At 39.1% G+C, this 144179-nt stretch overlaps 1 protein-coding gene and 3 long non-coding RNA genes across 28 annotated transcripts; 1 reads left to right on the top strand and 3 right to left on the bottom strand.

Moving 5' to 3' along the window:
- Positions 1 to 36746: 36746 nt before the first annotated feature.
- Positions 36747 to 42789, bottom strand: LOC127562623 (uncharacterized). Its single transcript, XR_007953736.1, has 2 exons — positions 42145 to 42789; positions 36747 to 39972 (listed from the first exon to the last, which is right to left on the bottom strand). It is a non-coding gene; the product is annotated as an uncharacterized LOC127562623 (long non-coding RNA).
- Positions 42790 to 42888: 99 nt separating this feature from the next.
- LOC127562617 (membrane cofactor protein-like) lies at positions 42889 to 99793 on the top strand. Of its 13 annotated transcripts, none has more exons than XR_007953733.1 (14): positions 42977 to 43273; positions 44811 to 44999; positions 52105 to 52296; positions 55998 to 56097; positions 58628 to 58713; positions 61358 to 61552; positions 67091 to 67273; positions 75485 to 75679; positions 81132 to 81314; positions 84905 to 84943; positions 86387 to 86422; positions 90870 to 90927; positions 94516 to 94623; positions 96209 to 99793. XR_007953733.1 is itself a non-coding variant. In XM_051998481.1 (13 exons), the coding sequence occupies exons 1-12, from the start codon at positions 43186 to 43188 to the stop codon at positions 90911 to 90913; spliced, it is 1530 nt and encodes a 509-aa protein (XP_051854441.1). In that variant the 5' UTR covers positions 42976 to 43185; the 3' UTR covers positions 90914 to 90927; positions 96209 to 99793. The 13 variants fall into 13 exon arrangements, 8 of the variants coding, with proteins under 8 accessions (XP_051854447.1, XP_051854443.1, XP_051854444.1 ...); XR_007953731.1 differs by having other exon boundaries at positions 86387 to 88448; positions 88501 to 90927; XM_051998481.1 differs by lacking the exon at positions 94516 to 94623 and having other exon boundaries at positions 42976 to 43273.
- On the bottom strand, positions 67533 to 84519 carry LOC127562622 (uncharacterized). Its single transcript, XR_007953735.1, has 2 exons — positions 82668 to 84519; positions 67533 to 68130 (listed from the first exon to the last, which is right to left on the bottom strand). It is a non-coding gene; the product is annotated as an uncharacterized LOC127562622 (long non-coding RNA).
- Positions 99794 to 101667: 1874 nt separating the features above from the next.
- LOC127562607 (uncharacterized) lies at positions 101668 to 134872 on the bottom strand. Of its 13 annotated transcripts, none has more exons than XR_007953719.1 (9): positions 131133 to 134872; positions 130033 to 130121; positions 120710 to 120803; positions 114419 to 114472; positions 113076 to 113219; positions 111264 to 111489; positions 105582 to 105714; positions 104076 to 104189; positions 101668 to 103681 (listed from the first exon to the last, which is right to left on the bottom strand). It is a non-coding gene; the product is annotated as an uncharacterized LOC127562607 (long non-coding RNA). The 13 variants fall into 13 exon arrangements; XR_007953721.1 differs by lacking the exon at positions 131133 to 134872 and adding an exon at positions 117516 to 117661 and having other exon boundaries at positions 130033 to 130381; XR_007953715.1 differs by lacking the exon at positions 131133 to 134872 and having other exon boundaries at positions 101668 to 102284; positions 102544 to 103681; positions 130033 to 130381.
- Between the last annotated feature and the right edge of the window lie 9307 nt (positions 134873 to 144179).

Here is a 144179-nt window from a genome sequence, read left to right as displayed (position 1 = left end):
ATATATTGTATCTAGGATATACTGCAACATATCCAACATATAAAGGACTGCTTGCCATCTAGGGGAGGGGGTGGAGGGAGGGAGGGAAAAAAAAATTGGAACAGAAACGAGTGTCAATATAAAGTAATTATTAAATAAAAATTTAAAAAAAAATTTTTAAAAAATAGAATTCTTTACATAAAGTCAAATTAGTTAACATGAGTTTAGATAAAGTGGGAACCTACCTGTATTGTAGAGAGCCTCTCAGGAGAGTCATTTTGAAAAAGAAAAATTTTAATTGACCTTTTTTTTTAAAGATCAGAACAAGAGAATAATAAAATAAACTTTCTTCCTCATGACAAAGAGATAGCCATGTTGAGGTGTGAGAAATGAGAGTGAGAGATCTTGTAACAGTAATGGGATCCCTGGCTGGTGGCAGGCTTTGTGAAAGAATTCACAAACCCGAATGAATGAAGCGAGGTTCATGGCAAAAAATGGGTTTATTACACTAAGAAAACAACTTTCTGATGAGGCAAAATCCTGTTAGGATTTTTGCAAAGGCTTGGGCACAGAGCCTTTGATTATATTTGATTTTTGTTGCCCCGAGCCAGGGAGCAATTTGAGGGACTAATTTTCAATCCAGTAGAGGGTAGTGATTATGTCCCAGGTCAAGATCTCCAATTGAATTGAATGAGATTACTATCTAGGAGTTTCCCCTATGAACAGGAGGATGGGGCCCTTCCCAGAGGCTGGGAGGGTTTGAGACCCAGGACTACCCTTCTCTCAAAGATCAAAGGGGACACAGTTTATATCAGCCACAAAACAGAATGTTGTATGTCCTGTCAATTTTGTTGCTTAATTGTTAATATAAAAGTGGCTCAGTCTATTCCATTAATAAGAGGGATGTAAAAATAAAAAGTATAAGGAAATGCATTTTTATAAAAAAAAACTGAATGGTAGGCTATTTATTAAACTTAATTTCTTGCCTGTTGCAATACTTGGGAATCTCCTTCCTGAGAGGGTAAAAGACCTAAGATTGTTGACAGCCTGTAATCTTGTCAAACTATATAAAAACTTGTGAATCTAGAAGAGTTAGTAAGCTGCAGTGTTTCCTAAATCCTTATTCCTTGAGCAATTTATACCAGAGCCAAATGACAGAAGAGTTGAGAAATTTTAAAAAAATATTTAAAGATTGCTCTCATTCTACCCTATCCTCTTTTTCCCCTTCCACCAGTTGAAATCTGTCTATTTCTTATTCCATCTAAGCCCAACTCATGTTAGTTTTTTTCATGAAGCCTTCCAAGATCCCCTAACACTGTTAAATTATTCAAAGGTTAAAGAAGGAAGACCAAAGGGGAAACGATTATTGAATTTCAAACTAAAGATATTTATTGGTGACCTTTGAAAATATAATTTTAATAGAATAATAGGTGTGAAAGCCAGATCACAGGGATGGAGAGTGAGGAAGTATCAAGTAGAGGAATCTTTTTTTTTTTTTATTAAAGCTTTTTATTTACAAAATTTATGCATGCATAATTTTTTCAACATTGACCCTTGAAAAACCTTTTCGTCCAAATTTTCCCCTCCTTCCCCTCACCCCTTCCCCTAATTGGCAGGTAGTCCAATACGTGTTAAATATGTTAAAATACATGTTAAATCCAACATATGTATACATATTTATACAGTTATGTTAGGATTCTTACAAGGTGCTAAGTAAGTGGAATTGAGGAAACAGTGGTTAAATCTACTTTAGCATTGATTTAATCCTACAACAAATAATGGTTTCCTAGTGATATAATGATTGATATATACTCTGTGTACAGCATATAAGCAAGAAGCTCTCAGGGCCAGATATATAAGCCTCTCAGAGGAGGAGACAGATTCATTCCATCTTCCAACTTTGTGCTGGCTGGAGGCTGCTTGCTGGCAGAGGCAAAGGACTAGCAGCAGGAGCTCTCAGAACTAAGAAGAGAGATAGGCCTCTAAGAAAGCTAACCAGGCCCAAGGAAGGAGACAAGACTTGGAAAGAGACAATAAAAGATTTGAACTTTAATATCTGGCTGCATTTGGGGTGGTTACACTGAACTGAAACTGCCTCCAGAAGCCCCCCAAGAAACCTGCTCCCAGAGAACATTACACTTTAGAGGAGAATATTACACAATTATCTTGTTGCACAAGGAAAATCAGATCAAGAAGGAAGAAAAAAAAAACTGAAAAAGAAAACAAAATGCAAGCAAATACCATAAGAGAGAATGAAAATGCTATATTGTGATCCACACTCTGTTCCCATAGTTTTCTCTCTGGATGTGAATGGATCTTTTCATCACTGTACAAGTGGAACTGGTTTGAATCATCTCATTGTTGAAAAGAGCCATGTATACCAGAATTGATCATTGTATAGTCTTGTTGCCTTGTATAATGATCTCGTGGTTCTGCTCATTTCACTCAGCATCAGTTCATGTAAGTCTCTCCAGGCCATTCTGAAATCATCCTGTTAGTCATTTCTTACAGAACAATAGTATTCCATTACATTCATATATCATAATTTGTTCAGCCATTCTCCAATTGATGGGCATCCACTCAGTTTCCAGTTTCTAGCCACTACAAAGAGGGCTGCCACAAACATTTTTGCACATGTGGGTCCCTTTTCCACCTTTAGGATCTCTTTGAGATAAAGGCCCAACAGAAACACTGCTGGATCAAAGGGATGCACAGTTTGATATCCCTTTGAGCATACTTCTAAAGTGCTCTCCAGAATGGTTGGATCAGTTCACAATTCCACCAACAATGTATCAGTTTTCCCACATCTCCTTCAACATTCATCATTATCTATTCCTGTCATCTTAGCCAATCTGAGAGGTGTGTAGTGATGTCTCAGAGTTGTCTTAATTTGCATTTCTCTGTTCAATAGTAATTTGGAGCATCTTTTCATGTGAGTATAAATAGTTTCAATTTCTTCATCTGAAAATTGTCTGTTCATATCCTTTGACCATTTATCAATTGGAGAATGGCTTGAATTATTATAAAATTGAGTCAATTCTCTATATATTTTGGAAATAAGGCCTTTATCAGAAACCTTGGATGTAAAATGTTTTACCCAGTTTATTGCTTTAGAGGAATCTTTTGAAAATATTTTGATCATGAAGGGGAGGAAAGAAATGGGGCATAACTGCATGCTGTAGAACAGAGCATGGAAAATTTCTCTTTTTAAAAGTTGAGGAGATCTGAGAATATTTTTTAGTCAGATGGGAAAGAGTTGAGGAATGGGAGAGATTTAAAAGACATGGGAAAAAACATATGTTAATTGGAGTTTTGGCAGAGGCAGGAGGAAATAGGCCTGAGGACACAGATAAATAAGCATTAGTAAAGAGTTGGCAGAGGAAAGAATGTGATGATTCTGAAAAGGTTTAATGACTAGCCAAGGGGAGGTAAGGAAATTTATAAAGGATAGGCTCAATAATTTAAATGATGTAAAAGCCTAACCTCATGTGGGTGTGTGTACATAGGTATACGTGTACGTGTTGGGAGGGTGTTGTCTGAGGTTTGAGGAGAAAGGAATAGAGTTATAACTCTTTCAGAAGATCAAAGTAAATTAGTAGGTAAAACTTTCCTTTTTTTTTAATCACAGGTAGTGATCTGACTTTCCTTTTTTTTCAAACTTTAATTTTTATCTTATTTCCTTAGTAAAATTCATTTTTAAGTTTTCAAAATTGTTGTGGGTTGGAAAAGGGAGAAGATTCTCCTTCACTGTGGTTAAAGAGAAATTGTTAGTATATCTGTGAATAGAATGTGGCTTAATAGAAAAAAAAAAAAAAAGGGGAAGCTATCAAAACTAGAGAGTAGATGTTAGAGAGGAGAAAAGTACAAGTAACCTGAGAGAATGGAGTACAGAAGCAATTAAGGGCATACAGAAAATTGTCATATGACCTCTCTTTCCCCTTCTATGATTACAATTACTCATTAGGTGAAATACTTCCTTGTACTTCTAAAGTAGTTTATGTAGAGCACAGAATGCTGGTTTTGAAGTCAGAATACTAGCATTGGTATTTCCTCTATTTAAGATCTTGGAAAAACACTTCTTTTCTGACTCAGTTTTCCCCAGGCTTGCTTACTTGCTTTAGCGTACCAAGATTTGATGAATGAATTTTTATCTCCATTATGCTCAGCCCTTATCTTTTTCAGAATGAAACCATGAATCATTTTAATCTCTTTTAATGGTATTTTAATTTTATTTATCTCTAGATTTTATATACTATTCCCTAGTTTTGTTAGTGTGTAGGAACCAAATAGCACATAGTATATTCCAGGTGCTAATATGTCACAATAGTACTTTAAGAAGCAGCTCTTTCTGTGGTGTCTATGAATTGAAAACTGAAAAGATATCTATCAAATAGGAAATAGATAAACAAGTTGTAGTGAATGGTTGTGATGGAATACTATTGTGCTACAAGAAATCATAAAGGGGATGGTTTCAGAAAAACCTGGGAAGACTCATATGAGCTGATGCAAGGGGAAGTGAGAAGAACAGGGCAACAATCAATTGTAAGAGCAATATTGTGAAAATAATAAATTTTGAAAGACTTACCAAGTCTGATCAATAACACAATCCCAAACACCTCCAAAGAACTTATGATGTGAAATGATACCTACCTCCAGACAAAGAACTGATGGACTCAAAGTGCTATGACACATAGTTTTCTTTTTTTCCTTTTTCCCTGCTTGCTCCACCTCCTCCCTTCTCCTTCTCCTCTTCCCCTCCCCTTTCCCCTCACCCCCCCCCCCCAGGACATAACTAATATAGAAATGTTTTTTGACAAATGTTGGGACACTGATACATTGTTGGTGGACCTATGAAAGGATCTAGCCATTTTGGAGAGCAATTTGGAACTATGCTCAAAAATTTATAAAACTATGCATACCCTTTACCCAGCAGTGTTACTACTGGGCTTATATCCCAAAAGGAGCTTAAACGAGGGAAAGGGACCCACATGTGCAAAAATGTTTGTGGCAGCTCTTTTTGTAGTGGCAAGAAACTGGAAAATGAATGGATGCCTATCAATTGGAGAATGGCTGAATAAATTGTGGTATATGAATATTATGAAATATTATTGTTCTGTAAGAAACGACAGCAGGAAGATTTCAGAGGGGCCTAGAGAGATTTACAGAAACTGATGCTGAGTGAAATGAGCAAGAGGGGCGGGGGGGAGGGGGGGAATGAAAAAGAAGGGGGAAGCCATGATGGCAGAGAGGACACACGTTTCTTTCTGAACTTCTCCCTGGACCCTTAACTAATTATCAAAATCAGCCTCTGAATTAGTTGTGGACAGGTAGAATTCACGAATATTGGGAGTACAGCAAATTACCAGCAGAAGATAATTTCAAAGATCACCAGAAAAGGTCTGTTTTGGTCTGGCACAGAGGGAGGTTGGGTGCAGGGCACCAGCCCATGCTGTGCAGACCTGGGGCAGGGTGTGGTCTCTATGGGGTGGTGCAGATTCTGTGTGATGGAAAACCTACAGGGAGAATTCTATCACAGTTTTGGCTACTCTGCCCTGGTTGCAGAGAAATTATAAAACATCCAACACAAACACCAAAGGTAACGAGAGAGGCCCAAAGTACCGGAGTCCCACAAGATCTGACCACACTCACCCAGCACCGGGAGTGACTCGGCACAATCCCAGGAGCTGCTGCCACTCTCCTGCCACTTCACTGGTGCCTGTAGAGGAAGCTTGGAAAACCTTCCTAGCCCTAATAGCAGATCTCAACTATTTTTTAAAAAATGAGTAAAAAGGGCAAAGTGAACTCTAATTATAGATAGCTTCTATGGTGAAAGAGAAGAATAGATTTCAGATCCTGAGGAGACTACAAGCAGATTAACTCCAAATGAAGCCCCAACTGGTCCCTACCACAACAGGCTCTCCTAGAAGAAATTAAAAAGGATCTCAAAAGAGAGCTAGAAGAAAAATGGAGAAAAAAAAAGGAAAACTCTGCAAGAGGGTTTGGAAAAGACATATAACTCATTGAAAGAAAGATTTGATAAAGTGGAAAAAGAAAACAACTCCCTGAAAAACAGAATTTATTCAATGGAAAAGGTAAAAAACTTCCAGGAAAATAGAATTTGTGAAATGGAAAAAAAATTCCATAGAACAAAACAACTAATTTAAAAACTCAAATGGACAAATACAAAAAGAAGTTAAAAAAAAAATGAAGAAAATAATTCACCAAAAATCAGAATTAAACAAATGGAAATGAATGACTCAAAACATCAAGAATCAGTTAAGCAAAACCGAAAAAAATAGAAAAAAAGTAAAATGCCTACTTAGGAAAACAACTGACCTGGAAAATGGATCTAGGAGAGACAATCTAAGGATTATTGGACCCCCTGAAAAACCTGATGGAAACAAAGAGTCTAGACACTCTTTTTCAGGAAATCATCAAGGAGAATTTCACTGTCATAGAATCAGAAGGTAAAATAGCCATTGAAAGAATTCATCAAACACCTCAAAAAGATCCCCAAAATTAAAACTCCAAGGAATATTGTGGCTAAATTTCAGAAATATTACACCAAGGAAAAAATGTTACAAGCATCCAGAGTAAAATAATTCAAATATCGACTAGCCACAATAAGGATTACTAGGGATCTAGTAGCTTCCACGTTAAATGACTGAAGGACCTGGAATCTGATATTCAAAAAGGCTAAGGAACTTGGAATGCCACCAAAAATAAATTACCCTGCTAAATTGAGCATTTTCTTCCAGGAAAGAAGATGGACATTCAATGAAACAGGTGAATTCCATTTATTTCTGATGAAAAAACCAGAGCTAAACAAAAAATTTGACCTCCAAATATAGAGAGCCTCGAAAATATAAGACTTGAGAGAAGCATAAAAGGTAAAAAGAACTCTTGAGAACTGTATTTCTGTTATGGGCGTACAAAGAAAGTGTATATAATTTGATTTTACTGTTATATAAAAAAGGGACTAGAGGTGGAAAGGGAATAGTACCAGAAAAAGAATAAAGAGATAAGGAAGTAAACTATATCTTACTAAAGGGTAGCATAGATAATGAACCAATATTAATACTAAACATATATGCACCAAATGGTGTAGCATCTAAATTCCTAAAGGAGAAGTTAAGAGAGCTGCAAGAAGAAATAGACAACAAAACTATAATAGTGGGAGATATCTCAACCTTGCTCTGTCAGAACTAGATAAATCAAAGCACAAAATAAATAAGAAAAAAGTTAAAGAGGTAAATAGAACACTAGGAAAGTTAGATATGATAGGTCTTTGGAGAAAACTGAATGGAGACAGAAGGGAATATACTTTCTTCTTGGCATTTCATGGAACCTATGCAAAAAAAGACCATATATTAGGACATAAAGACCTCAAAATCAAATGCAGAAAGACAGAAATAGTAAATGCATTTTTAAAGATCACAATACAATAAAAATTATATTTAATAAAAAGCCAGGAGAAAATAGACCAGAAAGTAATTGGAAACTAAACAATCTCATCCTAAAGCATGAATGGGTGAAACAGCATAGACACAATTAATAATTTCATTCAAAAGAATGTCAATAATGCAACAACATACCAAAATTTATGGAATGCAGCCAAAGTGATAAGGAGAAATTTTATATCTCTGAATGCTTACTTGCATAAAATAGAAAAAGAGAAGATCAATGAATTGAGCTTGCAACTAAAAAAGTTAGAAAAAGAGCAAATTAAAACCCCCCAATCAAATACCAAACTTGAAATTCTAAGAAATGAACAGAACCAGGAGATTATTATACACAGCAACAACAAAATTATACAATGATCGATTCCGATGGCTCTCTTCAACAATGAGAGGATTCAAACCATTTCCACTTGTTCAGTGATGAAGAGAGCCATCTACACCCAGAGAGAGAACTGTGGGAGCAGAGTGTGGACCACCACATAGCATTCTCACTCTCTGTTGTTTGCTTGCATTTTGTTTTCATTTGCAATTTGTTTCTTCTTCCTTCTTGATCTGATTTTTCTTGTGCAAGATAACTGTATAAATATATATGCATATTTAACATGTATTGGACTACCTGCTAGCTAGGGGAAGGAGGGTGAGAGGAAGGAGGGGAAAATTTGGAACAAAAGGTTTTGCAAGGTCAATGTTGGAAAAATTACTCATGCATATGCTTTACAAATAAATTAATTAAAAAGAAAAATGTGTTTTGAATGACTTCATTTGCATAATGGGCATCATATTTCTTACCTTCTCAATGAATGGAGGAAGTATGCAAAAGAGGGAGATTATGGAGCTGAAAACAAAAATTAAACTTAAAAAGTTCAATTATACTTTGTTTTCTTTCTTGATTGGTCCAACATTTTATTGAACTAACTTGTTATGATGACAGCTTGAGCTGTTGTCCTTAGAAAGAATTCACAATAAAGCTTTCTATCTTTTTCTGTGCTATAATTGATAATTTAATGCCCCTCATCCTATCATTTTACTTTAATTATTTAGTGATTTATTTTTCCATAAATATTCATGCTTCCAAGGAAAAATATCAACTTTACCTGAAACCAGGTCCAAATTCTATTTGGAGACAGGCACCTGATTGAAAGACTTGAAGATAGGACTCTTGACTCTCTTATGATAGGACTGTAACACTTTGCAAGTTTGTGTTTTTACTTTCACTTAATTGCCAATAAAAATTTTTGGAAGCTAAGAGAAAGTTAGAAAGAAATACATAGACAAAGTATACTCTGGTATACTATGAAAAGAAAAAGAAGGAAGGCCACACACCAGCAGCAAGGCACCATGTTATGGGAGAAATACAAATGGATGTAATTAGATAAAGGTTAGAAATTTATTTGTGTAATTGACTGTGTGATATTCTGAGACTCAGTTTTCTGACCTGTAAGATGGCGGTGGTGATAGTAGTATAGAGCAAACTGGATAGTTTCTAAGATCCTTTCCAAGTAGTATGGTACCTTATACATAGTAAGCTTGATTAACTGATTAAGGGATGCTACTAATAAATACTGGATTTACAAATTAAAGGATACTTAGGAGCTTATGTTAGCTCCTATCTTCCTGCATGAGGCAGACAGTTCCTCTGCTCATACTCTTTCCTGAACTGCAAGAAATTTCTATTCTTGCCCTGAAATTCCACTGTATTTTTCTTTCATTAATGGCACTTAACAAAGTCTTAGATTACTGTTATTTCCTGTACTTGTTCTCTCCCTTCTACTAGACTATAAAAACCTATAATAGTTGTCTTTCTATCCCCCATAATAATTAGCACAATGATTTGAACCCAATGGGCACCCAATAAATATCTGTTAAAAGTAACAATTGCTTTCAATTCAAACTCATTTTCAAGTTAATATTCTTCCCAGATAGTGATGTCAAATTTGGGTCTCTAATTTCTGACATTTTCTTGTCCTCAATCATTAAAAACAATGTCCTTTTCCAATTTTTAGTAAATAATCATTTGTTTATGAAGCACATACTATTTTGGCCTAAACATAGGTCATACTATCCCCCATATCCAGTGAATTAAAATTTGTAGGTTGCTTATTTTCAGAATTTTTCAGTGGTTATCTGTTTTATTTCCTTTTTCAACAGGATTTCATTTAGGACTTTGGCTAATAAAGCTTCCCAAAAATCTTAGTGTGGCTTTAAGACCTTAAGATTGTGCAAAGGCTGTATTCTGAGGTAGACTAGGTTTAGACTCTGTGGTTCTGAGTACATTTCTGTCCAGCCCCCACAGCCATCACTGGGAGGAGAAATCATTGTGAAGAAGGGCCCCACTTTCCTTATCAGTGGCAATAACAACTACTGATCAACCACCAGCAACAGACAGATAAGCACAGGAGTCCTCACTCTTCTGCTTCCAACAGGCCTTCCGGTCATCATCAGAGGAAGATTCCTGTGAAGAAGGGACCACGGAACCCACCAACCAGAATCCCCAGGGCAAAAAGACAGCCTTGGGGGAGACAGGCCCTAAGTTTGAAGCAGGCCAGACCACCTGTCTTAACCACCATTTCCTCTAGGAAATAACCCCTACTCTGAACCCAAGAGCATTGGGAACAGCTATTTTCCAGTCCAGTGCTCTCAGCCATCATTCTGGGAAGCAACTTCTGATGAGATACAGCCCAATAACTGCTCCTACAGATTCTACAGCCATCGCAGCTAAAGACCCAGACAATGGATCAAAGTCCTTGGCATTGTCAAGTGGTTCGCCTTCAGAAATTTATAAGGATTTTATCAGTGGTGATCACGTTCGAGGACAGATGTTGCCATCTGTTTTGCCACAGTTCTAGGATGATAAGACTTTCCCCCTGACTCATAGCGCTATCAGGCCCCTTGAGAACAGAAGTTGTCTGACTTCTCCATTTGAATCTCTAGTATTTAGCCCAGTACTTTGCATACTGGCAGGTACTTAAAAAATACTTTACTCATTTGTTCACTGTGCTAGGTGCTGTGAGGAATTCAAAGTAGATATTGCTCCTGCCTTTAATGAAGTCTGCTCACTCAAAAATAATGGATCAAGGCTTTAAGCAGCACCACCTTTCAATTAAATAACCTGGATGAATGTCATTAGTCCCTATTGACTTGTATTTCCTTTATTTCTTTTTGTATTTTAATTTGGGTTTTTATTCTTTCATTGCAATTACAACTTGCTTCAGTCAAAGATCCTAGTACAGCATTTGGATGGCTTTATTAATCACAACTGCTTCTACTAGGCCAAACTACTTAATTTCTACTCTCCCCCCCTCTATTTTGCTTCTAGCTGTTAACATCTGCTCCAAGTTATATGACTGAAGAAAAGAACCTAAAAAAAGTAGTGTTGCAGAAAAGAGAAGGTGAATATACTTATCCAATGCCCTGTTTAGATGGAGCAAAAGGAGATTCTTCCAGAATGTTGGCCTGGACTTTTCTGGGCAGTAAATCCAGGCAAGCAAAGGTGGAATGCATACTCCCTGTAAAGGCAAAGATGTATTTTCTAAGCCATTTCACCCACAATCATCAGGCTCAAAAAAGCTGTTTAGACCAAGAACCAGAAAAGGCAGTTCCAAGAAGTATTTCCACAGACCCCAGAGGTTCAATTAATTGATAATTCTAAAAAAGTGGCAATTTCTACTTTGTTATTCACAAATCCCCAACAGATATACTTTCCAATATCAATTAAGCAGGAGCTTATACAAAAAAAAAAAATTTTTTTTCTGAGAAAGTGTAAGAATAGAAATTACTAAATGGCACCTATACTTGTTAGAATTCTTACAAGGTGTGAAAAATAAATAAATAATACAATTAATTAATTAAAAATAAAATAAATAAAAATAATTTTAAAATAGGCATACCCTGGAGAGAGACAGAAAAGGAGAAAAACCCTCAAAACCAAGGAGAAGACTTAAGAAACATCTGACACTGAAAGAGCATGGCTGATAATGAGACTGTTGCAGGACTTGAAAACCAGCAGGAATCATTGGATTCCCTAACACAAGATAAGACTATTGCAGGACTTGAAAATCAGCAGGAATCACTGGATTCCTTGAGATGAAAAATTGTTGATAAAAACTGTTGCAGGACTTGAAAACCATCAGGAATCATTGGATTCCCTAACATAAGATGAGACTATTGCAGGACTTCAAAACTTGCAGGAATTATTGGATTCCTGGCACATGAACTAATGCATCATAGCTTCCTTTTGGACCATTTCTAGGACTTATGGACATATATAATTCCTCATGTTGAATCATGTTATTTGTTACATCACTACTAGCTTGTTTTATGTTACTATGTGCTTATGTAATTTATGTAATTATATGTAATATCTCCCATATTGATTGATTTATGTATAACTGTTTTAAGAGTGAGTCCCTTCAGGAATCCACTAATCTGATTTGATTTCCCATTTCCTCTAGTGTTTTCATTTCCCTTCCTGAGACATCAGGGAGGGCTTGATCACCTCTTTTTATGGTGTTTTCACTCCTTTTTTGAGCAGTCAGGGAAGGTGTGATCACCTTCTTTTTGGGATTTCTCACCTCCTTGAGAAGTCAGGGAGGTCATGACCACCTATGTTCCAAATCAAAAGAAAGTAGGAGATATTAGAATTCTTACAAGGTGCTAAGTCAGTGGAATTGAAAGAGACAATGGTTGTTTAGCAGGGTGCTTAACCGTTCTCTAGATATACATAGTACTTACTACAGTTCTGCAAGATTCACACCTTTAAGAGAGCATATATAAGGAGGAGCCCACTAAAGGACAAGCCTACTAACACACAAGCCCATTCTCGGATGCGGAGTCAGATTTCCATTTTCTATCTTTGTGTTGGCTGGAGGCTGAAGCTGGAGAGGCAAAGGACTAGCAGCAAGTGCTCTGGGAACCAAGGAGAAAGATAGGCCTCCAAGAAAGCTAACCAGGCCCAAGGAAGGAGACAAGACTTAAAAGGAAACAATAAAGGATTTGGACTTTAACCCCTGGCTGCATTTGAGGTGATTATTACTTTGAACTGAAACTAAGGCTGCTTCCAGAAGCCCCCCAAGAAATCTGCTCCCAGAGAAGATTACATTTTAGAGGAGAATATTACATACACTGAGTATACAGAAGGTTCTTTGAGAGAGTGGTCTCAAACTTGAAGGACAAAGAAAATGAAGCCCACTTGTAAATAATCAATCATTAAGGGCATCCTGTGACTCTGGATCCTGAGCATCCTTTTCTTAGTTTTTGGAGCTCTACAACAAGTTTATTTCTCCATATGAAGTTGCTCTCTTGCTCAATTGATGTTGCTCTTGGAAAGCAATACATAGGAAGTTTGAATCAACTATATTGCTTAGATAGTTCCCTGGTTTCTCATTAAAGTCAACTCCCACCAATCTCCCTAATGAATATTGATGCAAAAATCTTAAATAAGATATTAGCAAAAAGACTACCGAAAATCATCCCCAGAATAATACACCACAATCAAGTAGGATTTATACAAGGAATGCAGGGCTGGTTCAATATTAGGAAAACTATCAGTATAATTGGCCATATTAATAATCAAATTAACTAAAACCATATGGTCATCTCAATAGATGCAGAAAAAGCATTTGATAAAATCCAACATCCATTCCTATTAAATTAAAAACTCTTGAGAGTATAGGAATAAATGGGCTTTTCCTTAAAATAATCAGTAGCATCTATTTAAAACCAGCAGTAAGCATCATATATAATGGGGACAAGCTGCAACCATTCCCAATAATATCAGGAGTGAAACAAGGTTGTCCACTATCACCATTACTATTTAATATTGTATTAGAAATGCTAGCTTTGACAATAAGAGTTGAGAAAAAGATTAAAGGAATAAGAATAGGCAATGAGGAAACCAAATTATCACTCTTTGCTGATGATATGATGGTATACTTAGAGAACCCCAGAGACTCTACTAAAAAGTCATTAGAAACAATCCACCCTTTAGCAAAGTTGCAGGATACAAAATAAACCCACATAAGTCATCAGCATTCTTATATATCATTAACAAAACCCAACAGTTAGAGTTACAAAGAGAAATTCCATTTAAAGTAACTACTGATTGTATAAAATATTTAGGAATCTATCTGCCAAGGGAAAATCAGAAACTTTATGAGCAAAACTACAAAACACCTTCCACACAAATTAAGTCTGATCTAACCAACTGGAAAAATATTAAATGCTCTTGGATTGGGTGAGCAAATATAATAAAAATGACAATACTACCTAAATTAATCTATTTATTTAGTGCTATACCAATCAGACTCCCAAAAAACTACTTTGATGAATTAGAAAAAATAACAACAAAGTTCATATGGAAAAACAAAAGGTCAAGAATTTCAAGGGAATTAATGAAAAAAAAAATCAAATGAAGGTAGCCTAGCTGTACCAGATCTAAAATTATATTCTAAAGCAGCAGTTACTAAAACCATCTGGTATTGGCTAAGAAATAGACTAATTGATCAATGGAATAGGTTAGGTTCAAAGGACAAAACAGCCAATAACTTTAAAAAGCTAGTGTTTGACAAACTCAAAGACCCCAGTTTTTCGGATAAGTGCATTATTTGATAAAAATTGCTGGGAAAATTGGAAATTAGTATGGCAGAAACTAGGCATTGACCCACACTTAAGACCATACAACAAGATAAGGTCAAAATGGGTTCATGACCTACACATAAAGAATGAGATTATAAATAAATTGGAAGAGCATAGGATAGTTTACCTCACAGACCTGTGGAAGAGGGAGGAATTTATGACCAAAGAAGAACTAGAGATCACTATTGACCACAAAATAGAAAATTTTGATTATATCAAATTGAAAAGTTTTTGTACAAATAAAACAAATGCAGACGAGATTAGAAGGGAAACAATAAACTGGGAAAACATTTTTACTGTCAAAGATTCTGATAAAGGCCTCATTTCCAAAATATATAGAGAATTGACTCTAATTTATAAGAAATCAAGACATTCTCCAATTGATAAATGGTCAAAGGATATGAACAGACAATTTTCAGATGAAGAAATTAAAACTATTTATAGACATATGAAAATATGCTCCAAATCATTATTAATCAAAGAAATGCAAATTAAGACAACTCTGAGATACCACTACACACCTGTCAGATTGGCAAGAATGACAGGGAAAGATAATGGGGAATGTTGGAGGGGATGTGGGAAAACAGGGACACTGATACATTGTTGGTGGAATTGTGAACACATCCAGCCATTTTGGAGAGCAATTTGGAACCATGCTCAAAAAGTTATCCAACTGTGCATACCCTTTGATCCAGCAGTGTTTCTACTGGGCTTACACCCCAAAGAGATACTAAAGAAGGGAAAGGGACCTGTATGTGCCAAAATGTTTGTGGCAGCCCTGTTTGTAGTGCCTAGAAGCTGGAAAATGAATGGATGCCCATCAACTGGAGAATGGTTGAGTAAATTGTGGTATATGAACGTTATGGAATATTATTGTTCTGTAAGAAATGACCAGCAGGATGAATACAGAGAGGACTGGTGAGACTTACATGAACTGATGCTAAGTGAAATGAGGAGAACCAGGAGATCATTATATATCTCAACAACGATACTGTTTGAGAATGTATTCGGATGGAAGTGGATCTCTTCAATAAAGAGATCTAATTCAGTTTCAATTGATCGAGGATGGACAGAAGAAGCTACACCCAAAGAAAGAACACTGGGAAATGAATATAAATGGCTTGCATTTTTGTTTTTCTTCCCGAGTTATTTATACCTTCTGAATCCAATTCTCCCTGTGCAACAAGAGAACTGTTCGGTTCTGCACACATATATTGTATCTAGGATATACTGTAACCTATTTAACATGTAAATGACTGCTTGCCATCTGGGGGAGGGGGTGGAGGGAGAGAAGGGAAAAATCGGAACAGAAGTAAGTGCAAAAGATAATGCTGTAAAAAATTACCCTGGTATGGATTCTGTCAATAAAAAGTTATTAAAAAAAAAAAAAAAAAAAAAAAAGTCAGGTTCCAAGGCTACCATCTCCAATTATGAGTGGTATCCCTTTGAGACCTATAATTCTCCTGAAAATGAGTCATCTGGGCACTTCCCTCTCAGAATACCCATTCCCCTAAGATTGAGAAAGAAAGAACACCAAAGAGAAGTGGGCATGTGTTCTCTGCTACATGGTGAGCTGCTGGGAGAAGTGGAACACTTAGTGCTGACCTTCTCTTAGTGCTCAGCGAAGTTCCTAATTCACTCTATGCCAGGGAGAAAAAGCCAACAAGACATTTTATATATGAAACTAGTTCCAGCTCAGTACCTCCTGAATCATCAATCCTTTGAGCTCCTTGGCCAATAAGAACACCCTCTTAATAACCCATGTGTTAACTTCTCAGTCACTCTTGGAAAGAAGTAGGCTCACCCAGCCCCTACATGCTGGATTACAACCTGCTCTGTATAATCCATGAGAAAGGGCAAATCAGTGCCTTCTTCAATAACTGGTCCCTTATTGGCCAATCCTTCCATTACACTACTTTAATCAAGCCTCAAGATGAGCAGTTATACAAACTGTGTAGTAAAGTTACTGTCTGTGTCACTGCTTTAATTAAAATATTTTATTATTTCAGTGTCCTTGTTAGGCAGCTAGGTGGTATGGTGAATAAAGTAATGAACCTGGAGTCAGAAAGAGCTGAGTTCAAATCCAGTCTTTAACATTTACTAGCTCTGTGACCCTGAGTAAATCACAACCTTTATCTAGCTCAGTTTTCTCATCTGTAAAATAGGAAAGATAACACTTATCTAGCAAAGCCTGTTGTGAGAATAAAATGAGACATTTTTGAAGCATCTTACAAACTGTAAAGTGTTGTGTGAATGTTAGCTATTATTGTTGTTTTCGTTGAAGTACTTTGAAACTGGAACATACTCTTGGGATCAAACTCAGAAATATTTGCTGGAAAGGAACCAATCCAATTCCTGTGGTTATCTGTACACTACCTTAGGATCTACCTTCCTTCCCAACCCCCCCCCAAAAAAAACCCCAAAACCTCACAATTTAATAGGGGAAAAGCAAATAAATATATATAAACAATTTATATACAGGATAAATAGGAAATATATAAAAGAGAGAAGGCACTAGGATTAAAAGGGATTGGGAAGGCTTCTTGTAGAAGATGGAATTTTGACTGTTATTTGCAAGAATCAAGGGAAGCCAAGAGGCAGAGATGAGGAGAATTCTAGGAATGGGAAGACAACCAGAAAAAATATCTGGAGTAGAGAAATGGGATTCATGGAGTAGAGAATGGGTTCATGGAAAAGTAAAGAGGCTAGTGTCTTTGGATCAAAGAGTTAGGGTTTAAAAAACCCTAAATATATCATTGTTACTTTGATCATTTATTGTTAATTTTTATCAATTTTTTATGTATTGATTAGTTGACAAAGTCCATACCTTGAGTTGCCTCTAAGGTCTTCTCTACACACTCTATATACTAACAAGCAAAATTTTAAATTAGTTATCTTAAAAAAGGTAACTGGTCAACTTTTATTAATTTTTCCCCTACAATCAAAATTCCCAGGAATCAGACACAATTCTTTTTTTTTTTAATTTTATTTAATAATTACTTTATATTGACAGAATCTATGCCAGGGTAATTTTTTTACAACATTATCCCTTGCACTCGTTTCTGTTCCGATTTTTCCCCTCCCTCCCTCCACCCCTTCCCCTAGATGGCAAGCAGTTTTATATCCTAGATATATCCTAGATACGATATATGTTTGCAGAACTGAACAGTTCTCTTGTTGCACAGGGAGAATTGGATTCAGAAGGTAAAAATAACCCGGGAAGAAAAACAAAAATGCAGATAGTTCACATTCGTTTCCCAGTGTTCTTTCTTTGGGTGTAGCTGCTTCTGTCCGTCATTTATCAATTGAAACTGAGTTAGGTCTCTTTCAGACACAATTCTTAAGACTATTTTATATACTAATAGGTCAAGGTTCTTTAAAGCTTGAAGCACTGCTTTGGTATGAGGTTTTCCTGGAATAAAGGTCTAGACTAACATTTCCTTGTTTATTTAAAGATAACTATGTATGTGTTGCTATGATGCTGGTTACTAGATATTATCATCCTACCAGATATACAGTTCAATAAACACTATTTTGAAAGGGCCCTTTTGTCTTTGATTTCTAGTGAAGAGAGAAATAATTCCAACAAGTCAGGTAAAGAAGCAAAGCCTCATGGGGCTATGCTAACATGACATTAAATGTTTTAAGTGAGTTTCATGTTCAATTGCAGAGCCTGTACCTAAGATGAGATAAGATGACCCTAAGAATTCAAGCTAGAAAGACCCCTAGAGATCTCATGGAATCCTACCCCCTTATTTATAGATGAAGAAAGTTAGGCACAGAGAGAAGAAACCTGTCCAAAGGTCACATAGCTAATATCACCAGGATTTGAATGGAAGTTTTTTTTTTGTTTCCTGTTATCATTATCTACTCTGCCAGCTATTTTCAAAGTATAAACTAAGGGCTTCTGGGAGTCCCTGAAGCCCTCTAGGAAGATCCGTGAGTCAAAACTCTTTTCATAAGAATAAAACATTTTAATTTCTGATATGATAAATATCAAACTATCACCCATACAAACAAAAATTTTTTGGGGAGAGGTGCAATGCTCAATAATTTAAGAATGTAAAGTCCTATGACTAAAATGTTTGAAAACTGCTTTTCTACCTATATCATGCTGCTGCCAAATAATGGACAAAGATTGGTATGGGAATTATTTTGACACTTTAATCAATATCTGAATTTCTGATATTACTACATATCCCATCAAGCTGACAAGGTTTGCTGAAACTGTATAATAGCTCTCATATTATTCCCTTGCTCTCAACTCACATGACTACTATGTCATGGCTCTAATCACTTCTCGACAGGATTACTGTAATATTATTCTAATTTTGTAATAATGTTCTAATATCTCCCTATCTCAAGTGTTTCCTTTCTTTGATTCATCATTCTTTTTGGACCCATTGGCTTCCTATTTCCTTTAAGATTAAAATACAAAGGATATTTATCACCTTTCCGGCTTAATTACAGATTATTTCACATACTCCACAATCCAATCAAATTGGGTCTTCTTACTGTTCTTCTCACAAAACTCTTTATCCCATCATCCTGTCTTTCTTTGTCTCAAATCTGGACTGATCCCTTTTAACGACTCTGCATCTTTAGTTTCTATCAAAGCTCAACTCAGATAAGCCCTTTTATATGAGGCCTTTCCAGTTGTTAGTGTCTCTCCCACCTAATTACTTGTATTTGTTTTGCATATGCTCACATATATATGTACATGTATGTGCATGTGTGTAATTTTAGTAAAATGCATTATGGTACTTACTTATGGTAAGAAAGCATTTTATTTTTATTTCTGTATTCCCAGGGTCTAGATCTGTGCTTATATTGTACCAGACAAGTATCTGTGAAATCATTTTTTAATTCATGGCGTTTATAATTATCTGGATTTTCTTTTTTCTCTGTATTCCTCATTCAATCGAAGTTTCCAAAGAGGGAGAGAATTTGAAATTCAAACAAAAAAATGAATATTAAAAATATTTTTTAAGTGACAGTCAAAAAGCAAGACAAAAACAAAATGTCCATTTTAGGCTCCCCCTTCTTTCTAGTCACTTCATGCCATTGTCATGTAAGATTTGTCCCATGGATTCTTCTTTTTTTTTTTTCCCTTATGCCTCACTCCCAGAAAGATGACAATTATTATAGGTATCAGAGAGGACATAATCTCCTTGTATGGTCCCTTCCCTACTAAATATTTGATTAAATAGTCAATTGCTTATCTATATCTTCCCCTGATTATCTTTTCCCCAAGTTTGGCTCAAAATTTCTCCCTTGTATTCATGGTCTCCTGCTCCCTAAGAGGTCACTTTCCTCTCATTGTTACCCCTTGGGTTGATCCTGATACACCATATATTCCTCTATGTTCCACTATTTCTCTCCCCTCCACATTTTATAAACCCTCCCATGTATAAGCCCACAAAAAAATAAAACAAAAATAATTATTGATTTACCTATAGCACAATATTGCCAGGTTCTGTCCATTTCTTTACTTTTATCTCTATCAGATATCCACCTTCATCCCTGTCTTCTTGTGTATATTGAGAGTCTTTCATTGGTCTCTCTGTTGCTGTAGATATCCTTGCCTGCTGCATTTATTCACTCCACTTGTATTTTTATCATTTGGGGTATTCAAAAAGCAAATAATCTTCAGTTCTGTTTCCTTTTGAAAAAATGTTTTAAACTCTTCTTTATTATTATCAATATAATATTATTATTGAAATCTTTTCTTCATGTATGGTGAAGAGATGTGCAGAGTATGTCACCCTAGACTGTATTCCTGAGCACTGTTGCTTTTCTGAACACATTATTCCACTCTTTCCTATATTTCCTAATGGGTACAGAATAGTCTTGTATTATCAAATAGCCTATCCTTTGTAAATGTATCAGTTTTGGTTTGTTTTCTTTCCAGTGTGATCTTGGTACTTGGGAATGTGGTAAAATTTTGTGGTAGGAAGCCCTCCCCCTCTCAGCTATTATCAGATGGTAATTGGAATTGAACTTCTCATGACTTTCCTGAGTACTATAGGATGTTGCCTGTTAGCTTATGCTATTCTATATGCAGCTGAACTAATCATATGATTACTATTTGGATATCATACTTCTACAATAATGACTAAGATTACTGTGGGAAACTAGACATTAGTCATTTCAATATGTAGCCAAGCCCACTGCTGCAGGAGCAAGATTATTCAGGAACTTGTCAGAAAGGGGCTCATGATTATGACATAATAGAAGTTTTCATAATAATCTGGTCCAGGAAATCCACAAGGTCTTAAGAATACAAACATTTTCTGTAGCTTAGACAGAGGTTGTAGAGAGAATGTCCTGATACATTTCATTAATTAGCAATGATTACTATGGTAATAGACCTTGCAAAGGATATTAAAATCATGTGGAACAGGATGGGGTATATGTCCTCCTTTTTATTTTCTGTTGGAAATACTTGAATTATTCCAAGGATGCTTTCAGTGACCCTACAGACAATGAGTTTGAAATATTTTTATTCTACAAAAGCAGTTATTTTATCCATTTTTGCTGCTTCCACAGAAAATTAAAAATAAAACAAAAAAGAACAGCAATATCCCTGAATTATTTCTATATGAACTCCATCTTTAAAGTAAAAAGAACTTTCCAAGAATGATCACGATAATGATGAATACCTATGTAGTGTTTTAAAATGTACAAAGGAATTCTGTTACAACAACCCAATTGGATTATGTTATATATTTTATTTCAGTTGGAACAATGATAGTTAATATTTAAGTAGAGTGAGCAGGTACTGTGCAAAGCACTTAATGACTGTTATCTCATTTTATCCTCACAACAACCCTGTGCTGGAGGTTGGATGGCTTACCCAAGGTCACACAAAGAGTAAGCATCTGAGGTCACATTGGAACTCAGATCTTCCTGATTCTAGGCCTTGTAATCTATCCCCTGGTCCAGCCAAGGGATGCAACGATGGAATAATGAAAACTTAAGGGACTAGAGAGTGGGCACTGATGAACAAAAAAATCACAGGCTCACAGAGAACAGAATACAAAGTTCATGTAGCCCCAAACATAGTTAAACAGAAACCTTGCCTACAATGTCTTATGACAAGCTCTTATCTAGCTTCTGCTTAACGCTTTCCTGTGAGAGGGAATTCATTGAGGGAAGCCATTCCATTTTTGAACATATGTTAGAATGTTTTCCTTCTACTGAAAGAATCTCTTTCTGCAACTTTCTATTATTCCAAGTTTTGTCCTTTAACCTCTTCCCCCCAAAAAAGGGTTAATCCCTATTTCATAGACTTGTCCTTCAGATTTGAAGACAGCTGGGATGTCTCTCTAGATATTATTGTAAATACTGTCATGTCATGGTTTCACAAATGACATTTTCTGGATATACTTCAGCTTTTTAATGTCCTTCATTTTAATTCCAAATGCCATGAAAGATAGGTACTAGACAAGATACATGATAGGAACAGCAACATTTCCCCAGGCTACTCATTAACTATTTCTAGCCTTCCCTGCACCCATCATCCAGGACTACCATCCACACCTCTATTAATAACAACTGTCAACCAGCTACCCCCCACTAGGTAAAGCGAGCTAATCTAGCTAAAGCACTAAGTTTCCCTGAGAGGGAGACAAAAAAAAATCAAGTCAGGACCCTACTACCACCCTGACCTTTATCTCTATGCCCACTTTGGTGGAGCAGCTCAGGATTCTTCCTCCGTGCTCCCAGCAATAGCAGCACCCTCCAGACCAGAGCTTCTTAAACTTTTTCCACTGGCAACCCTTTTTGCCTGAGAAATTTTTCTATGATCCCTAGTATATATGATAGGCATACAAATCGAACATTTACTGATAATCATCATTTTACACCACCCACAATTTAGTTATGTGATCCTATATAGGATTTTGACCCACAGTTTAAGAAACTTTGTTCTAGATAACCAGTCTTGATTTCAAAAGACTCAGAAAAGAAAGTTATCAAAGTCTTTGCCTCTGCCAAATAGTTCTAAATCAGAAACCAGTGTGATTTCCTGAACACTTGGGGCATTAAAAAAAAAATAACTCCAATCCACAAAAACTCAATGTTCCTCAGACTTGAAGGACATCCCATTCTAGTAACAAATCATCTGATCCCAGTTGACCAGATACATTGATGGACGTGAGAGAGTCTGTGTATCCCCCAGGAGTCAGTACAGTGACTAGCACATAATAAATTTAATAAATGTTTGGTCACTGACCACTTTTTATCTGATTCATCCTGCCTCCAGCACTATGACTATGACATCCCCCAGATCTACTAGAAAAGTTAAGAGAGGTAACTACAGTATGAAATGTTCTTAAAGCCATGCTAACTATAATGTTTACTGCTTCCTTTTCCTAAGAAAGAAAATAGACATAAAATAAAGGTAATCCTTCCTTGTGGTGCCTTTCCCTTTCAACTGAAGGCTCATGGAAGCCCCATCCATAGATTGCCTGTCAGAATAGACTAGAGGTCCAACCACTGCCTAAGTTACAGATTTAGAGGTTCACAAAAGCGCTTCAGAACAGCCACCCTTCTGTCCAGTTTTGATGACCCTTGGAATTCAGTAAGGGGGTCTTCAGGAAGGTCCAGAGCCTCTGGTGTGAGGATATGCTGACCCCTTTTCAGGGCTGCTCATCCCTGTAGAGATGCTCCAAAAAGCTGTAGCTTGTGCAGCAGCCCCAGCCTAGTGAAACCACTTGGCAGACAGCTTAAACCAAGATGAGGGTGGTTGGTGGGCCTCAGGCTTGCATGTCTGCCCAGCAGAATGGAGGAGAACCACGTGCTCTGGTGGCCACAAAGGCCCTGAAAGGATCTGTGGGGCTGAAAGCCTGGCTGGTTATCAGAGATGTCAAGGCCTCCCAGGCTGCTGCCTCCCAGGCCATGGGTCATCTGGACTTTGGTTGTGCTTGATGACCAGAAGAGGGAGGCTGAGGACTCTGTGCAATGCTGCCTCACCAAGATCCTACCACAGGAAGGACACTGGTCTTCAACCATGAAGGACCAGCAGTACCCAGTAAAGGGGCTTCCTGTTAGGTACAGGTTGGACTCCCTATGGAGGGACACCTAAATGAGGACATTTACTACTTTATCCCTGTATCACCCTACCCTACCTCATTTATTTTTCTGTGGCCAGACCCCCACTTACCTTGTATGTTATTTGCTTCCTGTCAGATGAACTTCCTAAAGTACCGCTTTGTGTTTTGTGTCATTCCAGAAGCTACAAGAGTACTCTCTCTGGAATTTAAATACCATTGTCTGGAACACATAGCTCTTAATAATCTGGTTCCGATCTTATTTTTTGCTTCAAAGCTTCTGTTCAAGTCAGGTTCTTTCTCATACTCTTATTTATTGATTTCCAATCTATATTCCTTCTTTCAAGCTCCCTTTCAATCAGATTACTGCTGTTCACTGGTCTTACAGCTAGCATACAGGCCAGTGCCTTGAACATAATTTCTGGTCTATATGGGAGGGATTCCAAGGAGAGATGAGTAATACTTAGCCTCAGTAGCTGACCAACTTTTTTTTAAGTGAGATATATGTGAAGATTTTAAATAATAGAAATGAAAGGCAGTTTAGTGGCCTGAGGGCAACCAAAAAAATAAAAGAAAGATCCATGTTTTGTTTCAATTTTAAGCTTGGGAATGTAAGTAATAGAAATAATAGAATAAATAACTCATTAAAAAAAGGGCCTCGGGTTACCGTCTTCTTGCTCACCAAGACAGGAATGTGACCACAGCTTATATATTCCATGATAAAAAAAAAGCCTCTTGAAAACTGATTTTCCCTGGCATGCTTCTCTGGCATTTATTGTTATACTCAGCAAAACAATGGAGACCTAATACTTCATCTAAATAAATCAAGTGTAACAGAAGAAGATGCCTTTGTCCAGTGAAAGGTACTCATAAAGATGGCTAGGTGACATTGTAGAGCACAGAGCACTGAGCCTACTTGTAATGGGCTTGAAACTCTTGAGTCATTGCACTGAGGTCAGGACAGCAGAGCATTTAAGGCTAACTATTGATTGGACAATACTCTATGGGCATATGCTTGGAAAATGGTCCTTCCAACTATCCTGTGCTGGCTCAGTGATTGGTGTATACAGAGAATTGTAGCAGGGACTAGGACATGGATTAAGACTAGCCAAGTCACTCTGGCAGTAGATGAGGGAGAAGGCGGCCGCAGAGATTCTGCTTCCATCCAATTCAATCCTATCTCTAAAGATCAAGAATAAAGGTAAGGACTTTTGCTTATCCTGACTCGGGCTGATTCTAAGGTATTCAAGGTGCTAACGCGGTCATCACATTTGGTGCCCAACATTGTGGACTAAAGACCCTAATTTCACTGAAGAAATCTCCGGTGACCAGCAAATAGGATGAGTATTTTAATAGACAAATAGGAAACTTACTTTGTTAAGGACTAAACTAATAACCTTTTCTAGCTAAAATGGGGCAGATATTAGGAAAAGATTCTCCCCCAGCCCCAGATTGGTTGCAGATCGCTAGACTCTTGAGTACATTAGAACTCACATCCCCTTGGTTCTTAAAAGGAAGAAGAGATAAGGCTAGATCATTGGAAGCTTGTAGGAGAACAACTAAAAAAATACTACAATGATAAAGGTCCTCCTTCAATTTCCAAGGAAACATTCTATACATACAACATAATACAATTGGCATTAAAGAATCCTGCAAGTTATAGAAAAAAGGAAAATTCTAAGAACAGCCAAATGAGGAAGTGTGAGGAAAAAGAGGAGAACAAAGAACGAATTGAAAGCAGTATAACTGGAGGGTATGGGGAGTTAAGTGAGGATGAAAGGCGTGGTGAAGGACATGGTGAAGGACATGGTGAAGGATGTGGTGATTCAACCCCACCTAAACCGGAACTGGTTCTTGACATGCCCCCATCAACTTCACCTTCTGGGATGGAGGGAGGAAGAGGAGTAGTGGGAGGGGCAGTGATACCACCAGCACCTCCCCGCAGCAATCACCCCCTCCTATGATTAGATTGCAAAAGGTAGTACTTAAAGCCACAGAAGAAGGGCAGAATTTAGGTGATCTGAAAATAGGTATGTATCCTGTGATTCAAAGGTTTAACTCTTCAGGTCAAGAAAGTAGAAGATACGCTCCTTTTGATATAGAAATCCTCAAAGTCCTGAAAAAGGCTTGCACTCTTTATGGGGCTACACCAGCTTATGTTAAGATGTTATTACAGAATTTGGCTTATGAAGTCTTAACCCCTAGGAACTGGAAATCTAAAGCAAGGACATGCTTAGAAACCTGGACAAATCTCTTTGTGGCTTTCTGAATATAGTGAGCTCTGTAGGATTCAAGCCCAACAAAATAGTCATAGTGGAGTTAATCCTCCAATCACCTATGACCAACTAATAGGTGTAGGTTTTTATGCAGAAATGTCAGTACAGATTAATTACCCCTTAGCAATTGCTGCTGCTGCTATCAAAGCATGGGCTTCTCTCCCCACTGAAAACGACAAGGGTGATGCCTTTGCAAAAATAGCACAAGGGCCAAATGAACCCTTTGCTGATTCTGTGGGACATTTGCAGACAGCTATCACAAGAACAAATGGAGAAAATCCAATAACAGACATTTTGCTAAGGCAACTTGCTAAGGAAAATACTAATGAGGTTTGCAGAAGAATTATACTAGGACTGCACAAGGATGCTCCTTTAGAGGAGCTCATAAGACGCTGTGCCACAGCAGGCACAAATGCCTTTTATAGTCAGGCTATGATGCAGACTTCCCAAGATCTCAACAAGGGAAGACAGGGTCCCTTTTGGCAAGGGACTTCCAGAGAGACTTGTCAATGCTTTCAATGTAGTAAAGTAGGGCATCTGAAAACTCAATGTTGGCATAGAGACAGAGTGAGAAAATAGTGGGGGAGAACAAGACCCACTAACACATGTCCAAAAATGCAACAGAGGCTTCCATTGGGCTTCAGAATGTAGACTGATTCAGGAAACAGGATGAGGGGCCCAGCCCCAGGGCCCAAGGCAAAAAACACTTGGGGCACGATGGCAGCCAATGGTGCACCCAGAGAGTGCCTACAAGTTCAGTACCCAGATGTGACCAATCAGCCAGAAAGCCATATGATGGGAGAAGGGGATTACACAGTCAACCAGCCAGGAAGCAACCTGATGGGAAAAAAGGGATTACAGTTGGGGAGAATATAGCTGTATGCAGCTGGGACAACTGAGATACCCCCTGGACAGGTGAAATCTGTTCCTCTCTAGCCTATGGATCCCTTGCCTCCAGGCATAGTAGACTTGACCATTTCACCTCCTGAGTGTACTTACAAAACAGTGTCCATGCACACACTGATGTGGGAAACTGGGGAATGGATAGATAATATCCCAGTCACCAATACAGGTAGACAATGTGTGACTTATCAACCAGGAGAAGTTGTAGCATCAGATTTACTGACACAGACTCCTAATAGGCAATCTAGTGATAGTTGCTCAGATTCTGACTCCAAGCAACAAAATCCAGGAATATACTGGACAGCAGCTGTGACAGCTGACCGACCTATGCTCACTATTTATATAAATGGCATACCATTAGTAGGATTGGTAGACAATGGTACAGATCATACAGTCATTGGAGATGCCAACTGGCCCAGTCAGTGGCCGAAGATTAAAGCAGACACCTACATGTCTGGCATAGGAGGATCAATAGCAGCTGAAGTTAGTGCTACTCCCTTTGAGATGGATATTTGAAGGTGAAATAGGAGTTTTTACTTTTTTTATAGTTGAAAAAATCCCCATCAATGTGTGAAGAAGAGACATTTTACAACAATTAGGGTTAAAAATGAGTACTTCGTTTTTTTTAAGCAGGGCTGCTGTTGAAGGCCTGCCAACACTTTCACCTGTTCCTATCCAATGGAAAACTGATACACCAGTGTGGATAGAACAGGGGCCCTTAGGTAGTGATAAAATTCAGGCCATATTAGATATATTACAGGAGCAACTTGACCAAGGACACTTACAACCTTCTCTAAGTCCTTGGAATTCCCCAGTATTTGTTGTAAGAAAGACACCTGGAAAATGGAGGATGCTCACTGATTAAGAAAGGCAAATGAACAGATGGAAACTATGGGAATTCTTCAGCCTGGGCTTCCACCTCCTACTCAGTTGCTTAGAGAATGGCCTTTTTGGGTTATAGACATTAAAGATTGTTTCTATTTTATCCCTCTAGATAAGGAGGATATGAAAAGATTTGCCTTTTCAGTGCCCAGTGTTAATTTAGCTGAGCCTTATAAAAGATATGAATGCACAGTTTTGCCACAGGGAATTAAAAAACCAGCCCTACTATGTGTCAAATGTATGTTGCTGCTGCTCTTACTCCATTAAGAAAAGCATTTCCAAAAGTTATGTTATTACATTACATGGATGATATAGTTGGATGTGCACCTGAGGAACAAATGTTAGAAGTATGTCTACAAAAGACCATAGAAAGACTAAGGAATTACAAATTGCACATAGCTCCAGAAAAATTCAAAGACATGCTCCTTTTCAATATTTAGGATATGAAGTATATCTGTAAGTAAACTGTCCTTAAGAACAGAGAAGCTAAACACCTCAAATGACTTTCAGAAATTGATAGGAGATATCCAATGGATGCGTCCAGTGTTAGGCTTGACTACCTATCAGTTACAACCATTATATGACATTTTAAAGGGAGACAGTGCTTTAAACTCACCATGCCAGCTTACAAAAAAAGCTCAAAAGACTTTGAGAGAAGTTGTACTGGATTTATCCAATGTGGTTGAAAAAGTCACTCAAAAACCCTTGGAAATATCAGTTTTTGCTACACAAGAGGCACCCACAGCAGTCCTTCATCAAGGAGACAGTGTGATAGAGTAGGTGAACCTCCCAGCACAACCAGAACAAAACCTTACTCCTTACCCAGTACTTGTGGCTAGAATTTTATTAAAGACCATTAAGCGAGCAGTACAATTATCTGGGACAAGACCTGACAAGACCTTTTATATTAATGCGCAAATTAATGTATGCTGTGAAACCATCCCAGCGTGGCAAATTTTATTAGCCACGGCTCCAAATTTTACACATGGGTCTTCATTAAAGATAACCAGACTATTATATAATTGGCAATGGATTCTTGGAAAAAAAGGTTTCTAAAGTTCCTCTTAAAGCACCATCTATCTTTACAGATGCATCCAAACATAATATGTGCGCTGTATACTCTCATGACTTAATTATAAAGAGAGTAGTCAGAACTCCTTTTCAGTCCACTCAGCAGAATTAATTGTATGCAATCATTTTAGCTCTTACTTATTATCCAGGAGATATAAATATAAAATCTGATTCAGCCTATTCAGTAGGTGTGGTACAAAGAAATGCCACAGCCCAAATAAAATTTGTAGCCTCTAATATATATCAACTCTTTAAGGAACTTCAAAATTTATATTTTGCATGTCCACTCTCATAGTGGACTTCCAGGTCCTATTTTTGATGGTAATTCAAAGGCAGATAGCCTTCTAACTATGCTAGCCAATGCTCCTTTATTTCAAGAAGCTCAAGAATCTCATTTTAAATATCATTAGGCTGCTCGAGCTTTTTGTTTGCAATTTGGAATAACAAGAGAGGAAGCAAGGAGCATAGTAAAAGTCTGTACAGCTTGCCTTCTTTTCTATGCTCCTACACTGCCTCCAGGGAAAAACCCTCATGATTTGAGACCCAATGAAATTTGGCAAATGGATGTGACTCATTATAAATCTTTGGTCATCTGTCTTTTATCCATGTTGTGTTAGACACTTTTTCAGGATTCACTTTTGCAATACCAGCAGCAAAAGAGACAGCCCGAGTGGTCACCGAATTCCTTATCCAAGCATTTGCATTTATGGATGTGCCACAAGCAATAAAAACAGACAATGCATATACTTCTTTTTTTCCTTTTTTTCCCCTTCTTTTTCTTTTTCTTTCTTTCTTTCTTTCTTTTCTTTTTTTCTTTTTTTTTTTTTGGTATGGGTAACTTTTTAAAAAAATAATTATAACTTTTTATTGACAGAACCCACACATGGATAATTTTTACACCATTATCCCTTGCACTCACTTCTGTTCCAACTTTTCCCCTCCCTCCCTTCACCCTCTCCCCCAGATGGCAAGCAGTCTTATACATGTTAAATATGTCACAGTACATCCTAGATACAATATATGCGTGCAGAACCAAACAGTTCTTTTGTAATCCTGCATATACTTCTAAACATTTTGCACACTTTTGTGCCTAGTATAAGATTTTACACACCACTGAAATACCTTTTAATCCTCAAAGACAGGCAATAGTAGAGAGGGGAAACAGAGACATTAAGACATTCCTCCAAAAACAAAAGAAAGGGGGAGCCACAGATAACCCTAGAGAACTTCTAAATCTAGCTCTTTATACTATTAGCTTCTTGATTTTTGACAAAGATGGACTGGCTCCCGCAGACAGGTTTTATAACCCACCGGAAGGGCAGTGTCCAGTGCGAGCAGCTCCACTGTCTTTAGATAATCGTCAGGTGATGTGGAGAGACCCAGAAAGTGGTGAATGGAAGGGACCAGATAGGTTAATTGCTTGGGGAAGAGGGTTTGCTTGTATCTCCACAGATGAAGAAGGAATCAGATGGGTGCCAATGAGCCGTATCCACCTTGTCCATTGGAAAGGGAAGGAGCAGACCCTTGAAATGAAGGAGAAAACCCAAGAAATATCGGGTGGTTCTGTTGCTGACTGTGCCCACCACTAAAAGAGCCTAACAGTTATGGCGTTTGACTCATGGACATCAAAAATTATTGGACTTCAAAACCCTCAGGAATCATTGGATCCTCTGAGACATGATAAGATTGTTATAGGACTTGAAAACCCTCAGGAATCATTGGATTCTCTGAGACATGATAAGATTGTTATAGGACTTGAAAACCCTCAGGAATCATTGGATTCTCTGAGACATGATAAGATTGTTTTAGGACTTGAAAATCCTCAGCAATCATTGGATTCCCTGAGACACGATAAGACTGTTGCAAGACTTCGAAATCTGCTGGAATCTTTGGATTTCCTAACACATAAAAAGACTTTTGCAGGACTTCAAAAACTTGGGGGAATCATTGGATTCCCCGACATGTGAAGCAATGGACAATAGATTGGTTTTGGACTATTTCTCGGCTGCTGAAGAAGGTATATGTGTGACTGTTGTTTACATACCCTCCTTCTAGGACTTCTGGAAATCTTTTACAATACCATGTTGATTCATATTATTTGTTATATCACTACTTGCGTGTACAATTCATGTTTGTTGCACCACATTGAGCCTGCACTGACTGTGGGGAGAGCCATCACTAATAGCCTCTGTGATATTGCTATGTGCTTGTGTAATACCTTGCATGCTGATGGGTTTGTTTCTAATAAGACCCTTCAACCCAGAAACCCGCTAGCAACCCCCACTTCCCTTTGGTGCTTTTCATCTCCCTTCCTGAATTGTCAGAGAGGGCATGATCATCTCCTTTTTAGTGCTTTCACCTCCCTTCCTGAGAAGTCAGAGAGGGCATATTCATGTCCTTTTTGGGATTCTCACCTCCCTGGAAGTCAGGGATGACATGACCACCTGTGTTCTAAAACAAAAGAAAGTGGGAGATGTAATGGGCTTGAAACTCTTGAGTCGATGCATTGAGGTCAGGACAATGCACTTAAGGCTAATTACTGATTGGACAATGCTCTATGGGTATATGCTTGGAAAATGGTCCTTTCCACTACCCAGTGCTGGCTCAATGATTGGTGTATACAGAGGATTGTAGGAGGGACGAGGGGGTGGAGTAAGACGAGCCAGAGTCACTTTGGTGGTAGACGAGAGAGAAGGAAGGTCACAGAGATTCTGCTTCCATCCAATTCAATCCTACCTCCAAAGATCAAGAATAAAGACTAAAGACTTTTGCTTATCCTGGCTCCGGCTGATTCTAAGGTATCCAGGGTGCTAATGCTGTCATCACACCTACTCAGGAAGACGTGAGTACAAATATAGTCTCATTTACAAGTTGTTTGAGCTTGAGCAAGTCACTTAATTTCTGTTTGCCTCAGTTTCTCCAACTGCAAAACTGGGATAATCAGTTCCTACCTTCCAAAATTGTTGTTTGAGATAATAAATGTAAAGCATTAAACACAGTGCTTGGCACATACCAAGTATTATATACAAATGTTAAGTTATTATTCTTGTAAAGGAGGGAAACAGACCCTGGAGCTGAGAAATCCTGAAAGACAGGCATATATGCATTGGCACCAGGCCTTTTTTGTGAGCACACAATACCAACATGGGGGATAAGTAAGGGTGCCTGACTTGGATTGTGAAGGAAACTAGAGAATACAGGGACAGAGGAAGGGAAGGAGCACATATCAGGTAGGGATACCATATCCTTATCATTAACACTTCTTTTTGCATAGCCTTTAGAGCCATATTTTCAATCTTTCAGTTTTCCAAATGTTTTCATTTATCTGGGGTTAGTCTTGTTATATGTTACTGGAATGCAATCTTCCATGGGAGTGTACTTCTCATTTATTAAAGCTGTTTTCATTCCTATTCATGTTAAGCTTCAAAGCAAATACCATATATTCATATCCACACCCACAACTACAATTACCTGGTCCTATTTTATAAGTTTCAGTGCCAGATTTACCCACCAGCTAAAGAAAACATTACAAAGAGCTTTAAAAGTTCAAAAAATTTGCAAATTTTGTATTTTATACAATTAATTAAAATACTTAATCACATATCTTATGATAATGTAGTTAACATAGCAAGAAGATTTAATGATATGCATTAAAAATTTTCAAAGAAAACTAAATTTGCTAAATATATTTCAGTTACTGAATTGTGCTGGCCAAGCTATAACTGATTGCTGTCTATATGCAATATTATACACATATGTATTTGCTGTTTTACAACAAATATTTGCACTTTTTTCTGAATTTACAAATTAATGGGGCAGAAGTCAGATCATTCTTGAGTCTTAAGTGCCAAAAGAACTATAATTTGTCTCTGATTTTCTACAGCCTAATCACCTACCTGCATAAAGCACCATGCTAAGTCATGGAGGATTTATTTTTCTTTTTAATTGAACTTTTGAATTTCTACAGTGTAAGGCACTCCCTTTACCAATGAGAATAAGCATCTACTATGTATCACACAATCTAAGAGTTGCCTGAGGCACTGAGTTGTGGCTAGCTCTGATTCAGAGTTATACAGTCTGTATGTGTATATGTCAGAAATGGGACCAGAACCTAGATTTTCCCGACTTTGGAGCCTAGTTCTCTATCTACCAAGCTCTTATTCCAGGTATTATCCTTGATCCTACACGCACGCCAACATGGTCTTCCTAAAATAGAAGTATGACACACATACCCTTCTCTTCATTAAACTACAGTAGCTCCCTGCTTTCTTAAGACCAAATATACAATTCTTGTTTGGCCTTTAAAGCTCTTCACAACATGGCCCCTTCCTACCTATCTAGTCTTCTGCTTTGACTCCCTTTCCTGCACTCTACAACCCTGTGACACTGGTCTACTCACTGATCCTCCTTTCCTGCAAGTGTCCATTTCCAATGACTAATTTTCAACTATACTATAGAGAGGATTCCTGTTCAAATACCAGTTGGGCTATATTTCCTTAAAGTCCTTTCCAAAAATTACCTTTTTTCAATCTATCCCCCTCCCAATGTTGGTTCACTCATCACTGTCATAGTTTCCCTATAAATTTTTCCGTGTCCAGAGTTCCTTCAACCCCCAATATACTCTGTACATTATCTGCTGTTGTTCAGTCATTTGCAAATCTTCATGATCTCACAGACCATATCACGCCCACAGGGTTTTCTTGGCAAAGACGCTGGAGCAGTTTGTCATTTTCTTCTCCAATGGACTAATCAGATTTTAAGTGACTTTCCCAGGGTTACTAAGTTCATAAGTATGTGAAGTCATAGTTGACCTCAGCTATTCTTGACTTCAGACTCGGTGCTCTATCCACTGAATGATCTCGTAGCTTCTGACTGTTACTCAAATCTTTCAAATGAATTTTTCAAAAGTCCTGTTTTCCTCAACCATCTTCTATTTCTGTCATTCCTCTACTTAAACAAGTCCCTTGTCTAATTCTGAACACCTGAGTCAGGCACAGAAAGCCCTCAATTATCTTATTTCAAACCATTTTTGCACACCTCCAAACTTCCGTTCAAGCCAGGCTGCTTTTCTGATTACCTCAAGAACACCCTATTCTTTTCCATTCTACACCTCTTTACTCCCTCTCCTATGACCCTGCCTCCGGTTTCCCGATACTACTCTGCAAAGGCCTCCTGGTACTCCCTGCGACTCTCTGTGCCTGGAAAACACTCCCTTCCCTATCTCTCCTCCTTTAAGGCCCAGCACAGGTTTGACCCCATCCAGGCAACCATCTCTGATTTTCCCCCACATGAACAGAAACTGAGTTAAACATTCTTACAAGAGCTGTAGATTCTTAGCAATCATCACAGTCTGCCTTAGATAATTACCTCTCTAACTAATGGTTAATATGCAGTTTCTCCATTCGAATCCCTGTGCAAATAAGTTGTATTCCTTCCCAGTTCTTACCTTTCTCTAACCTCTCCTTCAACTATGCCCTACCGTCTCTTAATTCTAGATCTCATCTTTTTTTAGCCTAACCAGACTGTTTAAAATTAAGTTTTATTTTATTTCAACTCAAGTACTTATTTACTCTCACCTCCTCTTGTGTTCTCTCACTTTCTCTCTCCTAACTTCTACCTCCTCCAATCCCCTCCAGGAAGGAAGAAGGGGGGACATGAGAAAGCCCTTTTTAATATGTAGAGTCAAGCACAACAAATTCCCATAGTGGCCATTGTCTAAAAATGCTTCTCTTCTTGCAAATTGAGTCTGTCACCTCTCTATCAGAAGGTAAATGGCATTTTTCCTCATTTGTTCCCTGGAATTATGGCTGGTCACTGCCTTGATCAGAGCTCTTAAGTGTTTCAAAATCATTTGCCATGGCAGTCATAGATATCTCTTTCCAGTGTGGCCTGTTCCTTCTCTCAGACTTCTCCTACCTCTCCAACACACTTGGCCAGGAAAACTGGCATTCTTCTTGTTCTCCATGCCAATTCCAGACCCTCCCTCCGAAGGGAACCTTCTCTCCTTTGAGGTGTATTAGTCTACAACATCCAGTCCAAATTTTGTTGCTGCCATCTACCTGGCCCTAGCTTACTTTGATTTTTCCTCAACAACTTCATTACTAGGCTTATAATCTTTCTCTCTCCGCTCCAACCTCTGTCTTCAAATTTGGAAACTTCGAAAGTCATGTTGATATCCTTTAAAATCCTCTGCTATCTTAGTTCCCATGAACTCTATCCCTTCCTGTCCATGGAAGTAGCAGTACCTTAGGCCTCATAATCACAGAATATTAGACAACCCTGATGATGTCAACTATGAAATTCCTGTCTGTAATCAAAATCTCTTGTCCTATTTCCTGCTGTGCTTTATTCCTTCTAAACCTTTTCCTGACTGTTACTGTAATATCCAGACCTTCTATTCCTCCCTCTTGACTGAGTCTATCAACTTTGCTCTGGCCTCCCCCTCCTTTTTTCATATTCTTAGCCCCGTGATCAAGTTTAAACATGTACTGACTTCTACTCTTAAATCCCATAAGCTGTTCAAAACTAGTCAATGGTTTGGGTCAACACTGATAGTCCTTCTTGTCAAGGTTAATCTCTTCAAAGGCCCTTGATCACATTCTTTCATACAATATGTTCATGAATTCTATATCTTTAAAAAACCATTTAAACATGCTACCCCATGAAGTCATCATCCTTCACCTCCATCTCACTGCTAAATTACTTCAAATAACTGTCTACACTTTGACTTTACTCTTTTCCCTCACACTTTCCTCAATTTCTTGAAATTAAGCTTCTAATTCTGTCACTCTAATGAACTGTTTGTTCCAAAATTCTAATGATTAAATTCAAAAATCTTTTCTCATTTCTTTACAGATAACATAATATGACATGATAGTGACAAGAGGTCACAGAAGTAAATGCTAGAGGCAGGATTTGAATTTAGGTCTTCTGACTCCAAAGGTACCATCTACTTTCAAATACTCTGGAGGCTGGGGGCTTGTCAAAGCCTGGCCTTCAGTTCTACTTTTGTCACTTATCAGTAGTTAAATATAAATAAAACACTTCAACCAATTACTAATTTTGCTGAATCTATTTTTTTAATTTAAAAAAATTTTTTTTAGTTATTGGTGAAAATGTATGATTTTAACTTTGCAAGGAATTCCTAACATGGAAATTCCTGCTGATGGAAAGTAATTCAATAATCATTTATTAAGGACCTACTATATGCTACATCCTAGAGATACTCAAATGTATCTGTGATCTCAATTATTTTGTGAGTTCACTCCAATAATGCAACTCATCAATGCCTTCCCATCCTATGAGATTCTGGTCCAAAACATGGAGTCTACCCAGTGTGCCTGAGGCCCTCCTCTTTGATATTTGTGATATCCCGAATTTATTAATGGAGTTAACCGAATATACACCTGCATTCCTTGCTCTCCCCATATAACCAGTCCACCTTCTCTTTCTCTCATACATTTCTTTGAGGATATCCTTTGTTCCTGTTCTTCTCTGAAATTCCTTGGGAGTTCTACATTATAGTCTGCTTATATCTATCATGTACCATTCCGTAACCCTCTGTGTGATTCTCATCTTTGAATCTTTGGAGGAAGAGGCATTCTAGATTCAAAGCCAAAAATGAAGCAGTCCCTGATCACAAGAAGTTTACTTAGGTTTGAATGGGCATCTCTGCCTTAAATCTCTCCATTAAGTCTGACCATATTACATCCCTGCTCAATAAGATCTTGTAGACCTTATTACTACCAGGATCAAAAATATAGTTTTTGGGGGGCAGCCAGATAGCACAGTGGTAAAGACCAGCCCTGAAGTCAAGAGGACCTGAATTCAAATCTGATCTCAGACACTTAACACTTCCTAGCTGTGTGACCCTGGTCAAATCACTTAACCCCAACTGCCTCAGAGGGAAAAAAGATAGCTAGATAGATAGTCAATCTTTTGGTATTCAAAGTTCTTCAAATTTTACCTTTTCAGTCTTTTTGTACCTTACTCTCTTCCATGTATTGTTTGATTTTGTTACACTGGCCTATCAGTTCCCTGAATATAATACTCATCTTCCAACTTGATGTCTTTGCAATGTTTGGCCCTACATCAAATGATCTGTGCCCTCACCTCAGCTTCTTAGCTCTACTAGCTTTCTTCAAGACAGCCCAAAGCCTACATTCTATAGGAAGCTATTTTTAATAGTTTTCCTTCCTCCAAATCTATCTTCCCCTCTCAGATGATTCTAAATGCATCTTGTATGAACCTAATTGTTCATATGTTGTCTCCCTTTTTAGAATGCATGTTCCATAGGGATAGGGATTGGTTTAATTTTTATTTTTTTATTTCTAGTAAGGTGCCTGTGGAACACAGTATGAACTTAACAGATGCTTGCTGACTGAGAAATAATCCCCTCTTTGTGATCCTAACTCCTTGCTTTGTGAGCCTACTCAACAAACCAGACAAGCAAATACAAAATACGTACAAAATAAAATCAGTTACTCACCTGCAAATGTCACAAAAATCAGCCAACACAGGCTGAGTGACTTGCCCATGATCACACTTCTAATATAAATCAGATCTCTTTCCAATATGTCGCACTGTCTCTCTTCCTCATCTGTAAAACAGGAGGTAGAGTGTCTGCCATACTTGTCCAGCAGGAACAAATGAGATAAGATGCATAGGCCAAAGCCACATCACTGTAAAACTATTAAGCAGAAGCACTGTTACACCATTAGAATGTTACCCTGAGGATAAATGAGGATAAAAAAACCAGTAATACCTCACAGGGTAGATATGAGAATCAAGGGAGACAATTAGGCTGGATCTACCTAATCATTTGACCTCCAAATCCTCAACCACTTTGTTTTCTTCCAGGTTCTCACCCCTACACTAGTCACTCTCTCCTTTTCCCTACCTTTACTGGTTGGTGAACCAGATCAACTCTACAGCATCTAAGTGAAATGAGCAGAACCAGGAGATCATTATACACTTTGACAACGATATTGTATGAGGATGTATTCTGATGGAAGTGGATTTCTTTGACAAAGAGACCTAACTGAGTTTCAAAGGATAAATGATGGACAGAAGCAGCTACACCCAAAGAAAGAACACTGGGAAACGAATATGAACTATTTGCATTTTTGATTTTCTTCCCGAGTTATTTTTACCTTCTGAATCCAATTTTCCCTGTGCAACAAGAGAACTGCTCGGTTCTGCAAACATATATTGTATCTAGGATATACTGCAACATATCTAACATATATAGGACTGCTTGCCATCTAGGGGAGGGGGTGGAGGGAGGGAGGGGAAAAATCGGAACAGAAGCGAGTGCAAGGGATAATGTAAAAAAATTACCCTGCCATGGATTCTGTCAATATAAAGTTATTATTAAATTAAAAAAAAAACAAAACTCTACAGCATCCACTTTCTTGAGTCCCTGGCACCTTTCTATCACTAAATTATCTAGCTAAATTTCAGCCTTGGATTACTTCCTTCATTCCTACATACCAGCTGCTGAATGAAAGTGAAGAAAATTACACAACCATTCTGACTGGGTTCATTACAAGTTTATGTTACACAACCTCATAGGGCCTTCATTTTTGCTAAGCAATTTCACTATATCTTCTTTATTGATTAACTCTCCACGTTGGCTCTTCCCAGACTTTTCATTCCTTCTCAAACTTTCCATGGTTCTCCCTCTCCCCACCTTCTCAGCTAAGAACTTTGCCTCATATTAAAAAAAAAAGAAAAAGTCAAATCACTATGACATCTTTCTTCCTCATTACTCAAATGCTTACTGCAACTATTTCCTCCACCCATTTCACATATAGAAGTGACTCATTCTTCTACTTGCACAAAGGATCCTATTCTATCTTGCTGCCTCTGTCATTCCTCTACATTACTTATCTTCAAACTCTTCCTGTCTACTGGCTCCTTCCTTACTGCTTACAAATGTGTCCATGTCTTCCCCATTCTAAAAAAAAAAAAAAAAAATCCTTACTTGATTCCTCCATTTTTACAATCGTCCTATATTTGTTCTGCCCTTTGTGGCTAAACTCCTTGAGAAGGCTTGCTACAATAGGTGCCTTATTTTCCACTCCTCTCACTGTCTTGTTGACCCCTTACAGTCTGGTTTCTTACCTCATCACTCCACTAATTACTAATGATTTCTTAATTGCCAAATCCAATGATCTTTCTCAATCCTCATTCTTCTAGATCTCTCTGCATTCTTTGACACTATGGAACATATCTTCTTTCCCTTCTTTAGCTTCTGGAGACATCACTCCTGGTTCTACTATTTCTTAGAGTGATCCTTCTTAATCTCCTTTGCTGGATCCTCATCTAGAGAATAACTTCTAACCATAAGTGTCCCACAGCTCCCTAAATTAGGTCTTCACCCTCTATACTACCTCACTTAGTAATCTCACCAGTTCCCATGGATTAAGTTATCATTTCTGAGCAGATGTCTTTCAAATCTACTTATCTAGCCCTAATCTCTCTGTTGCCCTCCAATCTTGCATCTCCACCTGCCAATTGGCCATCTCAAACAAGATATCTCAAAGACATCTTAAACTCAACATGCTCAGAACTAAACTCACTTATCTTCCCCTCAAACCCTTTCTCTCCTTGTCCAAATACTTATTACTGGCAAGGGCAGCATTACCCTCCGGGCCCCCCACATTAGCAACTTACAGATCATTCTCAACTCTTCTCCAGCTTCACTCTCCATATCTAATCTGTTGCCTATGCATTTGATCTTTGCAATATCTCTCAAACATGTGCCCTTCTCTGACATCACCACTCTGATGCATCTGCTCATGCTTACTGGTGGGTCTACTTGTCTCAGACCTTCTCCACTCCAATCAGCTGCCAAAGTGATTTTTCTAAAACAGAATTACCTACAAGATTCCTACAGGCTACCATATTGCCTCCTACTCACTAAACTCCAGAGGCAATAACTTCCACAATCAGGTACAGAATGTTCTGATCAAGTCCTTTATATCATAATTCTTCCTTCCCTTTCCAATCTTCCAACACCTTACACCTGGCCACCCTTCCCTTAAGTGATCCTTGTTGCTGGTTCCCATCTTCCAGGCCCCAGGTACTGTTTTGCCTCTTGGTGTTAGACCCTGGATAGTCCGCAATATCCCCCTTCCTATGGCCTGTTAACCCCGACTCCCCTCATTTGTGCAATTAAACTTGGAAAATTGAGTTTAAAAAGAAAACTATAAACCTTGAAGCTCCAACTCCCTATCACACACCATTGCGACACAATGAAGGATAAAAAAGAAAAAGTCTCCCTATGCTTGCCTTTCTGACTTCATCCCTGTCCAAAAATTACCCTGGGAATAGTATTATTGTCAAGGACAGTCTCGAATCCTGCATTCGTTATAGCCCCTATCAATCCAAGAATGGTCCTACTCCCCTGTCTGGCAGGGTCTGAGCCACAATCTCCAAGCTGTAAATACCAAGTTAACTCCTCCTCTTAAGTAAAGATAACAATTGCAAAGACTAATTGCATTCTCACTTCTGTATTTTGCTGGCTAAAAAACCTTATATAAATGGTGTGCCTCAGCTGCCCTGGACCGAATGTTCTAGAAGTATATTCCCATTTCAGTCTCTTAAACTCTCCACATTAAAGATTTAAAAAATCTCTTCTCACCTCAGTTTCTCTGGTATTACATCAGTTTCCTTCAAATCCTAAATAAAACCCCATTTCCTATAGGAAACCTTTCCCAGAAATTAAAGGAATAAGAATAGGCAATGAGGAAACCAAATTATCACTCTTTGCTGATGATATGATGATATACTTAGAGAACCCCAGAGATTCTACCAACAAGTTATTAGAAACAATCTACACCTTCAGCAAAGTCGCAGGATATAAAATAAACCCACATAAGTCATCAGCATTCTTATATATCACTAACAAAACCCAACAGTTAGAGTTACAAAAAGAAATTCCATTTAAAGTAACTACTGATTGTATAAAATATTTAGGAATCTATCTGCCAAGGGAAAATCAGAAACTTTATGAGCAAAACTACAAAACACTTTACACACAAATTAAGTCTGATCTAACCAACTGGAAAAATATTAAATGCTCTTGGATTGGGCAACCAAATATAATAAAGATGACAATACTACCTAAATTAATCTACTTATTTAGCGCTATACCAATCAGACTCCCAAAAAACTACTTTGATGAATTAGAAAAAATAACAACAAAGTTCATATGGAAAAACAAAAGGTCAAGAATTTCAAGGGAATTAATGAAAAAAAAAATCAAATGAAGGTGGCCTAGCTGTACCAGATCTAAAATTATATTATAAAGCAGCAGTTACTAAAACCATCTGGTATTGGCTAAGAAATAGACTAGTTGATCAATGGAATAGGTTAGGTTCAAAGGACAAAACAGCCAATAACTTTAATAATATAGTGTTTGACAAACCCAAAGACACCAGTTTCTGGGATAAGAATGCATTATTTGACAAAAATTGCTGGGAAAATTGGAAATCAGTATGGCAGAAACTAGGCATTGACCCACACTTAACACCGTACACCAAGATAAGGTCAAAATGGGTTCATGACCTAGGCATAAAGAATGAGATTATAAATAAATTGGAAGAGCATAGGATAGTTTACCTGTCAGACCTGTGGAAGAGGGAGGAATTTATGACCAAAGAAGAACTAGAAATCACTATTGCCCACAACATAGAAAATTTTGGTTATATCAAATTGAAAAGTTTTTGTACAAACAAAACAAATGCAAACAAGATTAGAAGGGAAATAATAAACTGGGAAAACATTTTTACAATCAAAGGTTCTGATAAAGGCCTCATTTCCAAAATATATAGAGAATTGACTCTAATCTATAAGAAATCAAACCATTCTCCAATTGATAAATGGTCAAAGGATATGAACAGACAATTCTCAGACGAAGAAATGGAAACTATTTATAGACATATGAAAATATGCTCCAAATCATTATTAATCAGAGAAATGCAAATTAAGACAACTCTGAGATACCACTACACACCTGTCAGATTGGCTAGAATGACAGGGAAAGATAATGCGGAATGTTGGAGGGGATGTGGGAAAACAGGGACACTGATACATTGTTGGTGGAATTGTGAACACATCCAGCCATTCTGGAGAGCAATCTGGAACTATGCTCAAAAAATTATCAAACTGTGCATACCCTTTGATCCAGCAGTGTTTCTACTGGGCTTATACCCCAAAGAGATACTAAAGAAGGGAAAGGGACCTGTATGTGCCAAAATGTTTGTGGCAGCCCTGTTTGTAGTGGCTAGAAGCTGGAAAATGAAAGGATGTCCATCAATTGGAGAATGGTTGAGTAAATTGTGGTATATGAACGTTATGGAATATTATTGTTCTGTAAGGAATGACCAGCAGGATGAATACAGAGAGGACTGGTGAGACTTACATGAACTGATGCTGGGTGAAATGAGCAGAACCAGGAGATCATTATATACCTCAACAACAATACTGTTTGAGGATGTATTCTGATGGAAGTGGATCTCTTCAATAAAGAGAGCCTTAATTGATCAAAGATGGACAGAAGCAGCTACACCCAGAGAAAGAACACTGGGAGATGAATATAAACTGCTTGCATTTTTGTTTTTCTTCCCGGGTTATTTATACCTCCTGAATCCAATTCTCCCTGTGCAACAAGAAAACTGTTTGGTTCTGCACACATATATTGTATCTAGGATATACTGTAACCTATTTAACATGTAAAGGACTGCTTGCCATCTGGGGGAGGGGGTGGAGGGAGGGAGGGGAAAAATTGGAACAGAAGTGAATGCAAGGGATAATGCTGTAAAAATTACCCTGGCATGGGTTCTGTCAATAAAAAGTTATTAAAAAAAAAAAAAAGGAAACCTTTCCCAAGCCCCAGCCTTCCCTCTGTTATCTTCTACATAAATTGTTTGTACAAATTTGTTTTCTCCGTTTAATTCTGAGCTCCTTGAGACTTTTTTCCCCTACGTGCTCATCCCTGAGCAGGGCTTGCCACCTAGTAGGCACTTAATATAAATGCTTCCGGGCTAAATGACTACAATCAAATGTCGGGTATAATTATCTTTAAATCCACCCAAAGGATACAGATCACAGCTCCACAGTTTCCCAGAGAGACACACACACCTCTGCTGTTAGTCGGAGCCCTGGAAATTCTAACTAATTTTCCTAGTGCTGTTTTCTCCTTTGGCTCTTGGGACATGGGCACCAGTGGATAAGGGAGGACCATTCCCAGCGGATCGCTCTCCCCAGCCTAGGGGGTGGAAAGGAAGGGAGGAGGGCATGAGGCAGGAAAGTGAAAATAGGCGAAGAAAAACTACTTTAGAGGATTCCAGAAACAAAAAGAACAAAGCTCGAGGTCCTCCCGCATCTTGCACATGGGCGGGTTTCCACCGGGAACGCCGGGAGAAGGGGGGAGGGAAAGTTCCACGCGCACTAACAATAACGCAGGATTCCGCTCTATTTCAGGCCTGGAGCCCGGGGTTGGGGGCTGGTGGAGGGGCGTAGAGGTGGTTTTTTTTTTAAAACTCATTGCAGCGATTTCGGGGCACCACAGGAAGCGCGCCTTCCCCGTGTTCCCCAGCTTCCGGCTACCTTTCCCTCTTCTCCCCTCCCCCCACCACTCCCTCCAGACACTTCCTCAAGGGCGGGGCCGCGTTTATGGTCAAAGATAAGGTGGGGCGGCATTCTGCTGGAAGATTCCTTTCCCTCCCCCCTCAAGTTCCTCGCGGACTTCCCCGGAGCGCGTCCCCACCCCGAGCCTGCCCCGGGTTCGCTGGGAGGAGAGGTGTTAGGGAGCGAAGCGCCTGGGCGGCCGCTTCGCTTCCTGTGCGCCTTCCAGTAGTGCCGGTCTGAGTGACCATCGCGGGGCGTTCGGCGTCCTCCCGAGAGAAACGCGCCGCAGCCATGGGGGCTTATGCTCGCCGCGGGACCGGCCTCCCTTCCGTGGCGCTGCTCTGGGCGCTAACGCTGCTCGCAGTGCCGCGGGTCCGCGGTGAGGAGGGGGCGCCGGGGGACTGCGGGAGGGGTGCGGGGTAACGCGGGGTCGCGACCGCGCTCGCAGCCTCGGCCCTACCCGCTGCCAATCCCCGGAGACCGACGAATCCGTCTGGCGCTCCGTGCTCGGGAAGGGAGGGTGAGGGGACCGGAGCGGGGGGTGGGGTGGGGAGAAAGGGAACGACGCTCTTCCTCTTACTGCTTTCCATAATGTCCACAATTATGGAAAGAGAATCCGAGTGGTTACATTTAATCTAGTCTTTATTGAGCACCTACTGTGTGCCTCTGGCTGCAAAGAGAAAAACGAAACAGTCCTTGCAAACTTCTGGCTCGTAAATGCGGGGCATGGTCCAGCCGGGTAAACTTTGCAAAATAGGGAGACGGTGCTCCGGATGGCTTGGACATTGGCTACATGGGAAGTCGATTTCCCAACCCTCCCCCCACCCCGATTTCTACCTTCTTATGTTGGCCAGTGAATGAATTCTTAGAATAACCCAAATAATTTCACTTCATGACTACTTTCACAGAAAGGAGGGCGTTAATGCATCCAAATGCATGCCAAGGAGGAATTGCCGTCACCCTCCTGACGGTGGGGCCTAGGTACCTGTGACCTGAGAATTTATGTCCAGGTGACCTGCATCAGGGGTACAGTTTAGCACCAATCCTCATTTTTCCTGAAGGATTATTGAGCAAACAATATTATTGAGAGAGTATGGAACATCCCATTTAACCCTATATTGTCTCCTAAATTGGGGGGGAGAAGGGAGGAATTACTACTCAAGCCCTATTATTAATGTAGATTTGGGAGGTTGTTAATTTAATTTTTTAATTAACTTAATCTGTGAAGTTAACTGAATCAAAAAGAAGGGGTCAAAAATGTTTTCACAGTTGGCAGCCATTCCCACATTAGTCTTTCCTTTTTAAAAAAAAATTTAATTCCTAAAATTATTTGCAAATCATCATTTCAGGAATGAGTCAGGACTTTGCTCAGAACTCTAATTGGTTTTACTGTTTTAAATTCATACTTCGTCAAAACAGCTGAAAACCCAAATCTTGCACCTGTCTCAATTGAAGGACCATTAGAAAAGTAAGGTTTGTGAATGAGATTTTGAAGTCATATCTTTAACATTTTGCCACGGCAGTGCTTTGACTGTGATGATCCCAAATCATAGCATACCTTGTTTCTTGAAAATATATGCTATGGGCCAGAGAAAAAAAAACAAAAAACTTGGTGTCATGGCTGAAAAAGAGAGGAAGGAAATCAACATATATAGTGCCTACTATGTGTTAGGCACTGTGCTAAGCTGTTTTACTAATATCTCATTTCATGCTTTGCAATAATCCTCACAATAACCCTGCTGTCAAAATATCATTTTCCAGTTGAGGAAACTGAGACAAATGGGTGTCATATAGTTAGTAAGTGTCTAAGGCTGGATATGGAAATAATATTCTTAGAAAGGTAAGATTCTTTTAATAACCATCTCCCCTGTTGCTGGAATTGTGTATAGTTTGTAATATTTAATCACTTTTTTTAGGTGATTGTAGTACTCTGCCAACATTTCAGAATGCTCATCCAGCAGAAAACTATGATGCTAATAAAGCCTTTGTTGATGGAACCACCATAACTTACAGATGTGATACTGGTTATGTTAAAATACCTGGGAAGTCAGACTCAGTTACTTGCAAGGGTGTGGAATGGTCAGAAATCCCACAGTTCTGTGATCGTAAGTTATTAATTTATATTTGTTTTTAAGGAAAATAATTTACTTGTTAAAAACTTAGTACATAACAAACTGGATAGAGACAGCATGATCTGGTAGATGAAATTGGACTTGAAATCTGATCCAGTTTTTTCCTTAGACTGGGTGAGTTAGGTAAACTTTCTGTGCCACATTTTCCTCATCTGTAAAATGAAGAGGTTAGACTCAATGTCAGGTCCTTCTAGCTCTAAATCTACAATCCTGTAAATTGTAACACTTTAAATATCCCTAACATCTTATTCCTTTTCTATCTGTTCTTTGACACTTTTCAGTATTTGTCATATTTTTTTTCCTTTTCTAGGATCAATTTGACTGCACAAAATGAACCAAGTGTTATTGCCATGTACTATTTGTACTGGTTCCTTATTTTAGATATTAGATTGACATATAATTTTTGATATATTCCTAATTTATTGTTTTTCTTTTTGTGCCTTGCACGTAGTAGCCACTGAATATTTGTTCCATCGAATTATTGGATATTTTTTGTTAATAATTTTTCCATGCAGTTGAATCAATTAGTCTTGTTTCTGATAATTCATTATTTAATAATTTTTATATGTCCTTTGTAACAGAGAGAAAAAAATTCTCCTTTTATTTATTTATTTATTTTTTTGGTGAGGCGATTAATTTTTAATGATTATTTTCTCATGTTTTTGTCTGTGAATACAGATGCAATTTTTTATGATATGACTTGAGACTTAAGTTTTGCTTTTGTCATGTTGCTGTCTGGTTTTCAAAAAAGATTGTTAAATAATCCTTGACCTAGTTTTTATTTTCTACAAATTCCATCAAACATATATCCATTTGAGTATGTGTGCTTCTGTTTCTGTGATCATTATCCCTTCCACTTGTTTTCCCCGCTCTCCCCTCCCCCAAGAATGAAGTAATTTTATGGGAAGATATAGACAAGAGTTGAGCAGGTCTGAGGATTTATAGATATGTTGCAGTCTCCAGTGTTGGAGGAAATACTCACATTCAGTAATGTTTTCTGACATACCTCACTTATTTAAGGCTACTTAGTAAGCAGCCTCCATGAGCTGGAATATAGCAAAGAATCCAAAAGTAAACAAACATAGGCATTTTAAGAGACAAAAATAGATGTCATGAAACCTCTATAGCAGTCATTTTTAGGGTTAACTCTTTCCTTACCAGCTATTGTTTTTTACACAATTCTAAATTTATTTGATTTCAAAAGCCATGCTAGATTAAAAGCATCAAATTACAAAATCTGAATTGGAAGAGAACTTAAAAGCCATATAACTTAAAAGAATAAAAATGTCTTCTACAATGTAGTCGGTAAATAATAATCCATGTTTAAAGAACTACACTGGGTTGGAGTATATCCTGAGATACCCCATTTCACTTTTGATAGTTCTGATTATTAGGAAGTTTTTCCATATAGCAAAACCAAATCTGATTTTCTGTAACTTCTGTCCAATGTCCCTAGTTTTATCTTCTGAGACCAAGAACAGGTCTAAGCTCTTTAAAAACTTGAAGACTTGTCATATTTCTTCTAAATTTTTATCAGATTTATCAAATTAAAAATTCTTGGTTCATTCCACGTGTTCTGATATGACATAATTTTAATACCCTTCACAGTCCTGGCCATCCTTCCTGAGTGTCCTCTGTGGTTCTTTACATCTTTGTCTACATTCCAGTGATGCTTCCTAAAAAGTGGTACTCTGAACTATACATATGGATTCAGGTATGGCCTGACAATGACTTTCATGGAGTTTGGACAATATCACACATTCTGTACTACTGATTCATTGAACTGTCAGTCTGTTAAAACTTCAGACAAAATCATGTACTTTAGAAGTGTAATTTTTGAAACCACATGTGAGGTTTGAAATTTAACAGGGATAACAGTTTAGGCATTTGAGCTTTTTTGGGATCCTGATTTTGTTCACTATCCCTCTCCTTAAATTTGATAGCATCTGCACTTTTGATAAGTATTTTATTAATTAAAACATTAAGCTAAAATGAAGAACAAATCCCTAGGGTGTTTTATTGGAAACTTGCTTTTAAATTGACATCAAGCTATTAATGACTACTCTTTGGGAATGGCAGTAAGACAGTTCAGAATCCACAAAATCTGTTCACTATGTCTTGTTCTTATCCACAAGAAAACCATGAGAGATTTTTCAAGTGCTTTTTAAAATCTATGTAAATTTATATGTGCAATATTTTCTTGATCTGTAAGGATATTGGGTTCCTTTGACCTGCTCTTCTACTTAGTGCCTGAGCCAAGTCCTTCTTGAATCCACAGTTGGCTCTTTTCTTTGCTGCAAGGGAACCATTTCCATATAATCTGTGCTGAATTCAGTATCTCCCACTGAATAGATACTTATCTATTGGATAAGATGCTATGAACAGTGGGGCTAAGAAATAATAACCGACCTCAATCCCTTTCTATGTGCTCTGGGATCTTACTTCACCAGTCTGTTTTCTGAGTTGGCTTACTTATCTCTCTCCTTGCACAAAATGGATTAATCTTTTGTTTTTTTGTTGTTGTTATTTTTAAGTTTTTTATTGAGATTTTTTATTTTCAAAACATATGCAAGTATAATTTTTTCAACATTGACACTTGAATAACCTTGTGTTCCAATTTTTCCCTCTCCTCCCTCATCCTCTCCCCTAGATGGCATGTACTCCAATATAAGTTAAACATGGTAAAAAAATATATGAGAATTAACCCTGTTTTAAAAAATATATGGTTAGTGTAGCACGACTTATTTTTGATGAAGCCAAGTAGACTCTTCATGATGACCAGATGCTTGTCTGCATATTGGCTAACCATTCCAAATTTTTTAAAGTCAAGCTTGCTGATATTTTTAAGTTAACAGATCATTCTTTCCATTAAAAAAAAAAAAAAACTTAGACATTTTCTCTTTTCTAATACTTTGATAGCATTTCATTGATCAGAGTTGAACCATATCTAACAGTACTTTAAGTACCTTTTTGTTTTGCATGTCTACAGAAAAGTGACTTCAACTTACTACCACTACTAAAACTCTTCCTTATAACAAAGAAAAATGTTTGAGCAAGCCAGCTTGATAAAACTGCATCTGATAGTATGTAATTATATTCTATTTATATTGTACTCTATTTCTCTAGGTGTTTCAATATGAGATTTCCAGAATTTATATTATTCATGACAATGCATCAGTTTCACTGCCTTTAGTGTAGTTGTTATAGTGTTCGTTTTTATAGTCATTATTAAACATGCAATTAAAAAAAAAATTAGTGAATTGTCAGGCTCCCCATGTAGTTACATAGTTCTTGAAGCAATTCCCTCTTTTTTTTTTTTTTAAACAACTAAATGATTTCTCTGTGTTTAGACTTCCCTTTTGATCTTCTCATTCTTTCTGGGACAATGGTAGAATTTTTAGCCCATGTAATGCTATGTTTTCTTTCTCTGAAGAAGAAATATGTCTTTCTAAAATCTAGGGGGTATGTCAGACTTAGGGGGTTTCTTGTTTCTCAATCATGAATTTTAAAGATGAATGGTTACTCTCATGATCCTTGCGTTTTTACTTCTCCAATTCTTTCTTGTTATTGGAATCAGGACTAAAATAGCTTATCTGTTTAACGGTTTCTTTGTTACTTCTAAAGAATGAAATTGTCATTACAGCAATTTTGATAAAGGAAAATGGCTTTTAGAGGCAGTTGTAGTAGTTAATACCCTGTAAATAAGGTAGTATACAGATTAAAAAGCTGATACGGTAATTTAAATACAACTTTAGTTAGGACAACAAGTCTGGTACACATTTCACTTGCCTTGAGAATGTGGGAGTGTGAATGTATATAGAGTTAGTCCTTAACCAATTGATATCCCCCTCAAGCTGGTTAATAACAGAAAGGGCTCATGATATGTTTTAAATGAAACACAAAACTTTATATCTTATAACATCTTTACAAAATCTGCAATTTCACTGAAGGAATTGGAAGGGCAACTTGCAATTGGCTGGCAAAAAGTTAGCCCTACTCCTGGAGACCTTTGCTAGTGCTAGAATCTGCCACACTTAACTTCCTTATGGGATAATCTGTTTCATACTGGGAACAGAGAGAAGGGGAGAAAGCCAACTAAGAAAGCAGATTGGTAAAGTATGACCAGAGCACACAGAAGTTGAGGTAAGTAATATTTCTCATCCCACTATTGGTAGCTTCTTGTCCCGAGTAGCAGAGACTGAATCCAGCACAGAACAGAATCAGAATTAAAAGTAGGCTATCCATGGCAGCAGAGAAGAGAGCCAACTGTTGATTCAAGAAGAACTTGGGCCAGGCACTGAGGAGATAATAAGACTGAGGAAATGTATCTGAGCAACCTATCTCAACAGAGGTGCTGCTCTCAAAAGTTGCAGCCTGAGAATGTTAAGAGAAAGGACATGGAGGTCCCACAGTACTAGAGGCAATTTACTTAGACCACATATCTTTCCTTCAAGTATATCTCACTACCAATATCTTAATTTGTGTATGGAAAGAATGAACCCCAAGTTTATGGAGTGTGGGGAGGTCGAACTGTGTGGCTACTTTCTTACTATCTTAGTGTCTTTCCCTTGGATCACTGTACCTAGGGGCTAACTTTTTTTTTTTTTTTTTAATTATAGCTTTTTATTGACAGAACATATGCATGGGTAATTTTTACGACGTACCTTGCACTCCTGTTCCAACTTTTCCCTTCTCTCCCTTCATCCCCTCTCCTAGATGGCAGGCAGTCTTCACATGTTAAACATGTTAAAGTATATCTTAGATACAACATATGTGTGCAGATCTGTACAGTTCTCTTGTTGCCCAAGAAAAATTGGATTTAGAAGGCAAAAATAACCTGGGAAGAAAAACAAAAATACAAGTAGTCCACATTCATTTGCCAGTGTTCCTTCTTTGGGTGTAGCAGAGTCTGTCCATCATTGATCATTTGGAACTGAATTGGATCTTCTCCTTGTCAAAGATATCCACTTCCATCAGAAGACATCCTCCTATAGTATTGTTGTTGAAGTGTATAATGATCTCCTGGTTCTGCTCATTTCACTTAGCATCAGTTCATGTAAATCTCTCCAAGCCTCTCTGTATTCATCCTGCTGGTCATTTCTTACAGAATAATAATATTCATATACCACAACTTTACCCAACCATTCTCCAATTGATGGGCGTCCATTCATTTTCCAATTTCTAGCCATTACAACAAGGGCTGCCACAAACATTTTGGCACATACACAACCCTTTCCCTTCTTCAAGATCTCTTTGGGATATAAGCCCAGTAGTAACACTGCTAGATCAAAGGGTATGCACAGTTTGATAACTTTTTGAATGGTTGGATCTATTCACAACTCTATCAACAGTGCATCAGTATCCCAGTTTTCCCACATCCCCTCCAGCATTTGTCACTATCTTTTCCTGTCATCTTAGCCAATCTGACAGGTGTGTTGTGGTATCTCAGAGTTATCTTATTTTGCATTTCTCTGATCAACAGTGATTTGGATCACCCTTTCATATGAGTAGAAATAGTTTCAATTTCTTCATCTGAAAATTCTGTTCATATCCTTTGACCACTTATCAATTGGAGAATGGCTTGATTTCTTTATAAATTAGAGTCAGTTCTCTGTATATTTTGAAAATGAGGTCTTTATCAGAACCTTTATCTGTAAAAATGTTTTCCCAGTTTATTGCTTCCCTTCTGATCTTGTTTGCATTACTTTTGTTTGTACAAAAGCTTTTTAATTTGATATAATAAAAATTTTCTATTTTGTGATCAATAATGATCTTCAATTCTTTGGTCACAAATTCCTTCCTCCTCGACAAGTCTGAGAGGTAAACTATCTTACGTTCCTCTAATTTATTTATAATCTCGTTCTTTATGCCTACACCATGAACCCATTTTGATCTTATCTTGGTGTATGGTGTTAAGTGTGGGTCCATGCCTAGTTTCTGTATGGGCTAACTTTTTAAAGATAAGTGTACTTGTTGGAGCTCATGAGCTATAATTTTAGGAGTATGAAGTCACCAAGTTCTTTGAAAGTTCCTTTGAACTCTAGGGGTAAGAATTTTTCCCTTTGGGGACCCTACCTACAACCTTTAAATGTGCTGCCAGAGAGCATACCTTGTGATACAACACTTAACAATAGTTGTTAGTACTGTTAATGATAACACCAAGTTAACCCCTTCAAAAGATTGAATTTTATTCAGCATATTCTTTTAAGAAAGCAAAGAAATTTGCAATACAATTTATATTTGTCCCCAAAATACTTTTAAAAAATTTAAACAACTTTGCTGTTTTAGAAAGTGAACTTCAATTACCCAGGAGGCTTATTCACATGGAATAGAAGTGCCAAATAAATGGAAATAATGCTGTATTTTAAATGTGGTTTAATACATTAGTCAATTTAAGGTGTGAATTCTTTTCAATTCAGTAAGTATTTCTTGAGCAACTACTAGTTTACTTCATGTTCATGTTTTTCTTGAGTAACCCAAGGTAGGTTAAGCATAAGAGTCATAAGAGAATGTAGAAGACAAGGTCTCTGTTTTTCAGTACATTAGTTTTTAAAAGAGTACCTAAAAGATGTTTCAAATGATTACTAAAGAATGTTTACAATGTCATTTGTCAACTGCATTGAAATTAGTATAAGCTGTGTAATTTATAGAGACCTAGAACTCCAAAAGAACTCTTATCTTCTTCCCCTAGTTAAAAGACTCAGTTCTGACATCAATCTGAGCTATCCTGATTACCTGATGAATAACTAAAAACTCACTTAATTCCCCTTTATCTACCTGGCTCCAGACCACTGTTTTACCTCCCATCTAGCCATCCACAAGGAAACCAGGGCCTATTCAGCTCAAGTATCTTTTCATATGATGCAAAGTTTGTAGAGAATCTTTTGGCATATGGTGTACTGAGACATTGTGAAGGGTTTTTTGCTTTGTAAGCTTTTTGAAGAAAATATTTGCATCAGTTATTCAAAATATGTTTTCATTTGCTAGTCCTTTTAACATTTTCTTCAGTTTATTTTATATCTACATTTTTTGGATAACTGTATTCCTTTTTTAATGTGCTTTTCCCTTTTGTTTCCAGGGAGCTGTGATGCCCCAAAGTTGTTCCTTACTATGCAGCTGGATGCCACATTCATAAATAAAAATAATTTTCCTATTAACAGCTCTGTGACTTTTGTATGTCGGCCAGGATATACACTCAGTAAATTTGGAAAACTCATCAGTACCTGTCAGCAAAATGGAAGTTGGTCACCTGTCTCAGGGTCTTGTAAAAGTGAGTAATTCTGCCAGTATAATGTATCTTAATTTGTTGTTATTGGAATTTTCCATTTATTTATGTTGAACTATTAAACTGTTTTATTTCTAATTTTTTTTTCTATCACAAATTTGCTTCTATGAATATTTTGGAATTGGAACAAAATGAGCTACCTGATCATTCCAATATTTAGCTCTAGCAGAAGGCTATTCAATAAGCCTAGGCATTGAGGTACCATACGAAAGTTTATTCAGTTCAGTAAAGCTCCCTCCTCTGAGATGCCCAGGATGTCCCATCCGCCTAGCATCAAGGCTCCCTAAAGAAATGTCATTACCAACCTAAGCCTTTACTTCCCTGAGTTCTTTAACTCTTGCAAAAGCCATCAGCATTTTGTAAGGTGGAAAATTTGGCTACCTGAGTGTGAGATGGGGTTAAGAAATTGCCCTTCCACGCACTATATACCACAATGATCACAAAATGGTTGTACAACCTAGATAGTCTGAAAGATCAGATTATAAAAAAATTAGAAAGAAACTAGAATAAATACTTTTTGCAGCTATGGCTAGAGGGAGAATTTTTTAATCAAACAAGGCAAAAGAAATGATCACAAAAGACAAAATGAGTAATTTTAGTTTACATGATATCAAAAAGATTTTGCATAATCAAGGGAAGCTTTTGATTAAGGAAAAAATCTGTAATATCTGTGATAATATCTGATATCCAAATAAGGAATTCACACAGATGTTAAGATCATTTTCTAGTAAATCAGTTGTTAAAGAATATTAATATAGGGGACAGCTAGGTGGGGCAGTGGATAGAGCCCCAGCCCTGAAGTCAGGAAGACCTGAGTTCAAATGCGACCTCAGACCCTTAACTCTTCCTAGTTGTGTGACCCTGAGCAAGTCACTTAACCCCCAGTTGCCTCAGTCAAAAAAATTGCAAATTTTTAGTGATTTGAAAGATTGCTCAAAATCACTTAATAAGAGAAATGCAAATCAAAAGAAGTCTTGAAATTTCACCTCATGCTCAGAAGATCGCCAAAGATAGGCATAGACATTATTGGAGGAGCTATAGCCAGATATTATGCTATAGCAGATTATGCATCTACTCTGAAGCAGCTAGGTGACTAAGCAGATAGAGCACTGGAGCTAGAGTCAGTGAGACCTGAGTTTACATCCAGCAACAGCCATTTCCTAGCAATGTGACTCTGGCTGCAGAAGGAAATGGCAAACCACTCCAGTATCTTTGTGAAGAAAACCTCAAATAGGGTCATGAAGGGTTCAGATATAGCTGAAACGACTGAACAGCAACAAAGGCATCATCTCAAAAGTAGTCAAAGAAAAACAGGTTTTACTCATCAATGTAAAATTCTTCTCTAAAATATAATATTCTCTGGGAGCAGGTTTCTTAGGGGGCTTTTTTCTGGAGGCCTATCTCTCTCCTTGGTTCTGAGAGGCCTGCCTTCTCTGGCTTCTGAATCTCCCAGACTTCCAAGGGTTTGTGCTTCAGCCTCCAGCCACAATAAAGATGGAAGATGTTATGAATCTGTCTCAGCCCCCGAGAGCTTCTAATATACCTGTCTTTCTGGCCCTGAGAGCTTCTTGCTTATATACCTTGCACTGAGTATACACCGTCACTAGGAAACCATTATTTGTTGTAGGATTAAATCAATACTAAACTAGATTTAACCATTGTCTCCTCAATTCCCCTTAGTACCTTGTTTCAAGTTCTGGCCCATAAACACATCAAAATATTCATAAAACGCTCTTGCGCTGGCAAAGATCTATTGTTAGGATCAATCAAAATGTGACGGATGTATGCACTGGGATATTATTGTATCATGAAGAACCAATATGAAGAATTCAGTGAAGTATGGGAAGATTTATATGAATCTAGGCATAGTCTGAAAAACAATGTCTAGTACAGTATATTGTAAGGGGAAAAATTAAAAAATGAAATGGAATGCTGTGTAATTATAATGAGCAAGATTAGTTCCAAATAACATGAGAAAATGTACACACTTTCTTTTCTTATAGAGATAGGAAACTGGAAGTATGGAACATGATTGTATCCTTAATGTGTTGGTTAGTTTAGTTAAATTTTTTTTCCTCTCTTAAAATTTGCTACAAAGGTTGGCTCCGTGATTAGAGACAAGGTGAAGGAACTATTTGAAGTTAAATAGTGTATAAGAATCAATCAATTAAATTGAAAATTTTAATAATAAATTTATATTCCATTAAAAAAGAATACTTAATATCTTTTGACTTTATTTGGGAGGAGAGGAATAGCTCTTCATCTTACATGTTTATATTAATTACCTATATATCTTGACTGTAAGATTTTTATCAGAAATATTAAATGCGAGCTTTGTATAGTTGAGAGTTTTCATTTCTGGCCTATTGATTTTGTTTATGTAAAATCTTTTTAATTTTATGTAGGCAATATTGTCTGTGTTCTCTGTATTGACCACTCTATTCTTTAGGAATTTTGCCTCTAGCTAGGTGGCGCAGTAGATAGAGTATCAGCCCTGAAGTCATGAGGTCCTGAGTTCAAATGTGGCCTCAGACACTCAACACATCCTAGCTGTGTGACCCTAGGCAAGTCACTTATTCCCAATTGCCTTAGCAAAAAAAAAAAAAAAAAAAAAAAAAATTCTGCCTCAGCCATAGTCTTCTATTATCCTCCATTTTTTATGGCATGGTCTTTCATATTTAGTTTGCACATCCATTGGAAGCTCACCTTTGTATATGGTATAGGACACTATTGTAAATAATCTGTTTTCTTCCATACTATTTTTCAGTTTTCCTTGCATTTCTTTATAAATTTTTATTCTTCATATTTATAAATCTTATCTAAGACTTGTAATGAGGTCTATAACAAATGAATCAAGAAAATATTCTGGTGAATTGAGGACACAAAAAACCTTTCAGTCTTTAATTCATGCCAGAAAACATCAAGGAACATGTAAACTTCACAAGAGCAGGGGCTGAGTTTTTGTCTCTATATTTTCCATCCCTAGCACATAATAGGCATTTAACAAATGCCTAAAGGTTGGTTGGTTAATTTGTGCTATATTCGGTATTCTTGACAAGTGGTATCATTAATATTCTTATGTTATTTGAAGTGCTGATTTTGGAGCCCCAAATCCTGAAATTGAATCATATATCTGACACTTAGTATGGGTGTTACCTAGCCTTTTTGAATCAAGTTTCCTAACCTTTTGTTTTATGGGGGAGTTGGGTTTTTTTTTTTTTTTTTTTGAGTCAAAAAAGCTTTTGATTAAGGAAAAAATCTGTGTAATATCTATGATAATGTCTGATATCCAAATAAGGAACTCACACAGATGTTAAGATCATTTTCTAGTAAATCAGTTGTAGATCAGGCTCACACAGCTGGGAAGTGTTGAGTGTCTGAGCTCAGATTTTAATTTGGGTCCTCCTGTCTTCAGAGCTGGTGCTCTATCCACTGCGCCCCCTAGGTGAACCACAGTTTCCTAATCTTTAAAATGGAGATAACACCTGTTGAACGTTCCTCATTGGCTTTCTCTGAGGCTCAGATTAGATGTTTTACAGATAGGTTTTTACAGATTTTTTACCTAACTTAAAGTATATCAATATCTATATTGCTATGTAGGTATTGATATCTATCTATATTTAGTGTACCACTTTTGAAAATTTTACTTTTTTTTTAAGTGTTGACTTTTTTTTTTTTTTAACCAGAAAAATCATGCCCAAATCCAGAATCATTAGATAATGGTCGAGTTGAAATACTAACTGATATCCTGTTTGGTTCTGAAATTGAATATTCTTGTGAAGAAGGGTAAGTTGTTTCTTAAGAAGTGTAGTGTTGATTTAACCATTTAGTTTTGTGATTTTGTTTCTCTATTTCTAGAGCTTGTAAAATAGCCCACTGTGATTGTCATTCATATCTTGTTGATTGTAATTCAATGATGATTTTACAATACTTAACTATCATGGTGTAAATTCTTGAAGGCCAGGCCTTTGTTTGTACAGTTCTGCAGATCCCATTAACCTAGAAAGTCATTGTGGTATGCCCCAGTGATGGCCTACATATTGAGTGCTCAAAGGCAAGCCTTCCAAACAAAGTTTGGAAATGGCGTTACTTCACTGACCAAGGTAATGAACTTTTTTTTTTTGGCCGTGATGACTCTCAAAGGTTCTTTACTAATATGCAGAAGGATTGGTTTTTGTTTTGTGGAGGGCTCACCCACACTAATGAAATCATAAATCACCAAGGCATTTTAGTATTTATTTGTACCCTCATTGTATTATTTTGATAACATGAATGTCATTATAATAGAACTACTCTTAATATTTTCTGCTACCTGCAGTACTTTTTTTTCTGTCTCAAGAAAAATGAGAGAGTATAGGTTGAAATACTAGATAGGGGAGTTACTTCATCTAAAGTTCAGTCTATGCTTTTATCTTATTGGCTGTCATAACTAATTATGATTCTAAATATATTGCAAATATCTAATTTAATAGTGGTCATTAAAGGTTTTGTTAGAGACAACCAACTGAGCTTGTTTAAGGGTGTAGTTATTAGTATTGTTTAACTTAAGCTTCTCCCCAGTAGGCATTCCAAAAGGTTTTTACAAAGGAGTTTGCTACTTTCTTTTAGAAGATACACTCTTCACATTTCAGAAGGAGGCTGATAGATCTTGATGGTGCTCACATGCCTCTTCTCTCTCCTGGAAATGCTCATAATGAGCTATGGACAGGGAGTTCTGTCAGTGATCTACCAGAATATTGGACTGCTGTGAGGTAGTGGTGCTATAGTCAGTCGTATGAATGCTAAATATTCAAGAACTGCTTGTTTTCTCTTCAAGATAATTTCTAAGCAAATGTTGGAGAGAATTAAGTACTTAATACAAGAAATTATAGTGCAGGTAGTTGTAACTCAATATGTTTTATTCAACAAATATTTATTAAATGCTACTATGCACTTGAGAAGACATTATAGATAAAAAGATAAATTTGGAGTCCTCATAGAATTTAAATTTTTCTCTACATTTGTAATATGGAGAAATTAATGAGAGTACGGAAAGAGATAACTATAAACGACAGATATAAAAAAGTTAATTATCTGAATAATATTATATGACGGTAATACATAAAATAAATATATATGTAATAGGTACTACAATTTCTAGAGATTTTTGGTTGAGATGGCAAAGCAAGATTACCTAAATAATATCACTATCCCTGGAACTTTAAAATTAGGTAGGCATATAGGATGAGGAATTTAAGTTGGGGTAAATGATATAAGCTAAACACAGACATTTTAAAAATAAGATCAGGATCCAAGTCAATCCCAATAAACTTTGAATAGAAAATGCATCTGCAGCTAGAATAAGAACTATGGGTATTGAATATCAATCAACACATCTATGTTCACTTCTTTTTTCTGGTTTTTCTTTCTTTTCCGTGGTTTTTCCCTTTTGCTCTGATTTTTCTCTCCCATCATGTTTCATAAAGAAATGTGTATTTAAAAAGTTAATGTACATGTATAACCAAGAAATAATTTTTTTAAAATTAATAAACAAAAGGTAAAAGAATGGGCTACTAGGATTTAAAAAAAATAAGATTAAGGAACATTGAGAAAACTATTTAGTAATTTCAGATTCATGTCAAGCATATTAACTTTTTGCTTATTTATAAGAGTTTGGTATGGGGGTACTTTAAGTATCTCTGATATGGTATAGTTTCTAGGGAAATATAGCAGTGGATTTGGGGTCCCCTGACCTTGGGGAGGGCTTCTGTTCTGGTTTATATTTGATTCCCAAAGTCCTCTAGTTTTGCCCTCCCTCCCCCACCCAACATAGGAATGCAATTGTTCTGACAGTGCCTAATTCTGGAGAACTCTCCTCAATTCATTGCTGACTGATATCTTGTCAGTGAGAACCAAATTGCAGAGACAACTCTTCCTTTCCTACCTATAAGCCATAGAATTAATGTGTCTGTGATAGAAAGCTGAATAAATGTGTCTCCTTGCTTGTTTCACTGCTAATTTCTTTTGTAAATTTAGCCTGCTCTTTAATGGAGATACAGTTACAACAAATTTTGCCCTTTGGCTAAGGAGATGGGTTTAAACCTGCAAATGAGACACCTGGGGACACCTGTCTATGAACCCAAACCTTTGGGGTCCCCTTCCCAACCTCAAGATCCTTATTTGACTAAATTGTAACAGTTTTATTCGTTACCTTTATAATATTTTTCATGAGCTTTTATTGAAACTTTGGTGTAACTATAGTTTTAAAAAGATTGAGGTATCAGTCTATTAGCTTATTCGAGTTGTATTGTCCTATAACATGTTGTCTTATTTTCAGTTACACTTTAATAGGTGATAATATAAGATTGTGTGAGATTGCTGGAAACAAAGTTGTATGGAGTGGTGACGTTCCATTTTGCAAAGGTAATTAATGGATTTATACATTTAAAGAGTTTTTTTGCATGTATATTTGGGAATTATGTAGTGTCTGTCTTTTTGCTATTCAAAATGCAAATCAAAATTCATGTTAAAATATATTCATTTTCAAATGGTCTCGCCCTAGCATGGTAATGCAATAATCCCCAACTTATAAATTGGTACATTCATTTGTGAACTATAACATTATTCTAGTTTAGCTCACCAAAGCACACTCAATCACCTATATCTTTAAAAGTTTAAAGGAAAGAGAATATCTTTTCTTGGGGAAAAGACAAATCCAAAGCAAAAGTTAGAAATAGGACACTTTTCGTTTTTATGTCCTCCTATCTCCTGGTGTCCTTTAAGGACACCTTTAAAACCCAAAAACTCTGACACCCTGTGTCCAAGCCTACCTTCTAAAAATCCTTACCCTTGAATTATATACATATTCTTGCCTTTTCTGCAATCAGGCTTCCTGTTCCTTTTATCTTGTTATCTCAAATATGATCAAAACAGTTGGAATTAATTCACACCGAATGTTCCAGTTCAGTAATGTAAATATTTATTAAGTGCCTGCAGTATAGAACACACTGTGCTAAACACCAGAGATATAAAAAGGAAAAAACAATTTTGTCCTGAGAGGCCTTTGAAAAGGACCAGCACTTAAGAGGTATATGGGATATAACATTGTATAACCTATATGATAAATTGAAGAGTGAGAGGCCACTAACAATTAGCAGAATCAGGAAAAGCTCTCTGTTGTGAGAGTGGGAGGATAGCACTTGAGTTTGATCCAGAGGAAGCCTGAAGATTTTTGGAAGTGAAGGTGTGTGTTCCAGGTATACACAAAGGTATGAAGATAAATGGAATTCTGAGGTTAGCTGAAATCTAGAATTATGAAGGGAATAATTTGAAATAAATCTGAAAATTTAGGCTAGAACTGGACTGTGATAGGCTTTAAGTGTAAAGCTTAAGAGTTGGTATTATCTTGATCCTTCTAAATAATAAGGGGCAGTTGAAGCTTCTTTAACAAGGTAGGTACATGACCATTGACACTGTCATTTAGGAAGCTTATTTTGGCAGGGTAGATTATAGAAAAACTGGATGCAAGGTGATCAGTTAGTAGTATGATGTATAAAAAGTTGGAGAGACATAATTTCTGGGTAATCAATCATTTATTATTAATGTTAGCATATTATTAATAAAAGAATGGGGCCATCTCTCTCAGATTTAAAGCCAAATCATGGAGCCCACTCAATACTTAGATGCCTTTGAAAGTGGATGTTCCTGATTGTGCAAATCAACTCTGTTTAACAATTAATGAAGAAGAATTAACCTATTGGAGGGTGGACCTGTTTTACTGAAGGACTTGGGGAGATGACTTTGATCATGTCATTTACTTCTTAATCACCCCCATCCTTGGACAATTTAATCAAAGAATTTATCCCCAGTCAAATCTGATTAGAACACAGTGGACAGGAATTCATCTAGATAAGATGGTCTGGACCTCAAACAAGGAAATAGGACAAGAAAAAAGTCTGGATCTTGCCCATAATTGGCTATTAATAATCATTTCTCTCAGAAGATTATAATAATAATCCAGGTAAGGTCATAAGCATTTGAATTATGGGGGTTCTCATGTGAATGGAGAAAAAAGGATGGAAGTAGGGTTAGCGAAATGGATGTAAGGGATGAGCGAGAATAGAGAGTTCAGGATGAAAAGCTGCAAGCTTGAATGATTGAAAAATAGTGATGTCTTTAGTAGAAATAGTTAAGTTTAACAGAGAAGAGAAGTGGGATTACAGGCAAGATATGCTGATTGTCTATTAAGCCCTCTGAAGAGATTTGTATTCAGAAAAGAAGTAGTGTCCTAACTACATTAAATTTCTCAATTGGTGAAATTTCAGATCTTTTTTGCCATAGTGAAATGAAAAAAAGTTTTAGAAGATTAAGGAAGGAATTTCACTCACAGGGAGTAGACTGTACAAAAGAACACCAAGATTGGACAGCTAGTAAATGTTGATGAATGTCTGACCTAAATGATGGCCACAAGTGGGAGATGGTGGTCCCCATAATAAGAATAGGGAAGCTTCATAGCTCCTTCTCTTTCTCTGCTTCTAGAGTTACAAAGACTTTCCTCCTCTTTGTCCTTTGGCAAGGATATTCCCTATACGTAATATAGGTAAATGTGTCCTAATGTTCAACATGCAAGGACTCCAGGCTTTCTCTCCCACATGATTTTTCCAAAGTAAAATACATCTTTAATTTATCCAGCAAAAAAGCTTCCTTAAGATAATAATGCTCCCAGAGTAGGAACTAATAAGTATATGGTTTCTAGGGGCATGTAGAATTAGTGCCATCTCTCTCTCTCTCTCTCTCTCTCTCTGCTTTTGCTGTGCAGATATCAGTAATGATGATAAAACCAGCTTGATGCCCTGGGGAAACTATTGGCAGGGGGTGTTCTTGTCCTTCTCTTCCTCTCAATCTATTCCTTCACATAAGGACTAAAAGCCTCATCCTAATTGGATCAGAACAACCTTAAGTTGAGTTTGTTAAATGGTTAAGGTTTTTGTCACCTTGAATGGAATATTTTTGGTTCAGCACGTGAATAAAAGAAATACTTACATTTAATTTTTTTCTTTCCCATAAGTTAATACTTGCGTACCACCTCCAGATATCCAAAATGGGGAACACAGTGGTGCTGGCAAGGATTTGTTCAGCTATGGTGAGACAGTGACTTATCGTTGTGACTCAAGTGTTCGAGATCGATTTTCACTTATTGGAAATAACACCATTTTTTGTGATAAAGATGGACAATGGAATACGGTGCCCCCTCAGTGTAAAGGTGATGGATTTCTTGAGGTGGAGGTTTCCTTCTTGACTTATAATAGTAAAAGACTACTTTGAAAATAATCCTATTGAGTTTATCAGTCTTTGATTATAAACAAAGCCCACGTCCCATGTTTGTTTTAAAATGTGCCTTGAACCTAATTCAGTATGACAGGTGTTTTAGAGTAAAAGTTGATTCTACATCTGGAAATGTTATATAATCCTAGGGTTGGAGATGATTTGTATAGTGGGTGCTTTTTGAGTTTGTAACAAGATCACGTAATTTGTAGATATATCATGTAGGTATTTGACTTAGAACTTAATTTGAAAAAAAAATCTGTACTAATATTTTCACATAAAGATTCACTGTTAATGTAAGAATATCATCTTTACAAATGAAATGAAAATTGTCACTCACAATCCTTACAGGGTAGGTTTACATTTGTAATACTTGTCATCATTTGAGTTGTTTGCTGAATCAACTTTATTTATTTTTTAAATAGCTTTTTATTTTTCCAAATACATGCAAAGATAGTTTTCAACATTCACCTTTGCAAAACTTTGTGTTCTAAACTTTTCTCCCTCCCTCCACTTACAAAAATATTTATAGCACTTCTTTTTGTGGCGATAAAGAATCGGAAATTGAACAGGTGCCTGTCAATTGGGGAATAGCTGAACAAGTTGTTATATACGATTATGATGGATTCCCTATTCAGCAAGCAATCCAATATAGGCTAAGCATGTGCAATTCTTCTAAGCATATTTCCACATTATGCTGTGCAAGAAAAATCAGATCAAAAGGGGAAAAAAACAAGTAAACAAACAATGTTAACAAAAACTGTGAAAATACTATGTTTTGATCCAGATTCAGTCTCCTTAGTTTCCCATCCAATTGCAGATGGCTCTCTCCATCACAAGTCTATTGGAATTGCCTCATGATTGAAAAGTTCCAAGTCCATAACAGTTGATCATCACATAATCTTGTTGCTGTGTACAATGATCTCCTAGTTTTATTCACTTCACTTAGCATCAGTTCATTTGGGTCTCTTCAGGCTCCTCCAAAATCATCCTGCTGATTGTTTCTTATAGAACACATGAGTCCTTTTCCTCTTTTGTGTTCTTTTTGGGAATACAGACCTAGTAGAGACACTACTGGGTCAAAGGGTATGCACAGTTTGATAGCCCTTTGGGCATAGAAGAACATCCTTTTCTACAAATACTTTTAAACTACTTTAAATATAACTAAAAGACAAAATTAAATAATAGTATTAACAAGTTCCAAGTTAATGATGTTACATATAAAGAAAGCTTTTAATCAATAATATTATGAAATGTCTAAGGAAAACAAAATCCAATATATCTTTGACTATCCCTCCCCTTTTTTTAAAGTTGTTATAAGGTATAGTTTTGATCTGATTTTGGCTTTTTTCCAGACAGCTTAAATAGATAGCTCTTTGGTAATCTTCCCTGAATCCTTACATTAAAGTCATGTCGCATCTAGGACTTATCCATAACTCTTAATCTTCAGGAAGACATAACATCAAAAACTCTGGTAGGTTTTACAAGTGTAAACTTATTGATATTTTAGTTTCAGCAGAAACTTGACAAAATTATTTTGTGTTTAGGAGTTAGTACACCTTTCCCTAGACAGATGCTTTTTTAGAGAACATAGTTACGTTTATATGTGTTTTCAAAGTTTTTTAAAAAGACACATCATATCATTTTTCTGTCATGAAGTTGTGAATTGAATTGTTCTAATTCTGAAGAGCAGTTTGGAAGTATGACCACAGGACTCTAAAATGGCATAACTCTGACCCTGCAATACCACTATTAAGCTCATATGCCAGGGAGTTCAAATTAAAAGGACACATGTGTACAAAGGTATTTATAGCAGCTTTTTCTGTGATGACAAAGAATTGGAAATTGAACAATGCCTGTCAATTAGGGAATAGCTGAACAAGTTGTGATGTATGATTATGATGGTATTTTGCTATAAGGAGTGAAGAGCAGGATCGTTTCAGAAAAACCTGGGAACATATACGTGAACTGATAAAAAGTGAAGTGAGCAGAACTAAGAAATCATTGTACATAGTAATAGCAATATTGTACAGTAATTATCTGTGAATGATTTACTATTCTGATCAAAATATTACTCTAATATAATAAATGAAGGAAAATGCTGTTCCCTCCAGAGAGAGAACTCATGAAGTCTGAATGCAGATTGAAGCTTAATTTTTTTACTTAATTTTTTTTTTCTTTTCTCTTTATTTTTCTTTCTGTCATCATCTTTACAACATGGCTGACATGAAATCATGTTTTGCATAATTTCACATGTATAATTGATACTACATTTCTTGCTTTACCAACAAGTGGGGAACAGGTGGGGAGAGAAAATTTGGACCTCAAAATAAAAAAAAAAAATCAATGCTAAAAATAATAAATTTACCTTCAAAACAAACAAAAAAAGCAACCACCCTATTTCCCTCACCAGAAATAAAAGCAGAAAATTAGCAAGCTTGAGTCAGTGTAGGTTGATCTACAGTTTTATTCCTTCTCTTCCCAAACTTGCATAAGATTTATCGTGAGAATTTAGGGGTACGATGGGATAGACCCTTGAATGAACAGACTAGGTTAGAGGATTGGCTAATGTCTCCTCTGATATGATATATCAAAATCAACATTGTTATATCAGGGTAAGTGAGGAATTTTTGAAAGATGAGTACAGTCAGCCCAGGTTTGGTTTTTTTTTGTTGTTTGTTTTTATGATAGCAACAGCAGCAAGATGCAAAGTATCATTTGTGCTAGGGTAGAGACCTTGTTCCATCTTAGACTGGTAGCTTCTTGCCCAGTCTTTCCAGTCCCTTTAGTCCTCATATCAGCCCTATTGACTAAGAATTACTTCCTCTTTTCCCAATAAGTCAAGACTTAGGAACAGTCTTATATTAGCTTCTGGGACTAGCCCTATTTAATTAAATGTTAAATAAATATCTAGAATTGAGATTTTTATTGCAATTACATGTGACTTAATATTTAAGTCTTTACCTTTCCATTTGCTATCAGATAATTATTTTGGAAACTACATAGCACGATACAAAATTGAATCTATTTTACAGGATTGCTCCATACACCTAATAAAAAAATCACACTTCTTCCAAAACTCCTGTGCTTTGTAGTTGAGAAGATAATATACATCCTCCTCCTCATATGTATGGAACTAAATTAATTTGGTTCACTTTGCTTCTAAGAAGCAGTAAAATATAGTATAGAGGTAATTAGTTATCTAACCTTTAGAAAACTTTTCAAAAATTAGTTTTCCAATGCATCTTCATTCTTGGGTTCTAAAATTTAGAGCTAGTAAAAACATTATTATGTGGTTTCGCTCTTAGTTTTGGGGGGAAGGAGGTTTAAGGTTAAATGTGAAATTTTTCTAAACCTATTTCCTTATTTGTCATGTTGAAAAGCAACAAGCAAATAACAAAAAATAGCCCTTAATTTTTATAAATAAGAAAACAGAGTAAGAATTAAAATGCTACTCAAATTCTTAATTCATTGCTCCTTTTTACTATATATTCTTAGCAGTGAAGGGATACATAGGAGATTACTTGTGCCACCTCACAAGTGAGTTACATGTTTTCTATCCCCAACCAGCCTGATATAGAAGGAAAAAAACACTTGATTTAGACCTTGAAAACCTGAATCTGAATCCTGGGTGATCCTGAGCAAGGTTCCCATGTTCTGTAGAAAGTTCTTCTCTGGTTCCTCATCTGTAAAGGCTTTAGTTGCTCTTCAAGGTGATTTCTAGCTGGAAATCTTCTGATTCTGATATTTCCTTAGAATTTAGGCTATTCCTATATGACCCATGTGCTTCCATCTCAGAAAATTTATTTTCATTTGACTTTTGTTATTGTTATTTTCTATTTGAAGAGGAAACTATTAAATTTTTCCTTTTCTTTTTGGTAAGTTCCTTTTGCGGATGACCTTTCTCGGTCTCCTGGAGAAGGCTTTACCTTTTACAAACTGCCTTTGATTCAAGATCTTTCAAAAGTCATTTTATATTTCCTTTCACAGGCCACTTCTGCTTAACACTTAATATATAAAGAACTTAAAGTTTTGAAACATTCAATGATTTCATTCCAAAATTTTATTCTTTTAATTAGTAGTAGGGATAAGTCCTATAAATGCTTTCATTGATTCATCAATTCACCATGAAAAAATACATTTTGTGAGCCAAATTCAACCTGGTAGATATTTATTTAACACTTAATTCAATAGGGCTATTCCCGAAGGTAAGCAGCAGAGGAAATAAAAAGATAAATTATAGGAAAAGTTAGCTATATGATGATTTTTGCCCATACTAATCAATCTACCAAAGAATTATTTAATAGAGCTAGAAAAAAGAACAGCATTCATCTGAAGAACAAAAGGTCAGGAATATCAAAGGAATCCTTTTGAAAAAAAGGAAGGCCTCAGGATTGCCCCAGATTCCAAATTATAATGCAAAGCAGTAATTACCAAAAGAATCTGATACTGGATAAAAAATCGAGATACAATATACATTAGTAACTCTGAGGTACTATGCAGCCATCAGATTGGCTAACATGACAGAAAAGAAATGACATACTGGAGTGGATGTGGAAAACTAGAGACGCTAATGACACCAGTTAAGAACTGGTCCGGCCATTTTGGAGAACAATTTGGAACTCGAGCAATAAAGCTGCACTTAAGTTTTGACCCAATAATACTGTTACTGGTCTGTACCCCAAAGAGAAAAGGAAAAGTACATGAATGTACAAAAATTGTAGCAACTATTTTTGTGTTGGCAAAGAATCAGAAATTGAAAGGATGCCCATCAGTTAAGGGAATGGCTGAAGTTTTGGTATATGATTGTGGTGATATACTTGTTTTGTAAGAAATGATAAGTAGGATGGTTTTAGAAAACATGGGAAATTTTATATGAGCCCTTCCAAAAAGAAATGAGTAGAACATCTACACAGAAACAGTATTGTAACAGTGATGAACTGTGAATGACTTTAGTGCTCTGATCAATACGATATTCCATGACACTTCCAAAGAATTTGTGATGTAAAATGCTGTCCACCTCCAGAAAGAGACCTCATGAACTCTGAGTGCAGATTGAAGCATATATTCTTTCACTTAATTTTTCTTGCCTTTTTTTTCCTCTTACAACATAATTAATGTGGAAATATGTTTTATATCACTTCACCTATGTAACTGAATTTGTATATCTTACCTTCTCAATGGTTGAAGAACAGGCTGGGAGGGAGGGAGAGATTTCAGAACTGAAAATTTCTTTGAAAGACTTTTTTAAAGATGTCATTTGCCCCTGCATGTGATATATTTGAAATCAAATTTTGCTTTATATTTAATCATGTTTATCATTTACTTTAAGGATTTTTTTTTTTTTTAAATTGTTGGGAATAGTTTATTTCCCACTTTTTCTGGCCATGAGATATCATTATATACATTAACTACTGATCAACTCCTACTTCTAAAATGCAGTCTTTTCAAAAACTTCCTAAATTTTCTTTTGCAGAAGTCAGATGTGAAACTCCACAAGTTGACAATGCAGTCCCAATATCCGGATTTGGGCGCTTTTATACTTATAAGGACACAATTATTTTTGAATGTGAAAAAGGTTATATCTTACAGAGTAACAACAAAATTACCTGTGAAGCTGATAATAATTGGAGCCCTGCACTTCCAGTTTGTTATAAAGGTATAAAAATTAGTCTTTTACTTCTTTCACTTTGCTAATTCTAATATGAGTAACAATACTAGAGTGACTTTAAAGAAATCATTGCTTGTCACATTTGCAGCTTGTACTTATTTACTGTGACATAATGTTTGCCAATATATCCTCCTTTAATTGTTAATATTTTCAAGGCTCATCTCAATTGTTGCTTATTATTTGAGGACCCGTGATCATTTTCCTAGTTTTAATGTTCATCTTTTCACCTCTTTCCCCAGAATAAGTTAGTTTGTATTTATATTTTTTATATTGGTCTATGGAAACAGATGTTTCATATACAATTCATACTTGGACCTATACTTTTCTGGATTTGGGGCCAGATATCTGTCTGTGATTTCTTTTTCCCTGAAACCCTATTTTTGGTATTTTAGGACCCACTCACCTTATTCCTATCCACCTCCCTTACTCTGTCTATTACTCCAATGTTCCACTGAAGATCTGACCACTTCTTCCACTCTACTTTTGGAACGCTGGCAGCTCTTTAGGGATAAAATTTGCTTTCATCTTAAACCTTTTCCTTTCCCAATCCTTCCATTTTACTGAGAACCAGTGACCCAGCTAATCAATCCGCCCTTTCCAGCGCTGGTTGTACTTTCTCGCCCTGCTTCTCATTTGGTGTGTGGTTGGGGGATTTGAGATTCCCCTCGCTTCCTGTGGCCTCTTATATTCCATCCTTTATTTACCACCATCATTCAGGAGCCTTGCCACTCCACACCTCCTCCCTAATTAAGATTCTAATTGCTGCTTTATACCAGCTTCTCAAACATTCTTCCTCTATGCTCACTGAGTGAAGAGCCTGGCTTTTTTGTCTTTCTGCTCCTCAGCTTCTGCCCGCATAACCAGGGACTTGCGCTTACATTGATTCTCTCTCCAGCACCCTCCCCTCTGAGGGACCCTTTCTTTGGGTTTTTCCCATCACCTGATTCTCTGTCCCCACCTCAGCTACTCTTAGAAACGACCATAACCTTGATCTCGTCTTCTCTTGTAAGCGTTTCCATTTGTGTTCAGAAATTCCTTCTCTGAATCCAGTCAACTGCCATCTGGAATTTCTGTCTTCTCTCAGCTACAGACTTTTTTCTTGGTGCATATCATGGCCTCCAGTCCCTCTGCCAGGACGTCACCCAGACATTTTCTTCATTGGCTCCTGTGTCACCTTGGCCTGTTGATGAACTGCTGTGATGCTATCCTAAGGCCCTTGCCTTCTACTACTTCATTGTCCCATTTCTCTCTTTCTAGTCTTTCTTTGTCAAACTTCAGTCTTGGATTAGTCCTACTGTCCATTGTTTTTCGCTGTTATTCATGTTCCTCGATGAAGCTGCAAAAAATCACAAAACCATGTTAACTGGGTCTACTACAAATTTATATTACATTATCTCAAGTGAGCCTCATTCCTATAAGGGATTCTTTTTATATCTTCCTAATCAATTCATCATCCCACTCCCCGCTGCAGCTTTTTCCATCTCTCTTCAAACACCAATTACTTTATTTTGCCTCACTCTTTAAGCTGAGAACTTTGCCTCTTTTGTCACTGATAAAAACATTGGCAGTGCTTCCCGAGAGCTCCCTCTTGTCCCTTCTTCATCTTGTATCACTCAAATGTCCAACTGTTGCTGTCTCCTTCCCTCCCATCTTCTTGCCAAGACTAACCCCTCTGCCTGCGGAATAATCCCATTTCATTCCTTCTTGGGCATTGATCTCTGTCATCCTAGCTCATGCAGTCATTTCTAACCTTGCCTCTCTAGTAGTCACTTCCTGTGCTTTGAAATGTTTTTATGTCTCCTCCCTCCATAGTTCCTTATTTGATTTGGTTGTCCCTGCCGGTGGTCCAGGACTTCTCTTCCCCTTTGGGCTTAGTCTGCCTGAGAAGGCTGGAGCAGCTTTGGTGCTTCCACTGTCTTCACTCTCCCTCTCTCCTCTTTGTAGCTTCACTAATGGCCTCACCATTCAGCCAAAACCGCTTTCTCCAAAGTCTCCAGGGACTTCTTCACTGCTAAATCTCAGTCCTCGTCCTCAATGTCTCTTTGAGGTTCTTTACTCTATGGCTTATCCTCTTTTTCTTGATCATTTCTTATCTCTTGGTTTTCACAACATCAGTCTCTCCTGGCTTTCTTTCTGTTGTCTAACAAGTCCTCCTTCTCCTTTGAAGTGTCTTCACTCAGGTCGTGCCCACTACCGGGAGGTTTCTCAAGTGGGTCCTCTTCTTCTTTGGGTTCTCTATCTCATCAGTTCCCATGTATTCATTTATACCTTTTCTGATGGTTTCCCCCAGCTGCCTGATGGACATTTTGAAATGGATATGTCCCATAGATATGGGATATATCTTAAACACTGTGTCTAAAACTGCACTCGCCTTTCTTCCCAAATGTCCCTTCTTTCTGACTTTCCCAACATTGTCAAAGACACTCTCCCCCCAGTTCACCAGGCTTACAATTGAGATTACCACCCTTGACTCCTCACTTCTGTCTTATTCCTTCATTTCTAATGTTAGGAAGTTCTGTTTGTTATATCTTCAGAATCCTGTGTTTCCTCTGACACTGCCACTACCCATGCCACTTTGAGTAGCTTGCCTTATCTCTGCGCTCTAGTGAATCCCCTAATCGATTGTCAAATTAGTCTTCCTAAAGTATAGATGTAACGTGGCTCTCCCCCTCCTCCATTCATGTAACTCTGGTGGCTCTCTGTTGCCTGCAAGGTCTGATATTAAGTCCTCTGTTGTTCAAAACCTTTAATAACCAGAACCTCTTATATTTTTCCAGTTTTCTTAAATGCACTCCCCTTTTCCCCTGTATTTTCTGTAATCCAGTGACACTGAACTCCTTGCTGTTCTTTGCACAGATACTAGATATTCCCATCTCCCAGCTATAGGCATTTTTTACTGAATGTCTCCCATTCTTAGCTGTCTTTATCTCCTGGCCTCCCTGGCTTCTGTTAGGTCTGAGTCAAAATTCTTTTTACAAGAAGACTTTCTAAGGGGCAGCTGGATGACAGTGGATGGAATACCGCTTCTAAAGTCAGGAGGATCTGAATTCAAATCTACCCTCAGACAGTTAGTACTTCCTATCTTTGTGGCCCTGGGCAAGTTCACTTAACCCCAATTGCTTCACCATCATCCCCTCTGAAAAGAAGACTTTCTTTATTCCCCCAAATGCTAGATTCTTCCCTCTCTTGTATATGTATGAGAGAAGAGAATGAGTGTGTGTGTGTGTGTGTGTGTGTGTGTATTTGTATGTATCTTTTGTACATAGTGTTGCATATTGTCTCCCCCATTTGACTGTGAATTAAGGTCTTTTTTTTTTTGTCTATATTCCTATCTCTTAACAGTTCCTGTCTTGTAGCACACTCGTACTATATAGTTGTTGACTGACAATAAAGAAAAATTATAGGAATTTTTATTTTAGGAAATGAAAAGACAAGGCCATAACTTTATATTAATAAGAACAGTGGTTCTTAAACTTTTTGACATAATCTATTTTTCTTTATTGAATTTCTAGGAACCGTTATTCCTCCCTCTAAAGAACACCTGTCTGAAGTCGTCCAGATTTAATATTTCCTTATTTAATGTATATTATTAACAATCTTACAGTACTTTGGGTCATCATTCATTGATCATCTTCACCAAACCCCAAAATTAGGTGATGATGCAAATGATTAAGAAGTGCAGTGAAAAGGGAAGGGAAAAAGACTATAGGTCAATACTTCTCCCATGTCTATTTCTAGTGATATTTAACGATTCTCGCTGACTTATCTTCAGTAAGGTAACATGGCAATGTCTTTTATAGAATTCATTATAAGTTTTTCATTTTTTAGAATTCAGTCCATTTATTGTGTTCTGAACTGCTGAAGGTTCTTTGAGCTTGGGAACTGTTCTCATTTGACCAGTGTGATATTCCTAGCACTTATCTGATACTTTCCTGATACTGCTCAGAACCTCACCGTATCCTGCTGTTGCTAAGAGAATGAATGGAGATAGCAGTTCACCTCTCCAAATGGCATCTAAAATTTCATTAGTCATAAAATCATAGTTGGAAGGAGCCTTGGAGGCCATTTATTTCAATCCCCTCATTCTATAGATGAGGAAAATGAGGTCCAAGAAAGGTAAAATCACACAAGTACAAAGGTTTTACAAAATCTTAACGAATATAGAAGTTTTTCAAATTCTTTTTTCCTTTTTTTTGGGGGGTGGGGGGGGACTAGATATTACTCAATAAAATGCACTGTTCCATTTCTTACATTCATTTATCCTCTGCCTCAAGTTTTCAAGAAGAAATATCCATTGTTTTTCACCTCTTTCAGATTTTTTATTTTATTTTGCTGAGGTAATTGGGGTTAAGTGACTCGTCCAGGGTTACACAGCCAGGAAGTGTTAAATGTCTGAGAGCAGATTTGTTTTTTTTTTTTTTTAATTTTATTATTATTATTTTTTACAATTTTTAAAATTTTATGTAATAATAACTTTATATTGACAAGAATCCATGCCAGGGTAATTTTTTTACAACATTATCCCTTGCACTTGTTTCTGTTCCGATTTTTCCCCTCTCTCCCTCCACCCCCTCTCCTAGATGGCAAACAGTCCTATATATGTTAGATATGTTGCAGTATATCCTAGATATATAATATATGTTTGCAGAACCGAACAGTTGAGAGCAGATTTGAACTCAGGTTTTTCTGACTTCAAGGTTGGTTCTCTGTCCATTCCGCCACCTAGCTGACCCAAGATGTATTTCTTATGAGGGCCTTTGATTTGCATGGTAATTGACAAAGTGGGGAAAATAATGTTTTCTAGAAGCAAATACAGAAGGACTGCAGTTCTAATTAAGCCTTCTAGTCTCTGGCCAAGGGTAAATGTTCTTCTGACTATGGTACTTGGAGTGTTGTTTTGAGAATCAAATGTGATAACATATCAGTATTTTGAAAACCTTAAAATGTTTACGTAAATGTTAGTTTCTATCAACAGTGATAAAAATATGACTGGAATTGTTTTTCTCTGGAAGAAAGACATATAAAATATTTAGGCTAGGAATTATTTTATGTACTGTTAAATATTGTCATTGAAAGAATCTTTGGTCTAGTATTCCCATTTAGGATATGGCGATAGGTTCTGGGAATTTCTGGGGGATATAATATAAAAGGCTAGCCTGCATTTTATAAAAATTAAATTTATTTGTTGACTATCAATTTTACTCACTGGCAAAACATACTCTCATGTTCATTGTAAATAAATGTTTATTAATATATTTCACTCTATGATATAATCAAATGTATATTTAGTTTTATTTTTGCAGTTTTTCCAATATCTTTTTTAATTGCTGAAGCACTTGGGATTAACTTGTCCAGGGTCACACAGCTAGGAAGTGTTAAGTGTCTGAGATCAAATTTGAACTCGGGTCCTTCTGATTTCAGGGCTGGTGCTCTATCGACTGTGCCACTTATCTGCCCCCGCTTTTGCAGTTTTTCATAGGAGTTAAAGCAAAAATACTTATATGGGTTTGTAAAGTTTTCATGGTAATGAGTAGAGTTTAAAAATTATTAAATAGAAAAGAATAGCAATTGGTTAATAATAATCGAAGTTCATTAGACAGTTTCTAGAGATTAAAAGTACAGAACTTTAATATTATCCAGATAAAGCTAAAGCAACAGTTTTTAAATGTTTTTTTTTTTTTTTTTAATTAAATCTGCCTTGGGGGTGTGTGTGTCTTTTTTAGGAACTGCTATTACTTCCAAAACAGAACTGTCTTTCTCCAGTCAGCCAGGTTAATTCAGCATTTAGCATTTTTATGCAAATTTTAATTATGATATTCATCCCCTTTCTTTTATATATGCATTCTGATACTTTACTATCAGTAAGGAGGGAAGTAAAAAAGGATATATACTCCTTCCATATCTTTCCTCAGTGGTTCAGTGGCTCTTTCTGACTGTTCTTGTGACTGTTTCTTGGTAAAATCTTGTTCCAAGGCTTTCCATTTTTCAGAATACATGTAGTTTGATTTAATAAAAATATATATTATGAGCAAAGTTCTATATTAGATTAGAACAGTTCTGAAGTGAACAGGGAAGTTCCCCATCCCATGTTTAAAGTGAACTTCAGGATAGACGACTGTCTATTTTTAAATAAATTTCCTAAAAAAATAAATCCTGATATCTGTTGACTTTACATTACTCATCTACATTTCCCAGTGTGTCCCTTCCAGAGAGAAGTCTTCTATAACAATAAATTTAAAAGGGAGAGGGGAAACAATTAAGCAAAACTAATACCTGCTGCTCAAAATGTTCTGTCTTTGATCCTATTTTGTTTCTTTAATTACCAAAACAAAACAAAAAACCTATAAGAAAGTGGAAACAAAGATGTTCAATTGAGGAATGGCTAGACTTTGAATGGAATAAATGATTATTGATTATTGATCAGTAATAAATGATAAAAGGGACATTTGCAGAGAAAACTGAGACTAGTATGAACTGATACAGAGCCAATAGAATCAGTATATTTTATACAATAACCACAACATTGTAAAGAAAAATAATCTAAAATTCTGTTTACTATAACAAATGGCTGTGACTTCAGAATAATTCTTCTAGCCATTTCTTATCAAGAGAGGTGATAGATTCAAGTTATAGATAAAAAAATACATTTTAAAAAATGTTCAATGAGTGGATCACTTTTTATTTTACTATGATTGTTACAAGTTGGGTTTTCCCCCTGACCTTGGCGGGGATATATTTTTAAAAAACATTTCCTTTAAATTAAAGTTTTTGTTTTCAAAACATATGCATGGATAATTTTTCACCACTGACCCTTGCAAAACCTTGTGTTCCAAATCGCCCCTCCTCCCCATTCCTCAACCCCCTCCCTTAGATGGCAAGCAATCCAGTATATGTTAAACATGTTAAAAATATATTAAATCCAATATGTATATACATATCTATATAATTATCTTGCTACACAAGAAAAATCAGATCACAAAGGGAATAAAGGAGAAAAAAGCAAAATGCAAACCAAAAAAAAGTGAGAATATTATGTTGTGATCCACACTCAGTTCCCACAGTTCTCTCTGGTGCAGATGGCTCTCTTCATCACAAGACTATTGGAACTAACCTCAATCACCTCACTGTTGAAAAGAGCCACATCCTTCAGAATTGATCATTGTATAATATTATTGTTGCTGTGTACAATGTTCTCTTGGTTCTGCTCAATTCACTTAGCATCAGTTCATACAAGTCTCTCCAGGCCTCTCTAAAATCATCCTGCTCATCATTTCTTATAGGATAATAATATTCTATAACATTCATATACCATAACTTATTCATCTATTCCCTAATTGACGGGCATCCATTCATTTTCCAGTTTCTGGCCACTACAAAGAGGGCTGCCACAAACATTTTTGCACATGTGGGATCCTTTGCCTCCTATAAAATATGTTTGGGATATAAGCCCAGTAGAAACATTTCTGGATCAAAGGGTATGCCCAGTTTGATAACTTTTTGAATGGTTGGATCTATTCACAACTCTATCAACAGTGCATCAGTGTCCCAGTTTTCCCGCATCCCCTCTAGCATTCGTCTTTGCCTGTCATCTTAGCCAATCTGACAAGAATAGGGAAGCTCCTTCTCTTTTTCTGCTTCTAGCGCTACAAAGACTCACCTCCTCTTTGCCCTCCTAAAACTGTATAGTTCTGTGTTTCTTGGCAAGGATATTCCCTATGCATAGATATAGGTAAATGTGTCCTAATGTCCAACATGCAAGGACTCCAGGCTTTCTCTCCCACATGATTTTTCCAAAGTAAAATACATCTTTAATTTATCCAGCAAAAAAGCTTCCTTAAGATAATAATGCTCCCAGATTAGGAACTAAGTCTATGGTTTCCAGGGGCATATAGAATTAGTGCCATCTCTCTCTCTCTCTCTCTCTCTCTCTCTCTCTGCTTTTGCTGTGCAGATATCAGTAATGATGATAAAACCAGCTTGATGCCCTGGGGAAACTGGGCAGGGGGCTGTTCTTGTCCTTCTCTTCCTCTCAATCTATTCCTTCACATAAGGACAAAAAGCCTCATCCTAATTGGATCAGAACAACCTTAAGTTGAGTTTGTTAAGTGGTTAAGGTTTTTGTCACCTTGAATGGAATATTTTTGGTTCAGCAAGTGAATAAAAGAAATACTTACATTTAATTTTTTTCTTTCCCATAAGTTAATACTTGCGTACCACCTCCAGATATCCAAAATGGGGAGCACAGTGGTGCTGGCAAGGATTTGTTCAGCTATGGTGAGACAGTGACTTATCGTTGTGACTCAAGTGTTCGAGATCGATTTTCACTTATTGGAAATAACACCATTTTTTGTGATAAAGATGGACAATGGAATACGGTGCCCCCTCAGTGTAAAGGTGATGGATTTCTTGGGGTGGAGGTTTCTTTCTTGATTTATAATAGTAAAAGACTACTTTGAAAATAATCCTATTGAGTTTATCAGTCTTTGAGTAGAAACAAAGCCTATGTCCCATGTTTGTTTTAAAATGTGCCTTTAACCTAATTCAGTATGACAGGTGTTTTAGAGTAAAAGTTGATTCTATATCTGGAAATGTTATATAATCCTAGGGTTGGAGATGAATTGTATAGTGGGTGCTTTTTGAGTTTGTAACAAGATCACGTAGATATTTGAAGATATATCATGTAGGTATTTGACTTAGAACTTAATTTGAAAAAAAATCTGTTCTAATACTTTCACATAAAAATTCACTATTAATGTAAGAATATCATCTTTACAAATGGAATGAAAATTGTCACTCACAATCCTTACATGGTAGGTTTACATTTGTGTTACTTGTCATCATTTGAGTTGTTTGCTGATTCAGCTTTATTTATTTTTTAAATAGCTTTTTATTTTTACAAATACATGCAAAGATAGTTTTCAACATTCACCTTTGCAAAACTTTGTGTTCTAAACTTTTCTCCCTCCCTCCACTTACAAAAATATTTATAGCACTCCTTTTTGTGGCGATAAAGAATCGGAAATCGAACAGGTGTCTGTCAATTGGGGAATAGCTGAACAAGTTGTTATGTACAATTATGATGGATTCCCTATTCAGCAAGCAATCCAATATAGGCTAAGCATGTGCAATTCTTCTAAGCATATTTCCACATTATGCTGTGCAAGAAAAATCAGATCAAAAGGGGAAAAAAACAAATAAACAAACAATGTTAACAAAAACTGTGAAAATACTATGTTTTGATCCAGATTCAGTCTCCTTAGTTTCCCATCCAATTGCAGATGGCTCTCTCCATCACAAGTCTATTGGAATTGCCTCATGATTGAAAAGTTCCAAGTCCATAACAGTTGATCATCACATAATCTTGTTGCTGTGTACAATGATCTCCTAGTTTTATTCACTTCACTTAGCATCAATTCATTTGGGTCTCTTTAGGCTCCTCCAAAATCATCCTGCTGATTGTTTCTTATAGAACACATGAGTCCTTTTCCTCTTTTGTGTTCTTTTTGGGAATACAGACCTAGTAGAGACACTACTGGGTCAAAGGGTATGCACAGTTTGATAGCCCTTTGGGCATAGAAGAACATCCTTTTCTACAAATACTTTTAAACTACTTTAAATATAACTAAAAGACAAAATTAAATAATAGTATTAACAAGTTCCAAGTTAATGATGTTACATATAAAGAAAGCTTTTAATCAATAATATTATGAAATGTCTAAGGAAAACAAAATCCAATATATCTTTGACTATCCCTCCCCTTTTTTTTAAAGTTGTTATAAGGTATAGTTTTGATCTGATTTTGGCTTTTTTCCAGACAGCTTAAATAGATAGCTCTTTGGTAATCTTCCCTGAATCCTTACATTAAAGTCATGTCGCATCTAGGACTTATCCATAACTCTTAATCTTCAGGAAGACATAACATCAAAAACTCTGGTAGGTTTTACAAGTGTAAACTTATTGATATTTTAGTTTCAGCAGAAACTTGACAAAATTATTTTGTGTTTAGGAGTTAGTACACCTTTCCCTAGACAGATGCTTTTTTAGAAAACATAGTTACATTTATATATGTTTCCAAAGTTTTTAAAAGAGACACATCATATCATTTTTCTGTCATGAAGTTGTGAATTGAATTGTTCTAATTCTGAAGAGCAGTTTGGAAGTATGACCACAGGACTCTAAAATGGCATAACTCTGACCCTGCAATATCACTATTAAGCTCATATGCCAGGGAGTTCAAATTAAAAGGACACATGTGTACAAAGGTATTTATAGCAGCTTTTTCTGTGATGACAAAGAATTGGAAATTGAACAATGCCTGTCAATTAGGGAATAGCTGAACAAGTTGTGATGTATGATTATGATGGTATTTTGCTATAAGGAGTGAAGAGCAGGATCGTTTCAGAAAAACCTGGGAACATATACGTGAACTGATAAAAAGTGAAGTGAGCAGAACTAAGAAATCATTGTACATAGTAATAGCAATATTGTACAGTAATTATCTGTGAATGATTTACTATTCTGATCAAAATATTAATCTAAGATAATAGTAACGCATTTATGAAGGAAAATGCTGTTCCCTCCAGAGAGAGAACTCATGAAGTCTGAATGCAGATTGAAGCTTAATTTTTTTACTTAATTTTTTTTTTCTTTTCTCTTTCTTTTTCTTTCTGTCATCATCTTTACAACATGGCTGACATGAAATCATGTTTTGCATAATTTCACATGTATAATTGATACCACATTTCTTGCTTTACCAACAAGTGGGGAACAGGTGGGGAGAGAAAATTTGGACCTCAAAATAAAAAAAAAAAATCAATGCTAAAAATAATAAATTTACCTTCAAAACAAACAAAAAAAGCAACCACCCTATTTCCCTCACCAGAAATAAAAGCAGAAAATTAGCAAGCTTGAGTCAGTAGGTTGATCTACAGTTTTATTCCTTCCCTTCCCAAACTTGCATAAGATTTATCGTGAGAGTTTAGGGGTACGATGGGATAGACCCTTGAATGAACAGACTAGGTTAGAGGATTGGCTAATGTCTCCTCTGATATGATATATCAAAACCAACATTGTTATATCAGGGTAAGTGAGGAATTTTTGAAAGATGAGTACAGTCAGCCCAGGTTTGGTTTTTTTTTTGTTGTTTGTTTTTATGATAGCAACAGCAGCAAGGTGCAAAGTATCATTTGTGCTAGGGTGGAGACCTTGTTCCATCTTAGACTGGTAGCTTCTTGCTTCCTCTTATCCCAATAAGTCAAGACTTAGGAACGTTATAATAACTAGAATTGAGATTTTTATTGCACTTACATTGACTTTTAATATTTAAGTCTTTACCTTTCCATTTGCTATCAGATAATTATTTTGGAAACTATATAGCACGATACAAAATTGAATCTATTTCACAGGATTGCGCCATACACCTAATAAAAAAATCACACTTCTCCCAAAACTCCTATGCTTTGTAGTTGAGGAGATAATATACATCCTCCTCATTTGTATGGAACTAAATTAATTTGGTTCACTTTGCTTCTAAGAAGCAGTAAAATATAGTATAGAGGTAATTAGTTATCTTTAGAAAACTTTTCAAAAATTAGTTTTCCAAAGCATCTTCGTTCTTGGATTCTAAAATTTAGAGCTAGTAAAAACATTATTATGTGGTTTAGCTCTTAGTTTTGGGGGGAAGGAGGTTTAAGGTTAAATGTGAAATTTTTCTAAACCTATTTCCTTATTTGTCTTGTTGAAAAGCAACAAGCAAATAACAAAAAATAGCCCTTAATTTTTATAAATAAGAAAACAGAGTAAGAATTAAAATGCTACTCAAATTCTTAATTCATTGCTCCTTTTTACTGTATTTTCTTAGCAGTGAAGGAATACATAGGAGATTACTTGTGCAACCTCACAAGTGAGGTACATGTTTTCTATCCCCAATCAGCCTGATATAGAAGGAAAAAAACACTTGATTTAAACCTCGAAAACCTGGAGCTGAATCCTGGGTGACCCTGAGCAAGGTTCCCATGTTCTGTAGATGGTTCTTCTCTGGTTCCTCATCTGTAAAGGCTTTAGTTGCTCTTCAGGGTGTTTTCTAGCTGGAAATCTTCTGATTCTGATATTTCCTTAGAATTTAGGCTACTCCTATGTATTATATGACCCATGTGCTTGCATCTCAGAAAATTTATTTTCATTTGACTTTTCTTACTGTTTTTTTCTATTTGAAGAGAAAACTATTAAATTTTTCCTTTTCTTTTTGGTAAGTGCCTTTTGCGGATGACCTTCCTCGGTCTCCTGGAGAAGGCTTTACCTTTTACAAACTGCCTTTGATTCAAGATCTTTCAAAAGTCATTTTATATTTCCTTTCACAGGCCACTTAGCTTAACACTTAATATATAAAGAACTTAAAGTTTTAAAACATTCAATGCTTTCATTCCAAAATTTTATTCTTTTAATTAGTAGTAGGGATAAGTCCTATAAATGCTTTCATTGATTCATCAATTCACCATGAAAAAATACATTTTGTGAGCCAAATTCAACCTGGTAGATATTTAGTTAACACTTAATTCAATAGGGCTATTCCCGAAGGTAAGCAGCAGAGGAAATAAAAAGATAAATTATAGGAAAAGTTAGCTATATGATGATTTTTGCCCATACTAATCAATCTACCAAAGAATTATTTAATAGAGCTAGAAAAAAGAACAGCATTCATCTGAAGAACAAAAGGTCAGGAATATCAAAGGAATCCTTTTGAAAAAAAGGAAGGCCTCAGGATTGCCCCAGATTCCAAATTATAATGCAAAGCAGTAATTACCAAAAGAATCTGATACTGGATAAAAAATCGAGATACAATATACATTAGTAACTCTGAGCTACTATGCAGCCATCAGATTGGCTAACATGACAGAAAAGAAATGACATACTGGAGTGGATGTGGAAAACTAGAGACGCTAATGACACCAGTTAAGAACTGGTCCGGCCATTTTGGAGAACAATTTGGAACTCGAGCAATAAAGCTGCACTTAAGTTTTGACCCAATAATACTGTTACTGGTCTGTACCCCAAAGAGAAAAGGAAAAGTACATGAATGTACAAAATTTGTAGCAACTATTTTTGTGTTGGCAAAGAACCGGAAATTGAAAAGATGTCCATCAGTTAAGGGAATGGCTGAAGTTTTGGTATATGATTGTGGTGAAATACTTATGTGTTATAAGAAATGATAAGTAGGATGGTTTTAGAAAACATGGGAAATTTTATATGAGCCCTTCCAAAAAGAAATGAGTAGAACATTCTACACAGAAACAGTATTGTAACAGTGATGAACTGTGAATGACTTTAGTGCTCTGATCAATACGATATTCCATGACACTTCCAAAGAATTTGTGATGTAAAATGCTGTCCACTTCCAGAAAGAGTCCTCATGAACTCTGAGTGCAGATTGAAGCATATATTCTTTCACATAATTTTTCTTGCCTTTTTTTTCCTCTTACAACATAATTAATGTGGAAATATGTTTTATATCACTTCACCTATGTAACTGAATTTGTATATCTTACCTTCTCAATGGTTGAAGAACAGGCTGGAAGGGAGGGAGAGATTTCAGAACTGAAAATTTCTTTGAAAGACTTTTTTAAAGATGTCATTTGCCCCTGCATGTGATATATCTGAAATCAAATTTTGCTTCATATTTAATCATGTTTATCATTTATTTTAAGGGTTTTTTTTTTTTTAATCGTTGGGAATAGTTTATTTCCCACTTTTTCTGTCCTTGAGATACCATTATATATACCAACTACTGATCAACTTCCTACTTCTAAAATGCAGTCTTTTCAAAAACTTCCTAAATTTTCTTTTGCAGAAGTCAGATGTGAAACTCCACAAGTTGACAATGCAGTTCCAGTATCCGGATTTGTACGCTCTTATACTTATAGGGACACAATTATTTTTGAATGTGAAAAAGGTTATTTCTTACAGAGTAACAACAAAATTACCTGTGAAGCTGATAATAATTGGAGCCCTGCACTTCCAGTTTGTTATAAAGGTATAAAAATTAGTCTTTTCTTTCTTTCACTTTGCTACTTCTAACATGAGTAACAATAATAGAGTGACTTTAAAGAAATCATTTCTTGTCACATTTGCAACTTGTACTTGTTTACTGTGACATAATGTTTGCCAATATATCCTCCTTTAATTGTTAATATTTTCAAGGCTCATCTCAATTGTTGCTTATTATTTGAGGACCCGTGGCCATTTTCCTAGTTTTAATGTTCATCTTTTCACCTCTTTCCCCAGAATAAGACTCTCTACTTCAGTTTGTATTTATATTTTTTATATTGGTCTATGGAAACAGATGTTTCATATACAATTCATACTTGGACCTATACTTTTCTGGATTTGGGGCCAGATATCTGTCTGTGATTTCTTTGTCCCTGAAACCCTATTTTGGTACTTTAGGACCCACTCACCTTATTCCTAAACACCTCCCTTACTCTGTTTATTACTCCAATGTTCCACTGAAGATCTGACCACTTCTTCCACTCTGCTTTTGGAATGCTGACAGCTCTATAGGAATAAAATTTGCTTTCATCTTAAACCTTTTCCTTTCCCAATCATTCCAACTTCTTTCATTTTACTGAGAACCAGTGACCCACCTAATCAATCCGCCCTTTCCAGCACTGGTTGTACTTTCTCGCCCTGCTTCTCATTTGGTGTGTGGTTGGGGGATTTGAGATTCCCCTCGCTTCCTGTGGCCTCTTATATTCCATCCTTTATTTACCACCATCATTCAGGAGCCTTGCCACTCCACACCTGCTCCCTAATTAAGATTCTAATTGCTGTTTTTTTTTTTTTTTTTTAAGTGTCTGGCTGATGATTTTTTTTTTTTAATTTTTATTTAATAATTACTTTATATTGACAGAATCCATGCCAGGATAATTTTTTTTTTTTACAACATTATCCTTTGCACTCGTTTCTGTTCCGATTTTTCCCCTCCCTCCTTCCACCCCCTCCCCTAGATGACAAGCAGTCCTATATATGTTGGATATGTTGCAGTATATCCTAGATACAATATATGTTTGCAGAACCGAACAGTTCTCTTGTTGCACAGGGAGAATTGGATTCAGAAGGTATAAATAATCCGGGAAGAAAAACAAAAATCCCCATAAATCCTCAGCATTTTTATACATCACCAACAAAACCCAACAGCAAGAGATACAAAGAGAAATTCCATTCAGAATAGCTGTTGATACCATAAAATATTTGGCAATCTATCTACCAAAGGAAAGTCAGGAATTATATGAGCAAAATAATTGCTGTTTTATACCAGCTTCTTGAACATTCTTCTTCTATGCTCACTAAGTGAAGAGCCTGGCTTTTTTGTCTTTCTGCTCCTCACCTTCTGCCCGCATAACCAGGGACTTGCACTTACTTTGATACTCTCTCCAGCACCCTCCCCTCTGAGGGACCCTTTCTTTGGGTTTTTCCCATCACCTGATTCTCTGTCCCCACCTCAGCTCCTCTTAGAAACGACCATAACCTTGATCTCGTCTTCTCTTGTAAACGTTTCCATTTGTGTTCAGAAATTCCTTCTCTGAATCCAGTCAACTGCCATCCGGACTTTCTGTCTTCTCTCAGCTACAGACTTTGTTCTTGGTACATATCATGCCTCCAGTCCCTCTGCCAGGACGTCACCCAAGCATTTTCTTCATTGGCTTCTGTGCCAGCTTGGCCTGTTGATGAACTGCTGTGATGCTATCCTAAGGCCCTTGCCTTCTACTACTTCATTGTCCCATTTCCCTCTTTCTACTCTTCCTTTGTTAAATTTCCTACTGTCCATTGTTTTTGGCTCTTTTTTGCGTTCCTCAATGAAGCTGCAAAAAATCACAAAACCATGCTAACTGGGTCTACTTCAGAATAATTCTTTTAGCCATTTCTTATCAAGAAATGTGATAGACTCAAGTTATAGATAAAAACATACATTTTTTAAAATGTTCAGTGAGTGGATCACTTTTTACTTTACTATGATTGTTACAAGTTGGGTTTTCCCCCTAACCTTGGAGGGGATGTATTTTTTAAAAAACATTTCTTTTAAATTAAAGCTTTTTATTTTCAAAACGTATGCATGGATAATTTTTCAGCATTGACCCTTGCAAAATCTTGTGTTCCAAATTCCTACCCCCCCATTCTCTAACCCCCTCCCCTAGATGGTAAGCAATCCAGTATATATTAAACATGATAAAAATATGTTAAATCCAATATATATATATACACATAGCTATATAATTATCTTGCTACGTAAGAAAAATCAGATCACAAAGGGAAAAAATGAGAAAAAACAAAATGCAAACCAAAAAAAAGTGTGAGAATGTTATATTGTGATCCACACTTAGTTCCCACAGTTCTTTCTGGTGCAGATAACTCTCTTTATCACAAGACCATTGGAACTAACCTCAATCACCTCATTGTTGAAAAGAGCCACATCCTTCAGAATTGGTCATTATATAATCTTATTGTTGCTGTGTACAATGTTCTCTTGGTTCTACTCAATTCACTTAGCATCAGTTCATACAAGTCTCTCCAGGCCTCTCTAAAATCATCCTGCTCATAATTTCTTATAGGATAATAATATTCTATAACATTCATATACCATAACATATTCATCTATTCCCTAATTGATGGGCATCCATTCAGTTTCTAGTTTCTTGCCACTACAAAGAGGGCTGCCACAAACATTTTTGCACATGTGGGTCCCTTTGCCTCCTGTAAAATATCTTTGGGATATAAGCCCAGTAGAAACACTGCTAGATCAAAGGGTATGCACCCTTTGATAGTCCTTTGGGCATAGTTCCAAATTGCTGTCCAGAATGATTGGATTAGTTCACAACTCCACCAACAATGTATTAGTGTCCCAGTTTTCACATATTCCCATCTGGAGGGGATTTAGATGGGAAAGATGTGATTGTGTTGAAAAAAGAAAAAATAAAGTCATTGAGCTGTTTTTTTCATGCAGATAATTGTTCAGTATTATTACTTAAATTCTTTACAAGCACTCCTTAAAGTAATAATTGTATTTGTGCAAGTACTAAGCATTCTTTGTTATATTGACTTTTATATATAGTATTTTGTAGTTATTTTAAATGAAACTTTTTTTCTTCTGCATTTCCCTTCTGAATCTTGTCATTATATGGAAATACTATTAATTTCTGTGAATTTATTTATAACTTTTGTACTTTGCTGAAGAAATCAGTTGTTATGCTGTTTTTTTTTTTTTTTTTTAAGTTTGAAGTAAATCATGTCACCAGAAAATAAGGATAGTTTAGTTAATCCTTGTCTTTAAAAAGTCTTTTTTTTCTTATTGCACTTCTTGATGTTTCCTGGAATTGCGTAAAATCACAAAAGCCTTATTCCTATAATTATTGGGAAAGCTTCTAATATTTTCCCACTACATGTAATGTCAGAATTAATTTATAAAACTTCAGTGATGAAACAAAATTTTTATAGCTCATAAAAATTTATAAGGGAAAACGAATTGCAAGCGTTTTCCTTAACAGATAAAAGATAAAATAATACTGCTAAGAATCACTGTACTCATTTCAGTTTTTGACAATCTACTTTTCTTTTTGTTTCTTCCAGAGTCTTCAGTTCCTCCCAAGAAAGAATCACAAGGACTCGGTGTAGTAACTCTTCATTTAACATTAATAATGCAGACAGGAGGAGTTTTTTGCTGTGGCCCAGAATATGCTCTAATGAATAGGAGGAACATGTTAAAGGCTGGGATATACTTTCATTCTTCCTCTGTTTTTGTTTCTATGTAGCGGCTTCTGTTGATTATTCTTTGGTAAACTGTTGCCTCTGATTCAAGAGTTCTTAAACTTTTTTTTATGCTATGGTTACTTGTGGATGGATATACAGTGTCTGACACATAATAGGTGTTCAATGAAACATTTATTGACTTACTGTGGTACTCAAGTGAAGTCTATGAACTGTTCTTTAGAAAAAAACTTTTTAGTTTAAATAAAATATAGTTACAAAGTAAACTAGTTATTGAAATACAGTTGACAAAATATACTTTTTTTTTTTTTAAAAGATCATAGGCCTTAGGTTAAAATAAATTACTTTAATGAATGAGGTACATATCTGGATCTTTAGGTGCTCTTAATCTTAAGCAATACTTTTTTCCCCATTTAGCTCTAGCACTTAACTCATCCCTCACTTAATGTGAGACAACACAGAGTTTTCTTCATATTTTAGAAATAGTGGGCAAGAAGTAACAATATGAAAGTTCACAAAGTTAAGTGATTAATGGCACTCTGGTTTTTCAGGTACTTATTTTTTCTTTTGTCACATTCTTTGGCTTCATTCCAAATTTAGGTCAAAGTCCTAATAATTCTTCATATAAAGGTCATTTCCTCATCTTTAGTTAGTGAAGGAGAAAGATAGAAGATTTAGTTGTGATTCTGGTCTTTTTGGGGAACTAACTGTAAAATTTGAGCCTTAGTAATGGTACATGGTAGCCTGAGGCATGTATTTATAAGTTGAATTGTATATAAAAGTTTCTTCTTAAATTTTCATAGGTGCATGTTAATATTTCCAGGTGTGATTTCAGTGCATATGCTTTGGCATGTTGTGAGCATTTTTAGAATTGTTCTACCTGTCACATAAACATTGTCTTTAATTGAACTCCACTAAATATATTCATGGACATATACTCTGAAGTTCCTAAACCTAATTGTAATTAGGAAACATTGTTTGTTAATATGAAAACCAAATCCAAACCAGATAATATAGAAATCATAGAAATGGATGCTGCAATAGTATAGCAAAACATTAATTTATTTTTCTTCTACTTTAATATAATTGATTCAACATTTACTAAGCATCTACTGTTAGTAATGCACAGAAAAATATAAAACTAGATTGTTCTGTTTTCTATATCACATTCTTTGCCATAAGCTTGAAAGTAAATTAAAGGTTCAGTGAGTTCAGTGATTCTAGGGACTTGAAGAGTAGTTTTAAAAACAAGTAATAGATTGGTTAACCATTTTTAGTGTTCTAGCTCAAATAGAGATGAAAAGTACATAGTATTTCATGCTGAATTATCTTAATTTTTTTTAGATCCTGGCATCATTATCCTGATAGTTATTATCGTAGGTAAGTCATACACAATCTTAATTGTTTTAAAGGGAAGCCTGCATGGTTTAATCTGAAAAAGCATAATTACAGGTTTCATTTTTACTGTTCACAATTGTCATTTGGTCTCCCAAACATTTTTGATTACTTTTACATATCAGTGAAAAGTGATTATTGCATTCCCCAACATATGTATATTTATTTATATTTAAGTATATGTATTGTTTTGTTAATGTAAGCCACACACAAAGTTGAAATTGACAATGACATTTTAAAATGAAATAACATTTTAATAGTTTATTTGTTTTTATTTTTTTAAATAGCTTTTTATTTACAAGTTAAATATATGGGTAATTTTACAGCACTGAAATTGCCAAACCTTTTATTCCAATTTTTCTCCTCCTTCCTCCTACCCCCTCCCCTAGATGGCAGGATGACCCGTAGATGTTAAATATGTTAAAGTATAAATTAGATAGACAATAAGTATACATGACCAAACTGTTATTTTGCTGTACAAAAAGAATCGGATTCTGAAATATTGTACAATTAGTCTGTGAAGGAGATCCAAAATGCAGGCAGGCAAAAATATAGGGATTGGGAATTCAGTGTAGTGGTTCTTAGTCATCTCCCAGAGTTCTTTCGCTGGGTGTAGCTGGTTCAGCTCATTACTGCTCTATTGGAACTGATTTGGTTCATCTCATTGCTGAAGATGGCCAGGTCCATCAGAATTGATCATCATATAGTTTAATAGTTTATTTTAAAAGTCATTAATGATAAAAAAAAAGTGTTAACTCTAAAATTATCATCATTTTTAGTGATGTTATGAATGCAGTCAAGGGCCTGAGATCTCTCCCCACAAAAAAACAAAATCTCCAGAGCGAGTGAGTGGTGTTTATTACATTCCTGCAGGAAGAGAGTTGTCCTTATAGTGGAAGAGTCTGCCACTACAGAAGGAAGAGAGAGGGTGCTTATATTAACCAAAACCCTTCCCATGTGCCTCCCTGTTTCCTCCTAGATGTTCCTAATTGGTCATTATTCTGTGGAGCAGCAGTGTTTCCCTCTCAGTTTTTTTCATGTCCTCCTGGATATGTTCCCCTTCCCTTGCCATATGTCCCATGTTCAAAGGTAGTGGAAAACTCTCAGAGAGTAACTAGCTACAGAGAGAGTAGCTAACATGCAGGTGCCTATTAAGTATGGGTAGTACAGACTAAACTCTCTCTTGGTTACCCCTCACTGGTTTGAGATGGATCTCGGGGTGTGTGGTAAGACTGAAGTTGAAAAGAACATGGGGCCTCATCTTGATGGTTGGATACACCTTCTAAGCAGCTTTGCTGGTCACAATTGTACTCTCAGAATATCAGTTTTTTGTGGAAAAGAAATGGTTCTTTCACTCTGCCCTGGGGTCCCTTATGACTGTGAGAACAGCAGTGTTAATGATGTAAATGTACGGCTCTGAGTGAGTTCAGTTTGTTTTAGTCTTTGGTTTTAGCTGAGAAAGATACTCCACAAAAGTCTGCCAAGTTGTCCAGTTACTAGTCAGCACAAGGCCAGGCCCTTGGAAATAGAAGCAAAAAAGAAAGACTGCTTTGCCTCAAGTCGTTACATTCTAGTAGGGGAAGCTATTACGGAAAAGGAAGCTGACAAGGGGAAGGCAGGGACATAGGGAGAAAGTCGATAGGGGTGGAATGAAGGAGTGCCTCTGGCAGGCCTGGGTAAAGAGGTGAAACTGAGCAATTAGAGGAAAGTGCCAAAGGCTGCTGAAGGCTGAATGGTCTTCTAATAGGAGAAGACAAAAAGGCAGCCTAGAGCCTCTGACACAGAGGTGCAAATGGAAGAAGTGGGGAGTGACTGACTTGCTTACTGAATTATGTGGTTTTATCCACCAATGATTCAAAGGGTTTTTATTGACTTTGAGTTGGTAACTTTATATCTTCCTTGATATCAGTTATTCTTGCAAACTAATTGAAAAGGTTTGTGTTTTATTTTGAAAAGTTTCAAACAGTATAGAAGGTTCTCTTTCCAGTCATGTCCACATAGGAGAATTTTTGTGATACATATTGTTTTAAGGAGACAGAAGCTTAGATTTATGCTTTTAAAAGTTGTCTTGGCCAAGATGGCAGGGAGTAGACAGGATATTGCCAGAGCTCTCCCTGGCTTCTCTCAACATCAACATTAGACCAAGCCTTTGAACGGATTTTAGAGTGACAGAACCCATAAATATTTGGAGTGTAATAATTTTCCTGCTTAAGATATCTTGGAAGAACTTCAGGAAGGGTCTGTCTCAATTGGGCTGGGGGGAATGCAGCTTTGCTTGGGGGAAGTACAACACAGGGTACCTAGCAGGAGGCTCTTAGCCAAAATATAGCAGCATTGGCTATTTTCTGGTTCAGGATGCCAGTAGATCAGCAAACCAGCTATGAAATCTCCAACACAACTACAGAAGGCAAAGGGAGATAGGAAAAAAATGGGAAAAGAAATGAGAGCTCTATAGGAGAGTTATGAAAGTATGGGGAGAAAAGCCAACATCTTGGAAAAGGAAGTGCAGAAATTGGCTTAAGCAAACAGCTTCTTAAAAAATAAATTTGGCAAAATGGGGGGGGGGGGGGGAATACACTGAAGAAAACAACTTCTTAAAAATACATTTGGTGAAATGGAAAAAATACACGCGCACACACACACATACACATTCTCTGAAGAAAACAATTTATTGAAAAATAAATTTGGCAAAATAGAAAAATAAAACAGCTTCTTAAAAAATGGAATTAGCAAAATGAAAAAAAAATTCATTGTATAAAACAACTCTTTTAAAAGTACACTTGGCCAAATGCAAAAGGAAGTTAAAAATAGCTAACAGAAAAAAATAATTCACTAAAAACTACAATTGAACGAATGGAATTAAATGACTCAGTGAGACATAAATCAAAAATTTAAAAAATGAAAAAATAGAAGAAAATGTAAACCTCTTTGGAAAAACAATTGACCTGGAAAATGGATCCAGGAGATACAATCTAAGAATTATTGATCTACCTGAAAACCATGATGAAAAAAGAGCCTGAATAATATCTTTCAAGAAATCATCAAGGAAAACTATCCTGATAATCTTAGAACCAGAAGGTGAAATAGTCATTGAAAGACTCTACCAATCACCCCATGAACGAAACCCCAAAATGAAAAGTTCAAGGAATATTATAGCTAAATTCCAGAATTATTTAATCAAGGAGAAAATGCTGAAAGCAGCCAGGAAAAAAAAAAGGATTGGAGGGCCTGAAATATGATATTCCAGAAGGCAAAGGAGCCTGAGCAACCAAGAATTGACTATTCAGCAAAACTAAGCATTATTTTTCAGGTAAAAAAATGACCATTCAATAAATAGGAAATTTTAAGTCATTTCTGATGAAAAGACCAAGACTGAACAGAAAATTTGATATCCAAATATGACTCAAGAAAAGTATAAAAAGGTAAATGGAAGAAAAAAAAAGTGCTGGCTTAAAATACTATTTTAAAAATAAGTTTAAAAAAATTGTGATGGCTTCATACTATTATCAACTAATATCCAGAAAAAGGTCAAGTATGCACTTAGGATGAAATGCAACAATAACAATAGAATAATAAATAGCATTTCAAATAATTTTAATCTGAATTTGTTTTTAGCTTGTCCATATGGTTAATGAAATTTCTAGCAAAGATAGAAGGGTCACCCTTTTATGTTGTTTACACGTTTGCTCACGTTATTATCTTCGATCTACACTTTCTGTGCAGAAATCTTTTTTTAAAAATACTTGCCCATTTTGTGAAGTATTTAAAGCTAGATAATGTATTCATAAATCAACTTGATTGGGTATAATCTCAAGTATATGCATCACAGTGAAAGAACAAGAAAAGACACATGCCACTGAGTGGTGGAATATGCATAGCTTTAACATACATATCTCCTGAGGATACAGATGTCAATCCATTAATCTCTTTATTTTTTGAGAATAATAACTCTGAAAAGGAATTCTAATAATTTTCTTCATGTGCCTTGAATGGATCATATTGCATACACTCACTACACTTTGGAGACCACCCATCTTGAGTGAAATAAACAAATCTTTGACACAGAAATATACAATATTATTTTATCACAGTGATCTTGAAGGATTCTTTGTACTTATAACCATTTAGCCTTTAAAAAAAGAAATTTATACACACACACTCCCAACATTGAATTGAACGAATTTCCCTTCAGTATTCTCTGGTAGCCTTATAAATTTTCTAGAAATCTGTTTTTACTGATATTTAGAATGTCCAATAGGCCAAGAGGAATTTATACACTGAGGAAAATTGGTTGAATAATATATTATCTAGTAGTTGCTGTGAATTTTGTACTGTGTATGTGTGTCATGTTCATAATGCCCAAGTCTATCATTTTTAAGAAGCTTGCTATTTTTTTTTAACATTTCACAATGTCTGAATTTTTTTTTAATAGTTATTGCACTTGTGATCATCATTGTTATCATTTATCGACAGTAGAACAGGAAAAAAGGGTGAGTCAAAATTTCTTTTAAAATGAATTGTTTTTTACAATTCCATTAAGAATTTTTTCTTTTTCCTTTTTTCCAGTATATTAATGTTAATGCTAGACTTGGCAAATTTGCTTTGTATTTAAGGTCCATTTCAAACTTATTTTATCAGGAAAAAGACACAGGCAAAATATTTGACTTTTAAAGAAAGAAAAAAAAATACTTCCAAACTTAAATCAAAGTGCTGATGTAGGTTCTATAGAAGGGTGCTGAAAGTGGCCTTCCCAGAGTGTACAGCTTAGTGTGTGAGATCAGAGTTGGAGCATCAGTGGCCAGCCCCACCCCATGCTAGTGGAACTCTAACTGGAATAGAATAGTTGATTCTTCAGAAGTCTTTTTTTTGTGGGGGTGGGGGGGTTGGGAGGGAGAAGCAAGGCAATTGGGGTTAAGTGATTTGCCCAGATTCACACACTAGAAAATGTTAAATGTCTGAGGCCAAACTTGAATTCAGCTCCTCCTGACTTCAGGGAAGGGGCTCTATCCATTCCATCACCTAATTTTCCCTCAGAAGTCTTTTTTTTGGGGGGGAGGAGGGGAGTCCATGAAGCTACAAATCTATATCACTCACATTTTGCTCCGTTTTAAATATGTGATCATTTCAGCACATCTTCAAAACTGTTTTTGTTTCCTTTTGACCTTCAAATATTTCAGTGACCTTCCCCTTTCTCTCCCCAACATTTTGGTGACGTAAACGCTAGTTCCTTTCCCATACTGAATTTAAAGAAAACAAATCCATACACTGACCCTGTCTGAGGATGTAGATCTCATTCTGTACCTTGACCCCACTACTTTTAATAGTCCTCTGGAATTCTAGTTGGCCACATTGGTCAAAGTTGTTAAGTATTAGTCATTTTTTGTTGTTATTGTCTAAATTGTTCCCTGGGATCTGCTCACTTCATTGTGAAGTCTAAGGTATCTTCCTGAATCAAACCCCTTTGACTTTTCTTACGGGGCAGTACTATTCCGTTGTATTCATATGTCATTTATTTTAACTCTTCCTCAACCAGTGGGTCCCCATTTAATTTCCTGTTGTTTGTTGCTAGAGAAAAAAAGAAATATTAATGAACATTTTTGTAAGTGTGAGACCTTTGCCTTTTTCTTTGACTTTTTTGGAGGTATAAGGTGTAACTTAGTAAATAAGAAATTTCTAGGTCACAGAGTCCACTAGTTATCTTTTGAGTATAGTTATAAATGACTAGAATAATTCAGTTTGGTAGCTAAGAAATTTAAGGAACTCCTAGGGCAGATTCATAGTTTTGCCCATAATAATTGGTACCATCCAAGATCATGAATATTGCCCTTTTTTTTTTAACTCCCAAATTATCATAATAGTAAACTGAATATACATTAGCAATATGTATAAACAGAAAGAACAATATACAATTTTGAAGCTTTAAGAATAATTTAATTGGGAAAAAAAGAGGTAGCACAATGAAATAAATAGCTCATTTCCACACCAATGTTGTACCCATAATTTGTGTTATGCTATTAAAGGAAAATATTTTTATCCCTTTGCGTTCTTTTGTAATCATTGCACAAGAATTAATTTAAGTTGCATTAGGTTTTCTGACAAAACAAACGGCAATTCTTTGTAATTTAATATTAAAATTCTGCAAAGAATCATGGACTTGTTCAAAACAAAGCCTATTGCATATTTCCAAATGAGTTCAGCAACCAAGAATAATAATGATAATACCAGTAATATTCATGGTAATATCAAACATTCATATAATATTTCTGTATTGTAAGCCACTTTTTACATATATTTTATAATTTAAATTTCAAAACCACCCTGTGAAATAGATATGAAAAGTTTTCTTTTGGAAAATTTGACAGTTGTGCCATTGGTATATTGGTGACAAATTCAATGTTTGCCCCTTACAAAACTTGGGCGGTGGGGAGGCAGCTAATTCTTAAGATAGCTGTAAGAACAATATGGTCATGCCATCTGAGAGATTTATTTTGGAATGACCTTTATAAGGACTCTGCAGATTTTTCCAGTGCTATTTGTTTCTTTTTTTTAAATTCTCTTTAATTAATTGCACTTAAAAATGATATGTTAAAATTAATTGTAATGGTTGACAGAGTCAAGTCCTGTAAGATCTAGCAAATTAATAGCATATTTCTTGGTCATTTGAAAATGCAGAATGCTTGAAAAAGCAAACGTGTAACTTACTAAATAAGAAGATGTAAATGAAATATATCGATTGCCAACAGGTTTTGAAAGTAATTATTGGGGTAAAACAAAGATTTTAGTATTCCTTTAGTATTTCTGAGAAATATTGTCTTCTGATTGGTTCTGCCTATAGAAATACACCACTTATCTTAATAATTTTGACATAACTATCTTCAACTCAAACCCTAAGGAGTTAAAATATTATCATGTTTCTATATTCTGTACTTACACGAAAGATTATTCTAAAGAGCTTAAGTATTTTTAATTGTACTTGTTCATTTTATCTTTTGAGATTTTATTAAGTTTTCTCTTAATTTTTTGATCCATAATGGCAAAAGAAAAATTTCTTTTTCAAAAAACCCTTTTCTTTCTCATTGTTCATTATAGATGGACAGAAGTATATGTATTTGTCTATGATGAATGTTAATGGATAAAGAAAGCTTTTGATAGTTTTTTTACTTTGCATATTTTAAATTTTATCGTGCCTATTGTTTAAAAAGTGTTTATGGAAAAGTCCATTTTTACTGTTATAGTAGCCAAATTGGGATTTGTAGGAGACAAAAATGAGTGAAATTGAGTTGGGAAAGATATTGAAAAACAATGCAAATTAATTTGAACTTTTTTCTGTTTGCCTCTTTGGTTCTTAAATAGGCAATGCACTGTAATGTAAACCATATTATTACAGTCCATTCTGATTTACCTATATAAACATGTAGAAGGAAATACTATCACAAAACTTATTTATGATTGTTTTGGTGGTACATTCTTGATTTAAATTCAAGTCTGTTTCTAGAATTTAAGTTTTGGGAACTTATGAAATAATTATTTACTCTTACAAAGTATTCAAAATATTTTTTTCATAGTTATTAATCTGCCCAGGGATCATAAGCATATTTTAAGCTGAACTGAATGTATTGGGGGGGGGGAACTTGTCATAGAATTGGACACTATGAAAACATGTCTTCTCTATAGGCATACTTAATTAATAATCTGCCAAAAACTTGGGAGCATTCGATTCCAGTATATTTCTTTTCATATTATCCTTTAGTAGATGAAATCATTTTAAATCATATAACTGTATGCTCTACAATCCCCATGCATAGGTCATCACTGGGGCAGTGTAGAATTTCTCCATTTGGTTAGATGGTCTTTAATCTTGTTCAAATTAAAAGCACACATTAACTTGAATTGGAATAACATTTTTAGTTAAACCACAAAGCAGAGACAAACCTAAATTAACTTTTTAAAGCATTACTTTTTATCTCCCATAGAATTGATTTTGTTTGTTTTCCTGTCTTCACTTTTTCTTTTCATTCTTTGGCATGATTGATCATTCATATTTTATTCAGTCAGACCTTTTCCCTTCCTCTGTTCAGCACATACATAACTGATGAAATCCACAAAGAAGAAACCATTTTAAATTCTCTTACTCCTCCTAAAGAAGACACCTTAATGAAAGAAAGGTTTACTTAAATCATTAAAAGGTATCTGTAACTCATGTTATATTTTTATTATACTCAGCTTGGAAAAAGTGGTCAGAAATTTTCACTGGGAACTAACCAAAGCTTATAGCATATTTACCGGGAACATAAAAACAAACAAACAAAAAAACCCTTGTGCTTTGTGTCCTGTTTTCTTTGCTAATCTGCTTAAGTTTTCTGGCACTGAACTTTGATTATAAAACATACTTTCTAAAAAAGTTTTCTAAAGAAGCTTCAAAATACTATGACTGGAGGAGAGAGCCCAGAAAAATTAACTTCAGCAATGCCCCATGTATCCCAAGTATTCCACTTAAGTGAAATTGATCCCTCAGCCTTTCTACACAGGTACGAATTTAGAACTGAAAAACCCATGTCAAAATCTGCTTCCAAGCCTATTGATTAGTAAGTCCCTTCCTAAGTAGTTCATCATTAGACAGCATTTGGTAAGCACCTACTGTGTACCCGACACTATACTAGATATGTATAAGGTGATATACCATAAATTAAAAAAAAAAGTTTCTATCCTCAGGAACCATAATGTTCACTGGTTAGTTCAGAGGTTAGTTAAGTTGTTCCAATACAAGTTATCAAAATGAAACAGCTGTGTTTGTATTGAATGGGGTGAGGATTGGGGAGAGGTGTGGACAGATGCAAATTTTGATAGTTCTGATAGGTAGGTGAAAAACCTTCAAAAAAACCTTCCATCTCATCCTCAACTAGAAGCTAGAGCATCATAGGAATCAAGAGCCTCCTCCAACTGAGGGCTTTACTGAAGCAGAAGATGATAGAATAGCACTGCCACTTGTGGCCATCAGTAAAGCATTTTAATTTCAATCTTTATGAAATAGATTACCTTTTTCTGACTTAAAAAAAAATCTATATAAATAATTTATTTGCCAGGAAATTTGAACCTGAGCTTGAAAGTTTATCCTCAAAGGAGGAGTTACTCTCGTCAGATACATTTAGTGGGTGCTTCTGTGCTTTTTAAGTTGGTTGTGAGGAATATTGCACTTTCCAAGAACTTGTTAAATAAATGGCTTATGTCCAAAGGGAAATTTGTAATATGTGCCAGAAAGACTACCATTAAAATAGTTTGTGTTTTAGACTAATTGTTATTTAAAATATTAAGGTATTAATTAATTGCAGAATTCACTTATCTACAGTGTTTTGTTCTCCCATCAGTGTAAGATAAATTGACACTCTAATTGTTAAAGGATTCACATTATCAGAATGAATCATCTTTTTTAAAGCTTCAGTTCAGTCATGTTTTTGAATTGGATCATTTTAAATTCAGCCATCCCTATTCCTATTGACATTCCTAAATGAAAATCATTTCAGTTTGACACATTGTGAATTGGTTACTAACTTTGTATAAAGTTATGAAAACTGAAAAGAGAGTTGCTCAGAGCCAGAATTATTTTTTAATATATTTCCTTCTGGGATGATTGGGGAAATTCTTTTTAAAAGAATTAGGAAATCATTTAGAAATAGTTTATTTTCTATATATACCCATTTTAATAAATACCTTTCTAGTTTAGCTTATTATGTAATCTTGTTTGACCATATTTCTTCTTGTTTTGCCTTATAGGAAAAATGCAACAATTAGTGTTGACTACAAAACTTCCTCGAAACAAGAAAATCTTTCTGAGGAAAGCAGGTGTATGGTTTCAGAAAATTAATGTAACCACCAGTCTGGCCTTTATTTTAGTTGAAATGTTAAAGCACTTTTAAAATTACTTTCAAACAGCTCCTTTGCCACTTAAATGCACTTGTTAAATTGGAACTTGGATGTTTAAAGATAAGGCTTAGCATCTTTACACAGACCCTTATAACCATTCTTTGATGTGTTGGGAAACCAGGGGATATGGTGCTTAAAATGGAAATTAAAACTGATTAATACACACACATTTGCCCAGGTTATCACAGCATGTTGTATAGTATCAGGAGGACAATGGCAAGATAATACTTAAAGAAAAAAAAGTTTGCAAATGCAAATAATTAGTTTTGAAATCTGCAATATTTTCATTGGATAATTTTAAAAAATTAAGTGACTTTGAAAAGAAGGGAAGGTTGATAACCATCAGCTTGCTAGATAAGTAAGTTTTATAAAAAATGTTTTTGACGTTATTTTATCCTATTTATGACTTCTTTTGTTATCGATGTACAACTTAGGACAAACTTAAGAAATTAGCTTGTGCACATATCTGTGAAGTTGCTGTTTATTTTCACCAATTAAGGACAAATAGATTTAAATTAAACAAGATATTCCCCAAAAAAACTATTTCTGTGAAAGTAAAGAGATATGTCTCCAGCTAAGAATTTCACTACTAAGTATACAATGAAAACTTGAAGCCTTGAGAATGGGGAAAATGTACTAAGATTTAGAGCTAGCTTAATTCAGATAGGGCAGGTGTTTTGTGGTATGAATGTACCATCTTTAAAGCATATTAAAATAAAGCTTGAGAGGCAGCATAGAATGGGGTGCAGCATGACACACATGGGCAGAGCACTTAGTGACTCTAGGCCAGTGGTATTGAGCTTAAATAGAAACTTAGGAAATAACAAATTAATATTATCTGTGTTGAATTACATTTTATTTTACTCATTTAATCTGGTTTGGGCAACACAAAGGAAATTTTTAAGATAGCTTTCAGGCCTGAGTGCAATATCTCTACCCTAGGCTGTTCTCTCTAAAATTCAGTCTCTAAGTAAAGTGTTGCCCCACCCCCCCACACACGTATGTATGTATCAATAAGATGAAAGGTTTCTTTATCAGGAGTTCCACAATCTTGAGACACTTGACCCTTCCCTGCACAAATGTAACTAGTTTTTACCATCAGGAAATATGTTCATGTGATAATTTAAAGCCTTAAAATATATTTTGCAGGGGCATACTCTCATGTGTGATGCCATTTTGCCCTTCATGCAAAGAGATTTTTTTAAGACTTCAGCTGAGCCAAAAACAAAACAAAACTTTAAAATGTAGTTTGTATATTTTCTAAGAATATCTGCAAAGGGAGGCTATGAACTTCAGAAAATTATCATTATCACCTGCCTTTTCCTAATTAGAAAGCCCAATGTGCAGTTTACTCTTTCTAATTGAGTATTTGGGTATTGTCGTTCGGTCAGGAAAAAAGCAAAGACTTTGGCAATGTATGTATATGGGTGTGTTTGTATATACTGAAGTGTACCCACAATTGAGATTCGTGATTTGTAAAAAATTTTGTTGTATTTAATTGTTTCCCATTTGTATGTATGGGTGTGTGTAGGTGTACACACATGTAGGCATAAACCCAACAAGTTCGACAAACTCCCGTGTCATAATTCTTATGTCTTTTAGATGAATTTCATCTGCCACAATTACTGACCTTTTCCCCCCCTCTCTTTGGATTTCAAAGTAGTAAATAAAATCACCTCCCAAATTACATAAAACATAAGTTTTTCACCACTGATTTATTAGCTTTGAGCCCCCTGCCCCAAGGAGAGGAGTAGGATAGTAAACTGGAGAATACCTCTTTTCTTGTAAACTTTTTCTTCTTTGTCTCAGACCCCAAACTTAAAGGCTTACAGAAACATCAGTTGCTGCCTATATAATTTATTAGTAGGAACAGATAATCTAATAGATAATATTAGAATTCTCACAGCCAGAGGCTTTCTGTTCTGAAACCACAGAGCAGAGAAAATGCTCATTCAGAGCTCCAAAACACTAGAATGGCAGTTGGCTTCAGCTCTCCCAAATTTGGGTAACAAACTACTCAGAGTGACATTTCACTCCATTCTCTGAAAACTATAGAACAGTTGTGTAGACAAGGGAATCAGAGTGAAGTCAGTTTCTTCAAAGTTGTCTTTCTGGTCTCCCAAGTCTTTCGCAGCTGCATTCTTTCATGACAGTTGACTCTCCCAAGTTTCTTCAGAAACGCATTTTAGCTCTTGGTACTTCTCAAAGACTCGCATTAATTTGACTCAAGACTCATTTTGTTATATGTTATCATATTCAAAGTTTTCTGTAAGAGGGGCCATGGAAGTTATCCACATATGTTACAAATATATAAACATACATACTTTCAAAGAAATTACTTGGGGAGGAATGTCAGATTCAGTATACCTTACACCAGTTTGGACCAGGGCAAAGTAGGGAGGAGTTCCCCTTGGAATTGCAGATTTTCTTGTATTACAAATATATAATAAAGTTCTATTTTGAAGGACAATTAGTCCAGCTAGGCTAGGAATTAGTGTTATGATCAATAATCATAACTTATTTGTATGTAAAGGAATGCTTCAGCATTTCTTGTAACTTTGTGTTATTTATGAATATGAGTTCTGAATTTGTGATATAAGCTGTGCTTTTTCATATTCACATTTTTAGGAATGACTTATTAAAGTGAAGGGGAAAGCTCTATTTAAAACTGGGTAGGTGAATATTTTGAAACAGACCTCTTCAAAATAAACCATTTGTTATGGAGGTTTCTTTAAACCTCATTTTTTATTGTATATTTTCTTATGTACCACTTAATTAAATTTCGATTATGTGTGTAATATATTTATACCAGTTATACTTACTGAATATCTTTCAAACTGTAACTTAGAATTAAATGTCATTTTCCTACACATACTCTGAAATACCTAACAAAATTAGCTATATATGAATACTGACTATTCATCAACAGCTTGTGCCTTCTCTTTTAAGAATTTGTGGGAAAAAGGTCTCCCTAACTTGAATAAAAATTACAAATGATGTCCTTGAAAAGGGTGGTAAGAAGGGAAACCAGAATGTGTGACTCTAAAGCTGAATAAAAATAAAATTCTGTCTTTATGAATACACTAATTGCTGAATTGGCAGGGATCTTGGTGAAATTTCTCCAGAATTGGGGCATGTAGCATTGGTGCTGACAAGCCAGGCTTAACCATGACTTATGTTTTATTAAAACTCAATGATAAGCTATATGCAGATCTCAAATGACAAATTTAAGTAAAGCATGAATGCTATTCCCAATTTTGATACACACTCACTACTATTCCAAATTCTTATAGTTTCTTTGTATTCCTTTGATTCTTTTTAAAAAGACTACTGCTGATCTCTTTACAATGTGTAGTAGGCTAATGTGTAGTGAGACTAATATTTTTTAGACAAGTCTTTTAAGATTTATGTCCATAAGCTTTTTAAAATTTTAATTATTCAATAATGGAAAAGTTATGGTGTCATAGCATTTTACTTTGAAAGAATCATTTCTTACATAAGATTGGTAACATTCCCCATACCCCATACTACTTAAATTAGGGGTATTGCATATTGCTTGTCAGTGTCTTTTACTCTACTTCTGCAAAAGCAGCTACTGACAATTGGTCAATCAAGTGAAAAAAGCAACAATTACTTAAATATCTGGAATGAAAATTTTTAAAAATTTATTTTTTTTGCTGAGGCAGTGGGATTAAGTGACTTGCCCAGGGTCACTCAGCTAGGAAGTGTTATGTATCTAAAGGCCAGATTTGAACTCATCCTCCTGATTTCAGGATTGGTGCTCTATCCACTAAGCCACCTAGCTGCCCAAATGAAGATTTTTAAAGTAAGATTTTTACCTATTTTTAAGTAAGATTTTACTTACAAGTGAAAACTCACTTGTCAGATTTGAGGGAGTTTTATTTAGATTCAGGTTCATCTAGATCAGCAATTTTGTGTCCACGGACCTGGACAATTTCAAGAAGGCCGATAAACTTGGAGGTGGGGAGTCATAACTGCATAGACACACACACACACACATATATATATGTGTATGTATATATGTGTATTTATATGCATATATATATATACACACACACATATGTATGTATATATATATATATATTAGACTGGTTTTCTTTAGAATCCGATTTATTTTACACATTTAAAAATACTTGATAAAAAGGAGCCTTTACCCCTGCCTGTAGCCCTCTTCACCTTTCCCCCCTCCCCCACTTTGTCTCTTAAGGTTCTTTCCTACACAGGATTCTGTTGAAAATCTCCCTGTTTTGGGCCCTCTAGTGGCAAGGTTGTCACAACTCGGCTCCCCAAAATGTAAGAAAAAGGAAGAAGAGATTAAGAAGGGAATTGGCCTTATATGTCTAACACCTCGATAGCAGAGTTGTGATCCAAAAAATTGGAGCTGCTAGGTAGCTTCCAAAAGGCTCATAAATTTAGAAAATCCAAAAAGCACTTTCACCTCATTTTATAGATGAAGAAACAGGGCCAGACAGGTTTAATGACTTACCCGGAGTCACAGTGTCCAAGGCAGGATTTGAATCCAGGTCTTCCCGATTCCAAGTCCAGTGCTCTTATCCATTACATCCCTTAGCTGTATATACAATGTATATAGCAAGGTGAGAATAGTTTACTTTCCCAGATTGATTTATTTGTCCTATCCCTTATGCCTTCTTCTCAATCTCATGGAATTGAATGGGAAAGAGGCATTGAAAAATAAACATGACAAGCAACGCAGAAAAAAATTTATTAGTATATTTAACCTTTTATAGATTTAATCATTCCGCACCACCTCAATATTACAATGAAAAGGCAAAACTCAGGACTCTGGAATCAAATCATGTTGATTCATGTGTCCAGAGAACATTCATCTATCAGATAGGCTGTCTCTTACCTCTGAGTTTTCGAAGCTTCAATGCAGCTGCAGTTGGTTAGAAAGAACTGGTCTTTTTTTGCCCCTGTGATTCAAGATGCAAATGCTACGACTACCCAACCAGCCTTGCACAGGGTTCCAGGACTGCTGCTTTTCCCCCTACATCATAACCGATTTCAAATGGTGCTAGACAAAAACAGACTCTGAACACCAAGAGAAATCGGTCAGCCTGTGTAAGAGAGAGGTCCAGTAGGGTTTGTGGAATTCTGCTGTATTATAACAATGGCTGACGTGTTTACATGTACAAATAACCTCAAATTTTAAGGAAAGTAAAAACTTTTTTTTTTTTGCCCAGGGGGGAGGGAGGGGGCTATATCTAACCCTTCTCATTATTCCAGAAAAACACATCACCACTCAATTGAAGACTAAAATCATGACATTCATTAACCAAGAAGTGTTTATTTTATGAAAACTATTAAGACCCTACCACAGTTGGATAGGACTGTTCACTAACATTCAATAAGTGCATTAGCATATTTAAAAAATGTCATACATCCTCACAACAACCCTGTGAGGTAGGCAGGTGGTGAGTATAATCCCCATTTTGAAGAAAAGAAAACTGAAGCTTAGAGATTTTGACTAGTTCAAGCTAACACAAATAGTAACTGGTTGAGATAGAACCTCAAGTCTTGAGATTCCCAATCCAGTGAGCTAAGCAAAACTGACCTTAGTTTCTTATAGCATTATCTCTGGAGCTAATATGCTGGATGGGATCCTACCCCTTAATTTGATTTTTATGACAATCGTCCTGTGGAGGGAAACTTTTCCCGGTTCAAATGGCAAATCTAAAAAGTAGATGAGCCACTGAAACTTCTTTGTATGTCCTTCCCTTGCCGCAATTCTTACTCCTAAAACACTGATTTCAAATGGTGCTAGATACAGAGATGGAAAAATCTAAGCCACCATGTGAAACCAGCTTCCAGAAGAAGAGGAGCATCTTGAAGAAGGGGAAGTCTCAGCCTCTGTTCTGAGATGGGAGGTCTTCTTGCTCTTCCACTGGTGACAAAAGGTACAATTATTATCATGGCACGGAGATGATTAGTTATGCAATGGTGATTGAAACAATGCAAAAATCAACTCCCTTCTGGATTAACTTTACCATCAGGCCAAAAGAGCACAGATTTATTATGTTATTGTAAATATAAACAAGAGTCGAAAGCTCTTACTGAAATACCATTAGCTCTCACATGACAAGGAACAGTTCCCACTTATACCACCATTTTGCCTCCTTTCATAAAAGGAGATTAATACCCACCTTGGTTTCCTCTCCAACCTGTTCAGAAACCCTTGAAAATTTCAGTTGAGGAGCCCATCACAAATGTTAACACACGTGGATTCTCCTGGTTTTCCTGTAAATGGACTTCTTCCTGAAGGGTTTTCCTAAATCAGGTTATATGCGATATGTTAATTGTCCCCACATTTCTTCTCCCTCCCCCTTTCTACCTAGATCAGGGGTTCTTACCTGTGGTCTATGAACTTAAAATTTTTGATAAGCATTTCGACAGAATTTGTTTCCAATCCTATTAAAGTTAGATATTTTAAAAACATAATTCTGGAAAAGGGTCCATAAGCTTCACCCAACCACCAAGAGTCCATGACATAGAAAGGATTAAGAACCCTTGACTTAACCTTTTCTGTTGCTCTCAAATCACCAGGCTAAGAAAATAGACACAGGCTTCTTCAGTTACTTTCCTGACACCAAATCCAAAGGGAACAGCAGAGGCGGCAAAATATATGACGTTTCTTTGCTAATTCTCATTAGGCTAAGGGCCTTCGGTGCTTTCTTGTCACTGCTGGGAAATACTCTCTTAACATTTTGGAAATAACTCGTTGATTAGAATTTCACCTCTGCAAAAACTTTTTGTTTTGAGAAGGCCGCGGCATTGCTTCCACCAAGCCTGAATCTCGCTACTAATCTCCTAATTGGCAGGCAAAAATAAATAAATAAATAATGGTCGCCAGCCCTTCCCGGTGGCTTGCAAGATTAAACATGCTCTTTTCGAAGACGTGGGGATTATGAAAGCTTGCACAGCCTGCTTCCCCTGCCCACTCTAGAGGTACTGGAGGTACACTGACCCCTCCAGAATTCCTGTGCTCTCAACAAGCTGTCGCTGATTCGGGCTTTCAGCCTTCCTAGAACCCAAGCCAGCCAAGATGCACTCTCACCTTAAATTTAACACATATATTTATTTTTACTGAGGCAATTGGGGTTAAGTGACTTGCCCAGGGTCACACAGCCAAGAAGTGTTAAGTGAGGTCAGATTTGAACTCGGGTCCTCCTGACTTCAGGGCTGGTGCTCTCTCCACGGCACCCCCTAGCTGCCCCAACACATTTATTAAGGTGCCTACTGTGTGCAGGGCGCTGGGGATACAAAGGCCCAAACAGCTCCTCGCTGCAAAGATTTTACATGTTATTCAAAGAGCTGGCCCTTCCCTCTCTCCCCATCCCCATTGCCTGAGACTGTGGCCCAGAGCAAGAGTCGACCTGGGCTGGGAGGGAGCACTGCCGGGATTAACCAAAGCGGCCAGCCTGGCAGTGCTGGCCTGGGGGTGGGGGGCTCCCCCAAACCATACCCCTAGTGGGAGGGAGCGGGCAGGAGGAGGAAGGAGGGGGCTTTGTCTTTAAGGAAAAGTCGGATCCGAGAGGGGGTTCGGAGATCTCGGCCGGACTAAAAGGGCGGCAAAACCCCACGCAGGGACAGCTGTGGGGTGAGAGCCGCCCTGGGGTCGGGAGGACCCGAGCACAAAAGCGGCAGCCTAGCTGTCACTGAACCCCCCCTGTCTCACCAAAGCACGCAGCCGCTCCAGCTGCCGAATCAGCGGGGTCTCTGCTCCTTCTCCGGCCCGCGAGGCCGTTCTGTGCTCTCCGCGTTCCTGGGCCTCCCCGAGGGCCGCAAGTCCCTGAGAAACGGTTAAGGAGAAAATGGAGAACTTGTGGGAGCGATGGGAGAGGAAGCCTTGCCCGTAAATGCAGAACCAAAGGCGCAGGGCGGAGGCCCCGGTGGGCCGGCCAGCCTGCTGCAAGGGTCCGAGCCCTCCCCGGCCCCACCTCAGCCTGGCCCAGTGCACTGCCCAGTCCCTCCCCCGGCAGCAGCTTCTCCATCCCGCTCGGGCTTCCAGTGCTGAGTCACAGCCACTGAGGTGATGGATGCAAAAACACACAGAACAGTCCTGCTTCGGGCCAGCCCATCGGGAGGTGGAACCTGCTTCTGGCCCTCAGCAGAGGCCTCGGGGATCCCGACTGCGGAGAGCAAGGGGGACCCGAGGGGTCTTTGGGTCTGCAGGGGCCTCCCGGGTGGGGGCGGGGCCGGCTCTGCTCTCCAGCTCGGCCCTTACTGCCGAGCCAGAGCACGTGGCCCCACGGGCCCCAAGGTCTCCTTCCTGGACTCTTCACTTGGCACTCGCGGCTGACTTCTGGGACTGGGACTCAAGGGGACCATTTTGCAATCACCCTGGGAGGGCCCTGATGGGGCTTTCCCGTACTGCGGCTCGGCGGCAGGGGGGCGGGCTCGCCTCTTGGAGGGAGTGGGACCACTAGGGCCTCCGTGGCCTTGGGGGACTTTTTTAGGCCACAACAGCTCCCAATGACAAAGTATAGAAGGAGGTGCGGGCTAACCAACAAAGGAAGGCCCTGCTCTCAGGAAATTACTAAGTGAAATCCCCGAGACCAGCTCGTTTTGGTTTCCTGAGGGCGAAGGCGAGGCTTCTGGGACTCCGGTTCCTAAGGAGGGGTTGGTGAGTGTTTGTGAGAGCCCCCAGGGATCAGCCCCGGGGACAGGGAAAGAAAGCCGAGTTTGTCTCATGTCCTCCTGATGATGTGAGGCAGGCTCTCGGAGGGGGCGGCGAGGCTCGGCCAGACCACGCGAGGAGACCCTTCTTGGGGCGCCATTTCCACAGGTACGTGTGTGAGCATGGTGCGCACAGGAGGTCACTGTGCGGTTTCTTGAACCCCAGGACCGGCCCGAACAGTTTGGGCCTTCCAAGTTCAGGTGCAAATTCTCAGACACACAACCGAGAGTCATTAAGGCCCTCTCTGGGGTAGGCCGTGTCAGTTTGGGGAAGGTAGATTCAAAAGTGAAACCGCAGCCGTGGGAGATCTAACAGGCGAGGGCTGGGGTAACGTCAGGAGGAGCCCTGGAGGGAGGAGACTGGGGAGGCCCTATCCTCCATGTGCTCGCCGTCCTCCAGGTCCCCGAGCTGGGGGAGCCCCGGCCCCTTCCCCACCCTCCTCCCTGCCCCATCAGGTGCAGGCTCTGTCTCCTACCGGGCACTCTCGGCTGGGCACCTGCTCACCAGAAGGCCTGCGGGGGCGGCTGGAAAAGCATGGGCTTTGCCTCCCCTTCGCCCTTCCGTTCTCAGGATCGGCCAGGTGTCAGTGTCCCCGGCACAGCTTCCACTTCTTCCAACCGACTCCAGAGCCCTGGGTCTTGAAGGAAAGGGCGTTCTGACAGGTCAGATGTTCTCCCCATTGTCTCCCTGATACAGTCCCTCCTGCTCCCTTTCTTTCTTGTCCTGGAAGGCACTGGGCATGTTAACTAACCTCAGCCTGGCAGCTCTGCCCACTGCCTGGGCACACACCTGGCAGACAGCGCACCGAGCTGGGCACGCCCAGTGACGCCGTTCCACTTTGCTCTTGGGGGAGGGAAGCGGGGACGGGGCTGGGCCAGTCATGGGGTAGGTTCGGAGCCCAGCGCCAACTTTCAAGCACGCCCTCTTGCCTGCTTCCCCTACAGCATGATATGGCTAGTGGCTGGACCCGGCTGCCCACCAGCCCCACTGTGTTATCAGGACCTGTCTCTGCCAGTCTTATGACCAGAACAGTGAGTCGGGGAGGGAGGGGTGGAGGAGGAAGTTTCACAGTCTGGTGCATTCCCATCAGGAGGGGGGGAGAAAGGGGAAGAAGAGGAAGGGGAGAGGAGGGAAAAGGGGGGAAGGAAAGGGGGGAGAGAGAGACAAGAGAGAGACAGGCGGGGAAGAGAAGAGAAAAAAGGGGAAGGAGGGAGGGAAAGAAAGGATGGAGAGAAAGAGAAGGGAATGCAATAGATTGTGAGAGACAAGAGAGAGAGAGAAAGGGGGGAAAGAAAAGGGGGGAAGGAGGGAGAGGGGAGGAAGAGGGAGAAAAAAGAGACAGGAAAAAGAGAGAGAGAGAGAGAGAGAGAGAGAGAGAGAAAAGGAGAAGGAGGGAGAGGGAGAGAGATCCCTGACTGAACTTTGATGTCTCCCCCCTCCTGTCAGGAATGACGCTGCTGGTGGGGGCGGGTGCCCAGGTACCAAGCCAACTGGGCTCTCGCCCGGCTCTATCCCAGGCCTGGCACTCTCCCTCCGGCCGTTACCCAACATGCACTTCTGCCTCTTGTCGGGGAGACCTCGCCCTCTTGTTTTCAAAGTTTTATAACAGTATTGTTTGTTGTTGAGCAGATTAAATTCTTTAAAGGTTGGGGGGGGGGGGAAGGGAGGCAAGCTGGGGAAGATTGAGAAAGCACACTGGAGCCAAGAGATTAAATTAGCTCCTTTCTGAACACAGAGTTCACCTGTCTTGGAAAGGGCCCAATGGCCAAGAACACGTGTCCCCTCTCTCTCTGCCCTCTACCCTCATGCTCTCCTCTCCCCATCCTGGGGAGGCATTCCGGGCCTGACAAGGGCATGCTTGGTTGCACCATCAGGGGCTGGGGCTTTAAGGGTCAATGAGCCAGAGGTCAAGACAAAGGGAAAGCAACAGGAAGGGAGAATGGGAACGGAGAAAGTGACCTATCCCTCCCCGGACCAGCTGAGGATCACTGAACCCCGTGCAAACGCCGCAGGCCCTCCTGTCAGGGCAAGGGCTTCTTGTTCCCCGAGGGTTTGCACCTTGGTCCCCGACCCTCCTGGGGTCCCGTGGGTCAGTCCCAGGAGCTCGGTCCGGCAGATGGTTTATTTCTGAAAGGAGCTCTGGTTTATATCTAAAATGTTTTCCCCCTAAAGGTAAGTGACCCAAGACATTTTCTTAAAAATTAATCAGTACAATGCAATACACCAGATATAATGGATAGATTATGGGGAGTGGGTCTATGAGTTGTGAGAAGGGCAAGGGCTAACGGGTAGAACGCAGGGGTGAGTCGGGAAAGCCGGATTTCACTCCTGCCTCTGACTTCTACTTTTGGGCTTGGCAGGGAGCTTAACTCTTCGATGCCTAAAAGCTCCCAAACATTATTGGTTTGTATTGGTGGGGAAACCGTCTTCACTGGAAGTTCTCTATCCCGCCAATGACATCACTGTCCCCACACTCGCACACACACATCTGTGCACAGCCTGCCCCATCCATGCATCTCTACCAACTTAAATGCACATCAGAGGAAGTTCACACGGACACGTGTGTCTGCGCGGGGTCCACGAATGGAGCAACAGAGAGATGGAGAGTAAGAGAATTCAGACGGTGGGAAGAACTTAGAAAGAGCCTCACTTTTCTCCTTTATAAAATGGCTGGAAGGAAAACCCCTGGGGAAACAGTAGGCCCTGAGCGCTCCTGATCACTGTCCACCAAAATGTTGCTGGCTCCCGTCCTACACTTTCCACTAGCCCCAGAGGGAAAGACCAACGGCAGGGAGGTCTCGGCCCCCGCCCATCCCCGGGCAATGGCATGGGATGGAGAAGCATTCAGCAGGCCTTTACAATGGGTCCTGCATTATGCTAACTACAAAAAAGAAAAACTATCCGATTTCAAATAGTTCTTCTGAACAGCAGCCTTTGCTCTTCTATTAAAATCTATACTTAGCTGTATCTTTATTTATTTTTCCAAGCTCTGGACCGTCCAGTTCCAGAAACATGCACACGTACTTCCTGTTCCCCAGGTGAGGCTCTACCTTAAACCACCATTACTCACCCATTACCATCCAAGCCATTTCAGCACGAGTGACGGCCATGTCTCTGTAGATCTCTACCTTATTCACAGGGAGAGCCATAGGGAAGGCAAGGGATGCACACAATTCTACTTCTGTCCCTTCCCCCCAACCTTCAAAAATCATCTCTGGGTAGTGGTGCCAGGCTTACCCTGTTGGACCACAGAGCTCCCTCCTACACATCTACCAGAATCCCTGGCTGCGGGGCAGGTGGGCAGTGCCCAGGCCTGTGGCTACAGGTCCCACGGCCTGAGGCTCCTCCCTGGGAGGGATTGGTGGGAACATGCCCTCATGGGCCTTTTTCTTCCCTTTCTTTTCTTTTTTTTATTCTCATAAAAAAAAGCTATTTCTGGGGCAAGTTCCAGGAGCCCACACAAGTCAGGTTAGGTGGTGGGTTGCCAGGACAAAGCATTTACTCTAGTACAACACAGTTCAAGCCTCTTGGCTCAGCGGCTACAGCACGGGGTAAAGAGAGGCCCTGAAGCAGAAAGGGGGCGAGTGCCACGGTACCCCAGTTCCATAGCTATCAGAACATGGGGCAGTCATGTAGTTATGCCAGGGCCAAGAAGGCTCTTGAAAAGTCGCTTGTACCCAACAATGCACTTCCACAAATCCCTATCCTGGAGTCAACAGATAAATTAGCCCCTTTTCTTAGAAAACCCTAACCACTGCCTGTCGGTCTGGTTTCTACTGATCTGATCAGGAAGTTCTGCCCAATATCTAACTGAAATCCACCACACTGCAACCTTCTTCTTCTATATCTCCATAAAATAGAAAGAGCTGCTCATCATCCCTCATGGAGCATCCCCTCGAAGACTGCAGGGCTGCTACTTAGCAGATAAACACGGTATTTCAAGAGACTCACAGAGAGGCCCCAAGGACACAAAGCCCCCTAACCCTCCCCAGCCTCACTGAGTCACTAGTGACTCCCCAGTGAAAGGAACCTGCGTTAGTCCAACTTCTTATAGCACATTTAAAACCAAAACCTCACCAGGCAATTCAAACAACAGGAACCAAATACAACCCTTCAGAGAGCCTCATCCTAAAGACTCAGCAAAGCAATACTCCTTCTATGGGAGTCGTTTCTTTCACTCTGTGCCCATAAACATCCCTCCCGCTCAGAGATCTTCCATCACCCAAAGCCATAAAGGTCAAGGAAAGCAAGCTGACAAGAAGTAGGGCTTTATAAACTCTGTTTCTCTGTTTCTCTTGTCTCCCTCTCTCTGTGTCTCTCTGTCTCCTCTCTCTTTCTCTCTCTCTCTGTTTCTCTTTCCCTCTCTTCTCTCTGTTTCTCTTTCCCTCTCTTCTCTCTGTTTCTCTTTCCCTCTCTTCTCTCTCTCTCTTTCTCTCACTCTTTCTGTTTCTCTCTGTCTGTCTCCCTCTTCTTGTGTCTGTCTCTCTCTGTCTCCCTCTCTCTGGGTCTGTCTCTCTATCTCCTCTCTCTCTTTCTCTGTTTCTCTCTCTGTCTCTATTTCTCTATCTCTGTCTGTCTTCCCCCCAAAAGAAAGAATTCTCTCACTCAGAATCCATCTTTAAATGAACCCCAGACCAGAACTGTTAAATAATAATTCCTCCAATGCTTCAGGGATCTATGATTTAATTGGCATGGTTGCACCCTCCAAGGAAGCAGATGGCAACCTCTCCACACCTTAGCATTCATAGTCTATTTGCTTCTGTAGCCAAAATAATTCATCACCTAGTGACCAACCTTCTGGTTGATGAGTCTCTCAGCACATATCCAAGCTAATCCTTGGAAGACAGCCACATAAGCCTTCATGGGGCCCAATTAAATAAAGCGTTTTGATACTTGAATGGATCTCTGAACTCAATGGTGGAACTCCCTCACCAGGGCAGATTGACAACCCCTCTGTACCTCTTCTTATTCTGCCTTCCTAAGTTGCTCAAGGAAGACCCAGTAAATGAACTGGAGACAACCTTTAGATCATCTTCAATGGACCTATGACTTTATCAGTGTGGTTACTTCCCCCAACTGTGCATGTCTTTCTTTCTCTCATGCATGTCATCCCCATAAATCTCCCTTCTTCTAAAGAAGAGAATCCTGATTATTGTTTTGCCAAGGAAAAAGCTCCCTTTTCCCCTTATTCTATGTTTCCATCCTCTCAAACCATTATATTGCATATCTCTTCTCCCTCTTGTGGCCAAACTCCTAGAAAAAGCCTTCATCACTTCCCACTTCTCAACGCCTTGCATTCTGATCTCAACACTCAACTGAAGTTGCTCTCTCCAAGTTCACCAATGATCTCTTAACTATTCCTATGAACTCTGGTGACCTAGTATCAGTTTTCCTCTTTTTTGATCCCTCTGAAGCTTTGTGACACTGCTGACCATTCCCTCTTCTTGGAAACCATCTCCTCTCCATGGGTCTTGATGCTAATGCTCTGTCCTTATTCTCCTACCTGTCTAACCACTTCTGAGCCACTTTGGCTCACCAACTTTGCTTAGTACATCCCAAGGCTGTGTTGAAGGTGGTCTTTTTTAGTCTTTTTTTACATCCTGTTGTAATGAACTTATCAGCTCCCATGGATTCAATTATCATTCTTCTGTAGAAGCCTCTCAGATATATATACATATACACACATATCATATATATATATATATATATATATATATATATATATATATATATATATCCATAAATATACACACATACATACATGCACACATACAATAAAGGTACAATATACATGTGTGTGCACACATACACATGCATGCATACATGTAACGTGTGTGTGTATATCCCTAATCTCTCATCTGAACTCCAAGTCTGCGCCTTTAGGGTCCTAGAAAGGTGGACAGGAGCCATGTTGTCTAGGGCTTTAAATACCAAGTGCAAAATTTTGTATTTAATCCTAGGAATGACATCCTTTTCTATAGGAAACCTTTCCTGAAATCTTTAATTGTTGATGCTCTTTTCTCCCTTCATATCAAAGGACCATGTATATATTTGTCTTCACATGTTGCATCCCACCCCCCACTGAAGCAAAAAGTTCCTTGAAGATTTTGACCCCCCCCCCCCAGCAGTGTCCATGCACACAGCAGGTACCTAATAAATGCCTGTGGGTTCGGAGCAGTTACTTACCTTCAGGTGGACCGCCCACTGGTTCTCTCACTCTCCACGTGGCTGGTTCACCTTCTCCTGCTGGGCCGACAACATCCCTCATGCCATTCCTCTTGCACAACCCGCGCCCGCGCAGCCAACGCCAGACGCCCACCATCACTTCTGCACTGCCCTTTGTGAACCTACACCTTTCATTCTCCAGAGCCCCGACGTTCCATGACTCACGGCCACCCGCGTCCCAGGAAGGCTGTTATTAGAAGAGGCCTTTGTTTCAGACCCATCAAGCCTATAAATCCATTCAAACCCATAAATAATAGTATACATTCCCTTAAAAGAGTAAATCAATGAAAATAAATGCCCTTTCCCATCTTTATGGCAACACTATTGACCTCAATGGAGCACATTTAAATTAATGTCAGTTATGGTAGTACAAGGGGCCAAGAGGCCACATAGATCATTTGTAAGCCTGAGTGAGGGACCTGACTGCCCAAGACTAATGGGCATCTATGTCAGCTGGCCGAACGGATGGAGTGCGGGGACCTGAGATCAAATCCTGCCTCCTTGAGGGACTCTGAGCAAGTCACAATTTCTCATCATCTATAATACAGGAAGACTATATATAATATATAATAATTATTATATAATATAATGTAATATATAACAAGGAATATATACACATATATATACACACACATACAGGAAGATGAAACTCATAAACGCCAAGGTCCCTTCCAAGATCTAGATCTATGATTCTATGACTCTATACTTAAAAAGTTCAGAAAATCAAAATCCACCAGAGGCCCGAAAACTTCAGAGCTTATGCCCCCTACACGAAATCTGAGTACACTGTTCCTTCGTCAGGGAAAATAAAAGTACAAGACTTTATTCTCTTCAGTACCTTATTGCTTGCCTGCTCAATAGGCAGGAGAGGGGAAGAATTTGGAACTCAAAAAAAAAATTAATGTAAGAAAATCAAATTAAATGAAAAAGTAATTAAAAAAGAAAACACCCCTTTCAGGTGTGCAGTTTAATAAATGGAAGCACTCTCAAAGATACAATGGTGATGTTTTAGTGGTGCGTTCATCCCCCTCACCAGCCCCTGCTACACAGGAGCATTTCCCCTTCCTGTGATACATTAACCGGCTCCTCACGCTAAGATCAGACATTTCTTGGCTAACTACAGCAACCCCCAACTTGGAAGTACATTGGAGGAGATTCACAGCATTACTTACCTTACTTAAGAGAAGAAGCATATCTCAAAGGACTCCACTATAACATTTTAAATAGGCACTTAATAAATAAACACCCAACTGAACTGAATCTTTTTCTAATGGGAGCGACTTGGGTTAACTCCATGTTTTCAGGAGCTCCAGGAAGAAGCACCATCTCTCAGTGGTGAGATTCTACTGGGGAGGAAACCCAGCCATCCCCTCCAGTATCAAATTTACAAAGCTAAATGCATCTTAACTTTGTTTCAAAGCAACTATGCAACTCGGTTGAGTAGGAAAAAGGCAAAAACACTAGAAGGAAATATTACCACTTGGCTCCCCCAGCCAAGAAATAAAACCAGTTCTAACCTGCCCAGATGGTCAGAGAAGCACAGAATGTCTGAGCTGGAAGGGGCTCACTCAGAGAGAATTTGGTTTAGTCTCTTGCTCTGCAAATAGGAAAACCCAAGCCTAAGGGTAGAAAGGGACTAAGCCAAGCTCATGCAGCTAGTCTGTGGCCCAATTGGGTAACCAGAATACAGTTCCGAAGCCCACCCAGCCCAATACAATTCCTCCCAAGTTAACACCGTGCTTAGGAGAAAAACTCACAGGTTATGATCATTACCTGTTAAATGTCTCTAATACAGGCTGACAGATGGTTTCTGGAGAAATTTACTTCAGGAATTCAAAGATCGCTGATTTAATCAGTTCATTCCAATCCAATAAGCATTTATTCAGGAGCTATTATATGCAAAGCACAGTGCTGGTCCTGGAGATAAAAAGATAGGGGAAAAAAGATGGTCCACCTTACTTCTCCATCTCTCTGCCTCTCTTGGTGTCTCTCTGTCTTTGTCTGTCTGTCTAGCACACATACCACCCACACCCTCAGAGACACTATGATTATCAACATCTGTCATAGGTATATTTTAAATATTTTTATTTTTTATTAAATTTTTATATATTTTAAATATATTACCTATTGTTAACGTTTATTTCCAAGTATTTTAGTATTTCAAAAATATTTCCAGATAGATACATATTTCAAAGTACTTATATGATAAGCAGGTGTGTGTATATATATGCATATATATATACTGGGTTTTCAAGGTATTTTACGATATTGTCACATAAATGTACATCTAACATGCATAGAATTTCAAACATATGTCTATGGAAACATCGATGCTAGTTGCTGTTATTACAGACACAGGAGCGGTTATTATCAGAGCAGCACGTTGGGGCTTCGGTGGGAGACACGACTTGTAAAACGCCGCATTCTTTTGCAAACTCGCTCCTGCCGGCCCGGGTCCCGGGGCCTGAGACGGCGGGGCAGTGGCAGAAGTACGCCACTAGGGGGCCGCACTATCCTACCTTGCAGGACACCACCTGGGAAAGGTGTTCCATGAGGAGTGCATGAAAAACGGGACTCCTGGTCCGTGAAGCAATGGATGAAAAGGGAAAGGAGCCGTAGCCAAGAGAGAAATGATTTTGAAACCTGAAAGACTGGGGGCGGGGAGGGTTGGTTCCAAGACTGTCACCTACACACCTGGGCCGTGCAATCTTGGGCTAATGACTTTCTCAGGTTTCTACAGAAATGGGAGTGGGAGGCGGGAGGGGAGGCACGAAACCTTTCAGAAAGATTCCTACAAGGCACATCCTGACTTAGGTTTTAAAATGTAATATTATTTGTGTTTTGTTGTATTTTTTACTTATTTTGTTAATCTCCCCCAATTATATTTTAAACAGATTCTTCAGAACTGGAGGGTATTTTGATGGGTGACATTTTTGATACCTCTGCTCCAGGTCACTCTCTTAAGAGAGAAAGGAGGATTTTCCCCATCTAAGGGTTCCCTGTACCAATGAAATCATCCTCTGTTCTGGGAAAAGCTACAGTCAGCTGCTAAATGGTGAGAGTGTGGAGGCTACTCAAGGCAAACTTGCATTTGAATCCCAGGCCTTAGCACTTACTCCTTAATAATCACTTCCAGTGGTTTTAATTCCTTTGAGCCTCAGTTTGTTGATCTGTAAAATGGAGGGAAAGTAGATTAACTGATCTCTAAGGTCTTTTATATCTCTCAAGGCTGTACTTTTTAAGACCCTTGCTGTACTCATGTACCCCTCCCCCTAGTTCCAGGGACTGTCCCAACCTTATTTGGGGCCCTCTGCTGCCTGAAAGATTTCTCACCATCTCCACCAAGAAGAATTATCCTTCCCTAGCCAAAGGGGGGGATTTTATTCAGGAGGTTCCTCCGAGTGTCTGAGTCTGGTAGCCCCCCAATCCCTCTTCATCAAGGAGTCCTTCCTTTCAGCCAGCACAAATTGCACAGGCCGTAACTCAGGTCCATTTCCCCTTGTTCTATATTTCAGATAAGTTACTCCTCTCTCCATAAAAAGTTCCCATGGCTGTCCTGCCCCTCCAGTGTCCCTGTGACCCTTCCCCAGCCACACTGACGTCAGCCTTCCTGGCCTGAGCGGGCAGCCAGTTTGTCAGGAATGGGGATCCTAGGAATGAAACAATTCAAGGCTCAAGTCAAGTTCAGCCTGACCTACCTTTGCCCCGGAGGAAATAAATCCCGAGCCCACACCCCGAACCACCCACCCATGACCCGTCCTGCCCTTCATCGCCAATGACCTTTAGGATACCCCCCCAAATGTCGGGGTAATGGGCAGAGGCCTCCTCAGGCTGCCAGCCCTACCTGTTGGAGTGAGAATCCCTCGGCACCTGTGCCCTCTTCTATCAGAATGGCCAATCCACAGTCCCCGGGACCAGCCCAGCCGGGCACCCCATGGCCTGAGGGGCAGGATTCACCAATGACTTGGCAAATGCTTTTCTGCCCCATCAGGGGCAAAGTTCTCACTGGCCAAGCCCACGCTGGGGGAGAGTGCCCAGGGTGTCTGGGGGTGGGGCCTTGAGAAGCCAAGGGGCAGGCACCCAGCCTTGACCCACTGCGTGACCCTGATGAAATCACTCACCCCATCGGCCCCAATATTCCTGCCTGGGGAATGAGAAGAATGAGCCTCACCCTTCCTGTCACAAATAATAAGTCCCCCGAGTGCCGTCCAGAGCCAGAGGACGCTGGCAAGAACCCTGCTGGTCATCTTGGGCAGGTCACTCACTTTTCTGGACCTCAGTTGCCCCATGTGAAAATGAGGGGGTTGGACTCTTCCAGTCTTAAATCTGGACTCTTGGGACTAAATGGATCCCAAAGATCTTTTCAAGGCAGTCTATGAATTTGCTTTGAATGTTTAGGAACAGGGATGATGGTCGGGACCAGTGTCCCGGATGGCCCAGGCCAACCCCTGCCTCTCAGCCCCCACGGGCTCCCCTCTCACTCTGGCCTTCCTGACATTTACGGGCCTCTTCTCCGTGGCCAGAGACCCACCTCTCAGCCAAATGACCTTCAGGGAACAGCTCTCTATCCACCCCCCCGACAATGTCTCAGCCCCGAGAAGCTGGAAAACTTCCCCCAGATTGCAATCTGGCCTGAGATTTCCTTTTCTTCACCCATGCCAGCTCTCCATGTCCTTATTTTGAGGTTTCTTGGCCTCTGTTCCCCTGCTTTCCTCTCCAAGCCTTGGAATCCCCACATCCATTTCAGAGTTTCACGCCCCACTTGGGGACCCCAGATCTAGACATCCTTATTGCTTCTCTCCCCCTCTTCTTCCATTCCCTTCTCTTTCTTCCTTCCTTGCTCTTTCTATCTCCCTCTTTCTCTTTTTTTCTGTTCTCCCTCTCCCTTTCTTTTTCTTTTCCCCTCCCCTAAATCTCTTTTCTCTCTGTCTCGCTCTCCCTCTCTCTCTGTCTCTGTCACTCTCTTTATCTCTGTGTGTCTCTCTCTCTTTACCTCCCCCTCTCTCTTTCTCTCTCCTCTCTCTCTCCCCTTCTCTCTCTGTCTCTCTCTCTCTCCCCCTCCCTCTTCCTCATGTCTCTCTGTGTGTCTCTCTCTTTCTCTCTCATTCTCTATCTCTTTCTCTGTCTCTCTCCCTCCCTCTTCCCCATCTCTTTCCCTCTGTCTCTCTCTGTATCTGTCTCTGTCTCTTTCTCCCCCCCCCACTTTGTCTCTGTCTCTCTCCCTCCCTCTTCCCCACCTTTCTCTCCCCCTCTGTCTCTCTCAATGGTGATCACACTACCAGCACCCTGAATCCCCTCCTCTCTACTGTCTCAGGGTGGCTGACATCCCAGATTTACCTCCTCTACCTCCTTACTACATTTGCTTTGGGCCCCCTCCGTGTTATCTGCACAGGATGCACAACTCTGCCAGGAGAAAACCCAACTAGGCCCAAACTTCATTAGCCACAGATTCCCAAAGCCCCAAAAAAGTAAAGCATAATGGAGGGACCCCATGGTCACCAGCATGCGAATGGCCAGAACTGGTCCCTGCCTGTTTCAGAATCCCAGGAGGAGGGAGGAAGGGGTCACCCGGACAGAGCCGCCCCATCGTTGCCGCTGGACCCAGGCTCTGTCTCGCCATGGTGACCTCTGCCCTGGCTGGAGTCAAGATCTCACAGCCTAAGGTTGCCCAGAACCGTGATTAACCCTCAAGATGGGGCTGACCGATGAAGTACCCACTGGACTGGACGTTCCCTGCTCCTCTGAGCCAACCTCAGACTCGGACCCCATCTTCCACCCTCTGTCCCCCAACTAACTAGCGACTTTTAGGTCTGTAAGGCCTCAGCCAGACCCCAGAGGAAATCCAAACTACATCTCCAAGGCTCTGGGCCTTCAGGGTGAAAAGGGCAAAAAGAAAGAGCCAGACTTTTCTGGGGCCATTCTGAATTAATGAGGCTCTTATCCATGTTTCCCAAGAAAGCTGTGAAGCAAGGAAGCCCCAGACTCTGGATCCCATAACAAAGGTGGAGGAAGAGGGAGTCATCAGTTTGGAGGTAGGGGCGGGGACAGATGAGGACAAAGTGGGGTGACAGGGGCAGGAGTAGAGGAAGCTCTGGGGGGGTACCAGAGACAATAGCACCCCTTCCCCACATTGCCAGGGGTAAGGTCCTGCCCTCAGGAACAGCCAGTGCCCATAACCGATAGCCGAAAAAAGCTCACTTTCCCGACTCCTACCTAGCCAAGGGCAGGCCCCACTGGAGACATCTTTGGGGGCCTGGTCGGCTTCCTCGTTTGCGTGTTGCTGGCTAAGGCCGAGTTATTCACAGAAACAATTTCATTCCAGAACGCCACAGCCACCTAGATCTAGGAGGAACTCCTATCTGCCAAGTCGTATGTGTGTTGGGTAAAGAAGGAGGGAGGAAGGGGTGGAGGAGGGAAGGAAGGGATAAAGAAAAGAATAAAAAGAATGAATATAAAAAGCAGGACTTCTAAAATTTATTCCTAATCATTCTCCTGAGAGGATCTCAAAGCCCCACACAGGGCTCAGATCTCACAAAAACTAAGGTTTCCGATGGGCTACAGAGAGTAAAATGTTCCAGAGCAGAGACAAAGTTGGGCCAGATCCGCCAACAGAAGCCAAGGAGTGCTCGGGGGGGTGCAGTGGAGGGAGCCATCGGATCAGGGACTCGGTCCTCTGACTCTCGTCTCACATTATCCAAAAGCACTATCAAAATACAAGGCATGATTATTTTCTTGACGTAGACGGATTTGGTGTGGCTAATTAAAACAGGTCCTATTGGCCAAGTACATTACAGTGATTTATTAGTGGGATAGAGATTTATTTCCTGGTGACGTGGCCAGTGCTTAAAAGAGCTGCTTTCTCAACTGTCACTAAAACCCCACCTCCAGCTCTGCCAATTGTCATTATTTTTATTATTGTTGCTATTATTGTTACTGCTCGGAAACGTTTTGTAATCAGCATGCTGGACAGGGTTCAATTTTTTTTTTTCAAAGAGGGCAGCCAGGGTCTTGAAAGTCAGGGTGACTCAGTCAGTAACCCAACAATTTAGGGACAGAAACCCAGGGCCTGGTCACTCATTCCCAGAACTTAATCTGTAGACCCCAGCCCCTCAGCTAGGCTGTAGCCCAGCAAAAGGTCATTCGCTTTGAAGGCAGAGAACCAGTCAAAAGCATCACAGGAGAATGCTGTGTGCCCTAGCACTGCATCCCTTCATGCCCGTCTCCCCAAGTGGATTTTGTCTGGGGGTCACTGAGCTGTTAAAACTAGCCTGAAGTCCTGACTTTGGGGAAAAGGGATGGGGTGGGGCAGTCTTCAGTCACTCAGGAGAATTCCGAGTCCTCCAGTTACCTTCCTCCAATCACCCTCTTCCCATTATAGCCATAGTTACAAACCGACACACCCAGCAACGCCTCCTACATCTCCCCACCCTGCCTATTCCCGGACATGACAGGAAAAGATTGTAGCAGGGTCTTTTCCCTCCTTCAGACCCCCTTCGGTCACTCTCACTAACCACCTCAACAGCCTTCCTGACCTCGTCCACAAAAGCAGGGGAGAGAAAGGAGGGCAATTATTTATTATGGTGTTGGGGGGGCCACAGATCTAGAGGGAAGGGACCCCAGCTAGTCCAACCCCCTCATTTTTCAGATGAGATATTGGGCCTGAGCAGGATCTTTCTCAAAATCAGATACATCAGAGTGGAATTTGAACCCAAGGCATCTGACCAAAATAAGGATGATTTTTTATTTTTTCTTTAAAAATTTTAAAACTTGCTCTCTCTCGCTCTTCCCTCATTTTCATTTCTCATCATCAGTGACTTTTTCCTAGTGTACCATACTGTCTCCCCCTTTACTGGAATATCTCTCACTGAAAGCCACTTGGGAATTTCCCACTAAATGAGCTAACTGGTCAAGATGAGGAAGGAGGGGAAAACTGAACAAACTTCACTCATCTGGGAGGAATGCAAGGGGTGAAGGCCCCAGGGCTAGTTTCCTAATAAGCAGCCCAATGACCCACCAGACCGCTCACGCCACATTAGAAAAGTTCCCTCTATCACAGACATACGAGTGCCTGGGCCAAGCAGCTCAGCTGGAGGATGAGGATGGGGCCAGTTGGGCAGGAGATTAATAAAAGGGGGCAACAGAAGGCCCACCCTATCTAAACCCAGAGCAGGACAGGCTCATCCAAGTATCCAACTTCCTTGGAACCGTGTGCTGCTGTCCTTCTGTTCTCTGTTCTGGGAAAACTAGTTTCAGAAATTCAAAAACAAGCGGAGACCAGGGCTTTTATCGAAGGCTACTCTGATCTCCAATTCAGAGGCTTCTGTGCTCAGACCCTTCCATGCTGACCATAAGAGGGGTAGGCATAGAAATGAAAAAAAAAAGGAGGGTGGGGAAAAGGAGAGCAAGGGGACCCAGTGGGTCAAAGTGGGAGAAGCTGGGATCCCCGAGGCCTTTGTTCCCATCCTGGCCACTCAAGCCCTCTCTCCAGCTGTCTTCTGACCCCCACAATGTTCTGGGCCCCCAAGATCAGAGCCTCAGAGACATGCTATCTTAACTGGCTTTGTAGATGAGCACCGATCACAGTCAAAGTCACAAGGTACCAGTGGGGTATTTTCTCTCCTGTTTGAGGCAAAAGAAAAAAATCCCATTCCCTCCCAAAGGGAACCACTGATTCCCTGACGACATCAGCATCTGCCATAAGACATGAGGTCTCAAGCACACACATCCAACCAAGATAAAGGCTGTCATTCCTTCTCAGGTACTGGCTCCCTGATAATAGCATCTATGAGGGTCCACGGGATTCCCTTTGGGAGGGAGAGAGAGACAGCCCCATTAGATAAGAACAACTTAACATCAGATCACATATACGCAGAAGGTTCCCAGCAAGACTACAGCATGATACGAGAACTTGGCAAGAAGCTTGTAAGACCAATTAGCTTGGATTAACAAACTCTATCACAGCCTAAGACAATAAGGATAAACAGGATCTTTAAGGCCACGGTGGACAACACTCTCCTGTCCCCTCTCCCCCAGGCTGGGTGACGTGCATCTAGTTTACTTTAAAGCAAGAAAAGTGAAAAGCTTCTGAAAGCCAAAGGGATCAGGGGTCAAGAACTTTTCCATGTACTGAACCCTGTAACAGTACAATAGCAAACCTAGCCCACACCAGGGATGATAAAAAGTGAAGGTTTATTTTTGATGGCCTTAAAGAAGCTGGCAAGCACACGGACCACAGACAGCCAAAAACCACAGAAGGCCCGCCTCTAATGAAATCAAATGAGATAATGTGGCTAAAATGCACTGTAAACCTTAAAGCACTGTGCAAATGCTAGTTATTGTTGTTGTTCTGGTGCTGCTGCTAGAATCATGAGAGACCAACCCAGTCCCTCACAGACGCTTCCCCTTACCAGGGAGGTTCTAGGTTCTCCAACAATGTTTCTGTGGCTCAGCATCCATCATGGGCATTCTGATGGACCCTCTGAGAGGAGAGAATCCTGCATCCTGCAAGGAAGGAACAGGAGAAAAGCAGCTTAGGTTTGTGTGGCTGAGCCCTGGACTGACTGTTCACAACCCATCTGAGGACCAGTAGCTAAAGGCAGAGCAATGGGCCTGGACACATAATTCTCATAGCCTTAGCTGCTCTGTTTGCTTCCTGCTTGCCCATCTGAAGCATGGGGGCCTCGAAGGGGGACATTTCTGTCTCCTTATGAGCTTTCTAAAATGCAAAGATGCTCATATGATGCTACACAGACCAGTCTTAGAATTAAAAACACTCCTCATAAACATTTTTGTAGAAAGAGAATGAGCTGGGGAATCCTTAGCGAAGACCAGAAAGCAATCCAGTTCTGCAAAAGATTGTCCTGATACAGCAAATCAAAGGTTTTCCTGATTACTCCCCTTATATATATTTTTAACAATGCCATGGAGACAGTGAAGAAATAGGAGAGCATCCAGGTCGACTGTACTTGTGAACTTCTTGAGGACAGGGATCATTTATTCTTGACTTTGTACCCTTGGTGCCTCATGCATAGCTTATTAAAATTATACTGGATTTTCCTAAATTTTTGTAGTGAATTCATTTTAGCCAAATTTCACAATTCTGCACATTCTCTTCTTCCTCTCCAAATTCTAGATGAAATTTTGCATGAATCCTTCAGGATGATCCATGGGACAAGAAGATAAGAAATCTGGTTCTAATTTTCACTCATAGGGCATGGTATGTGTGTAGAAGGGGGATAGTGAAAGAAGATTCTAACAAGCTAAATAAAACCTAATCTGGCTCTCTTGCTGAGTTCCCAAGCAAAAGATGCCTGTTCATGCCACAAATGAACTACCCTCATCTGATGACTCTGGGAAGCAATGGAGAGAAATGGAAGGCCCCAGCTGTCTGGGTAATGGTTTGGCCAGGATTCAGGGGCAGTAGGCAGCCCATCCTCTCCCATTTCCGGGATAACTAGATTGATGGATAAAGGGAAATAGAAATAAAATTTTGTTCAGCACTGCCCGCTCTCGAAAGATCTAGAATCCTGTAATTCCAGCACCTTGCCCTTGCACAGAGTAGGTGGCTAATATTTATCAACAATACACAAAAAAGACAGTGTATTGAGAACCCTTTACATCATGAAAGAAGTAGAGGAATGACCGAGTAGAATCTTGCTCCAAATTTGAATAAAGAAGAAAAATGAGGGCTCAAGGCTAGTTTCCCAAGAAACTGACCATGAGTCCAGCCCAAGGACTCAAGCTCTGACAGTCAGAGGCTACATCTCAACCAAACACAAATGAACGCAGGGACTCTGATGAGCCTCCCCAAGATGCTGGTTTGTTCCCTGAAGGTGACATGAGCGACTCCTACAAAGGCCCACTGCCCAAGATGGAGGTCTGCAAGGTGCCCCCCGCTCAAGGACTGGCCAATAAGGCTACAGGAAAATTCCTCAGAGGATTTCTAACCCAAGAAATACTCCTGACATTTGGGGGAGGGAATGTGAAGATCTAGGGGAAAAATACTATTTGGCAGGTTTCACAACTTCTCTGAGGTGGACACTGGGTTATTGTGCTTTCTGACCCTGAAACTCAAGGCCCAGCCCCTTCCTCAATCTGACCCCAGAGAAGCTAATTTTCATGTCGATGGAGCACAGGAGCACAAGAATCTGAAAGCTCCCTCGCAGGGCTCATGACACAGAGAGTAATCTTCCGGGGGGACGAAAGAAACAAGCCAGCATCCACCATCAGCGTGCCTCTCTCCCTTCCCACAATCACCAACAGCTGTTTGTCAACTCCTGAAAGCCCCAGAAATGACAGGGAAGGGCTCTGGACTCCTTCCATCCCCAGGGCTTCAGGAACCAGACAGTCCATACCGACACTTTGGGAAGAGAAATATTAGAGGGAAAACTAATCCGGCTCCCAATGGGACTTGCAGAGAACTGATGAACTCTCCCTAATCCTCTGTGCCCTGCCTTTGTGAGTGCCCCACTCACTGCCTCGTGCCTCAATGCTGCTCCAACCACCCTTCGTATAACACACACACACATACATACACAACACACATATATGTATGAAATGCCTTAGGGGTTTACAGAGGTTTCCTTACAAGAGCCCTGTGACTAAGTAGCACTGAGAGGCTTTAGTCCAATTTACAAGGGAGGAAACGGAGGCAGTCAGTATTGGAATCAGGACCAAAAAGCTGGTCTTCTCTCTAATGTTCTTTCCACTTAACCTAGTGACAAAGATGGATGGGACAGGGACATAGAATCTTTTTTCTCATTTGCAGGACTGAGAACCTTACACAAGCCCATCTCCCCTGTCTGCTTGCAGGCCCCCAGAGGTCTACTAGATAGAATCAGGCAATATGGCAGTGAGAGGCAGTGTGGTCTAGTAGAGAGTATTAGACTAATTAGTCAAGAGTCCTGGGTCTGTGTCCTGTCTCAAACACTTAACTATGGACAAGTCACCTACCACCTCAATTTCCTCATTTATAAAATGGATGTCACTGCGGCATGGAGAGGATCAAATGAGACAACGTATACAAACTGTTCTTAAAACTAAAGTGTCAACAATTATTTTCTTTTGGCAAAATTTTCTATAGGTGATGTGGAGGTTAGAGTACTGGAGTTAGGAGTCAAGTTCTAATCTAGCTTCAGATATTAGCTGCAGGATCCTAAGAAATTCACTTAACCCCAATTGCTCCTTCCTCCATTATTTTTCTGTAGAATCTTAGGTTTTGTATTATCTGAGAAGATGAATCCAAAATAAGTGTTGAGTTGAATCCTGTGGCCAAGAGTCCCATATCCTGTAGAGGACTATGTTAATGGATATATAACCAGTAAGAAACAAGGTTGGAAAGAGAGTTGGAATCATAGAGAAATTAGAATGCCTTAGGCTTGATCTTGCAAGTAACTGGGATCTTGTTCGAGCAGTTCAGAGACACGACTTCTACCTAATTTTTCCATACTTACTACCTGTATGTTTCTCTCTGGACCTCACCTCCCCCATCTGTAAAATGAGAGGGCTGAACTAGACTCAGTGCTAAAATTATCAACTCAGATAATACAAGTCGGGGATAGAAAAGAGAAATTGCTAAGGAAGACTAGACAGGACTTGATTACATGTAGAGGTGGAAAGGCTTGGGAAGGACATCAAGATTTCAAGACTAGTAACCAGGAGACCGATGGCACCATTAGCAGGAATAATAAATTTTGATGTAAGACTAGGGAGATACCTGCCATCTAGGAGAGGGAGTGTGGGGAAGGAGGAGAAAAATTTGGAACAGAAAGTTCTGCAAGGGTCAATATTGAAATCACCCATGCATATGTTTTGTCAATAAAAAACTTTAATTAAAAAAAAATAAGACTAGGGAGAGATGACTGGTTCAATTTCAACTGTATTAAATTTGGGGTAGCAATGAGACATACAAGAGGAGAAGTCCATCAGCTACCTAATTTTTTTTTTAACAAGACTGGTTTCAACAATATCTTGTAAGGAATTTTCCTCAACAATTTAGGTCAGTCCCTTCTCTGCCAAGGATAGTCTCAGCAAGCTGCTTAGAAAACTGTTTTTTTCCAGGGTCAAACAGTCCAGAAGGACCTAAGACTACATCTTCATGACTCTCTATCCATTATATCAGGCTATCCCTCTCCAGTAGGGATGTGCCCAAAGATAACTGGAATTTGGAAGAAAATCCATAAAATGCTGGAGTTGGAGATAAAGACTTGAGAGTTATCTTTATGGAAGTGAATCTAAAGGAGACAGATGGTCTGAGGGGGAGCATGTAGTGATAAAGAGAGAACTTTAGGAAGTAATACCTAAATTAAGAGGGTTGGAGAAGGGACACCGCTGAGAGGGCAGAGTATTTGGGCTCAGAGAGGTAGGAGGAGAGCCAGGAGATGATAGTGCCACGTTAGCCAAAGGAGAGGATTTCAGGAGGGAGGGGTTGGCAAAGCATCAAATGTCACGGGAAGCTTAAGGAGGATAAGGCTTGAAAAAGGCCACTGGATTTGGTCAGTCACTGTGACCTTTGAGAGAGCATTCTAAACAGAGTGCTAGGGCTAAAATCTAGATCACAAGGAATTAAGGTGTGAGTGGGTGGTGAAGTGGACCAGCCAGAGCCAAGAGATCTTTCCAAAAACTTGGCACCAAAAGGATAGGACAATGGCAAAGGAGCATGGTGGGGTTGGAGGAAAAGGTTTTTTAAGATGCAAGTAAAGAGAGGAAGAAAGAAATAATGAATTGAGTAAATGTCCTGGAAGATGTAGAAGGGAATGAGCAGCCTCAGGAAACAGCAGAAAGGAAACAGAATTCAGAGTCAGAAGACCCAGATCTAGGTCCTAATTCTGCCATTTACCATCTATGTGACTTCAGTAAGCTAATTATTCTTTTTTTGGGAGCCTTGATTTTCTCATCTGCAGGATAAGAATAACAATCCTCTATCCTGTCTATCTCTCAGGGTAGCATCAAATGAAACCATGTGGGTCAAGTGCTTTTTGATCCTAAAGCACAACACCCATGTCATCAAGAATGTGGATGGAAAGGAAGAGGGGCAGTTCTTCCTCTGAGCTAAGGACAAGACCCCCAGACTCATCTCCCCTTCCTTCTGGATGCTATTTCCAGACAAGGAGCAGCAGACAGCATCTAGACAATCCTTTGGGGTTGCAATGGATTTATACGTATTTCATTGTAGTCTCCCAATCATGCTGGGAAGCATGTGCTATTATTCTCCCGACTTTACAGATGAGGAAACTGTGGCACAAACACCTTCAGTGACTTGCCCAGGAGCACCGAGGCAGGATCTGAAGAATTCAGAGGTTTATCTACCACATCACCCAGCTACCAAATACAATCAGTTCCCACCCAACCACCTCCAGAAGGGATCCTTCCCTCATCACGTGTCATGGTACTCTGTGTGCCTCCGCTAACTGTGGAATTATCTGTGTACATAGTTTATATTACAGCCAAAGCAGCTGCTGGAAAGAGACAAGAAGAGGGGGGTTCAAGTCTTGCCTGACACATCCTGACGGTGCGATCCGATACAAGTCACTGAACTCGGAGCTCCAGGCAGCTCTCAAAGTGGCAAAGCAGGTGCTGATGGGCAATCTTTGGGAAAAAAAGAGATTCCTCACTGGGCGTTCTCTATACCAATGAAATCAGAGGGTCCCAGTCCATCCCCTTTTCTCCTACCCAACTGGGTTGTGAACTCCTTCAGATCAAAGGCAATATGTAACACTTTCCCCCAGTGCCTTGCACATAGCAGGTTATTTACTATGTCAGTTAAATGAACAAATAAAGCACGAAGAAGGTATGGGAAGACTCGGAATTTTGAGATATTAATGTGCTCTCTAAAGGGAAAGCCAAAAGGGAAACTGAATAATCTCTGGTCATCCACCTTAGTTTACGTCAGCAAGAAGCCTTCCTTCCATGTGGGCAGCTACTCCCTCCACTGACACAGGTATCAATCCTTAGGAAATGAACTTCTAAACTGGACCATCCTTGGTCATCCACCTTAGGTTAACATCACTAAGAAGCCGTCCTTCCCTCTGGGCAGCTACTCCCTACACTGACACAAGATCAGCCCCTAGGCAATGTTCTCCCAAAATGAACCATCCTTGGTCATCCACCTTAGGTTAACATCACTAAGAAGCCGTCCTTCCCTCTGGGCAGCTACTCCCTCTACTGACACAGGTATCAGCCCCTCGGAAATGGTCCCTCACATCTCCTGTGGCTCTCCACCCCCCGGTGAGGACTCTCCTGCTGATGGGCATCTCCTCACTGAGACCACCTGCTGTTCGGCCAGAGCTGAGGCTCTGTGGCCACAGGCTTCTGAGGGCCCAGGATCTCATCCACTCGTCTCTTGAGAAGAGGAGGAGAGGTGGGGGAAGGGATCATGAGGCGGCCACAATACCAAAAGAGGCCACCTGGGGGCTGGTCCTCCAAGCTGTGAGCCAAGGAGCAGGGAGAGAGGTGGCCCCCTGGAGGTTCTTCGGGGAGCAAGGATGACAAATTTCAGGGACGACGGGACATTTTGTCCGGAAGGAGAAGCAGATGATGTAGCAAACCATGGGCGATCTCAGGAAGGGGTCCCCATGAGAAGAATCGACCCATCAATCCTTGCATTACAAATACCCCTTCATTCTAGTTCCTTCGTCCCCACTCCTAAATTGACTCTCCCCATTTTCCAATAAGAGCTGTATACATGGGATATGTAAATAAGGATGTAAAGGAAAGAATCAAGGGGCATCCTGTGTTATATAGTCTACGTGACATAGTAGAGAGTCGGAAGAAGCAAGTTGGATACCTGGGCTTGGTATTTACTACAACCTACGTAATTACAGCCTCCCCAGACCTCAGTTTCCTCACCTGTAAAATGAAGGGGTGACCTTCAAAGCCCCCTCCCGGGATTCTCGACATACACAAAATGTCATGGAAAGCAGCAGAACCTGATTCACGTCCCTTCACGGCTGGTGGCTGAAGAATGGGCTGCCGGGAACACGGGCCCACAGGACCGATGCTTCTTACGTTCTGTGCTACGTCAGCCACCCCACCCCAAAGTGCGTCAGGACTTTCTCTGAGGAGGGGATCGTTGCAGTCTGTGCCTCCAAACACTTTCTGACTGGGGAGGGCCCTACCCAACACAGCCAGAAGTCCCAAGAACAATAATCATGTTTCCCGAAGTCAGGGTCTCGGGATAAGGGTGGGCACAACGAGGCCTTTCCGGCTCCGAGAACCTCCTCTCACTGCCGCAACCTCCACTACGTCCTCTGCTGCTCCTGCAGCAGCCGGGTTCTCTATCTCCTCCCCCCCTCCCCGCATCGGCCCCCGCCCGTTCTGCGCAATTGGCGCAGTAGGGCCGCAGAAGCCCACTCCGCCACGGCAGGGACTGATGAACACCCCCCCAAGACGACCAACAGGAAAGCATCTGGATTTAAGATCACTATCCAGGGACAAACAAAAAAGGACAAGAAAAACAACCATGATCGGGATGACCCGAGAAAGTCACAAGAACTACGCCATCCCATCCGACCTCCATCTTTGGGTAAAAAAAAATTATTTTTTAAATCTTACTTTGTTAGCCATCATACCGTCTCCTTTGGAAAGACCTCCCCCCCTCCAAAACGAGCTGAGCTACAGAAGGAAGTTGAAAGGGACTGTTCTCTCTCCAGGGCAGATGTTCCCAGGAAACCACTGGTGACAAGGTGGAATCTGCCCTCACACCCAGCCCGTATTGCCAACTGCGCAACCCCTCAAGGGCTGATGAGCAGCCCTGTTCACTCATTTCTCCCCCAGCCAGGACCTTCCTCCTGGGCTTTCTGCACCCCAATGGGGCGAGGGCCGTGCCAGAGGACGAGAGAAGGCACATAACACGGTTACATAAGAAATGGGGGGGCACGAGCCGCCGGCCAAAACTCCAGGGTGCACTGCGGCGCTAGGGTGGACGGCCGGGGCATCAAACGGAGCTTTCGTGACCCACTCGGGTGGTATGGGGGGGAGGATAGCTGGGCTCAAGGGGCCTAGCCTTTCCTTACCTGAACATCTACGGCAAACTTGGGACCTCCATTTAAGGGAAGGATGAAGATCTCGATAAACATTTCTTTTTCAGATCCCCCTCCACCAACTCCTGCTTCCCCAACCAACAGCTGCTGCCCCAGTTTCTCTCTCCCAATCCTCCTCTCCTTCGATGCAGGTCAGGAAGCTCTTTCTTCCATCAGCTCTTAGAGAAAGCCCACCCAAGTGGGCTAGCGCAGAGGCTAACACTGCTCACTCCCGGCCTTCCTCTCCCCCCGCACCCATCCACCCGAGCATGACGTGAGGAAGGCCAGTCCTCCCCACTCGAGGCTGCCCTCTGAGACCTATGGCTACCTCCGGACGTCAGTGCAAACCTCGGGTCCCCGGGGAGCAGTCTGGAGGCCGCCCCGGGAGGCAGCAGCCGCAGCCCTACCTTGCCCACGCATTTCCAGGAGAGTTGGGAGTTATTTGCTGCAACACCAAGGTGCGGCCAGTGACAGCTGGAAACTCCCTCTTTTGAAATCAAATAAGCCCAGGCAGCTTTTCTTCTGAGGCTGTCAACTCTTTTGCCATCCCTCATGCCTAAAATCAACTCCTCTCCCCCTCCAGAAAAAAACCCATTTAAAAAAAAAGTTTGTACAGCTGCAAGATCTTCTTACACCTAAGGAGCAAATGCAATCAAGCCGGCCCCGTGGGTCCTTTGGATGCCCAGGAGCTTCCGCCTCAGAGCACCCCGGGCACTGTTGCACACACACACGCCCCTGAAGAGCTTTCAGAGATCCGAACTGCCCGGTGCCCCCCTCCACGCTCCAACCATCATCACCACCCTACCCCCCCTTTTTTTCTCCAGTGAAATGGAAATTCAGATTTGATACCCAGTTCTCGGCCAATCCAAAAGAGCTTTTCACCTGCCATCACCCTTCTCACCAATGGGAGGAAGTGTCTGGAGCCTGAGCCCTCCCCTGGCCAATGAAGGGCCAGCCCTGCCACTTAGTTAATGATGCAGCAGTACAGGGAAGGCCATCACATGGGAACTGGAGAGATGCCAACATGGAGACACAGAGAATGCAAGGTAAACAACTTTGCAACGCCAGAAGGATGACATTTAATCTCTAAATGCTGGCTTCCCCTTCTCGGCTCATCCTTAACCCTCTCAGCGGGGCTCGGCAGGCTCAGGGAGCCTCGATCCCCTGCCCCCCTCAGATGTGCCCATGACTGCGTCACCACTCACCACTTAGTTCCCCCAACTACGCAGTGACAAACCTGCCACAGTCTCAGCCCTCACCCGGGCGCCCAGGTCCCACCCCCCTCCCCAACTCCACCCAGACCCTGAGGCTCCCCACCATGGCCAGACCGTGGGAGAGGGAGCCCCCAACCAAGTTGTCCCTTCACCTTTTCTTTCCCTGGCCCCCCCACTAACATTTCTGCATCACAACTCTGTTGATTGACAGACAGATACCCAAAGAGAGCTTGAGTCATCTGTCCATCCTAAAGAAAGGGACCTCCTGCTGGGCTCAAGGTGTGGATGGAAGTGGGGGGGGGAATAGGCTATTTCCTTCCTCATGACCCATGTCAGTTTGGACTAACTCACCCTAAGGAGAATGGAAATTAAAGTGGAAAAATTAAAGGGAAACAGCCAAAAAAAAAAAAAAAAAAAGAGAGAGAGAGAGAAGAGCGATTAGGAGAGAAAGCACCCCCCTCCACAGAAGAATCGCCCCCGATCCCAGAATATACATACGTGGGGGAAGAAGGGGTACACACCACCAAGTCTGGGAGCCCGTCACAACTGCCTGTCGCCTCCTGCGCAGTCCCGGCTCTCCATCCAACCTGCCGTATGGTGTCGCAGGACAGAACGTTCCAGAATTTCGTCCCCGGTGGAGCCTGCCATCGCCCCCCAACCTCTGCCCCCCCAGCCTCCTTCCCCACAGAGCCATCCTGCCACCATGCATGCCATCTTCTCTGCCTGAGCTCCCACGGGCTGCGACGTCCCCAATACATCTCTGAAAGCTTCGCAAGTGGGTTGGCAGGACCTAGTCCCCAATGTTGATATTACTTCTCTCTCTCTCTTTCTCTTTCTCTCTCTCTCTCTCTCTCTCTCTCTCTCTCTCTCTCTCTCTCTCTCTCCTGCTGCTGCTGCTGCTGCAGGGCTGTTGCTAACAGACCTATCGACGGAGCTCTCCCTCTCTCTCTCCCTCTCTCTCTCCCTCTCTCTCTCTGAGCTGTGTGACGCAGATCTAAATTCTCCAGTCTGCTCCCTGTGTTGCAATAGCAGAATTGCAGCTTTCCCCTGGAGAGCTTGGGGGGGGGGGGCGGGGGGGCAGTGCCAAGGCTGGTCAAACAAGACCAAAAAAAAAAGTTGGGCCTTCACACTGCCTCTCTGGCCACACTTTTGGGTGGCCCATCACCACCTACCACCTTGGATGCTTTGGGGCTTCGAGACCCTCCCCTCGGCAGGCTCAACTCTTCCCCTGAGACCCCCCTGCAGCGCCCTGCTGAACTCTGGGAGATGGTCCCCAGAACTCAGCCCAACGGCATCTCAGCTCATCTTCTCAAGTCCCTAACTGACGGTTCGTCCCCATCCTAGGACCACCATCACATTAACTCTTTCTGCTACAAAGGGGTCAGGGGTAATTCACAGGCCGGCTTTTCCCCAAACCCAGGTTCTCCGGATTTCTCAGGGTGCATTTGGGCCCGACGCAGTGAGAACCGAGAACCCCACTTGACTATCTGATGTCAGGGATCACCCCTCCCACCCCCCCACCATGGGGTCTTCTGCCAGGAAATCCGGGGAGCCAGGGTGAACTGTAGCCCGAGGAATCCAAAATGAAACCGACTTACCCCTCTGGCCTTCAAGATCAGGTGCCAAGTTCCAGAGGTGTGGACTCCAACCATAGCTGGGAGGACTTCGGGGCCTCTGTCCCCCTGGGAATCCAACTGCTGAGTCATATGTTCCTGAGGAAAGTTCTTCGGAAGGCCTGAGGGGCAGCAAAGCATCAGAACAGGCAGATTCAGGTTAGAATCAGGCTTCTGTTGGGTTCTCCTCTCTACGAGCAGCAGCTAGGAAAAATGAACAGAAACTCGCTGTCCCTCTCCCCACTCCAGGACCTCCCTCTGCCACTTTCCCCACCCCCAATAAAAAAGAGCACCGCATTGATTAATAAGCTTAATCAAGCACATTAACCCCTGCCTGTCCGAATAGTCCCAGACCCAGTCCCGGAGAACGCCACGATCCTGGGGTGATGGTTAGCCTTGCGGCCTCTTTCTGGGTGAGCAGCTCGAGAGTCAGACTTCTGCCTGCCCCGAAGGCCCAAGTGCCGCGAGAGAACCTCCGGCCTCCATAACGGCACACAAGCCCACTCGGACTCTGCTTACCTCACTATTGCAAAATGGCTTCAGGCATTCGGTGGGGAATCAAGTGTATGGCGTCCAAGATGGAGGGAGGATCCTAGGGGAGGGTGTCCCTATACCCTAGCTATTTGAGTGTCCGAGAAACAGAAAGACCAGCCCCCAACACACCCCATGTCCAATTCCAGCCCAGTCCGGTTCCTGGCAGCTCCCCCAGCCTAAGCGATCATCCTTTGGCGAGGGGGGTTTGAGGCGCACAGGAATCTCACTCTAGCAGAAACAAGGACCACATGGAAATTAATCGCTGCCCCACAGGGTTCCGGGAGAAGCCCAGGTACTCGGTGCCAGGTCCTGGTGGGGGGGAAATGCTCCAAATTAGCACCTTCTGGGCTCCAGGGTGGAGATGTCCAATAAAGGAGGCCCTACTGGTCGGACTATCAAACCGAGTAAGGCCTCGATGGCAGCAAAACCAGCTCCCCCCCACCCCAGTGGTCGCCTGCCCATTTAAATCCCATATGCTTCTGCTTCCTCCTCCATGGGAGAAAAACATGTCTGAGTTCACATCAGGACATTCCTGATTTATCCAAGAGACTAGGATCAAATAAACAAAAGACTTTTAGCTCTGCCAGGGAGCCTCCTGTTTTAGGAGGGAAAACTAAAAGCGGGATAGGGAGAGTAGAGGGCGTTGGAGAGAGAAAGGGCCAACTATCAAACTATAGCCATCATCCCCCTCCCAGCCACGGGGAAGTGGCGGCCTTATTGCCATAGTGATGGGTATGTCATAGGTGGGAGGAAGTAACAGGAAAAATCCAAGAAAGAGAAAAGGCAAATAGCTCACAAGAGACAGGGATGGAGCAGGGCCGGGAGCTACAGACAATGCAAGATGCAGACCCAGACACATCTCAGGATGTCAGGAACCAGCATCGACGTTTACAAATTAGCAAAAAAAAATTTTTTTATTAGAGACATTGATTCTGGGCCCCATACTAGGACTTGTGATAATAACATGGAAGATTTTTGTTTATTTTTTTTTAAATCTAAACATGAGGGGCTAGCATCCACCTCAGACAACTACAATGCCTTAAATTTTAAACTGGATAGAGGTCTCTGAGATGCATCATTTCAATGATGAACAAACTGGATGTGGAGATTGTTACCATATACATAGCCCTTAACTTCTCAGTACCCTTAGGCTATGCCCTAAGGCTCCAAAAGGTAGCTGCTTTGCTCAGGACAGTTTCATTTCTGTCTTTCTGTCCAGAATGATTATGCTTAATAAATGCTAGTTGATTGTTTGAAGGAAGGATTTTCCGCACTGGAAGCTACTTATACCAAACAATCACAGGTTCCAACCAAAAATAGAAACAAACACATACGGTGTTTTTCCCATGCCCTTTTTGCTTCCCCTGGCAATTTTTGGGTAAGATAAAAATGCTCCACTTCCCATGTACCACTTCCCAAATTTGGGTTTCTCTTCCATTAATCTCACTTTTTTTTTTTTTTTTTTTTGGCTTGGAGCTGACATCAGAGAAGGAAAAAAAAAAGGCAACAACAAATGGGATGACCAGGAAACAGAAATGAATTTAGTTCCAAAAACACGGGAGGATGTTTACTTAGCAAGTACACTCAAGCCCACAAGGAAGCAGTTTTACAGGGTGCTGTGTACACTGTTTGATTTCAGGGGGGTAGCGATAACCACAGTGTGAAGGGGAAGGGACTTGGCTCCTTCCATGCGCCCTAGGAGGGCTGGTAAGACCGGGGTCAGGCTAACTTGAAAAGGCTGGGCTTGAGCTCAAGTTGATGAGGTCACTGGCTCCCCTCGGCTTCTCTGCAACGAGAGGCCCGGGGAACTAAACAAACTTTTCAGACATTGCAAGCACTCAATGGCCTCTGACTGATCTGGGTCAAAACTTGGAAGTGCAAAGACAAGGGATATTTTTAAGGGTATTAGCTGAACTTTTACCCACCCCCACTCGGGGTTTGGATTGCAGGCTGCGTGTAACTCCAGCTACAGTAGCCACCAAGTTTGGAAAAGAAAGTGATCACAACTTGGGTGCCTTCTTGTTTAAGTCTAAATGGAGGGTCAGGGTGTTTCCCCAAAGCTGATGGGGCGGTCAAGAAGATGGACAAAATGCTAAGTAATGGTGGCTGGCAAGCCTGTGTGGCTCAAGGGGAGGCTTCGCTGGTGAGGCAACGGGCTCCAGAGGAGAGTGTTTAACTGTGCTGTCAGAACTCTCTGGGAGTCTGCAGACGGCCCTGGACACCTTCTCGGAGCAGTATTTTTAGGAAGGGAACACACTAACTTTCACTTAGAACTTAAAGTCAAAATGTCAATTTTTAAAATTTTTTTCTATTTAAATTCATGGTCCCTGCTTGAAAATCAACCCATGAAATCCTGGGAGGGACAGGTTAAGAATCACTGCTCTTGACCTTCCTTGGGAAGGAGGGAGGCCATGAGCATTTAATGAACTCATCTGATGAATAACTTGGATTACAGGTCACAGATTTAGAGTAGGAAGGAACCTTGGTGATCTTCAAGCGATCATCCAACCCTACTTCTTGACAGAGGTGGAAACAGACTTCAAAAGGATAAAAATGGCTTGCCCAGAGTCACACACAGTTAGTTGAATGTATAAAACAGGGTTCAAATCCAGGACTTTTTGACTCCAAGGTCAACAAACCATCGGCTAAAATTTTATATCACATTATCTCAATTTTTTTTTTTAGTATGACAGCCAGGCAGCTCAATGGATAGAGCACCAGACCTGAATTCAAATCTGGCCTCAGATACATAACTGTTGTCTTTAGTTTCTTCATCTGTAAAATGAATTGGAGAAGGAAATGGCAAACCTTCCAATATCTTTGCCAAGAAAACCCCATGGACAACACTGATATGCAACAGTTCATGCATGGGGTCACAAAGAGGAAGAGTCAGCCATGACTGAATAACAACAATTATTTGTTATTATTCATTATTGTTAACCAAATACAAGCCTAGTATTTGCAGAAGATACAAGGGAAGGATCAAACATAACTCTGGCTATCTAACAAGGAACTTATATGCTAGCTGAGAAGACGAGAAGAAACTGACTCTGATACTTTGATAGGCCTATGATTTAATTCATGTGGATTTTCCAACAGAAGCCTTCTAAAATATAGGCATTCTCCCAACTTACAAACAAATATCCCAAAAATTCTTTACTGAGACAGTTATTTGGAATTTAGGACATATTTTCCAAAAGAAACAATGTTACAAATGAAGCCTCAGTCCCTGGCTAGTTCCCAAGAGCACATTTAACCTGTAGCTTTGCTATAGCAAGGATATATGTCAAATAAAGGATATATGTCAAAAGAGTAGGAAAAAAGTCCGTTAAAAAGTCTGTGATTAACTAAAAGAGGAAAAAAAATTGAACCACTAAAAATTTATCTATCAAATAAATTAGAAGAAAATGAAGGCATTATTTCCCAATAGATTAGCAAAAGATATGAGCAAAAAATTTTTCAAAATAATTATAAACTTAATGACATAATTACATGAAAAAATTTCTTCAAATAATAATAAAATAAATGCAAATTAAAACAACTTTGAATTTTCACCTCACACAGAAAAAGCTGACAAAAGATATTAACAGTCAATATTACAGACTATGGAAAGCAAGTTTTGCTTAACTAAAAGCACTGTGGAGCTGTGGATGGGTCTGATTGTTTTGGAATACAATTTGGAATTATGCTAGAAAAGTGACCCAACTGTTGATATCCTCTGACCCAGTGTTCCTACAGTTTGACATACACCACAAAAAGGCCAAAGAAATCCCATATCAATCCCATGTCCAAATATTAACAGTTGACCTTTTAATGAAAGCAAAAAAAAAAAAAAACTAGAAATAAGGTGTGCCCATTCATTTGAGAATGACCGAACAAACTGTGGAATATGAAAGAAATGATATTGCCACATAAAAAAAGATGAATAAAAGAAATTCAAAAGAAAAATCTAAAAATATGTATTAAATTATGTGGGCTGAGGTAAGCAGAACCAGGAAAACAATATAAACAATGACTATAATAATGTAAACAAAAGATTCCAATAAAACAAAGCCAAACACAGTGTAATTATAAAGATCACTCATGATCTTAGATAAGACATTTCAGAGTGGGGGACTACTGGCATGAAATACTACACACATTGTCTGATTGGCTGTGTTAGTTTTGCTTAACTTTTTCTTTGTCACATGGAAAGAGTCGATAGGGACAGGAACATGTTTAGAAATTAAACAACAACAAAAATAGCTAGCATTTAAGATCTGCAGAGTGTTTTCTATATGCTGTCAATTTTTTTAAAAAAGGTAATCAATATATAGTAGAATGAATCTTTTTTATGTAGATTCTGAAGATTTGTGAGCATTATTCAAGGACTTCAGAGGTCAATGATAATGGTTTTTGTTATATCGAATTTCATTTCAAAGTGTAATCCTTTTCTTCTCCTAGACACAGGCACTGGGGCAAAGACAACAGAAGATGGGAATGGTCAACATTGGGAGGAGTTGTGGAAAGAGGCCCGCTAATGCATTGTTGGTGGAGCTGTAAATTATTACAATCATACAGCAAGGCAATCGGGAATTATGCCAATTTATAAATAACCAAAATGTCCAAACCCTCTGACCCAGAGTTCCTCCTGCTAGGCATAAACCTCAAGGATGCCAAGAGCAACAACAACCAAAAAAAAAAGCTCCACATACACCAAAATATTTATAGCAGCACTTTTTGTGGTAACAAAGAACTAGAAACAAAGCAGATGCCCATTGATTGGGGAATGACTAAACAAATCATGGCATATGAATGTAATGGAATATTACTGTGCTGTAAGAAACAACAAACAGAGAAGGGTGGAAAGACTTATATGAACTGATGTAAAATAAAATAAGCAGTCAGATAAATGACATATAAAATGATTAAAACAACATAAATGGAAAGAACCAACAACAACAAATCGAAACTGAATATTGAAAAAAATAACAAAAACCAAACTTGGCCCCAAAGAAAAGATATTAAGATGAAAATACTCTCCCTGCTCTGTTCCTTTGCAGATATGGAAATCCCTGGGTGTGGTACATTGTATTTCAAGTCAACTTTTTTTTTTTTTTGACATATTAGTTTTGCTAAGCATTCTCATTCTGTCTCTATCTCTCCCTCCCTCCCCCCTCCTTCTTTCTCTCTCTTTTTCCCTCCTCCCCCTCCTCCATCTCTCTCTCTCCCTCTTCTTCCTTCCTTCCTTTCTTTTTCTTTCTTTCTTTCTTTTCTTGCTTGCTTGCTTCCTCTATCCCTCCCTCCTTCCTTTGATTATAATGCATGGCTCTCTGGAGGAAGAAATGTAAGATGATGTAAAAAAAAATTTAAAGGGGGGTAAATATGGGATTTGGGTCAAAATATGTCTACATATACTAAAGCAATAAATTCAGTAGTTAAGATGTCCTCAGAAATATTTCCCTATTACTACCCAGAATACCACTATTGTCTCAGTCATTCAAGCTCAAAACCTCTATGTCATACTCAACTGTTTACCCTCACTCAAGCCAACTCTTGCTGTTTCCACCTTCAGAACATCTGCCCATTTGTCCCATTCTCCATCCACATTACTACAACATTTGTGCAGCTCTTCCCAGTTCCATTCATCTGCCATTCCGTGGTCAGGGCTTTTCCTAAAACTTAAGTCTGACCATGTCACCTCCCCACCACAAACTCCAGTGGCTCTCTATTACATTCAGGATCAAATCTAAACTCCTCCTCTATTTGACATTTGAAATTCTTCCTCACCTAGGACCTCTCCATCTGTCCAGTCTTCTTACACTTTATTCCCCACACGCATCCTACCATGAGTCGCACTGGCTTCTCACTCAGCCTTGAACATGACATCATCTCCGTCTCAGGAGCTTGATACTTGCTGTCCCCTGATCCCTGTATCTCAGCACCTTCACTTCCCAGCTTCCCTGACTTAAGGTCTCAGTCCAGCTCTCACCTTCCCAGGAGCCTTTCCCCTTTGAGATCTACTCTATCTTATTTCTATTTAAATATTTACATATTTTCCCCCCTTCTAAAAATGAGCTTCCTGAGGACAGGTTTTCTTTTTGCCTTTCAGGAGAGGTTGGTATAGGGCCTGGTGAGCACTTAATTAATGCGACTGACTAAGAAGCTTTCCCTGGACCCGAGTGTTCTCGAGATCCTCTGATTCATCTCCTTAAGACGTCAAATAATTTGTAATAGGACATTTGACCGGGACTCTGACCGGGAAAAAGGAGATTTTTTTTTCTGTGGTCAGAAACTGTTGAAGATAGAGAGATTAAGGAACATTGCCCAAGGGAGCATTAATTGATCTGTGAGTGATGAAAGGCAATGGACACCGACAATAAATTGCCTACTATGTGCCAGGCACTGTGCCTTAAGTACTGAGTATCCAAAGAAAAGTTTATACCATAACGGGGGAGATGATGTCCAAATAATACAATACCTGCTTGTTTTCCTCATGTATGAAGAAAAGAGGAAATTATAAAGAAGGGAAAAGGAGCCACATGTGCAAAAATGTTTGTAGCAGCTCTTTTGTGGTGACAAAGAATTAGAAAATGAACAGATGCCCATCAACTGGGGAATGGCTGAATAAACTGTGATATATGAAGGTAATGGAATATTATTGCTCTATAAAAAAATGATGAACAAGCTGATTTTAGAAAGGCCAGGAAAGATTTACATGAACTGATGCTGAAGAAACAAGTAGAACCAGGAATACAGTATACACAGTAACAGCAAGATGGTGTGATAATTAATTATAAAGGGCATGGTTCTTCTTAGTAGGTCAGTGATCCAAGGCAATCCCAATAAACTTTGGATAGAAAATACCATCTGTGCCCAGAAAGAGTGAACTATGGAGAATGAATAAAAATCAATACATGCTATATTTACTTTTTTTCTTTTTATTTTGGTTTTTCCCTTTTGTTCTGATTTTTCTCTCCCAACATGATTCTTGAAGAAGCATGTATTAAAAATCAATGTACATGTATAACCAGAAGAAAAAAAAACATAAAATATTTTTTAAAAAAAGAATGAAGAAAAGGAACAGCTGTGTCTAGGACTGCTAAGTCCTAGACCTATCCCAAGTTTATAACATTATTCCAAAAAAAAAAATCTGATTGCAGTCTAGAAAAGTTGGAGGTAGGAGGTCGGGATAAAGAGAGGAGAGATGGGAAAACAATTTCATAGTTGGTCATTTTTAAGTATGGAATGTTTGGTAAGGTATTTGAAATGTAAGGAATGCTTGTAATTAATTAAATGATAAAAATATAATAAAATGTTTAGGGTGTGGTATAGAAGAGAAAGCATAAGAAGCTTCATAGAGGAGACAGGATTTGAACTGGACCTCAGTGAATGGAGAGGGGCATAATTGTGCATTAAATAAGAATAAACAGGGTATACATAATTGATCACCTGAATAGAGTAGTGGGCTTATGTTGGGAAAGAATGGTAAATAATTTGGATGTGGTAAAGTGAGACCAGAATATGGAGGATTTTTGCACTAGACTGGATACTAAGGAAGTCTTTGCTCTCCATAGAATAGGGTATTACCCAACAGGCTAGAGGCCATCTTCATGTCATCTTAACTAGTGGTTATCTCCTATTTCTATGTGACCAGATCTCTCTTGTTTCCAATTAAAACATTTCTCTGATAACCATCTCTAAACCTCTTCAAATTCATAACTCCTTTGTTAGAATGAGTGGTAGCTTACTCATTTCCACCATATGTCACTTCTCCTTTTCCCTTTTGGAGATCCTCAACTCTAGTCTTTGGGAGATGCAATGTTCTATGACTTGAAGCTATATAATTACTCCCTAAGATTTAAAGGCTTTAAAAATGATGTGCTTTCAGAGAAACTTGGGAAGACTAGTATGAACTGATGCAGACTAAAGTGACCAGAACCAGAAAACATATGACAAAAATAACATCACTGTAAAGACAAACAAATGTGAAAGATTTAATTCTGATCAATGCAATGATCAATAATTATGATTCTGAGGGATTCAATATAATGCTACAGAAGGAAGCCAATGCAGGCATTGGTTTCACTTGACTATACATATCTGTTGCAAGAGTTTTGTTATCCTTTTTAAATGGAGAGGGGGGAAGTAGAATAAATTCTCTTTAATTGAAAATAAATACACAAAGACAGACCTTTGTTTCAGGGATAAACTTGGGGTCATAAAGAGAACTATACGGTTTCCCAATGGCCTCCTTTTCAACTCTAGGCCCAGTTCATTATCAATCTGTAGTATCTAAAGTATATGAATTAGCAAAATAGCTCTATGAGTTGTATATTTGTTTATATATCTGGATCCAAGGTTTTCAAAATTTTTAGTCTCAAGATTCCTTCATAGTATTAAAAAATTATTGAGCTTTTATTTATGTGGTTTATGTTTATTGACATTTAATATATTCAAAATTAAATTATTTTAGCATTATGAAAATAGTTTTGACCTCATGGGCCCCCCTGAAAGGATTTCAAGGACCCTCGGGATCCATGGACTACCCTTTGAGAACTTGTGGAACAGCTGACATTACTTCATCAACTTTTTACCCCTACATGGGCAAGTTAAACCAAAGTCTTTAGAGTGATCCTGGATCTCATTTGGGAGGCTCTGCCATTTTCCTAGATTTGATACAATCAAGTTCATTTGGAAGACCTCATCATCTATAGGGAATCCCTCTTTAATTCAAAGTCTTTGCTAGAGAGCCTGCATGACAGTAATGAACACTTTTGGGGGATACATATCTCTGTTTTATGCCTGATTAATATTTAAAAATCAAAGGAGTTAACAAAATCATCCTTGTTGTTTTGTCTTCTAAAGAGTCTGGTATAATTCTGACAAATGCACTTGTTGGAAGATATCCTTTTAGATGCATTTTGTTCTAGTTAATCAAAGACTTTTTTTTATTGTCATCAAATAATAAGCACCAAGGGATGTTGTCTTCTTTAATTTTAATTCTTTATACCTTTCAATCAATTCTTGATTGCAAAGATGTGGTCTACTATAGAATATTGTTTGCAAAAGCCAGTTTATTTTCTTTTAATACTTTTAATGAGGATATACTTAATGCATATGTAGATTTTTTTCATTAAAATTATATTGATGGGAAAATAGGCATCAGTAATCATTGATATGTTCTTGATTTCCCTTGGTTTTATTTGTTTTTTTTATATTTTTCTCTGATTCTCTGAATCTCTGGACTCACTCAGGTTCAAAACCTCAGTGTCATCCTCAATTCCACTAACCCCATACATTCAATCTGTTGTCAAGTCATGTTTTGAACTACATGAAATCCTCACACAGATCCTATTCTATCCATTCACACAGACAAGAATGCAGACTCCCCATAATCTCCTTCATAAACTATTGCAACTTCTTTCTAGTTGGTTTCTCTGACTCAAGTATCTCCCAGCTAAAAAACACTTTTCATTCGGTCAAATCAACAAGCATTTATTGAACATTTAGTATGTTCCAGGCACTGTGCTAAATCCTGAAGACAGAAAGAAAGATGAAAACAGTCCCTGCCCTTGAGAAGCCTGCAATCTAATAAGGAAGACAGCAAGCAAAAAGCTACATAAAACAAGATATATACAGGATTATTTGGGGAGATACCTTCAGCGACGAGACACTAGAATCAAAAAGCACAGGTATGACTCAATAAACAGTGGTGGCCAGGATCTACTTTAAACAGTTTGGCTTTTTAAGCCCTTCACAATGTGAGCCCTTCCTATCTTATAGCCTTTTTATTCCTTATTCCCCTTTACGTACTCAATAATCCCATTTTCCCATTCTACTATTGCCATATGCTAGTGCCTTTCCTTTGAAATGATCTCCCTTTGAATGTTTCCATATTTAGTACATACAGTTATTACATGTTGTTTCTCCCTTGGAATATGAGCTTTTCGAGGGCAGGTGCCATGTTTTTGCCTCTCATTGAATCTCCAAAACTTAGCACATGGTAAGTGCTTAATAAAGGCCTTCTCACTAACAGTTGGAATCAACTGATTTCAAGAGCATCTCTTTAGCTACCTTGTTGCGCCAAAGCATGTTAGTGTAACAAAGCATGAGAAACATTCGTGAGGCAGTGTTGCTGAAGACAACAATATTATTGAGAAGACACTTGCAACTTAACATAAATCTCTGAGCTAAAGAGGATCACAGAGATAATACATGCTCCAAGTACAAGGTCCTAGGAGCCAAATGAAAATAAAATGGAGGGTCGAGGACAACTTGTGCTGGTGGAAAACCCCTGGCACAGAAAGACTCCCAATCATGACAAAGAAACTGGATGGCTGAGGCAGCAAGCATCAGGAGGCCAGCAGGTTGTACAGCCCGGAGCACACACAGGCTTCTTAGCTGTGGGGTTTGGGAGGTGAGGCTGTCGTACCCAGGGAGGGCACACACTGGTGTGGAAGGGGGAGCTAATGCCATTGGCTGGGTCACCTAGGCAAAGCACAAAGAACCCAAGGGGAGCTAAAGCTGGGATGGGTCTCTGAGATAGAGCATTAAGGGAAAGCAGAGAAGAAAAAGTCGAGGAAGAGGTAGTGAATTCAGAGTAAATTAATTTTAAAATGGTACATAAACTAAGAGATCTCAGGCTAGCATAAACCAGACCAAAGAGTGCATGTGGTAAGAGTCATTTATTTTTTAAATCCATTGACTCAGAATGTCAGCACTAGAATGGCCTTCTCACGGAACTCAGTCCTTTCATTTTCAATTTCTCCTTATCTGCTGGCTCCTTCCCTGCTGTCTATCCTTTCCACTATCCTGAGAAAACCTTCACTTGACTCTCCCATCTCTCAAACTATCTCATATTTCTATAAAGATAGATAGATATAGATATATATTCACAGATACACACATATATATATGTATATATATATTAAAATACTATATATATAATTCATTGTGTTTTCATAGTTAAATGCAATTCTCTTCAAGAACAAAGAGCAAACAATAACATAGCCAAACTACCAGGAAAAGATCATCTAGATCCGTGGTCTTTACTACCACACTCTAAAAAAGGAAAAGAAAAAAAAAGAGGAAAAAAAGCCTTCTCGCTTTAGGCACTCTCTAGTCCAGCCAAACTCAAGTATCCGCCTTGCTGTCACTTACGAAAAGGACATTCCGTCTCCAGTCTCTATCTCCGCACAGACTGTTCTACCCTTTTCACCTCTGGCCTCTTAGATCCCTATGGTCTTCAAAGCTCAAATCATTTACCAGCTCCTCCAAGAGGCCTTTCCTGATGAATCCAGCCTCTACTGCCTTTCCTTGATAAATTATCTTACATTTACTTTACATAGATTCTGTATTACGAGAGATAGTCTGGAATAATGGGGGGAAGAAGGGGAAAGAGAAAAAGAGGGAGAGGGGGGGAAATAGAGGGAGAAAGAGAAAGAGAGAAAAAAAGCAAGGTGGGGAGGGAGGGAGGAAAAAAGGAAGGGAGGAAGGGAGGAAAGGAGAGAGAGAGAGAGAGAGAGAGAGAGAGAGAGAGAGAGAGAGAGAGAGAGAGAGAGAGAGAGAGAGAGAGAGAGAGAGCTTCCAAATGAAGTCTTAGGTTCAAGTTCCATTTTTGCTTTATGTTGGTTGTATGACTCCCATAAATTACTTTGTCTCTTGGCACCTTAGACCAGAGGTATCAAACACCTGGCCCCAGAGTACAGCCTGAACTAGATTAAAATGGAATTTGGAAATATTTAACAAACTAAAAAACCAAAACAAACCAATAAAACATAGATGACATTTTAAACTAAGTCAAGAGGAGGCCAGCAGGGATCCCTATGTACTTATTAGTGGCCCCTGTTTTCTATTTAATTTCGTTATCACTGCTTTAGGCAACTCTCTAAGGCCCTAAATTGCAGAGAAGGGGCTGATCTGTACTGCTAGAGGAATTTTCCCACCTGGAGCTCCCCACACCAATGAACTCAAATCTTTCTCAAAAAAAGCAATAATAAATTTTATCTACTTCAATATGTACATGGTGTCCCTTGAAAAGATGTAAGCTCCTTGAGCACAGGAATTGTTCTGTTTTTGTCTTCATAACCCTGGAACCTAGGGCACAACATATTTAACAAATGATTACTAATACTTTCCCCTGCTAATCAATTGAAAGGATTCTGTGCAACATTGTACACTGTAACAAGATTATGTGATGATCACCCATCATGGGCTTCTCAACAGTGAGGTGATTCAAGGCAATTCCAATAGACTTGTGATGAAGAGAGCCATCTGCAGCCAGAGAGAGAACTATGGAGACTGAATGTGGATCACAACATAGCATTTTCATTGGTATTTTTGTTTGTATGTTTTTTTTCTTTCTCGTGTTTCTTTCTCTTTTTATCTTTTTTTTTCTCAGCATAACAAATATGGACATATATTTAGAAGAATTGCATACATTTAACCTATATCAGATTGTTTGCTGTCTAGGAGAGGGGATGAAAGAAGAAGAAAGATTTGGAACACAAGGTTTTT

Source organism: Antechinus flavipes, chromosome 4, assembly GCF_016432865.1.
Source record: "Antechinus flavipes isolate AdamAnt ecotype Samford, QLD, Australia chromosome 4, AdamAnt_v2, whole genome shotgun sequence".
NCBI classification, from domain to species: domain Eukaryota; kingdom Metazoa; phylum Chordata; class Mammalia; order Dasyuromorphia; family Dasyuridae; genus Antechinus; species Antechinus flavipes.
This window is presented reverse-complemented; position numbering and strand designations above follow the sequence as displayed.

Coding starts and splice junctions, on each gene's coding strand:
- LOC127562617 (XM_051998479.1), top strand. CDS start 43,186: ATGGGGGCTTATGCTCGCCGCGGGACCGGCCTCCCTTCCGTGGCGCTG. Junction 58,714..61,357: donor TGACGTTCCATTTTGCAAAG/GTAATTAATGGA, acceptor CTTTCCCATAAG/TTAATACTTGCGTACCACCT. Junction 75,680..81,131: donor GGTGCCCCCTCAGTGTAAAG/GTGATGGATTTC, acceptor TTTCTTTTGCAG/AAGTCAGATGTGAAACTCCA.